The sequence below is a fragment of the Pleuronectes platessa genome, chromosome 18 (assembly GCF_947347685.1).
Source record: "Pleuronectes platessa chromosome 18, fPlePla1.1, whole genome shotgun sequence".
Classification (NCBI taxonomy): domain Eukaryota; kingdom Metazoa; phylum Chordata; class Actinopteri; order Pleuronectiformes; family Pleuronectidae; genus Pleuronectes; species Pleuronectes platessa.
The window spans coordinates 9,392,586-9,536,764 of NC_070643.1; the positions used below are offsets into that span (position 1 = coordinate 9,392,586).

The window sequence follows — 144,179 nt, forward strand, 5'->3', positions numbered from 1 at the left end:
TCACATGGCCTTTGTTGTGTGTTGAGTATCAGGAAGTCTGCACTTGTACCTTTTAGTCAGAACGTTTTTTACCTTCCAGGCTAATGAAAAATATGAACCTACAGGAATTTGTAAGTAAAGGAACAACCATACATGAGTCATTACTCACTGACTATTACTGCAAAAATGAAAGGGCTGTCACTCTGTGTGTGTGTTTAAGAGAGAAGCAGAGTAACGTTTCTACCGAGCCCTGCATATAGCTTTGCTGCACTTACATCAGGTTTCATGTGGAACACATTCAAAATGACCTTTGACCCCTCACACACTCAGTTGTCACTTTCCTTTTCCTGACACCAGCACCTGGGTGCAGTTTTCCACTTTTTCACTCCAGGGGGTATCCTGTGTGTGTGTGTGTGTGTGTGTGTGTGTGTGTGTGTGTGTGTGTGTGTGTGTGTGTGTGTGTGTGCGTGTGCGCGTGTGTACACAGCACAGGCCCATGGCGTCTGGTTCTGAAAGTGGTAACATGGTCACTGATTGGACCTCATTAGTTTGTTCCCTTTCACAGGACGTAGCTTCACTAATAGAGTTGTTTGTGTATGGCTGTGTGTGCAATTAATGTTTGCCTCTGTGTGTCTGTTCTTGGAAGTTCTCCCATACACTGTTCTCTCCTCAAATTGCAAAGAGTAGTTAACAACAGACATGACATTGTAAATAATTTTTTTGTCCTGGCTCGCAAACTGTGTGAGAGATTAAAACAATATTTTACACTTTTGTATATACGTACAAAGCTTTCTGCCATTAACAAATATTACGTGTAGGCTACTTTCAGTAGTTACCATCAATGTTACATCAGCTGTGTCCCATTTCAGAGGCTACTTGTATTACGAAGGTGTGGCCTCAGAGTGGGTCTACGAAGGATTTCCTATTTGCATCACCATCGCGTTATTAGCTTCTTTGAGCGCATGAGGTGCTCATTATATCCTAGGATAGGTTGACCCAAGAGAGATCGACCCGTTTGATCCGTAGGAATTGAAGAACACGTTTGGAGGCTGCATTTGAAGGAGCCCTCTAAACGGGACAGCCTAGTCTAGTTTAGCTGTTTTGTCCTCATCAAGTTGATAAGAGGAATGACGAGCTGTAATACCAACGTGTTGGTGTATTAACATTTTTATTTTTAAGTCTTGAAAATGCATAAATACTGATTGGGTAAGGTAAGTTCACCTCTAGCCGGCACTCTAGCCTTAATTGAGACATACATGACATCAATGGCCTGTGAGACAGATCGAGGGAAAATAAACTATATATCAAACATTTAGGTAATTGCACATAGAAGAAGAATTTGTGTCTTTTTGAGACGAAGACCGTGTGCAGTGAAAACAGATAACACAAACAAACATACAGGTCCATCCTGAGTGGATCTCACTGAAATCCTCAGAACATTATGTCCGTGTGAGTTATGGTTTTAATGCTTTTCCCGTTCCCGTTAGGCAATCCATCACAGCAGGGCTCACTTAGTCATTGAACAGTCTCATCAAGGGGCAGGAGGGTTGGGGGGATGGGGAGAAATGCACATGAATTAATGGTAAGGGCAAATAGAGAGAGACTGAGGAATGGAGAGAAGGAATGGCGGAATGGCAAAGAAAAGGCCCGGGGCTGCTTGTAAACAAAGGAATTACAAAGGGAGAAAGCCAGTGAGGGACGTGTTGATATGACCCGGAGGGAGATCAAACGTAGGGTGGAAATGGACGAGCACCATCAGCGGTGGAGAGGCCCGGGCAGAGACAGAGTCATTTAGACAGATTGATGGTGATGTGGGAGGGCTTCAGATCCCTCCCACACTGATAACCGCTCACGACTGCTCTGATGGAGAAAACGGACCGTGTGTGCTTTGTTTTTCCCCGTTCACTCATTATTCCCTATGGCTGCAATAGAAGGTCCAGTGACCTTATCATCACGTGGGCTCCGTAGACTTGCATGAACGACATCACCAATGTCACTGTTGTCTATAAAAGATGTAGAAAATGTTATATGAATTCCAGTAATTAAACACTGAAACCCTTAATTATGCATGCATAAATGTGTGCTATAATGGCGGCTCATTATAATGACTTGTGCCCTGGCCCCTCTATAAAACATGAAATTAGCCTCCTGTAGCTGTATCAGCACTGATTGACTCTTGATTTGCTTCAGAGTTTATAACGAAATACCTCCTTTTATATAAAAAAAATTTGGTATCATGAACAATTTCCTTTTATAAATTCAAGGGAAAATTAAATGCTATCGATTTAACTTAGTAGCCTCGATAGCAGACCTCATAACTGTTTTAAACCGAAGTTCATCTGACACTTTTGTGTTAATTTGCCGAGAAAGTTCACAAGAAAACTAATTTGATATCAGCTCTTTATACAACCCATAATGGATTTTTCATCACTTCTGCAACACAGGAAATCAACAATGTGGCAGGAACATGTTGTATACCTCAGTTTAGTCACCTGAGAGGAGTCACTGCTCCCCCGAGGTCTTTATATGAAGAAGGAACAACTTCAGATTTAAGTCTCAAAGCAAAAATGCTGCCAGCAATATGGATCACTGGTCACAGAGGGTTTTAATCAACCATGGCAACTCAGCATGTCCAAAATGTCACTGACAAATGCACGGTGCGGGAGCTCTGAAGGTTGAATGTTATTGGGAGGAGAGGGAGGAATGACACGGAATGAGAGAGTGGAAGATAAAGAGATGGATGAAGCTGGACAGGAGGCAGAAAATGGGGATGGTCAGCGATAACGCAAATGAAGACAAGTAGCGATGCAGAGCCGAAGAGTTCACTGGGTCCAAACGAGGACGAACAAGTTGTCTGCGTGGGGTAAAAGAGGACGCGGGATCTACAGGTTAAAGTTTGAAATTGAAGAGTCTTATCGTACAAGATGTGTCTGGAGGAGGAGGAGGAGGAGGAGGAGGAGGAGGAGGAGATGATGGGGAAGATACAGCTGGTCTGTTTCGTAGAAGCCTGCGAGGAGAACGCAGCGAACCATATGTTCATCCTGAGTCTCTAATGCTCCTCCAGGACCTCCTACAGACAAACACTGCTCCTAGAGTTAAACACCGATTCCTGTTGTGTTTATTTCTTCAAATTGCGTGGAATTTGAGCAAAGTGTAAGAAAAATGATGTCTTGCTTCAACTAACCCAATGATCAACTTGTGAAGAGCATTTTGCAGCTTTCATTATAGTTAATTTCAAAAGCTAAATGCGGCTGGATATTAAACCAGCCATGTGTTGTCTGGTGTTACTCAACAGCCTTTGTGTGTGTGTGTGTGACTCTGTGTGTGTGTTTGTGTTCGGGGGAAATGCTGTTTTTTAGCCAGTTTAAATGCTTCTACTTTGAAATGAAGTGTCAGACGATGTCAGAATGGAATTAAGGGCAACTTATTAAAAGAATCTGAATTTATGTTTGTTTAACCAGGTGGGCGGTGTGTCTCTTAGCCTGTACGGAAGTGCTTTTAGGTTTAATAAAAGATATTTTATATTTGAGCCTGGAAGTCTCCAACTGCGCTCCATTTGTCAGTAGTGCTTTAGATCACACGTTGCAGAGAAATCATTTCTAATTTATAAGTTGGAACAAAAACACGGGAGTATCTGTGGCCGGTCCAGATGACTAAAACAGAGCCTGCTGTCCTCAAGCAGGCCTCATGGAGAGTGGGGCTGTTGGCAGACTGCACGTACATGTATACGGTCTTGTGGGCGGGATCTAATTAGATTTAATTTGATCTTTTCCAACTGGATTCAGACTAATAACTAAAGCAGATACGGCACATGAGGAAAAGAAGTCATCTGAGCCAGATGTAGCCAACACAAATGAAAAGGAGTGGACAAATAGGATGTCAAGTTTTAATCAGCTTTGTGTTCGGTGTGTTTCAGGATTCATGTGGATTATCTTACATCCATGTCAGTTGGGCTCCAATCTAACTTTTACCATTATCGTAAACCTGTCAGAATTATCTTTACAACCACTTAGGGTCGTACAACAGGCTGTGAACACATCAGTGACTTATCACCTTGCAGTATGAAACGTTGGCAACTATTAGCAAGCAACCGCATATTTCCACTTCCTACGAACATGATGCATTCATTTGTAGAAAACAAGATGTGTCACTTTAGCAGTGAAATATTTCACAATGTTCACCAGATAGTTGTGACCTTCGTCTGTTGGCATTTTGATGCTGTATAATAAGAGCAGAGTAGCTTCATCATGCTGTTCTTGTGGAACCGGCTTCGGCTGAAAGGAGGTTAGTGAGAGCAGTTTGACGTAATCAAAACCATAGACTGCATAAAGATGGACGACAGGACAGCTCCCCAAATGTGAAGCCAAATCATGTGGCTTGCCCCCTGCTGGTTGGGTGCAGTATAGGACGTAAACCTTGCCTCCTCAATGTAAGTGGATGGGACATGGACCAAACTGACAAGTCAAAGTACACTTCAAACAAGGTTTCTGTCATTTTAACTAATTTGTATAACACTATTTATTCAAGTGCTTATTTTTCCAGTCAGTTTGGTTTTAATTGATTATTTGGTGAAGTCAAAATAGGTGGAAATGCAATGATCGACAGCTGAGAACGACGCGCTATTGGTCAAGCACATTTATCAGCTGGAACTCGATGTCCCGGCTCCACACCATGATCACTAGGTCAAAGACTTTGGCTCCAAATGCAATACAGTGCCAACCATATCCAAGATATTTTAATTTTGAGCAATAGCAGGAACTGGAGACGTAGAACTCAAGAAATCTGTATTCAGTTGATGATTCTCTGACGGTTTGTCAGTAGGAGGTTCCCCTTCTATGTAAAATATACTTAATTGACTTAATTTTGCTATAACAACATTGATTGGTGCAGCTTTAAAGTTGTTGTTTTTTTTCAAATGTGGATGAGTAAGTGAACATACGTGGATTTGGTGTGTATGCTTGCCAGAGGTGCTGGTGGGGGGGCCCCGAATGGCTGAGGAAGCTTAAAAGCACACGCCAGGGATTCTAAATCTGTATTTCAGGCTTGGTTCTGAAGTGTTGATGGGTATTTTTTGGGCCGCTCTTCGGTGTCATCTAATTTACCTCGTGATATGTTGGCTTTTATCTCTCACTGCAGGCTCAGGCAGCCAGCTGGATGCGTGTCCGCTGCGTGAGACTGTTCACTGGTACCACTGAGCTGCTACCTGAGCCACCCTGGACTAATTTGTTCTTAGATAGGTGCATGAAAAAGAGAGGATCAATGTTAGAAGGTGGATAAGAGAATGAATCAGCTTTATTCTCTGCCTAATCCAATACAGAGCTGATGTTAGAATGTCACAGCAGGCGTAAGATTTAATTACACTTCTCCAAAACAGTTTAAATGTGGTATTGTTAACCATCCACTGATCCAGATGTAGCACTGTTATTATAATTTGTCTTTGTCGTTTAAGAAATTTTATTTTGTCTGAGTAGAATTTTTTCAATGATACGTATTAAACATGGATGAAAATAGAGAGACTTTCCTTCTTAAATCAGTTTTAGTTCCTGTGTGTCCCTTGTGGACAGGAAACCTGTTTAAAGGGGAAATATTTCTCTGAGATGTTTGGTTTTCCTTCTCTGTTTGTTTCTCTCTCTCTGACGTAATATGCAAATTCACCTTTCTTAACTCATTATCTCCCAGGTTGAGGATACATGAGAATGAATCCCTGTCCACATATCCAGTCTTCTTTGGATATACTCTCTGCATATTTATTTTGAGTCTGTATATCAGGAGCTGATTGTGGAGCTGCTTCAGCCCTCGTGACGTTTGGAATACTAACAGCAGGTAAAACTAAACTCTTTGACAAATAGTGCACTTTTTCCTTTTTTCTTTGACCACTAGTAAGTTGCCTAGTAACATTTCCAGCAGATGGTAAGCAACAGTAGTGTTTATTCAGGGTTGTGAAAGTCCATTATCTCTTCTCTTTTAGCTCCACTTAGCTGAACAACACATGAAAGATATAACTGACGTCATAGCTTCCCTCTGTTCTCCTGTTACAATTTTGTATCAATCTGCTCTTTGGACGGGTTTATCAGAACTAGAACAGGTTAAAATGAGGTAGATGAGAGTGGTAAGACTGAACCAAAACAAAACAAACGAGCTAAAAGATACTTAAACGCTCATTGGACCTGATGGGGAACTGTAGAGTCAGTTAAAGATTGTTAAACGAGGAGCAACTTTTTTTATTGCATCTGCGTAATTGATTCTTCAAAATATTGATCAGTGCAACTTTTTAACAAATATAAAGTATATTTTTTTAACTTATGGAGTTAATAGGTTTTTCCTTCACATCCCTTTTCTTCTCATTTACTCTTATGTATCTTTGTTCTGTTTTCTTTTGAGATATTTGAACATGTGAAAGTAACATCGGCATTTATTGCATCTCTGGTGTGTATATCTGTTTAATGGGCTGTATGCGCTTTTTTGTCTGAGAGAGAGAGAGAGAGAGAGAGAGACATAGAGAGACGAATGGAAGGACAAGTTCAATGTGCTTTTTGAAGCATTTTACAGTCTAAATACAGGAAAGGTTATTGATTTGAGTCTAAATGAAATGCTCCTGTCTTTCACTTCACATAAGCTTTGACATCACATATACAGTAATAAACTAATTACATAATTTGAACAGGTAAAAATTTAGTGCGTCTATATCAAATATCACCCAAAGACAAACATACGTATCATATATATTTGAGCCTGAGCCGACTTTGCAGAATCCTTTGGTATCAGGTCAAGTCCTCTGTCCTCATGCAGCGGCACGGAGCTGGACTGAATCTGATCATTTTGCCGAGACTCCACTTTAGATTTATATACATTTATTTTGCAACTCATCAATGAAGTGACCGTTTCCTAGCTGGGCGTTTGTCGGCCTATCACACTTTCCCCGAGAGGAAGGTGCAGTATGTCCAACCCCCACCCCCCCCCCAGCCTGTAGCCTGGACTTGTTCTTGGCTGACCTGGAGGAAATGGTGCAGACGGCAAACAGTGGGGTGTTCTGTCAGTGCTCTGTTACACTGGAGACAGCGCGGAGGGGAGGTCAGGTTAGCTTGCTTCTCTGCGAGAACGAAATATGCATTTTGTAAGGCACAGGAAATGTCTGATACTGTATTTCATAATAGAAATTACCTTTTAGATCTGGCACCGTTTAACACCCTTTTAGTGACGTCTTTTGCACACAAAAAAACGACTAAAGCGACGAATCTATTGATTTTTTTGTGCAGAATTTGTCTCCTTTTCCCTGAAGGAGAAATACAAATATGTTTCATGTGGCTGCGGCTCCTGCACTGACTGTGTTCAGCAAGCGGAGGAAACATACAGCATCACATTCTGTCCAATAATCAGCCACCGGAGAGAAGAATGTAAATGTGACCAGATATTGATCTCTATTGTTTGTGAGGAAAAATACTCCCCCTTCTTCAAAATTACAGTTTCAACTATGTGAGATTTCTAGACTGAGCTCAACTAAGTGTTTGGAACGTCTCTATTAATGTTCCATATAACAGCCAATATAAAAAGCTTTTTCATTTTGGAAGGAGATTTGATGAAAAAATACATTGATGTGTTGAGAGCAGCTTGAAAATAACACTTGCGAAATTAGAAATCGAATTTGAACTGTTTCTTTTTAGTATTGGACCGTAGTGTGCTCTGGTAGCTAACTAGCAAAAGGGACCTGTGTTAAAATGTATTAGTGTGACTTAGCTTTACACGTGTTGGTAGATGGAATTTGTTTCCTTTGGGCTGCACCAGTCAAGCTCCTTCCCTCAAGGCTTTAAACCAATCGAATCATGTGCTGGCTCTCGCTGCATTTTTAGCCCCCGGACATTACACCAGCATTCTTCTCATGTAATTCTTGGCAATAAAGCAAGTAATCATATTTCTCAAAATGTCAAATATACCTTTCAGATCATGTTAAAGCGCATCAGCCCCAAAAATCTTTAACACATGTGTCAGCAAAATCTCTTAAAAGCCTAAAGACATTACTCCAACTCCTTCTATCTGTTTCAAGTTTACATCTGAAACACATCTTGTGTGATAACTCTGTTACTTTGTTATTTATGATGTTTGAAGTTCTCACACCCAGAGAGCTCAAAATGGATTTACAGACCACATGGCTTGATTCCAGACCACCTCCACAGGCCCAGTATATGTGCGATGTATTTGATGGCCTCCATGTCTGTGGCGATGGTGGTGACGCGGCTCTGTGTGTGTGTGCCACGCTTTGTTGCTTAGAAACCCCTCATCTAGCTCAGTCCGGGGTCAGCGGGCGCTAAACGGCATTTTTGTGTCTTCGCAGCAGTCATCGCTTTGTCAGCATGAGACACTGGGCCAGCTCTCACCGTGCGGCCGCCACATTGGGTTCAGCGCTGATAGAGTGTGACCCCCCCCCCCACCCCCACCCCCCCTGCACGTGAAGGTCGGTGCTGTGAAAGAGGGTTTTACAGCGGCAGACGCCCTAATGGAAGATTGTTCACTCCGTGTCACCAAAGGAAGAGGAATGAAACTGTGGACCATGTGAACATTTATATCTCTCTATCGCACACTCACACACACACACAAGCGCTCTGCACCATGTTAGCTCGGTGATCGACAACCCGACAACACCGCGAGATCCCCCCCCCCCCCCCCCCAGCTGAATGCCCCTCATCTTTTTACACGTGCTAGTTTGATCCTACAGCGGACTGGAGGGATTTTCACACCGAAGGGGGGAACCACAAAACACCCAAATGAATATGCTTCACACCGGACAGCCTCCTATCCTCTGCCTGTATATCATCAGGCTGTCAGTGCGTAACCTCTCCTCCCTCCGCTCGCCCTGTAAACTCTGCCTTCTTCAGCCGAGGGCCTGACACACACTGAGGGCTTCGGAGTCGGCCTCCAAACCCTGCTGGGTTGTTAATGACCTCCCCTGTTATCACTTCACCGCTACTCCTCACACCTGCATTCAAGAATAATATTTACCCTGTCTATCGTCATCGTATGCTGTGTGTGTGTGTGTGTGTGTCTGTGTGTGTGTGTGCGTGTGTGTGTGTGTGTGTGTGCGTGTGTGTGTGTGTGTGTGTGCGTGTGTGTGTGTTTCCTGTCTTTGAGTCTGATGATGACTTCCAAGGAACGGACACGGCAGCTGTCTGTGTGTGAAACAGAGACTTCTCAGGGAAAGTGGAGCTGAATACCAGTGCATGTCCAAAGCCTCCCTCATCACTCATACTGTTTCAATTAGGCGTTACTTATGTGCATGAGTGTTCATAAGTGTGTGTGTGTGTGTGTGTATGTGTATGTGTGTGTGTGTGTATGTGTGTGTGTGTGTGCTCGCTCTGTTTTGTGCATTTTTGCAGAGGTGAGGATGTGGCATGGTCACTTCTTGGTTGGGTTCTGGGTGGCGTGCCTCCCTCAGTGTGATAAACACTCAACGCATTCGTAAAACAAGACGCGTTTGCCTGCCTTCGGGGCAGTCAAGTCTTTTTCCTCAGAGATTTTAAACATGAGCAGGGAGGGAGACAGGCTCAGCCGGTCGGGGGGGGGGGGGACTGAGAGAAGGGAGAGAGGCCAATGTTTTCCTTGTCTGTTTTTCGAGGTTTGAGGAGGCTGGGGAATCGTTTGTAATGAGAAAGACAACAACCGAAGGATGATTCTTTTCAGTTTTTCACCCGTGAGAAGATCAGCAAAACACAGGTTTTTTGGATGTAGATGAATTTCCGTGCATTTGATCCCTCGTTTTTTTTTCTTTTTTCTGATAGTCATTGTTCTCGTACTCTCACTGTGTTTTAAAGTTTTGTGTTTGGGATTCTGAAGGGTAAATGCTAAAATCAAAGAAGGTAGAATTGACACACTGGCAGATTTACAGATAGCAACAGCAGAGCAGTGTAAAGACAAGCACAGTAGGAATCAGACGGTTGCAATTGTGATCACTTGTTTCCTTTCCGAGAGTTACAGCCCAAGATCAACTATGCTCCTATCTGTCTGTTTAATATGGAGCTAGATCCTGGCAGCAGCCAATTAGCCTAGCTTAGCCGAAAGACCGTTGACACATGGGAGAACTAGAATGTGACAAGAGACAAGAATTATTCTCTAAAAAGTGCACAAAAATGTTGAAAGACACTCTAGCTCGTAATGTTAAAAGAAAGTGAAAAAAAAGACATTCTTGGATCCAGCCTGCCTGTCCTGCAGGTCAATATTTATACCACATTTTTTTTCACCAAATGTCTTAATAACCCATCCAGAAGTTTTTGCATAATCCTGCTAATTAACAGACAAACTGACAAACAATTGCTTTAAAGGAAGTGACTCTCGAGGATTACGAGAATATACTATTTGGCTATTGCGGAACTTTGCTGACATTGTCCCCTTTGAAACACTTGTTGGGGGGGGGGGGGGGGGGGGTGTATCAGGAAGAGTTTGATACGTTCCGCACCAAAGGGTTCAAATGATCTCAGCTCCCTCCTTCATGTTGCAATTTCCAAGCACTTAAATTGAAGTGACTCTCGAAGGATTACGAGGAAGTACTATTTGGCTATTGCGGAACTTTGCTGACATTGTCCCTTTTGAAACACTTGTTGGAGAGGTGGCGTCGAGGGCGAGCACTTCACAGCTCACTGGAGCACAATGAAGGAGAAGATCGTTGACAATGCCAGGTCGTGGTTCTTTATAAAATGCAGATTCGGTGCTCTGCGTTTGGAAACTCGAGGAAATGACAGAAACAACTTACACAATATTATATTCCAGATCTGTTTTCTACTATTGACACAGAAAAATAAGTTTTCACCAGTTTATATACATAATAGTTAATATTTTATCTGATTTGGTAAAAGGCTGTAATAACTTTTGGGTTAGAGTGTGATAAATGCTGTGTGTGAAACTGGGCACAGCAAAGTGCAGGAGCCGACACTGGGCCGCTCTCCTAATTTGTTGTTCATAAGGGTCTGTGGTTCCCTGCTGTGTACAATAAATCTCAATTTACTAATAAATGCATCTCCTCTCAGCGTCCCCAGCCCCGGCTCCATCCTCCCCGAGGAGAACAACTGTGACGCCTGGAGGCCTCCATGGCAACCGAGTCGCTCTGCAGATTCAGCTTCTGATAATGTGCATCTGCTGCCATCTAGTGGAGAGAGGCCATAGCTTGATTTGGTGTAACGTGTGGTTTGTACAATAGGGGGCACTGTAAGGTCATTTTTCACATTTCCACAAGTTTTGTTTATTCAGCCTCCGCGGGGCTCTTTTTTTATTAGTGTGGGAACCGAGCTGCTGTGTGTAAATAGGCCAGTAGATGTCAGTAAATATCTCTGTGTTTAAAATGGGCCTTTAAAGCATTGTGATCAGGTACATTCAAATGAATAATAATAATGATACACATGATTTACATAGCAACTTAAAAACACAGTAACAAGGTGCTTTACAAGTTGGAAAAAAGGAATACTTTTAAAAAGCAAACAATAAGACACAAAGGCAGTTTGAAGGTCACATAGCAACAGAGCAGAGAGAGAGAGAAATAAAATGAATAAGGAGTTTGACAGGGGGATCTCTTCGGGGAGATTTTTCCAAAGAGTGGGAGGCCTGACAGAAAGGGCTCGGTCACTTCTGCTCCTCAGCTGGGTCGGTTGAATGACCAGTAAGGTTTTCACTGTCTCTATCTCTAAAATTCCCCTTCATACTGTATCTACTGGCATGAGAGGGGGCTGCTATATGTACTGACAAAGAGAATGTGCTTGGTCTGTATTTCTGTTGTGCTCTCACAGTCTTGTTGACCAGTCAAATGACTTGACAATGCGACTTGCATTCACACTTTCTCTTATCACCAACCATTGACACGCTGCAGGGACAGCCGTCGGAGGCCATTTCAGAATCTTCCCCAAGAACACTTGAATCCTGGGGTAGCCGGAGATTGAACCATCGACCTGGTCAATTGGTCCAGGTAAGAGAAAATCACAGCGGACAGGTTGTATGTGTTGGGATTAAAGGTGAGGGAGTAATTGCAAAATACTATTTCCTGAATATTGCTTTTGCAACTTTTACATAATTCATTTAGATTTTGTATGTTAATTTGTTTTATATTACTGATTTCATGTTTTGGAATTCAAATTGTATTCAGTTGTACATCCTTTATTTAACTTTGTGTGTTTATACTTATATTTTGTCATACGTGAGGTTGGAGTGTTTCTTATGGAGACAATAACAAGTTTAATTGAATAAGCAAAAGAATCAAAAACAAAACTGAGGCACATTTTCAAAGCGAGACAGAAGAAAAGATGTTCAAAGGCCTGTGCTCTTCACCCAGTTGTCTTCACTCATTGGTCCACTCCCGGCGTCTTTGGGAGGAGCCTGAGTGCTGCTCTACCTGAATGTGTTAATCCTATGTAACATCCAGACCCTAACTTTCATGCAAGTTCTGAAAAGTCTGCCCCTGCCTCTATTTCCAGGTTGTTGTGTGTCCGTGCCGCCTGTGTATCTGTGGATGTGCATGTGTGAGTGTGTGTTGTCCACACTGTTCTGTCTGTCTTCTGCTCTCCTGCTGCCCCTCGGTGGGACACAACCCTCTTTCTCCCCTGCTCCCTCTGCACCTCTGCCTCCCACCCTCCTCGCCCCTCCGCCCAGCCCTCTCCACCCGCACCTCTCTCTCCCTCTCTCTTTCTCCTGAGTGGGCTTTTTTCAGGGCTGTGCACATAGCCCCACCATCCCCGGCCCACCACCGCACCAGCCCCCTCCACCCCCCCCGCCCTTCCTCTCGGACAGTTTTGCTCCGCCAGTTCCGCAGTGTGCCGGGGCCTGGAGAGGAGTGAGGGAGCGGAAAGAGCAGTGTTAAGAGAGGATTTAGTGAACCGAGGAGAGACAGACGTGGGGAGAGAGGTACCATGGCTGCTCTCTCTGCCTTGCTGAAGACCTGGGTGCTACTGCAGACCCTGTGCCTGGCTCTGGCCCAAGTGGTGAGTGGGGACACCAGACTTTATTCTGAGGGTTCAGGGAGGTTAAGGGCCCCTGGAAAGGGCCGGCGGGCTCCGGGTGTCTGGAGGTGATGTTGTTGGCTGTTTTTTGTCTTGCTGTTGGTTTAGGTGATCAAAATTAGCTGTTGAAGCTTGACACTTGCAAAATGCATGCATGTAAAAAACTAGCAATCAACCCCAAAAGAAAATCAAAAGACGAGCTTGACATGTTTTTGCTGCCGTGGGGACAAAATGAAAGTGGGACTATCTTCCGTGGATTATCATCCTCTGAGTTTGGACTCGTTTCTCTTCTCCCGTTGCATCGGAGGATTTCACCAAGGTCACTTTGTTTTTCAAGACGACTCTTATTCATGGGAAATGGAAGAAAATGTAAATGATTTTTGCCATGACAGAGATGGAAATCGGTGGACTGGACACACACATGCCGACACATATGCCGACACACATTTTGACCCCTGGGTGTGAAAAGCCCTGTTCAAACAGAGACCCACATGTTATCTACTGGATTTCACTCTTAAGGATTATTTTCTATTCCTACTGTTCGTTTTTTTTTGTACATTTTTCCTGAACATTGGAAGAATTCAGAGTTGGATTATCACCTGATGAATCGGCTGATCCACTGACACGATGATATTCAATAGAGGCTGAGGAGACAGTGAGATGGGGGGGGGTTGTTTGGGGGGTAAACAGTGCCAGTCTCAAGACCCCTCCTCCCACATTCCTCCTCAATCCTTGGTTTTTACTTATTTTGTTACAACCAATTATTTTCAATATAACCCTTAATTTCTCGATAGCAAACTGCCCAGAATTGACTGATGTGTTTTAATTGAATTCTTTAATTTATGCAATATTTACTTTTGCGCATTACTTGTTATTGCCAAATTGATAAGATATTATATTATTTGTGTAGAACACTAGTGTATTTACTTCTAATTAAATGCTTTGAATTAATTTTTGTCCAATACAAGGTTCATTTATCTAATTATAACGCAAGATTCATTAATACAATTTAGTAAATTACATAGTACATAGTAGCTTTTTCATTGATAAAAAAACAACTAAATTAAATGATATATTTTTGTATTACTTGTATTACTTCTACTATTATCATATTGCAATGTGTGATTGTAACTTTTGGTGTTGTTGTTTAAATTATCACCTTATTAATCATGTTGCTACAGGATATTGTTATAATATAGTTTTTTAGGATAAAAAGTGTCACTCAGTCTAAATGTGTGTGTCTGTGTGTGTTTCAGAGGGGTCCACCTGGACCTCAGGGCCAGCCCGGCCTACCAGGCCCCTCTGGCACTCCTGGGTCAGACGGCATCGATGTGAGTATCCTCACAGGTTTGCCCAACAGGTCTGTCACAAAGACGGGCATTGTGCCGCAGAAATACCACAGCCCCTGCTGCTCCGCAGGACCGGAGTCTTACCAGCAGAGGGCACTGCATATGAAAACACGCTGGCACAAAAGCTCTCTGTTCCCAGCAGAGAGAGGGGTCTTTGAGGGGGGTTGTGGGGGTGGGGGGGACCTTCGGCTCAATCCTGAGTTTGTTTCCCAGTAATGTGATACATTTCAGATATTCTCGGGGGGGTTAACTACACACGGGTTGAATAAATATGTATAATTATGGCTGCAGTGAAGTTTAGGAGTTTATTCTGTGATACAAAATCCCATGTAGTTAAACACTTGATAGGTTTCAGTTTATAAAATTGAACTGTGAAGAAATGCGCGTAATCTCATAATTAATTGCACAACCTTCATCAGAGGTCGGAATAATGTTTCCACCAGAACGACCCTGAGACATGTTGGTGAAGAAAACAGGACTTATCACTGGCCAAATCTTTGAACGTGTACCTGAAGAACATATCCTGATTCCCCCAAAGTGTCTGTCGAATGTAGATTCGTGGTCATTTTTTTATATTATTTATTCCCCCTTTATTTAATAATGTAAAACACAGCGGTCAGATGTTTTGCATGGAGAGGACAGCATCTTAAAAAGTTGTATAAAACAAGATATGTTGTTTTATATAAGTGTTATGAACGCCTTCCATATCATATGGACCTTTCTCCCATAAATTGAATCTTTACTCCATCTCTCTGCAGGGAGAGACAGGACCTCCTGGGCCCCCTGGACCACCAGTAAGTTTACACTCTGCTGTTTATTGGATGTTACATTGGTGAAGACATATTTAAAGTTTGATGTACGTGTCCTTGGCTTTGGTGATCGACATCCGTGTGTTTGTTTTACCTCAGGGGTTAAAGGGAGAGCCAGGAGAACCGGGTCCTGATGGAGTTCCAGGAGAGAATGGCATCGATGTGAGTAAACAGATGGATGTGTGAGAGAGAGACAGTGAGACAGAGTGAGAGAGAGAGAAAGGGAAGCGAGAGATTGATACGGCATGTATAAGAAATGGTCCCAAAGAAAACTGCTTCCCAAAAGAAACGTCCTGAGAGGAGTCAAGTGGAAAGAGACGGAGAAGAAGTGAGAACACACTCCCACAGGGTTGGTACGACAGGAATTAACTGTTGTGTAAACTGAGTTCAAGAGTACACAGCTGGGAAAAAATAGAAACACACATTAACAGTGGTGAAAAGTACACAACTGTAAACCAAACTCGTCTTGGGTGAAATACATAACGAGATACTGGAAACCACAAGTTGTTCCTGAAGTGATGATAGCATCTGAGAGAGGGTTTTGTATTTTTATAATATTATATTTATAATATATTTAGTGTTAAATCAGAGTAAGCAAATACCGAGAAGCTTTTCAAATCAATCAAAATTTAAAGGTAGCCTGTTGCCCTTTTGACCACTGGAGGTGCTGTAGAGCAGCGCATTGATGAGCAGGTCCCTGAGATGTTTGGATCACTTGTCGTATTACCACATAGACAAGGACACATATGTGTTACATGTATGGGTTGAAGTGATATGTATAAATACATTTAAACATATACATACTGACAGGATGAATTTGACACAATCCTAAATGAAAGTCTTCTCATAGCACTATTTTTTCTGAGCTTTCTACAGTTTCATAAACTCTTCTTCAGCAGCGACATTTGCTAAAAGATATGAAAAAGGTTTTTTATCAAAAGCAGTTTGAAGATACCAAAGATAATCATTCTTGACCTCGGAAGTTTAATAAACCGATTCTAACTCAAGGTCCCTGTACTTGATGTTTTCTAATATATCACAATCCATTTATCTAGATTGGTAAATATCCAGATTGTCCAAAGTGGGATTTGATTAGAAATGTTGAGTGTTAGCAGAACTGTTTACAATAAAAATTCCTACATTTAAGTAATTATAAGAGCAGAAGTATGTGTATAGTGCGGTATGGTAAAATGTCATCTTTAAAATATGTCCAGAGTCTAATTAAGATTAATATAATATTTAAAGCATTTTGTGATGCTACCTTAGCATCACAAAATGCGTGATTACTTATTTTATTGTTTAGACTTTTCCTTTGTGGGCTCGATTTTATCTGTAATACCAGCTTTGTGGATATTGTACTGCAACACTGACCCTTAAACTCCTGAATTACATTGTTAGTAATAATGGTGATTTAGTGATTAAAGCTCATGTCACTGTTCCAGTCATGGAAATGTGCTTTAAATGGAAAATGTCCTCCTTTGTACCACATGAACATGAAATATCAAATAATATATAATAATTAAATCTCTAGTAATCTCTAGTAGTGATGGGATAAAGACCAGAAAATGAGTTTGTAATTATTTTGAGCTTCAGTTTTGGATTTGTCTGAAAATAATTGTGAACTAACTGAAGACTGAGAGTGTGAGGAGAGTGGAATGAGTGTCAATGCCTAATGGTCACATGCTTAAAGACTCACACACACACACACACGCACACACACACACACACACACAGACACACAAACACACACACACACACACATTCCTCAGAGATTTACCCTGTAATCCGCCCTGGAATCTCAGATTTGCTTCCTAATTACTTACAAGGAAATTGTCAACTTCGATCAAATGGGGGATTGAACCTTTCCACAAGGTGAATTCAAGTCACATGAGGCCGGTGGAAAAACCCAGTGGTAACTGATCATGTCCTCTTTAACCTCCTCAGTGGTTTTCCTCTACAAACATATTGACTTTATCACTTTTCCCTGCTTGTCTCCAGGGTTTGATCGGAGCGAAGGGTGACCGAGGTCCTGTTGGGAGCCCTGGCCCAAAGGCAAGTGTCTGAACCTCCACCTGGAAATAGTATTATTATATCTGATTACACTGCTGCTCTGTGGAAAACCTGCTTCTCAAACATTAGAGTGTTTCACCTCTTGTTTTTGTTGTGGATGGAATAAAACGTTCATATTTCACAAGGGACCCTAACATTTGTATTTTCTCTTGTCTCAGTGATGTTGATCATGGCACTGAGAAGATTATGATAATAGCTGTGTCTCTGGATCCTTTCTTGCATTAGTGATCAAATATAGTTTCACCTTCAGTACAACATTTTATACGTCGAGGATTGTATTGCCTATACCTATTGTTGTCATTTATTTGTGTGGGAGCCAAACATGTCACCTCTGTATTTATATTTTTGTTTACTGTCGTCTTCAGGGTCAACATGGACCCAGCGGTGAGCCCGGCCCTCCTGTAAGTACATTTTTACTGTGATAAGTGAATACATAAAATAAATATATTTTTATGAATATCTTACACTAAAAACACTGGTAGAGAACGTACGTGAATGCTTTACCTGAAGTGAAAATCATCAATCGTCCCCCGGTTAAAATGTTCACAAGATAAATAATGACATCATTGATTCACTATTAAAGAGGAAAAAATACATTTTAGTATCAGACTATTTGTTAGGTATTCAATAGGTTTTCAATATACAAGGTCTTTGCTTTGGTAGTTATCGCTTAAAAAAACATTACTTGGTAAAGAAATAGGGAGAAAGAAAAAACAAAGTACTGGAGAACAAAAACTGTTCAGAAAAATAGGTAACAAATTTATACAAATTGGAACAATATGGACCAATTTGCCCTAGATTACAAATTAAACAAAACTATATTAATTAGTGTGGACATTTGTGAAGCCATACTCTGCAGTGTGTCTCCAGCCAATGAGTTGAAGCTTTTATCAATTCCCCAAATCCTCTTGCAATTTATTTTATTAGGTACAATAACAGTTAGTGTATAAATTATGTAACCTGTTCAAATGATCACATCTAATGCAGCACTCTAAGGAACTAACAACCATAAAATGAAGATCCACACCACTAGATGGCGCTGCTTCACAGCTTCAAGTATTGTTCGTATGCACCTTCCCTAATATACATTTTTCAGAATTTTGTTCTTGCTTCGGTTTCTGGGCCTTGTACAATTAATTCAACAAAGATGTCTCAACTGACAGAAAACGTGTGGAGCCTCAACCAGACCCTGATTTTGTGGTCAGATGAATGTACTAATATAATTATCAGAAATTGAAATAGAAGTGTAATGTTGTCAAAAACTGCACTGAAATAGATAAAGTGTGTATATGTATATCAGCTTTGACGAGTCAGATCCCCTCATCTCACGAGGCAGACTTGATACTTAGGAGTTGACTCATGACTGAATCAGACATTAGGTTTGAAGCCAAATCCTCAACATACTGTGATCCAGCTGCTCTCGTACAGCGACCCCCCCCCCCCCCCCTCGACTCCCTTTGTTTCTTCATGCCTGAGCACCGGACCAGCTGTGCCCTCTTTGGGTTCAATCTACCCAGATGTGGCATCTGCTTCCTACAGCTGACACGAGCCCTAATCCTGCACACTGCAGCGGAACGTGTGGTCTGTGATCCACATGTTGTGTTCCCAGTATCCCACTGCACCACTGACTTAATGCTCATTAGTGAAGGCCAGGCCAGGCATGGAGACAGTGCAAAGTGGACATGTGCAAAGTGGACATGTGTAATACAGTGGGGGGCCACTAGGGGGAGCTCTGTGTCCATCTATCACACAGTGTTCAGGATGTTAAAACCATTGAGAGTCACACATGGTACACTGTTTGTTAAATTAGTCGGTGTGTTGCAGGGGTGTGTTGTGCTGTGTCGTGTCATGTCGGTTTATGTGTTGTGGTTTGTCGTGTTGTGTGTTACGTGTCCTGTTGAGTTGTGTCATATCTTGTTGTGTCATGTTAAGTTGTGTAATGTTGTGTCGTTTGTGTTGTGTAGTGTTGTGATGTGTTGTGTTGTGTCATGTCATGATGTGTCGTATTGGGTTGTGTGATGTGTGTTGTGTGTTTTGTTTGTCATTTCTTGTTGTTTCATGTCGTGTCAAGTCTTGTTTTGCTGTGTTGTGTTGTGTCATGGTGAGTCATGTCTTGTCATGTTGTGTCGCATCATGTCTTGTCATTACTTGTTGTGTTTTGTCGTGTTGTGTTGTGTTGTACACTCCCATGCCGGAGATCCTGCCCTCTCGGATGTTCTTCCATCAACAAGGCTTAATACTGAGTTTATAATTAATTCCAAGCAAAAGACACAGTAAACATAAACTGATTGCATTCAGCGTCTTTGTTCCTCCTGAGCACTGTTTACTCTGCACTCTGACACCACGCGCACACATTACTGAATTACCGCTGCCGTTATTAATTGGCTTTCGCCAACATTAATTGATCGTTTCATGGATTGGTTCCACTTGTTATTCAGTGATTAATCCCTTGTCCATATCGTCCTCACAGGGAGCAGGCCTTCCAGGACTCGCTGTAAGTAGCTTGTTTGGTATTATACACTTACGCATTTATCACTTAATAGCTTTAGCTTGAGGTGTGGAAATCATCCTGTTGGATGTTGGGTGTGTACACAATGTCATTACTGCCTCTTTTTGTCTTTCTGTGTAGGGAGCTCTTGGGGCAATTGGTCTTCCAGGTGAAATTGGGGTAAACGGGATAAAGGTAGGAAACCGGCTTCAGTTTATTATACTGCCTTCAGGATAAAAAAACAAACAATATTAACATGTAATACGCAGCTCAAATCTTCACCTTTGCAGTCTCCTTCCTTTCCTTTGCTGTATTCAGGGTGTCATGGGACCACCTGGACCTCCAGGACTTCCTGGACCTCCCGGCAAACCTGTAAGTGTGCGACCAGGACTGGTTTTCCAGGACGCTTCTCATTATTCTGATACTTTTTTCTTTTAAATGAACAAACATGATTTGAAATCACTTGGCTGGAGTGCGACTGAATTTCATTTTGATGTAGTGGGAATGAAAACTACTCTCTGAAATTATAAGTTAAAATAACAGCAGACAATACATGTAAGAACAAAACTCTGCCCATGACTGTGTAACACTGGGCTGGTAAATAGTTTTGTGCTTTTAAAGACATTTAAATTAAACATCGTAAATTTCCCCACGGCTCATAATTTCAATGTAAACACAGAAGAAGCAGATAAAGCACTAGCACGAGCAAAAAAAACTGTAGTTAAACCAATACTTTACTTTTTAGGCCAATATCACTTCTGGAATTGTAATCAAATCATTTAACGATATATAGCAGATGTTTTATTACCTAAAATACATAAGATAAAGACTAATTTTGAAAAAGGTAGTAAGTGAGCCGGACATTTTACATTTAAAAATAAACTAATCAGTGCTGTGGTTGACGACTGCGATACCTTATCCTGATCACATTCATCATATTCTTCTTCTCATTTGTGCTGTAAATTCTTATTGTATTGGCTCATCTGCACTAAGCTAAAATCAGCTGATCTATCGGTCCAGCAGATTCATCAGCGTAGCTCTGACAGCAATAAACTAAAACTTCAATCATAGAAAAGATGTCCCAGTAAATCATTTCATATCTGTGACAGATGACGGTCTTCTTCTTTTTTTTATCGAGCCTGGTGAGATCAGCTGTGTGAGGTAAATGAGCTACCAGCCGCTCATCGGGCTTAATCAAGCGCGTAGTTTCTTCAGTTAAATTGCACTTGACGAATTATCGTAGGGGTCACATTGTAAAAGTGAAGCAAAGACAAAACTCACCGTCTGCCAATGTTGAAATATGATCTTTTCTGCAGAGTTGCCAGCAAGTAGCATGTTTTCTTTATTGACTTATTTTATGTAGTGTATGATAACAAAAAGACGTGACACAGCCAGAGCTCACTGCTGCATGAACAGGCCCCAGCAGACACTAAGTGGTGAGATATCACAAACACTTTTGGGCGGTACGCTTTCAAGTCTATTTTCCAATGGTGTAGGTCTAAGAATGGGAGGGGGAGGAGGTGGTGTCTTCATTGAGAGTGATGGTCCCAGCCCAGGAGAGTGTATTTGTTTAGCTTTAGTGCTGTCCTAGGGTAAATAAACCCCCATTAGATCATTGGGCTGTCTCATCTGACTGTAGCAGGAATACATCAGCCCCTCTAGAGATACTGCTCTTTATAACTCAATCTATAAACGGAGAGAGAGGGGGGAAGATGGAGGGACAAATTGGAAGAGAGAGGGAGAGAGAGAAAGCCGAGGGTTTCGCTTGCTCGTCTCCGAGCAGGCGAGGCAACTGTCACCAGGTGACTTTCTTCACCCATCCATCTATTTCTCCGTCTGTCCATCCGTCCAGGGTCCTCCAGGGAAGTTCATCGGTGGAGAGGAGGGGAGTGCAGACTTCCAGGTGAGATCTAATGACATCTCCTTTACTTGCAAATCTGATTTGACGCGCTTTCACTTTTCATAATCTGCAAATCTCTCTCTCTCTCTCTCTCTCTCTCTCTCTCTCTCTCTCGACAGTGTCCTCTTAACTGTCCAGCAGGACCAAAAGGCCCTCAGGGAATACAGGGTGTCAAGGTGAGGGCTATGCCTGACGTTTTGTTTTGACTGCTCTTAAGGAGTACGATGATTATATTATGTTAAATTATTCGGACACCTGACTGACTTCCTGTTGCCCTCCAGGGACACAAAGGACGTGCTGGTGTTCTCGGAGAGCCTGGCAGCATCGGAAAAACGGTGAGCTGCGCAGTCTGCTGCTAGAGTGGCTCCACGAATGCACTCAAACACCCATTCTTGAACATGTTGCACAGTCCCGCACTACTCGCCCCCTGTTCAGGACCAGGAGAAGCAAGGATTAGCTCTAATGATGCCCCCCGAGGCACATGACTGGCACTAATCTGGCTGTGATTAGTCAGGCCTTGCCTCGGCCCTGCAGACAGCAGCCAGATGAAAGGGGTGGTGAAGATGCAGGTACATAGAGGGGAGGATGAGAGAGTCAGGGTTCGCGCAGCACTCTCACCTCGCTGTATTAAGCAGAGCTAATGAGCACACGGTGGGCTCCGAGGGAGCGGCGAGCCAAGCCCCAGGAATTAGCCTCTGATCTTCCCACACAAGGAGTCTTCTGGCAGTGCTTAGACGCTCTAAACACTCAGAGCACAGTAGAGTATTTTAGAAGACCTGCCTGCACTCAAGGCCGCTCTGTGGTGCTGCTCCTTCTTTTCTTCTCCTTGAAGACAGTGCCCACAGGCTGTTTACAACCCAATAGCTGTTACCATCAATGAGAAATGTGCCGTCTCTGTGAGTTGGTGCATTACTGATGACTCTGTGATGCAAGAACAGTATCAGATTCATCTCTAGTGTGCTGAAAAATATAAACCAGCCAGCTGGATGATGACCTGAGGTTCGCTTTTGATGTGTTTTTCATCTTTAACTGGACAGAAATGATGAGATGGTTGTGGAAGAAAATATATTTTTGTAACTAGAGAAGGAGGCAATTAGCTTAGCTTAGCCGATCTTATTTTGGTTTAGCTTGCCCTAGGTTTGCTTGACTTAAAGATTGGAAGCAGGGGAAACAGCTAGCCCACTCTTGACCGAAGTTAAAAATTATGCCCCGAAAATAATCATTAGAGTTATTTATAGAGGCTCCTTTTTTCTCAGCTGGTAGTTTAGCTTTTAGTTTTCCAAAATGTCAGTGGGTCTATAGGACGAATTATAATATGTAACACCCCTGAAACCAACTTGTCGTTTTCGTTAAAGGTTAATTACGTCCACATTTTCAAACTTCATCCCTAGAAAAGGCCGACCGCTACTTGTGCAAAACTTCATCACCCCCTGTGTCCAGGTCTATACCCAAAGACATGATGAGGCTACAGCTCTGCTCAATCTCTGCAAGAAACTGAATCCATGTCATGTCCCAAAATGTCGAACTATTCTTACAATAGCACAGATAAATAATTTAAACAAGTTCAGCCTCTATGACATCTTGTGGTTGTTTTTTATTAAGTGTTGGAAAAAATGTGCAAAGTCATCCAACATCAAAGGAACATCGAAAGGAAACAATAACCATCACATATTGGTTTCCACACATACACACACATACAAAACCCAACGAAAAATACCTCCTACAAGTTTGTTAAATTCCTTTGAATGTGATATGATTGGTATGAGGAGCGCATGCTACAGATAGCAGCACAGCATAATTAATCATTCTCCTCTTTTTCTCTCCTCCACCAGGGCCTCAGGGGAGAAATGGGCATCTCTGGGGAACAAGGCATCCCAGGACCTGCGGTACGCTGACAATACAACTTTCAGTAACCCAGCAAAGTTAGAAATATGGGATAATATTGTGTTGTTTTCACATACTATCGTCTCGTTCCAACAGAACACAGTGTTCTGTCGTTTATAGTGTGATCATGGTCAAGGTCAGCGTCCTTACCTTGCTGTTCTTTGCTTCTTATCAGGGTCCAATTGGTCTGAGGGGTTATCCAGGAATGATGGGTCCTAAAGGAGAGACGGTTAGTACCACATTTCTTTTTTCCTTTTCACTTATATTTATATACTTTGTCCTCTTTCTCTGAAGGTGCAATGTGCTGCTCTCATTCTTAGACAAGCACCAATAAGGAGGCACAGCCAAACCTGTGCCCGCTATACAAACATCATCCATTAACGGCAATGGGGACATATGGAAATGATGCTAACACAAATCTCTCCCCTCCCTCTAATGAGTTGGGGTTGTCTGGGTCCACGGTGCCTCCATCTGTAGTTAATGACCCGCTGTAGCCATCCGTCTTACTGTTAACATTAGCCGCGTTAGCCAAGTTAGCGCCCCGGCTTAGTGCCAAAGCAAGAGTGGCTGGCGCTCTATGTAGCTCCCATTAGTGAAGTGAGTTAAGCACTAATTAGCCCTTTATCACAATGAATCGTAGGCTACCACAACTTAGCATCCTTCCTGATCTGAGGTGATTAATGGCACTTTTTTGCTTTCCTGTAGGGGCCTCGCGGTTACAAGGGCATCAACGGACATGTTGGAATTGCCGGGCCTCCTGTAAGAACACACACACACACACACACACAAAATGACTTGACTATAATATAATAACGGGTTCCTCAGGTGCTTTAAGTTTCGTTTTGTTGTTTGCAGGGCGAGGAGGGACCTCAGGGACCACCCGGAGAGGCGGGAGACAAGGGAGACAAAGTAGGTGACTCTCCCAATGTTGTTCCTTGAAGTTTTTTACCACAGCAACGTGGCACAAGACGAAAAAAAGAAAAAATTCTGTGATCCCGATGTGCTTTGCGAAAAATTCACCGCCGCTGATTTGCTTATCCTCCGCAGGGCAGCCGAGGTATCCAGGGCCCACAGGGTGCGGTCGGCAAGAAGGGAGAGAATGTGAGTGATAACACTTTTGTTTGTGTGCCACACAGCCGTGTTCGGTGAGCTTGCCAAATAAAGTCCACTGACTCATCTGTCTGTGTTTTGCAGGGTCTGCCGGGTATTGATGGAAAAGATGGCACACCTGGTATTCCTGGAATCAAGGTAAGGGCTGCCAGCCGCGATAATAATGAGCGACTTCCATCTCTGTAAAAGACGACAATTAATTCCTCGTCTGTTCTCACTCCTGCAGGGCGGCTCCGGTCAGGCTGGGATGCCAGGTCCTCCTGGTCCTCATGGAGTAGCGGTGAGTGATCTTTCAGTGTACTGCCGCGGGGAGGATTTTTTTTTGTCTGAGGATTGTTCAATAATGCCCCTGAAAGGCTCATGCAAATAAGCCTGTCTGCAAATGCTTATTGTCAACTCAGTCCACGTAGAGGCGTCAGTCTTTTTCTCCTCCTCAAATCTTTTGAGCCAAAACACAGACAGAAGGAAATAAGTGCAAAGCAGCTTGTATGTTTTTTTGTTCTGGGCTCTGATCCAGGTTTACAGTGACCCTGCGACCGTCGCTCTTTTAGAATATAAACCACCTTGAAACAGTGTTTCTCCCTCCCACTGCGAGTGATTTATCACAATCAGACCATTGTGTATATGTGCCTTTGTGTGTGTGTGTGCGTCATTCTGACTAAGGACTAATGGAGCATGAGATGTACACTTTTTCTGTGTGGCCATTGCAGTGACTCTGACACTGTTGCAGACTCAAATACCACATGTCAGCCTGCTTTATGCCCGGCTGTGGCTCACACACACACACACACAAACACAAGCTCGGCCTATTCTCATTATCATTAATATTGTGTGTATTTTCAGACATGAGTTTTATAACAACTTATTCACATGCACCCACACAATAATATCCACATCCATTACCCAACAGCTTTTTCAGGTTATAGTACAGAGGTCACGATCCCTGTATATTTCAAACACAATGAATCAAGCGTGCACCACACTGTCAGAGTGCAAGATACAGATGTTTCTGTGGGATTTTCAGCTTTATTACAAACATGCGGCAAAAGTTTCCTGCTAGAATCAGTCCTGGGATGATGTTATGGATTTCATCTTTACTACACAATAGCCAGGATCCCAGATACACGATGCATATGCAACTTCTGATTTCCTCTTATTCTATATTCATTCTCTCTGTAGGGATTGCCTGGCAGTCCCGGGTCTAAAGGTGGAGTTGGAGCTACGGTAAAGCTTTCATCAACTCACATTACATTATGTTATATGGACGTCTTCTTCTTTTAAAATAATGTTTTTCTGTTTTTCATGTCCTCGTTAGGGCGGGCCTGGACCTCGAGGACATGTAGGCATGTCTGGTGCGCCTGGACCTCTGGTAAACATGCATACACAGTCATATGGCTTTTTTAAGGTATTATAGATGCTTTCTTACTGTATTTTGTGCAGTTATGGTGAATAATTGTACTTTTGCATCATCCTAGGGTGAGCCTGGTCTCCCTGGTGTTGCTGGTATGGAAGGAGTACCTGGGCCTAAGGTACAAAATCCAGAGTTGCTGCATTAAAAATACAAAACAGCTGCTGCTTTAAAACCACATGTACTCACCCCCTTCGTTGACTCCTGCAGGGCGACAGAGGCCAGCGGGGAGCGGTCGGTCCACAGGGAGTTGTCGGCAAACCTGTAGGTTCCATTGCGTCTCTGTATTTATGTGTCTGATCAGCTATACAAACTATTTCAAGTGGATTTTCAGGGTTTATTTCTGATACTACTTATGTGACGTCCTAACAGGGGAGCAAAGGAGAGCGAGGACCCATGGGAGTACCTGGTGCGCAGGGCCTTAGTGGAACCAAGGGAGACAAGGTCAGTTTGTGTGTGTGAGTGTGTGAGTATGTGTGCACGAACAAATACACAATTTTTATGCGTGAGACATGTGCATCATTTCCTATTTTCAAACATACCTCATAATAAGTCAGTTACATCGACTTGTCCATTGGGGGCAGTGTTTAACCATGAATAAAAGTCCCAAAGTCTACAGTTAATCAGTGAATGAGGCAAACTGTATAAATAAGCAATATTTTACTACAACATTAAAACCCCTTGCCTTTGTTAATGTTGCAACCAAATGAAGTGCACAACGATCTAATTAAACTTCTCTTTCTTACTTTGTGAATCAACATTTCGTGATTGGACCATGTTACATGATCTCGAACAATATTTTTCTCTCCAGGGCTTTCAAGGAAAAGGCGGCTCAAAGGGAGACGTGGTGAGTCGCAGTTCTCCTCTTTCAAACTGGACTGACGGAGGCCTCATACATCTCATACACCTGCTTCGCTCCGGCAAAAATATTTCCAGAGCCATCCCTCTCCCTCGCCGCTCTTCATCTTCTCCTCTCTGTCACTTTTTTTTAGGGTGACCCCGGCGTTGAGGGACTGGCTGGCGAGAAAGGTGAAAAGGTAAAAATGACCACCACAAAAAGTTTTATACGTTTAGTTAAAAAACCCGCAGAGCAGACGTTATGAAGAAGAGGAAGTCTACTTTTGAATTTGCATTCAAATCCACGTTACAATCCAGATGGCAAATGAGCTATTTACATGACGGTGGAGCAGCGATGCATGTTGGCTCATTGAATTTGTATTTTTTGGACATTCATTTACAATATTCATTGATGAATTATTGCTCAATAAGTGTCTCTGAGGCAGAAATGAGCAATGTCTGTGTGTGTGTCTTTTCTGTGACAGGGTATGTCTGGTGAACCTGGACCCAAAGGACAGGTGAGCATCAAACTGTCTTTCTTTACATTTTCACCATCATCTATCTTCATTTCCTCTCTTTCTTTACCAATAAATTCTTCCTCAATGCGCTTACCTTAACAGCAAGGAATCAGGGGGGATCCTGGGCACAACGGACCCACTGGAGACTCTGGTAAACCAGGAGATCTGGGACCATCAGGGCTTCCTGGTCCAAGGGGACTCAACGGCGAGCGAGGAGTACCTGGCATGCCTGGTATTCAGGGATCAATTGTAAGTCCAGGTTTACTGTTCAGAAGCATGTTACAGTATAGATTCTAGATGCGTAGACATGTTGGTTTCTGATCTTTGTGATGCTCAGTCTCCTCTTCCTCGCTCTAGGGGCGCGATGCATCCGACCAGCATATAATCGAAGTGGTGTTGAAGATGTTGCAGGGTGAGCGTCTGGACCTGAATATTCAGCTTTGATGTGCATAGGGGAGATTAGATTAGTTCATTTCCCAGAACTACTTTCATCTCCTGAGCAATCAGTTAGCCGTCATCGGAAGGTAATTTAATCAAAATGATGATTCCGTCTCTTGGGTTACAGAGAGGCTAGCCGCAGTTGCGGTGAGCGCCAAGAGGGCTGTGCTGGGCGGAGCGGGTGTGATGGGACCTCCTGGGCCCCCTGGACCTCCAGGTTCATCCGGACCTCAGGGGCCACATGGCCTGCCTGGTGCCCGGGGCATCCCTGGCATGATTGGAGGGCCTGGACAGGTTGGAAACACAGGGCTCAAAGGTAAAAATACATAGTATGGCTTTGATACTTTTGCATGTGTTGAAGGTAGAGTCTTTAATCTGATGAATTTACATGTTCTACAGGAAAGAGAGGAGCAAAGGGAGAGAGAGGAGATCTAGGTAAACCTCACCCAGGAGCACCGGGACCCCCTGGAATACAAGGTAACAGAGCCTGGAGGAGATTCTGCAAGATCTATGCACATAAAACCAGGGGCATTGCAAGAGGCTTCTGCTAAAGGCTTCATATTGTTTGATTGGAGGTTTGGTTGAAGACAAGAATGTTCTACAGTACATGTGTTTATTGGGGGTGGGGTTCCATGTAGCGGCCCCTACGTGAAGAAGAGGAGGGGACAATAAGTAAATGAAGGACTTGACATTACAGTATCTGCGACAGGAGAAGCTGCTCAGAGGCATTTTAAAAGCATCATTAACTCCAGTCATTTAACAGATGCTCTTGAATGTGAAAGTAATAGGATTGGAAAAGCAGACACTAATTCCAACTCACTCTCTCTGCACACAACTACAATGTATGCATACATACAGTGCACACATGTAGTCCAGAAACTTGATCTGTTATTTTGACCCCCCCACAGGTCCTCCTGGCGTGGATGGCATGGCACGCAATGGCAGGCACGGTGAGAGAGGACCTCAGGGTTCAGCCGGAGAGGCCGGTTACCCCGGTAAGGCGGGCGCGCAGGGTCTGCCGGGCCTCTGCGAGGCAGCCATGTGTCTGGCGGCGTCAGCGTACACCTCCCCGAGGCTACAGGAGGCGGGAGTGATCAAAGGCCCCGGTGTTTAAGAGACCCGTCTCTCCGTCAGCGGCTCACGACATCATCCGGGAGAGAGGAGGAAGAAGAAGAAGAAGAGAAGGAGGGAGAAAGAGAGAGCTCCTCTCATGTAGGACAACATCGAGAACGAGGGTTGAGGGGACAATAATAGTGACTGCATGTACGGCGCCCCCTCCTGAATCTCCCAACCTTTAAGCTTTGACTGGCGGGATATCCTCTGATCTTACCCCCCCCCCCCCCCCCCCCCCAGCCCCCCAGCCCCCCTACATCACCGTGACAGCAGGAGCTTTCTAGTGTTTGATCGGATGACGTCATTCCCTGTCCAGATTTCCCAGGAACATCTGCTTTCCCCCTCCCACCTCAGCGACTCTGAGCTGAAACCCAAACATGGTGGAAGATGCTCCTGTTTCACACCGCGGTCACATTCAATGCTTTTTCACACATGCAGCATTTACTTTTTTTTTACGTTCAACTGCCCCGTCTGCAGCATCACACCCGACGCCTTTCAAAGTGTACAAAAATAAATGATTGAAGTCTAATTTCACACTCTGTACTGTATTGTAAAATGTAGTATTTTCCTCTGACAGCTTGAGTGATTTACCTCATGTGTACATTGCCCCCCCTCTCCCCTCCTTTCCCCCCAAATCCCTGCTCCCTACCCGGGCCTCATTTTAGAAACTAACGACTAGCTTTATCTCTTTCTCTTGTTGCCTGGCAACAGCATATCCCGATGGGCACTCCCATCTCCCACAATGCAGTGCTGTAAATCTTTGTAAATGTGTGTTGATTATTATGTAGAGAAAAATGAATGGGTTTCGATATGCACCAACGAAAAATCCTGTGTTAATGAATTCAGTGAGTAATAAAAAAAGTTCCTACAGAAATAATGAGTTCTCCAGACGAATCCGTCACCAGTGCGGATGTGCTCCCTATGCCACTGTCCAACTTTCCACAGGGTGTCGGCGATTTTGATTTATTTTTTAACAACAAAAAAACTATTTATTGTTCTTTATATAATCATCTGTAAGGAGGTTTTTTTTTCTGGCTGTTCAGGTAAACCCAAACCAATAAAAAGGAACCTTTTGTAAAATCCCACGTTCCGGAATGTATCATGTGGGGAATGGAAATACGTGTCTTTGCTCTGACTCACTTCTTTAAGCTCCTTCTCCTTTTCATTTCTCATATCAACTCACGCATGTAAACAAAATCCCGCTGCTTCCGAAGATGACGACAAAACTTCTGACACTCTTAACCACATGTAGACGAATGTCGCAAATTTGCCTCAAACCCCATTCCGCTCTTAATGCCGCCGATGTGACGATTGTGCCTGATGGTGCAAATACTACACATACCAAGGAAGGTATTGGAAGCACTCTGCCTCCATCTAGTGGTCGGAGGGGAAAATACGTACTAACCCCTTGGGTCTGTGCAGCAAAGTTATTTTGAGGTATTAAGCTGTATTTCAAATACTGTTATGATGGAACAGCAATGATTGTACAGAAAACATATGTTGTTATTCAATTTCAAGCAAAAGCAGCATCATTATAATAATCTACATACCAAAATTGGTTAAATTAAGGTTATGCCCCATTATGCCTAATGTCGCTAATTTGCCTCATATCTAATTTTATATCAATTGTATGTGCTATATTGAAATTAACAATCTCCACTTAATTTAGCATCTGTATGACAGGCCCAAAACACCAATAATATTTTTTTTTATATAATTGGAAATTAATTCAGGCAATAAGGGGATGAAAGCCACATGTGTCCAACAGCAACAAAAAAAACACGCATTTTCAGTTCTGCTTTCAAAATGATGGTTTTCATTCTCAAATGTTTCATACAACAACATATGTAAGACACAATGACAGTGAAGCAACAGATGCACAGGTGGAGTGGATGGATACACAGTTGGACAGCTGAACGGGGCCTATCGGGCACAAGCAGTCAGCGGGCCCTTGGGCCGGAGCCTCTGTTTGAGGCGACAGGGAACATTTAGTTGTCGGAGAGTAAATCCATCAATGATAAAGGGGCTCAAAAGACCACAAAGACACACAAAATGATGCAAAGGAGACACAGGTTGAAACACAAAAAATTATTAAACAATATAAAGAGAATTAAAATAGCACCAACTTCTGCTATTTTCTGGATGTGCTACAAGCGGTGGAGGGGTCTTTTTTACATGTCTGTGCCCAGGGGCCCATTGTCTCTGGTTGATCAATGCTACAGTATTTGAATGTTCGTTAACATAACAGTGGGATTCAGTTTGAAGTCGAACATTAGTTAGTCGAGTGAGAGTGTGAGAAATTTGGTTTTAACTGTGATTATTACTCATCCAAAATATTGTTTTCTGATAAACAAATGAAAACAAAAACTTTGAAAAAACAGCACCATGAAACACTTTCCAAGTTCTTATCCTCATATGTGATTGTTGTTTTTCTTGTGTCTGCACAAAATGTGTTACATTACAGTACCTGTTGTAATTGGGGCTCAATTATTGCTCCTGTTATATTCTTAAACAAGTGCTGAGTGAAGCGGACAGACGGCCATTACAGCGACTTTGGAATACCAGATGAGATGAGGTGCATTTAAATGGCTTTTTCTCCACAAAGGCCGGAGTTAAAATGAACAAAATGTACCAGAGCAAAAAAATAATTACAAAAAGCCAATGTGCTTTCTCATGTAAACACAATTTTCTTCTATAAATAATTTGTCTCTTACTGAACACTTATTCCCTTTTGAAAGCTTATAGAAAAATATCCCCGTGGCATTTTTTTTGTTGCCGTGGAACCACTGACAATGAAAAATTAAATGTTTAGCCATGCATACGACTTTTATCAAATCCTTTGAAAAGTATCAAAAGCCACCATATATATAAATATAAATATATACAAAACAGTCAAAGAGGGTATGAATGCAAGTTTGCGACTTCTTCTGTTTCTACAGAAACCGTAATACCTTTCTAGGGATATTCTCTTACAAGTCATATTCAAATATGTATCACACCTCAGGCACCGAGACAGAATATGAAATGAGCGGGATGCAATCCAAATGGGATTCAGTGACAAAGGAAGAAAGATACGAGAGGTGGAAGCAAAGTGCTACGATAATTGTGTGTATTCTCTTCCTGCAGATTTAAGACGATAGAGAGAAAAAAATAACAAAAGAAGCCAGAATAAATCCAGGAGAAGCAAATACAGATTGTGATTCTTGTCACCTCCCCTGGGTTGTTTGAAAATGTACAAAAGGAGTGAAAACATAGGGAGAAAATAAGAGGCTGTAATAAAGCAATGAATTGGCTTTCACAGGGAAAAAGAATGACGCGATAAAAAAAAAAGCGCTGCTGCTTTGGCGTAGACCTCGGTTCCAGTGAGGCCCTTACAACGAAATTGTGGATTTTCGCTCAGAACTACAGTTAAAAAACATCTGCGTGGTTAAAATGTATACAACTCAAATATAACAACAACAGCCGCTCCTTTATTTCATCAAATTCAATAACTTTGGATCATGGTCTTTGGTAATTCTGTCTTGTCCGTAGTGTCTTTGCTTCTGTCCCCCTTGCCCTTCTCCTCCATCCCCTCTACCAGGGGCCCTTCATAGGTGGGCCCTTGGGGCTGTACTCTACTTGATGGCTCATACAGTCTGCAGGATTACACCGGCCATCATTTCCCTTTGAGCCAGGCTGACCAGAAGATCCTGGGATGCCGGGAACGCCCTGCTGACCAACAGGACCTGGGGGTCCCATCTTACCGTAGCCAGGTGACCCCGGCATGCCTGGAGGAATCAAGGAAAGAGGAGAATTGTCATACAAGTGCAGCTGTCCTGTTTCTAAGGAGGCAGAATTATAAAAAAATAATGTACTTTTTAGCAAAAATCAATACAATACATTCTTTGCGTATCTTTGCTTATGTATTTTCAGGTACTTTTCCCTTTTACTCACACATATATGTAAAAATGTAATTTCTACTTAACTACATTATTTGTATTGTGTAACACATTTACATTGTTTTTCAGTTCTTTCTCCACCACTGCACACATTTGAACATTTAAACGTTTTTTTTTTTTTTCAATTCACTTGTTAAAATGTGATATAATAAAAAGTAACTCTCAGGAAATTAACTTTAGGTTTTTAGTTTTTTGTATATATTAAACAAACAAGGGAACGTTTGTTACTGATCTGTACAGGTAGTGTCCTTTTGTTTGTATTGTTTCACCTTTGCAAGCTGTTTCCTGTGTCTGGCCTTTATCCGATGCTTAGCTAAGCAACTGCTGGTTATAGCCTAATATTTCCCGTACAAATAAAACTGTAGCATCAATATTCTCATCTAACTCTGAGTTAAGCTGCGAATAACATAAATGAGGGGGTAATCCACAAACTGAAGGACTTTAATGTCCGTAATATGAGGAGGAGAAACACACCGAGTTCACACCAATTACTGTAGATGATGTTAATCATGAGGGAAACATGAAACATTCAAATCTGAATTACAATCCTAATGTGAGTGAGTTTGCTTTTTCAACCAAACATGAAATCAACTGCAGGTGCTAATTTGATAATTTAGCAAATGCTATCAGAACTTTGTGATGATTAAAGCTTCTCAGATGTTGATTTGGTTGATTAGCAGCCTGCTAATTTTTATTTAAGAGAGTTAAGGCACGTTGCAGAATTACTTTCATCAGGCGAGCAATTTACTAATCAACAAAACACAAACTTTTTGAAGCAATTAGCATCGTTTATGTGATAAAATGTTAGTAAGGGGCTGAGCATCAGGTGCAGCTAACATGTGTGTGTAGAAGGCAGATACGTAGTGTTGTTATCACACAGAATGTGACATTTGAAATAATAACTCAAATGTTTCAATGTTACAACTTTTCTATCATATTTTAGAAACAGTGGACTCGCTGATGGCTTTACCACGTCCCTGAAGTCGGAGTGGGCTACATTACCTGGTGCTCCTGGAGGTCCTACATCTCCCATCTCTCCAATACCCTTGTCTCCTTTTTCTCCATGTGGTCCTCGAACTCCTACAGGAAAATAATCACATGTTTTAGCCACGTGACAACACCATCGCCAAGGTGCTATGAACGAAAGGCTCACCTGGGGGTCCTTGGGCTCCTGATCGGCCTTGTCTGCCTATCTGCCCGGGGTTGCCAGGCGCACCTGGGTTTCCGGGATTACCCGAAGTACCGTCTTTCCCTGGGGGCCCGGGGCGACCTGGGGATGCCACACTCTCTGGCATCTGCATGCGAGACATGTAGTACGCCATTCTCTCTGGGGAGAGGAAACATGCAAAGGGAAAGTTTTCTCAGGTGTCAGGGCTGTGGTGTCCCAAAGGAACAAATTACAATTACTTGACAGAGAGAGATACAAAGCTGGAGATAAAACAGTGCTCTGGTAAAGAAACAACAAACAACAACAAACGACCCCAGCAGAGATAAGCTCGTCCCTACCATCGAAGATCTTGATGACCTGCTGGCGGATGAAGTTTTTGACTTCATCATAATTGACTACAGCCTGCGAGAGGACAAAGGAAAAAATGGAGAAAAACAATATGGCAAACATTAATCAAAGCAGATAATTAGAAAATTCATTATTTACAGGAGCAGATGGAGCCAGCGAGCGCCTCCGGCCACCACACTTATTAAGCTGATTAAAAGTTAAAAATAACATAAAGATCAGGCTACTGTGCTGGTAAGGAACCTTACATCATTTCCTGGTGTACCCGCAGGTCCAGGGAGCCCCGGGGTTCCCGCTGAGCCTTGGCTTCCCCTCTCCCCTCTTGGTCCGACTGGGCCAATCATGGGCTGAGCATCCTTGGAGTGGTATCCTCCACCACCAGGAGGCCCGGGTCTGCCTCGCTCACCTGGATTACCTCTCTGGCCTGGGGCCCCTGCTTCACCCTAGAAGGCAAAATGGAAAATAAGTGGATAAAAGCAAATCAGCTAGTTTACAATTACTATTATAGGTAGTTTTTTTAAAAGACTGGATAAAAGTGGGTACTCATTCATCACAGTTGGACGACATGACAGCTCCCATAATTTAAGCCAAAGTTTCTCGATTGCCCCCTAGTGGCTGGCTGCAGTATGGGTCATAAATCCCTGGCTCCTTCATGTAAGCAGTGGGGATATAATACAAATCAAATATTTTGCGCTTCATTTCTAGATAGTGGGAGGAAGTTATCCATATGTATTCATTTACATTACCTTGTACAATTACCCTTGTTTTAAAAAAGGAATAAGCCCTTGAAGACAGCTTTGGGCCACATCTATATCACTTTCCACTCAACCAACAGAGCCAACTCTTCAGCTTGTGTAAATATAGCCCAGAAAAACAGCGGCAGTACATTAGAGACAGTGATTTATCGAGGACAAAGCAGCCCATAATGGACGTCTAATGTTTACACGTCACAGACAGACAGGCGGCCCTTGAAATAGAGAGGACGCCGAAGAATAGACGAGTCCGTTCTTGTCTTTCTCCTCTGTTCTCCTCCTCGGCGCAGCTAAAACCCTGACAATGCCGTCCTGTCAGTGTGACAAATAGCCTCATCTAGCATCTCCCCTCGTGCTTAATAGCATTATCGCAGAGGCAGGACAATAACTTTATCACTGTAACCACCTACAGTACAGTAAGCCTGCGTCTCAGTAGAGGTCCAACAGGCTCTGCAGCCGCCGAGGGCTCGCTGGCAGCCCCCGGCTGCCAGTTTGGAGAGGGGTGAAGGGAGGTGAGGAGTAAAGAGGGTGTCGCTGAGGGAGTCAGAGGGTTTGTGAACTGATGAATGTGTTTAGTGCGGCTGCTGAGCGGGCAGAAATGGAGGGAGCGAGCATGTTCAGCACCACAGTGCGACGACCTGAGTCTCCCCGAGCTGAAAGCACGAGAAAAGGGGGCATCTTGCTGCATTCAGATGGTCTGCGGCGGTAATGGATGGTAAATGCCAGGCTTGTCAGCACACGCACTCACACCCAATCATAATGTATTGTTCTGAGCTCTTTACCTTTTGACCTGTCTGCCCATTGTCCCCTGGTAGCCCTGTCGTTCCCTGTCAAAACAAACACAGGAATATCCATCAAGCAGTGAAATATACACATCCCCTGCATTCATCTCTCTTTTCATTATCCTTTAATAAGGACAAACACCACACCCGCACATTACTCACATCTTTACCATCGGCACCATCCGTTCCTGGCTCTCCCTGAAAGACAAAGTCGAAGCAGGAGAAAGAAGACAGGTTACGTGAGATATATTGGCGTGTAGCAGCTTGGAAGGAGTTTAATTAAATGTACTTTGTATTAGGGGCATTTATCTGGAAGTGGACATATGTTGAGAGTCACTAACCAAGGGACCTGGGTGCCCAGGGGGTCCTGGGGGTCCTCCCATCCCTGGCAGACCCCTATCACCAGCCTGGCCCTTATCTCCCTTTATACCCTGAAACACGAGGGAGAAACATTTTTATAATTTAAATTAAGTTAACACGTTCTCATCTCTGGTCATTTATTTCCTTTTTTAAATACATATATGAAGCTTCTGCCATGTTATTCCAGAATTAATCTTTTGCATTATTTGTGACTCTTTGGCCCCACTGGTTGATCTTTTGACTTCTGAACCAATTCATTTCCCCCTTTCAGAACAGTTAAAAATTCAATGAATCTAATTTAATTTTGTCTTTAGTTAAACAGAGTTTCTCTTACCAATCCTGATGGACCAATAGGTCCCGGAGATCCAGCTTGACCAGGGGATCCCTGGTGGTGAAATTAAAAACACTCACCATTATTCATATTATTTTATGAAAACATCAGACATGAGTGAGATTTAAAAGGGCAGTGAACTTACAATGTTGCCGGGGGATCCCGGTCGGCCTTGAGTTCCTGGGGTACCAGGATCACCCTGGAAAGGTCACATATTGACTTTTTAGGATCTTCAGGGTTCCACTGAGTGATATTTATTTAAATATTTATTTATATACTGTATGTAGTCTTGCTTTGTGATTGTATACATACAGGAGGGACATGCAAGCCCAAATTCAAGGGGGGAACATGGGGTGGGAGATGTAAAGTGATCGTAAAATGATATATAAAGAATAATGTGTATCAAAATGTCTACTCATTTACTAGGTAACAAATGTCACCCAAAACACATCTCTAACATATGCAGGGAATCACGGATCCTTCAAAGTAGGAGTATATTTTCTCATGGGCCGAGCACTTCAGGAACCCACAGTGCCCCACATGTTTCCTCGTGCAAAAATGGAACTGCAGGGAGCAGGATTAAATCTGCCCCGACCCAGTAACCACTGAGGTAACAATGGGGGGAAAATGACATTTTCTGTAACTTAATAATGTTTTATTCTGTGTGTGTGGCAAACAGTGGAAAATAATAAATATATGATATATAACTACACATGTTATAATTCTTCATGTAAAATAATAATAATAGTCAGAGGGGGCTCTCTGTGGACATAAAGCCACTGTGTACATAAATTACCTTTTTCCAATAGAGGAAAATGATAGAAGACAATAATATTCACCTCATGTCCGGGCCTGCCTGAAGCTCCAGGGGGACCTGTGGGTCCAGCCTCACCCTGAAAAGATGAGGAGGCAATGAAAAGGTAGAAATGGAACATGAATAGAATGCATCGCATGTCAACAAGTAGAGACCCAAAATATCAACACATGTGTCGATGTGATCTTGATTAAACAGCTTGTGTTAATGAACAAGCATCGGGCAGATCCAGCGAGTAGACAAACCGACAGACAAGGTGTGATGGTAAAGCAATGAGTTGTTGGCTGACCTTCTGTCCGGGGAAGCCACCATGACCAGTTTTCCCTTTGAATCCCTGAGGAGACACATCAAAGAGCATGAGGTTGGTGCGCTATCAAAATTCACAAAGTTGAGGCTGCCAGAGCACAAGGCAGACGTGTCTTTGAAATCCTGAACACCTGCTCTCGGGTAGAACACAAACTGAGATACAGAGAGCAGGAGAGAGGACTAAAAAAGAAAAGAGGGAGAGTGGGAGAGGCATCTACTCCTCTCTCTTCAATCTGAGTATGAATTTACACAAGACAGAGAGCTGGAAAGATCCTAGAAGTGGATTGGAAGCTCAGAAGTTTCCAATGGGCTCACATCTACCTAATTAACAAGGCTCAGGAGTGATCGCACATGCAATTGTAGAGAGCTGATATGCTGTAGGTGAGGGAAGTATCATAAACTATGATACCTGACTTGAATAGGAAGCTGTTGAGGAAACGATACAACAGTCAGGAATAAAGATGATCACAGCTGAATGGTTCCAGACATCTGATTCTCAACCTGAGGGTCCCACGGGGGGTCACAAGATCACTTCTGCTGGGTTGTCAGATTGTTGTGGAGAAAAAAATCTAATTCCTAATGTAATTACCTATTTTAGACTGTGTTTTTTACCTCTGTTAAGGAGGTTTATACCTGTCCGTTTGTTTGTTAGCTTGCAAGCAAGATTAGGCTAAAACTACTTACCACTAATAGGTCAGGGAAGAAACAATTACATTTTGGTGCAGATCGGGATCTATTATACTGTTTCCCAAAAAACTGGTGATAAAAAGGATATAATTTGGCTAATTTTGCTATTTTTATGCAACTCTGTGACTTTGAGGGTCTACTACTAGCAACAGATATTAGGTATTAAAAAATTAACTACTATTTTTTCATTTAAACATGCAGGACTTTGTACATTTAGTTCAGAGCCGATTATGTGTTTATATAAATATATATATTCAAATCTGACCTCAGAAGTAAAGCAGCGTGGCTGCTGTGTGCAGGCAGTGCCCATCAGATGCAAGGCCTTATGCAAGAAGGGAAGATTTGGCTTCCCTTGAACATAGTTCTTGACTTATAAACTTGATTGTTATACAGTAGATCTCTCATGTCTATTTATACTGTTGTGCTTTCTGCACTTGATCGATGGAGAATCAAATCATTCCACGTCAATGTTAAAGGTGATACTCACTGGGATTCCTCTTGGTCCTACTGGGCCTGCAGGTCCCATCTCTCCCTGAAAACAAAATAATAAATAAATAAACAGTGTCAAAGGTCAAAGATTGTACGCACGTGTTTCACTGTGCACACTGTAGCTTTACCACATGGTGCGTTTGCATGTTCAATGTGTGTGTGTGTGTGTGTGTGTGAGAGTGGGTTCATGCCACTCATGTGACTTACCCGCAGCCCTGGTTTACCGTCTTTACCATCCAGTCCTTCAATTCCAGGGGGGCCCTTTCAATGCAAAACAGACAAACAGAGTGAAAATGAAGATTTGGGCAGCCCACAGAGTTCATACATGTAAAAAGGTCAAATCCGGGTAATAAACAGCAATATAAAACACATGTACCATCAATCCTGGAGAGCCTGGTGAGCCTGAGGGTCCTGTTGGTCCCTGAGACCCTTGTGTACCATCGTTACCCTTTGAAAATGGGATGTTTCAGTACAATGACTCATATATTTTTGGGATGCAAACCAAAAAAAACGGAACCAGCTACATGTTTGTATGTTTAATACTCACTTTTTCACCTTTGAGCCCCGGCGGGCCTTCCCTTCCGCTCTTGCCAGCAAGACCTGGTGGACCCTGAAATCAAACACAGAGATATGCAGAGTCCCTGCACACACTTCTAAGGAGAAATATGCAAGAGAGAATCTAATAACATGTACTTACGGGTGATCCTGGGAAGCCTGGTTGTCCTTGGAAACCCTTGAAATAAGAGGAGCGAGACAAAAAATGTGTTTCCAATTATCATGTTTTTTTGTTTTGTGTATTGTGCCTGTGTTTTTAACATACCGGTTCCCCTTTGCTACCTCCTGGCCCCGCTGGTCCTGTGTCTCCTTTAATGCCCTGCACAGACAGATTGGCTCAAATGATTAAGGAGTGGTTAAACTTTGAAATGATAGATGAAGAAGATGAGTGGGGATATTGATGAGGGGAATTTACGATGACACACTGACCTGCGAGCCAGCCTGTCCTTGGTACCCGGCGTTACCTGGAGGACCCTGTGCAGGGGGAAGAAACATAGTTGATAAAATGTGATCAGGAGCTGTATGTTCGTATTTGTTACATAAGAGAGCTGGTGCAGTAGCTTACTGATTCTCCTTTCTGACCAGCGCTTCCTGGACCCCCGCGTTCACCCTTCAGTCCCTGTCAAATAAAAAACAGCAGTAAAATCAATGTCAGCTCACATATCACTGAGCCATCCATCTATTCACAATAGCTGGACATTCGTTGTCAATCCCACAGTTATAATGAGGCGTCGAGAGGAACTTACAGGCATACCGGGCGGTCCCATGCTTCCTGGGTAGCCCGCTGTCCCCGAAGGGCCCTGAGGTACAGATCATGCAATCAATCAGACGAGCAATTATTTTTCTCTTTCCACGTTATAATTTTGGATGTAGGAAGATGATTGGCAGATAGATACCTGCTCGCCCTTCAATCCTGGGAGGCCGGGTGACCCTCGCTCGCCCTGCTGACCCTGAGGACGGCGTGAGGGAAGAATGATTAGGAAATGAAGGACGGGATGTGATATGCATGTCAGGAGGAGAGGTAGCCCGGCCGCCCCCGGGTGTAAATGAACCAAGGACAAGGCGAGTCAATATCAAAGGGAGGAGGCAGCTAAGAGGCTCGGATCGTCTCCCCCGGGGAATGACTACATTCGATTTCGTCCCTTTGCTCTACACCTCTGGGAAGGGAATTCACCTCTGTGACGGTTATGACCACAGGGTGAACACTTCCTCCTCTGTCCAATTTGTTGCAATTCTTATGAAAAAAGATCCTGATTTCCAGCATCGTTTACCCTTCATCTCTTATTCTCCTGCAGATTCAGAATTGTCAAATCAATTCTGTCAATTATTCTCACTGTTCTTGTGAATACAGCTCCCGCAGAACAGACTCATGACATTTTGACGGCCGATATCTTCTAATAATCTGTTAATTTGAAGTAAATATTAATAAGCATGTGTGCGTATCATCTGTCGTATCATCTGTCGCCTGGCAACAGCGTCTGCAAGCTGAAGACAGATGCGATGTTGTTGGAGAAAAAGAAAGGAGAGAAGTTTTGAAAAATGCCGAAAAATGTAATAATGTCAGAGGGAAATTAAAGATACTTTCATAAATGTGAAATTGCTTTTAGATGGTGGAAGCTGGGGTTGATTTTCGATTTAATAAAATAAACTACACTTTAAAAACCAGTGGACATCACAGTGAGAAAGGACATGTAGTCATACGACATGGTTTACTGGAGAGAGACTATAGTGAGGGCAGTGATATAATCAATCATACTGAGTTGAAACTAATTAGCTGATCATTGTGAGAAACTTCACAGCACTCAACGTGAGCGATCTATTCCGCGGCAGCTTCACAATTCACCCCCTTGTTTTCCACAAACACTACAGACACACACGCAGCAGCAGCAGCTAACTCCTGCTATTAGGTTCGACTAGTTTGCAAATGGATTCCACGCGGCGCTCACACGGCTCATCCATTTACAATCTCCGTTCTCCCAAAACAATAAATCTCTATGAGGAGGAAGTGGATGGGGAGAGGGGGGAGGGGGGGTTCTGGCTGCACAGCGGCTCCACTCTCCATCACTTAGACACGGGAGTAATTGAACAACTGGTGAAAGAGACAACCAAATCATTTCCTCATCTGAAATAACTTTCATTAAAGACGCACAGAGAGAGAAGGCACGGAGGAGGGAGCAGGAGAGAGAAGAGCAGAAATGAGAGAGAGAGGGAGAGGCAGAGATAAAGATAAAGACATTAATATCTGATGTGGAAAGTTACTAAGTATATTCACTGGAGTACTGTACTTGGTTATGGTTTTGAGCTTTTAGTACTTTCAATATTATGATTTATACTAAGTTTATACTACTTATTCCATTGCATTTATTTAACAGAGATGGTGACTGGTTAATTTGTAAACTAAACAGTTAAGATCGTGGGCGGACGTGACAAATTAGATTTCCTTAGTTAATATACTAAAGTATATTTTTGTATTTGTTTATTTTTGTGTCTGGACTTTTCACAAGATTGATTTGGAGGTTCGTTTCCCGTTTACTACATATATCTGCACTTTCTACTCCACGACATTTTTTAATCAATAATGATATTATTTGACCCCGCCTCCTGCAGCAGCAGCACTCACTGGTGAAGAAACATCAAAACTGGATTCTGAAGAGTCCAACTAACAACCAAATAATGATGGAGTAGAGTATATTTGAAAAGCAAGCACTTAATTACTTTTACTCAAGTATAGAGGTTAATGTGTTGCTTTTAATTGAATAACATGTTTGAGTGCTGCCTCCATCACTGCAGGTAGGTTGAGTTATCCAATGTTTTTAAGTATTTTGACATACATGTCTTAGTGCTTTTACTTAAGTAAAGTATCAGAGTAGTTCTTCCATTATTGATATAGATAAGAAAAGAGGTGAGAAAAGTCCAAATTACTTGAATGCAAATTGCCAAATAGCACAACTTAGAAATGTCTTCTCTTCAACCAAATTAATTTAGCACCTCTGAGATTTATCTTGACACCCTCTGATGATGTTATTAAAAGCAGCTTTACTTTATCCAGCTACAAAATCCTATGTACACATTGTAACAACTATTGTAACAGAATACTTTGACACATGAGCATTTTTACTTCAGTAAAGGATCTGAGTAATAATCCCATTACTGATTAAAAGAGGAGAACAATTTGAGAATTAGGTTAAAAGTGTGAATGGAACTTACAGTTGAACCAGATGGGCCCTGAGGACCTGGGAAACCAGGAGGTCCCTGTGGGCAGAGAATAGTTACATTAACACTTCAAAACAAAAATTAAAGCAGGATTCAACGTGTTCCAAATCATTGAAGGCTGCATGACAAGAAAGCTCATATGTGTTGAAAGATTGTGTGAATGTTTGTGAGTGTTGAGAACTTTGGATGACATGTTCAGTCAGACCAGCAGGGGGCTCTGTGAGCTCACGGAAAGTGGCAAACAGAGGCTCCTCTCCAGTCGCCTCATATCTGCAGCTCTGAGAGAGAAACACTCTGCGGTGCTGTTATAAAATCTTAATCAAATCTTTCCCCTCACAGAAGTAAACAAATTGTAAACCATCATTCACAAACATCTTCAGATGATTCGCTCAGTTAGTAATGGATGTCATCAAAGTGCCGCAAAACTTTTATCTTTCCCTTTTTTTTCCAAATCTCCAGATGGGAGCACATTCACACAGCATAAGAGTCCACTTTACAGCTTTTTAGTCTTAGAGGAAGTTTACAAAAGCAAGCACAAGCACAAATTCAATGAATATAAGATGGGAACACTAGGTACACAAGAGTCTTCTTTAGACATGAACCATGTAGATTCTCTGCTAAGACTCTTTCTGAACAACACATCTCTGAAGTTTCAGATTAGGAAGAGGCAGGATGTAATGTGTCAATCTCTGCAAGGATTGTGTGTTTTTGATTACAGGACATCGACACCTGGGTCGGCCCTTTTCACCAACAGCTCTTTTCACGTCTTTGTTGTTGTCTTCTACGTGTGTTGTTCTGCCTTTTCATCCTGAGCTAATTGTATTCTTATGTGTTTTCATTTCAAAACGTCATCATCGGGCCCATTGCCATTATTGAATCCTGCAGAGGAGAACACCTGCGAATGTCAGGAGACTCTCTGGAGTTCAGTGCATATCTAAAAACACCTGAATCATAACCTGAAAAAAAAGGTAAAATAAAACAGGTTCTTGGGAACATTAACTTGTGTGTGGACATTTCTTGTCTCCCAGCTTTCTAGTCTTGCCATCAACAAGTAAATATGTCTCTTCAGTTCAAATGTAACAAACATATTTAGCTTGTTTCGCTAAAAGTTAAACGATTGATATGGATATAGGTTGAAGTTCAAGGTAAAGTCTCACCAAGTGTCCTGGTGTTCCGGCTTGGCCTCTCTCTCCATGTGCACCCTGTGGTGAATAAACACAGAGAAAGCTGGACAGCTGTAGAGTTGTAAAGATATACACACAGGCAGACAAGCAGTACAACTGGTTTTAATGTTGCAGCTGATTGCCGCACTTTTTTTTGACATTGGGGAAATGATTTTTGAACGACTAAATATGTTTTAAATCACGTTAATGGTGTTTCGGAGTGAACTCAATGAAAAACAGGCTTCGGATACACAACAATTTATTGCTGTGGCAGATTGGTTGTGCATGAGAAAACACTTTCCTCTCACTACCCTCTCATTTAACCCCCCCGTATTCAATAATGTGTTTTTATATGTTTACTCAACAACAACAAAAACACACACTCACTTGTTCTCCTTTTATTCCTGGTTGCCCAGGCGTTCCTGGAACTCCTGGTGATCCCGAGCGTGGCTGGTCATACTGCGTGATAAGACAAATCAAACAGCAGGAAATGTGCATGTGATTCTCCATTATTGTGTAACAGCATATGAATGTAAGTGTTTGTGTTTCACGTCGACAGAATACGACAATGATCTCAGCTGACCGCTGGTTGTGTCGCCTGCATCGTACGAAGTCTCTCCAAACACTGTAGGCAGACATCAGAGCAGGTTATTAGAGTAATGCTTCACTGCCGGCGCCATACTGTGTCAGACTGACGACTCGTAGAAAGCCATGCACACTCATATGAAAAGCAAAAACCAGGGGAAGTCATCATCCATCAAGGCACAACAACAAACACAGTGGCTGCGCCATTAGAGGTATTTCATAAGATTCTTGATGTGGAGAATCGTATCGTGAGAAAATGCTTTGACAAGAAAGAAACCCACAGTTCCTCCGAGTCTCACCATGTCACAGCTGTCCAATGGGGTGGCGGCTGCCTTGCCCTCATCTCCTTTCTCACCCTTGGCACCAGAGAGGCCGGGCACCCCTGGCAACCCATGGGAGCAGTCGCCCTCACATTTTTCCTGTGTTTCAGAAAAACACACACAGACACGCAAATGTAAACACCAGTCAGCCATAACAGCACAACAGATTGTTGTGGCCGATCAGTGGACATGTAGATGCACACACAAGCTGAACAGTTTTCATAAGAAAAACCGGCAAAAAAATGCAAAAGCACAGAAAGTCCTTAAATATCACTGATGAACTTACGTCACCGTCTACTCCACCTTCATCTTGAGGCAGCTGGTCTGTCCCGAAGGTGCTCTACACAAGGAGGCAGGGACAAGGAAACTCGATTAATATTAATTATCATTATACTAAAGATAAAAAAAAGAATCAAGGGCTATGCAAAATTATGAATATCAGCTCCTTTTGTCACATTCAGGAAACAGAAACAAAGTTCTCCAATGAAATTACACCATACACAGCTTTTCTAAAAGTTTAGATTTATTTTATTAAAACTAAAAGGTCCATGCTTATCCCACAAGTCTCAAATATGAGATTCTTATGTGAAATTATAAAGAATTTTATCAAACATAATAATGTTTTGGGAATTTCTCAGAATTTTTTCTCTCACAATTTATTTCTTTAGGGGGAAAAAAACTAAACAGACGTCCATATAAGCTGCAGAAAGCCGACGGTTCATTGTTGGAGTGTAACAAATGCAAATTATCAACAAAAAAATTCTGGAAAGAGAAACATAAACCTCAGCTGTAAAACTGAACGTAAATTGTGTCAAGGGCTCAAGTCTACATCCGGAAAGTTTGAATATTCAGCGTGTCGCCTTGAGAAAGATAAACAGAAACCTAGAACTGCTTCTTCCAACACACAACAACAACCACAGAATAGATGCAAATGCCACAATAAAGTGACTTTGTCTATTTATAGTGAGCTCCCAAATAAAACTGCTCTCTCCACGTGGCCAATCACATCCACTGTGAACGGCGGTCGCTCCCCATCAAACCAGTGGGACCCCTCTCCACTGAGTGTCTGTCAATAGCACCTGGCCTGGTTTCACCGTCATTACAGTTCCATTTGACATTGTTCAAACTGGAGCCATTAGTCAGAGAGGCCAGTTCTAGGCTGCCTCCAATTGGCCTCGCCATAGACTCACCCGAAAGGTTCTCTGTAATTATGTCAACGTGTGACGTTCACTCGAGCCATTTCTCTAAATTGCGACCTCTGTGAGCTTTCCGAACAACATGCTGCAGTGTTTCAAAGACTAAGCAGTTTTGTGAAGTGTTCTGAGACCTGCAAGGCCACTTAAGGTGAAATTATACCTCTCTGGCAGTAAGACCGTAAAAGAAAAGAGGCATAGAAGCGTTTATCTACTGAAGCCAAAACCAGGTCCGGACAAGTGTGGAGTGCGATTTTGGCAATTCAAATTTAGGTTTACAGGTCAGAGGTTACACAGCAGTAAATCACTTCTTTTCACCTATGAATCATGGATGTATTTCAATATACAGATATGGTTGCTTCTACAGTGCAGTACAATGCTGTGTTCACCTTTAACATTTAAGATGCTGCAGTTCCTTTTAGACACGTCTATGTTCAACTACACAGAATTTTTAGGAGCTCAATTTCTCTGCACTTTAATTCTGGCGTTGAAGGTTAAGTTCCCCTTTGAGCTCTGGCCAGCATCAGCATTGATATTCCCTTAATGAAATTAGACGAAACACATTATACAGTCGCAGCATTACAAAAATCTACAGCTAACTTCAACACACTTTGATGAATCTTTGCACGTACTGTCGCGAAACTAACTTTTTCCACAAGAACACGAGCAAGGCGGAGGCTCAGACAGATCTGAGGCAGGATCCATAATGGGCTAAACAGCTATATGTCTTATGTTCCTGCATGTTTCATGTTATACATCATCGATATATAGACACCAAGATACCACATTAATGTGCGACACAAACCAAACTTGTGCCATGATTCTCATTTGACAGATGTGGGGCTGAACAGTGTGGTAAAGATTAGATTGCATTTGCATTATTTAAACATGGGGCCCTCAGTCAGCGGAGAAGAGACGCCTCTCCTCCTCCTCTTCTCTCTAATTTTACTTACGCTGTTTCCAGGCAAACCCGGGTTCCCCGGTATCCCGTCTTTTCCCGGGATACCCTGAAAGAAGGAACTGAGGTTGAACTTCTCTGTTTCCAATCAAGGGCTAGCCACTCCCATCTCCACGAGGCTCGAGGCAGAGTCAAAACCTCAGGGTAGAAATGGTCAAGGCCATTTCTGTCTCATATCAATTTACAAGTGCCACCTTTGTCAAAGAAATGACCTCTGCCATTCAGTTACCATCACCACATCTAGTCTCTGACTCACACCTTTGACTCCCTGCAGCACAGCAGCACTTTATTTGAAGGTCGGTTTTAATCTCAAACTTAATCAAATTTATTATCTGGATAAGTATTTTTTTCCGTAACTTTTTTTAATTTAAAACCAGACCTCCAAATAACTGTTCATGTCTTGACAGACATTCCCAAAGCTTGCTCAGTCGCTTCCCACATGGGTTAAAGCTTGAAGCACCGTTAGTTATTAATGCATTTTTAATGTAATTTAAACCCAGTTACTGCACAGACACTACACATATATAATGTCAGTGCATTTTCGACATGCATAACGCGGACCCCTAAAGATGCAAAGCATGTCACAGCCTTAGTCATGTAACCGCAAATACCCCAAAGCTGAAAAGCCTTTATTATAATCAGCTTGCTCAATTCAGGCTGTTGGAGAAGCTGCTGAATTGAACATCCACATCCCCCTTTCTGTTACCTGGGTTCCGTCGTTTCCAATATTACCCTGAGGCCCGGGTGGGCCAGGGGGGCCGGGGGGTCCTGGTAGGCCCTGAAACAACACAATGGCATCAGAGAATTCACAGTCCAACAAAAATGAAAGAGTCATATTGTGTTAGGTGGGAAGCACAGCCAAGAGTTATCAGACAGGACTGCTGGCTGATGGATCAGACCTGAGGCCCGGGCTGCCACATGTTTAACGAAGTTCCTGGAGCTCCCTGGAAGGCAAGAGGTGGTTCAAAATCAGAGCTGCACAGATGCTTGCACAAGCAGGATATACAGAAAGTGATTTCAATAAACGTGTGTCCACGTGCGTCACTTTGTGTGTCTGTGTGCAAGTGTGCACTCACAGGTCCGCCGACACCCGTGTGCGGCGTTATGCAGTTGCACTCTCCGGGTGGACCCTGAAATATGCATCAAAGAAGAGACGCATGAGAAAAGAAATCGAAAGTGAAACTCAAAAGGCTGAAGAACCGAGTCCTCATTCAACATTAAAAGGACTCCTGGTGCTGTGAGTCAGAGACCTGGGCTTTCAGGACTATTTTTGTTCAGTTTTGCTAAAATCCTGAAAATCTTTTCCGACAAAGAGACAGTCATGACTGCAGGTGGGGGAGGAATGATGAGGATTTATTTTATACCACTTTGTGAGCAGAAGGTGTAACATTACATTAAATGGTTCCTAAGAGTGTAAAGTGAGAAGTCCAATACATTTACGGAACTATGATGCAAAAAGGTGTAATTCATCTCAAATCTGGAAAACGTGTCTAAGGTTCTGCTACCCACCTGCTCTCACTGCTTTCCTCCGTCATCCAAGTATTATGTGGATGAGCTCACCCTGTATATAGGTTATACATGTTGCCTTTTTTGCTCTACCTCTCTTTGTGTTCCTAAAGTTTCTCCTCCGTCTTATCTTTATTGTTTTCTTTTGGCATGTCCCACATCCCCCCCTCACACGCTGCCTCCACCACTTCCTCATATTTCCCACCCTCTCGGTGACAGTCCGGGCTGGTGGCTCTGATGAATGCGGTAATTAATAGTCTCGCACACACTCTCTCTTAAGGCCTCCGAAACTGCTCTAGCCTGCCAGCAACAGAACACTTGTCACCTCTGTTGCTACTCTATCCATGCCGCGAGGCCGGTGTGTGCATCTGTGTGCCAGCACTGGCGTGTGTGTGCGAGTGAGGCTGGGGGGCGAGAGGAGGAGGTGGGGTCCGTTGAACCATCTCTTGTGATTACCATCTGTTCCACCCCCCGTATATATGCAAAACCTTCCAGATCCCTTCCTCCAAACAAAACGGAAGACTTACCTTGTCCCCCTCAGCTCCATCACGTCCCTGCAAGAGAAGGAGACAGCACAAATGAACACAAACACACACACGCACACAAACACCTAGTTACTCTTGCTTTGTTTTTTCTAGGAGAAAGCCCTGAGTGCAGATCAGGGGACAGGGGATGAGATGGGAGAAGACGTTGCCTCTGTTATGGATCGAGGCAGACGTCCTTGGTTACAAATGATGCCTAAATCAAGGACAATTCCCGAAGAAGCTAAAAAGAAAATTAAAAAAGTTTGCTCGAATATTTCTATAAACTATCCTCTAAACCACTGATGAACGTGTACATACGCAAGTGAAACACACGCTTTATAAAATAAAGGAACACGACAACTCACGGGTCTGCCGTCGGCTCCTGGCAATCCATTAGCGCCGGGCGCTGCATCTTTACCCTGTGGGTCAAAAAGTAAATAAAATAATGTTTGACAATATATGAAATTATGACATTAAATTTACATGCAAAAAGATGCATTAATGTCCTACCGGAGGCCCTACTGCTCCAACGCCTGCAGGCCCCTGTGGTCCTGGAGGCCCGACATCTCCTCGAGATCCCTTTGAGCAGGAAACTGTGTAAGTTTCACTGGGTTCATTTGCATACAACAATGAGAATTCGATTTAATTTATTTTTCAACACTCTATTTTATGCCACCTTTTCTCCTTCGGGACCAACGGAGCCGACTGATCCTTTGTCTCCAGCTGGTCCCTGTGCAAAACATTGAAACCAATTTAGAAATAGATGGAGGTGGAGTTGAATTGTAAGACTCTTGAAATATGAGTGGAACTTACAACAATTCCTGGCAGCCCTCTCGTTCCCTTTTCACCCTTTGACGTGGATGTAAAGGACAAGACAGGAAAGCCGGTTTCAATGGGGAGGGAAACAAAGAGCAGAGTCTGCAGTTAGTGTGTTTTATAGTTTTCCCCATGTTTGAAGATCCCATTATGAATCAAAGGGTTCAAGGGAAAATTAGTTCAGGATGGTTGTTTTATTTACAACCCTGTGTCTTCACTGTTTGATCTGAGAGGCAGGAAAACTTTAAACGGTGATATCACAGGAGAACATGTTTTTCATTAGTGAGATCACAGCTGGTCTCCTTCTAAGAGCTTTGTGTCCTCAGTGAATGACAGAGCTGCATCATGTCGACATTAAACGTCTTTAGTGATCCACATGTGTTTTGTAAAGACTGGTCAGCCTTACTTGAAAGCCTGGAAGGCCGACCGACGCAGCTCCAGTTTCTCCCTACAGGGGGCACACGACCACATGGATTAAGTTGTGTGTGCGTCACGTGAACACGCACGATCCTCTGCATGTGTTTATAAATACGATAACACAATAAATGGACAATCGCACCTTTCTTCCCCTGGGACCGGCAGGCCCCTGCACACCTGGCAAACCTGGTTTTCCCTGGAAAGAAAACATGTGACACAATCGTCAGCAGTTCTCATAGTACAGAGTGTTTAAAAGTAAATCAGTAAATGAACACGAAAGACCCTCACATTCCTGCCGGGCTTCCCTTCTCCTGGGGCACCAGGGTCTCCTCTCTCTCCTTTTGGGCCTGGCATGGCGACACCATCACCCACTGCCGTGCCCAAAGAGGGACAGCTGGTACAAGCATCACCCTGGCAAAATAAAACACATTTTGGAGCAATCAAACTCCCATTAAGCCAATCAATGTCCATCTTAAACCACTGGGATCCATAATTGGTCCAGAACAGTGACCACTGGCATCACCTGTAAATAGGCATCTCCCGGTACATTCACCCAACTAGATTTCTATCACATATGTGAGATGTCAGTGGAAAGTGAGTGAACATGCAGCTAAGAGGGTTACTATTGTTGTATCCTGCCAGTAATCACATGTAACAAGAGGGGAGATGCAAAGTAAAGCACAGCAAGGTTGAATTGAATTAGTTCCGTCACTCTTGTACCTTTTCTCCCTTGAGGCCAGTAAATCCATCCCGACCGGGCTCTCCAGGCAGTCCTGGGGCTCCGTGATTTCCATCCAATCCCTTATCTCCTTGATCTCCTTGTACACCCTGGTAAAATTGAAATACAGTGAAAAGGGGCCAGATGATTCCTAATACTGTTAAGAATAAAAATGCCTGATTGTGTTTCTGTGCTAGTAACTCTACAGAGCAATGCTTTTAAGAGGTCTCCATGTTTTATTGCGTACCCATGTTAGAACGTGGGCGATAGTTCCACTTACTGACAGTAGTTGGCGCCAGAAAATGTGACCAACAAATAAGAAGGCTACTAGTCAGCCGAAATGGCCGTAAATAATAATTCAACATACTGTATTTCAAATTGGTTTATTTATTGGTTTGTTTGTCCAGAATCAATGGCCTGTTTGATGGCACTGGGTGTTTAAAGAAACAAATAGGTAGTGCAACAGTATAAGATGCATTGAATTAGATGTGCCTAAAATATCAGGATAATTACATCAGCTCCATTAATCCACCATTTCATTTCAGTGGGAAAGCCTCTAGGTAATTTAATGAGCACTGGCTCTGCTAGTGGCTAGTTATTCCTTTTTTTGATAATGATGTTGCAAACGTCCAAAGAAACACACACTTGTTTGTTCTTTAAACAAAGTAGAAAGCCCAAGCTCGCTCGAAGTATTTTTAAAAACCATGATGGATCATTTTCCTGTGGACATCCTCGCTCCCAGTAGCTGTCAAATTATTAAAGGAAGAGACTGCCTGTCTCTTAAGGCCACCAGTGACTCCAACCCGAGTCCCATTCCTCCAGGTTACACAGTGTTGTTATGTAAGGTGGAGACTGTAAGAGACAGTCAATTACCTGTTCTCCCTTTGCACCGGAAAGACCTGACGGGCCCTGAGAAAGAAAGTAAAGGGTTTCTTACAAATACATGCAATAACATGCACATCAGTACACTCACACACACACACACACACACACACACACACACACACACACACACACACACAAAGAGACACACACACACCACCACACTAATATATATGTGCAGTCATGCGCAAGTTTGACTGTGCAAGCCTCTTTCCATTCAGGTAAAATAACTATTGACTTAAAGCTAACCACAGAGGCACGCAGCTGGTAATTGGGAGGGGAGATAGAACCCAACAGAGATTTATTCCACTTAGTAACAATTCTGCAGTAAGAGGAGAATCCCTGTGTATCCTATTTTGTACAATGAGCTTTATCAGCTGGTACTCCCTCTGGGTGACATCTTTCAGCATCTAAAACGTTGCACGAAGATCTATCTCAAACGCAGATTGAGCTTAATCACGTTCACTGTGGCAAAACTGGATCGTTGGTTTGGTGGAATTTGTATTATGACATTTCTAATTCAGGTAAGTACAGATAAATCAGTAATTGATGCAATGGTAAATAAGGCGGAGATCTTGATTTGTCCTTGGTCTTGGTTTTCAGCTACAACAATGATCCTTGGTAATTCAGCTTTGATAGAGCAAATGAACAGTAATGGGTATAACAAGCAATAAAAGCATAAAAATTTATAATTCAAAATAATATAACAAACTTCAACACAAAGAGAGTTATCAGTGAAAGAACCTAAATAACTTCATGCTATTTTAAGGGACAGGGATTTCAATGCGTTTGTTTCTTTTGCTTAGGAGTTTAGGGGCAACATGGCGCCCTCTAAAGGAAGCACCAAGACAGTCTTGAGAGGCCCTGAACTCTCCACCCCTGAAACTTCCTACTGTGTGACAACTTTTATTGAATGTAAATTGATATTGTATACAGTTGTCATTAGAAAAAACGCATAATGCAAAACACTGCAAGTATATCTCTAGAATCTAAGACATTGCAAGTTCTGTATTTCAAAAAGCTGCCTGTGTACTTTTATAATGAGCTTTCAGAGATATTCCTGTGATGACTATCTTTCTCCTGCACAGACATCGCACCTGTTTGCCATCGGCTCCGTAACCTGCAGGTCCTGGTAGCCCTTGAGGGCCCGGTTCTCCTGGCTTGCCTCTTGTTCCGTCAGGCATTTTGTAGTTGGCAGGCCCGCTGCCAACCTCGGACGGTTGGCACACGCCGCACTCGCCCTGGGAAACGGGAGGGAGTCAGGCAGGTTAGTTTGCATGACGATCAACCTGAGGGATGCATTAAATGCGATCCATATGTCTGCACTTACCCTCTCGCCCTTTAGGCCGGGCGTACCAATACCAGGCAGCCCTTGCACTCCCTGTGAAAAGATAAATATAATATTAAGTACAGCATAAATAAAGTAAAGTATCAATTAATGGTTTAATTGAATACCTTGAATACATCTGCCAACCAGTGCTGTTTCATACATACATTTGTGGCCATAAATGATCACTGTGAGCTCTGAACAATGAAAACTAATCGGTTAATCCAAAAAACGTTAAAAGTTCTCTAAAGGCGGATTTGAGATATCATGTTCAAGGGGCCAGAAACACATTTTGCTAGGCTACGCTGACACTGATACATCACGTTCACAAAAATCGAATCAGAGAATCTGTGAGTCGAAGTGACCACTGGTGCTAAATTGGAATGGGTTCTCTTGAAGCGTTTATAAGATAACACATTCACAAGGCAAAAGGTTGGAGTCGGATGGGTATTCCTGTTATATTACATTCACAAGAAAATCTGATCACAATGACCTCAAATCATCTTATCACGTTTTTTATCAAAGTTTTGGAGTAACATCAAGGAGCAAGACTTAGATCGAGCTATCAATGCTGCATCCAGCCTTCCACTCCACACTCAAAGTTTGTTATCACACTTTTCAGCGCTCTCCTCTTACCTTTGAGCCTTTCTGTCCATCCTTGCCAATGGGCCCCCTCGGTCCGAGCTTTCCCTATCATACACACACATTTCATTTCACAACATCACAGAGCCAGGATGTGAAGCGATACATTCTGTTCCAAAGAACTGAGACTGAACTTACCGGCTTACCGTCACCCCCTTTGCTGCCTTCACTTCCCTGCAGACAAGGAGAATAAGAAAGAGCTTTTCAGTATCTGAACTTCACAAATTGATAGAAAGAAAAGAATGTGACTTTTAAATTGGTTATTCACATTTTATAGTAAGCTGCACCCCACAGGCTGCCATGTCAAATGATTTTTTTTTTCTCCAGTACCTAAGCTTCTCACTAATAAGTTTCCCCGCTGAGTAAAATCCCTATGGCAGGCAGTTTTGGGCCCTAAAATTAGCGCACTGCTGTGATTATCTCCCTCATGAAGTCTATTAAGAACCCTTCAGAAACGTACTGAGCGAGTTCCCCTCATGTGAGCCTAGTTTGCTTATTGAGGTCACCTACTCTCAGTCCTGTTTCCTTTTTATGTTACTTACCTTTTCTCCACTAAGGCCAGGTGGTCCTTCCTTGCCAGGCTCACCCTGCGGAGCAGAAAAAGAGGATGATATATCGCTCTGATGAAGCTGCTTTTCACATGCGTGCGAGCACAAAGACAAACAAAATCAGAAATAGAGATAAAGTCAAACAGTACCATGTGTGTCGTTGCTTCCTTTCAGCAAAACCAAAGTCATCCAACGATTAGAAAATCACCACCAGTCCAGTTTCAGTCTACATATATTTATGCCAAATCCAAACGTATTATCTAGAGGCGTTCTTAAGATAACACATTTTCAAGGCAAATAATAGTTTTGTGAGGTTGCAGTGACCTTGACCTTCATCGTTTGTGCAAGATGTGATATTTCACATTCACAAGATCATGAAGCCTCTGTGACCTTGACCTTCGATCAAAATCTGCTTTTGTGCCAAATTTGAAAGTATTCTCTTAAGGTATTCTTAACATAACGATACGTTTTATTTAAGTTCCTTTGACGTTTGATAACCATTTTATAATAAGGAGGCACAATATAAGAGGTAGTTAGTGTTGTTTGGTTATGTTCATCTCTCAATGCTCTGTTTTTTTAATACAGCACTAGATTCAAATAAACTTTCAACTAGATTATACTCACTTGCTCTCCTTTCTGTCCAATCCCAGACTCTCCCTTCTCTCCCTTCTGTTGCAGGGTTTGGGTGACACCAGGCAAGGGGTTAGAGGGTAACTCTCCCAGAGTGGGGCACACAGAACATTGCTCTCCCTAAAGCACAGGGACGGATCACATTCAAATATTAATCCAAATCAGCAAACATGTAAATGAGGTGTCATTAATGAGGAAATGTTCTGATGCTCTATAACGGCTACTCCTGTATTACAGGAGCAGTTCTGGAAAGAAACTATGCAACGTATACCTAATTAGGCGAGTCCGTCTCGTTGACAGAAAGATAAGGCTAACAAAAAAATAAAAAGTTCAAACCTGAAGCCTAATAAAGACTCTGAACTGACCTTTTCTCCTTTGATGCCATGTGATCCTGGTTCTCCCTGCCAAAACACACACATACACAAATTGAGAACAGCAAATTGGTCCCGAGCACGTTTGCTTTGAGATCTCGTGTCTCTACATGGTGTTGCAAACATACTGGTCATTGGAATTAGGGCAAGGCCCAGTTTGGTGGCATTTACACACAAGACAGAGCAAAGTGCTTAACAGAGAAAAACTAAATGACGAAGATGTTTGTATGATGGAGTATTTGGGACATTTTTAAAGAAAAACTATTCCGAGATTTGGAGAATAAAGTCGTCATATTACAAGAGTTGGTCGTAGTGATACAGGAATAAAGTCGTAATTTCGGTTGGATTTGTGTGCCATTCAAAGCGGTTGGTTCAAGATTTTGGATCAGAAGGATGGAACTCCAGCGAGCAAGGCTTCTCCTGGTTGCTTATTTCCATTTTTGTAACTTTAACTTTTGTACTATTATAACTTCAATCTGAAAAACTGTGAATTTTTTTTCTTCAGCATGGCCCTGATGCTCCATCGCAGGATTTCATTTAAAAAAGAGAAACAAAATGTTATATTAAGCCTATGTAGATGTGCATCAGCAAAGTGTAAGTAGTTTGATGTGGGTTGGTGGTATTCATGCATATATCTAAAGTGTGTGTGTGTGTGTGAGAGCTTTGTGGAGTTTAGTTCAGACAGTTTGCTTGCATCTGTTTTAGGACTGAGCCTTCTGCATTGCTGATGTTAGCACATCTGAATGTGTGGGAATGCAGATGAGTGTGTATAGGTCACCATTCTGCAGAATATGAATGAACCGCATTCTGTAAACAAACGAGAAGAAACTCCATACCTTGTGTCCTGCCTTGCCATCTGCACCTTGAGCCCCCTGGTAATTGCAGGGAGACAAAAAAGAGGAGAGGAGCTGTGATGAGCCAGAAGTAAGAGTATTGTTAGTTCAGCTTTGTTAGAGTGAGGTCGTATCTCACTCCCCCATTCCGTTGCTCTGCCTTCCTCTTCCTGCTGCTATAACCAGGTATGACAGATGGATGCTGGCAGTATTGGAAATCGTTGCACAGAGAATCTCATAAGGCTCCAGATTTATATTCTTTTTTTCCCCCATAAATAATTCCCCATTCACCTGCTGGGGTAAGTGGGAAGATGTAGAAGGAAGAGAAGAAGAAGCACAATGCACAGTACGTTGAGCTCTGACTCACCGGAGAAAGAAAGAGACACCTTAAGATTACATTACAAATAAATGACCTTTTGCCTGGGAGAATAAAAATGTTGACGGCATATCACGCTTTCCCTCCTTGAGCTGCTGCACCACTGTGAGAGTTGCAAGGGCAAAATCTATCTCCGAGAAGGAAAACGCGTCATACCTTCCCTCAAAAATGATAAAAAGAAAATATCAAATATATACAGTATTAAATAAAAAGTGCACAGGGTTCGATCGTCAGTTACAGGACGTGTCTACAACCCCCCTAATAAAACATGTAGCGAGATCATAAAATCCAAAATTCAGGACAGCCTCAGAATACATTATAGTGTGACATTGGTTTTGATCTGTTGCACTTACAGACACTCCTCTCTCTCCTATCCCTGGTGATCCGGTCTCTCCTTTAGGGCCGGGCTTCCCTGGCAGAGCCACTATGTTGCCCATGTCTGCAGGCAGCACAGGGCACACTTCACACGGGTCACCCTGAAGATTTGAACACACGGAATGTTGATGAGACGGAACACAGACACAGAGATAGAGGGTTTGAAGGCGGATGTCTACGGGGGTATTGTACCTTCTCTCCCTTGTAGCCCCCTGGTCCTCTCGGTCCCTATGACAACAGCAGAATACCAGTCAGACACTGATGCAGCGGCACACAGTCATATCACTGTCTATTGGAGGCTCCTGCATACATTACTGAATATCAATCAACGTGTAAAAAGAGTCTCTCACCGGATCTCCCGGCCCTCCCTCTTGTCCTGGAGCTCCTGTGTTGCCCTGTCAACACAAATCACTGCGTGAGTCATAAGAATATTGTTACAGTTACCCCTGAAAACCATCCTCATAAAAGCATCTCTGTTTTATTTCATCTTTGTCAGTCTGGGTTTTGGTGGCCTCGGGACTGTAAGAACTTCTGAATCCACAGAGGAGCATGCAAATCCTCAACTAAAGTAACAAAAATCAAATTGAGTCATGATGTTAATATGCTGGGGCTACGTCCGCAGAACACTCACAGCTATCTTCATGAATACACTATGAATTTAATACTGTAAAGTAAATCAAATAGAAGTGGATGATATTAGTTATATCATATCATAGTGAATTATTGGTGTAAAATGCGCTGAAGTTTGCCGTTGCTACTTTAACTTTTGCACTTAGAATAGCAAAAACTGAAGAACTAGCCAAGTACCAGTATTTCAAGTGTTTAATAACACTACTTCTTTTATATATTGTAACTGTGTCAAATCATCTCCCTCAAATTTTTGGTAATTATCTATTTAAGCTTCTCTGCTCACATGCTAACAAGTTTTGCCGAGTAAGACTATAAAAACGGACGTTTTCACTTCCTAAACAGAGGTGGGGCAGTAATGATACGGAGATGGAGATTGTCTTTTTATAAAGAATAACCAATTAAAACCAAAATGATCAGAGAAGAACCATCTTAAGAGAGGATTTTCTTATTTGACCTGTTCTTGGAATTTTTTATTAGGTCATGGCTAATCCACTCAAGTGGAGGAGGCGGGATTTATGACCAATACTACAGCCAGCCACCAGGTGGTGTTGAAGATGCTTTGGCTTCACTTTTGTATTAGCAGTTATGTCGTCCAACCAAAAAAACTCCTGTTTTTTTTTAATCTTGATCACTTTCACATGGTTGAAACCCACCTTGTCTCCTTTTGCACCGCCCGGTTCACCAGGAAGACCCTGACAGGGGAAGAAAGAGGGACACACATCTTTTGAATTGCCTTTCTGGAGATGCCTTTAGGCTTCTGTGAAGGGCAGGGAAAGTTGCTGCAGAAGAAGGAGACCTGCCAAGTCCTGCCTGGCACTTCTAAGAGTATTGTCAATTAAAACTACTTTTTTGTTCAATCCAAGACCGTCTCCGAGTGGAGGACATTAAGGTAATCAGTGGAATGACACCATCCAGTAAGTGCATATTGGCTTCTTTAATATAAAATAAAGCACACTCACTGGTGAGCCTGGTATTCCAAATCCTGGTGGGCCTGGGCGTCCAGGCTTCCCTGGCTCCCCAGCCAACCCTTCAGGGCCCACATTACCTGGGGTTCCCTGGAAAACAAGTTGAAAACAGCTCTAATAAACTGAGCTCAATGTATGTGACAGGATGATGGAAGAAACTCTCAGACTTGATGCATGCAGACCTTCGATCCCTTCGGGCCGATTACACAGACGGACCCTCCTCGACTCTGGGAAATTGTGACAGACAGAGAGGGAAGTGACAGTATCAGTATGGGTCAGTGACATCATCAGACAAGTATAATCAAGCGAGCTGTGCAGAAATCACCGAAACATCTTCATCTTGTCAAAGACACTTCTTTGATTTCCCTCATTTGTTTTATATTACACAATCAGAAAAACAAAGAGGGAGAATAGCGGAGTCTGTACGATGTTTTATCTCCAGCCGTGCATACGCAATATTTCCCCCGCCTGCCCAATTCAAGTCATATCAACAAGCGCATTCATATTCACAGTGTCAGACGGATGGGAGGCTTAAGAAAATCTATCCTCCGCCAAATCCATCTGTCGGCGACAAACATTTAGCCCGGCGAACAACTCAAATGTGAGTGTGCGTCTGATGCTGAGAGGAATATCTCAGAGCACACACACGTTGTAATTTGTTCCTCCATACTTTTCATGCGTCTACAGGATCACTGCGCTGAACAGGGAAGATTAAAAGGTTTAAGTCTTCCTGAATAGGCGCCTGCCTGCATGAGAGACGCAGAGCACAGTCAATGAGGCAGCATTGATTGTGCAAGCTTTGTTGCTCTAGCTTAATCTAACAGGCATTAAGAGGCTGACTTAACGCTATAGAAGGGAGGAGGGGAGTCCGAGCTTAAACAGTAATACTGTATAAGTTTACTGGGTATCCACTCTTAGTGTGATAAAGCTGTGAGTAAGTGGATGCATGTGTTTGTGAGTGGGTCCACACAGTGGCATTTTCCGTATTGGAATTATTTGTCTGACCTAACATGGTTGATGCAAAGTATGCCTGAAATGCACTTTCACTTATTCTAATAAGAGGAACTCGAAGTAAAGGAGAGCAAAAGCCAAAGAACGCAAGATAAAAACACGTACGTCCCTCCCTGGAGTTCCTGTGAGACCTTGTTGACCGATCTCTCCCTTCTGACCCTGGGCAGAGCCAAAGGAAGCCAAACAGAGAGAGACAAAGAGGGGTGAAAATAACGTAGGGTTAGAAATTAATTACACGATCATTACAGGGTCTTTTCTTCATTATTCATCACCAAGATTTGCTTAAACCTTTCACCTTGTACCCAACCGCCTCGCCCCAGTTGGCGGGCGCCGCCTGCGGAGAGAAGGAACGAAGACGAGATCCAGATCAGTGACTTGGCTCGAAAGAGACATTGCACACACACTATTGGAGCATGGTACCAGCAGCACCCCTATGCTCCTCACACACAAACACACACACACACACACTCACACACACACACAAACGTACCCACACAACCTGAGAAACACAGGCATGAATTTATATCATGCATGAAAAAAATCTGTGGTACGTGCAAATGCAAATACCACAGTGACCAATATGTCTCACTCAAGCACAAAAGCCACAGCACAACTACCACAACACAACTGCCAAAGTCACACAACAGAAACACAATCACAACGGAAGTGAGACAACAGATATTGACATTGAAACAAAAAGAGCTATACTGTGGTCAAGTCACGGACGGGCCATCTTTCATTGTCAACATCCTTAAACGCTCAATGCCACTGTGCTTGTGTTTCTGTTATATGGCTTCTGCCGATGAGTTGTGGCTTCTGCAGTTGTGTTGTGGCTTCTGGAGTTGTGTTGTGGCTTCAGCTATTGAGTTGTGGCTTTTTCATTTGTGTGGTGGCTTCTGCAGTTGTGTCGGGGCTTCAGCCATTAGTTGTGGCTTTTTCATTTGTGATGTGGCTTCTGCAGTTGTGTTGTGGCTTCTGGAGTTGTGTTGTGGCTTCAGCCATTGAGTTGTGGCTTTTTCATTTGTGTGGTGGCTTCTGCAGTTGTGTCAAGGCTTCAGCCATTGAGTTGTGGCTTTTTCATTTGTGATGTGGCTTCTGCAGTTGTGTTGTGGCTTCTGGAGTTGTGTTGTGGCTTCAGCCATTGAGTTGTGGCTTTTGCATTTGTGTTGTGGCTTTTGAGTTCTGTTTTCTCTAAATGTGCTTGTGTGAGATGTCTTGACCACTGTAAATTACTGTGCATGAGTCAGATGCATTAAAATTTAACTTGTCACAAGTACATTCATGCAGATACACATTAACACACTAATAAAAAGCACAGTCTCATTCTAACTGCATTGATATTGACACTGGATGGTTTTAAATTGGGTTTTGAAAGAGATCAAATTTAATAGCTGGGGCGTTCGCAGGGTTGCGATGCTGTGGCACTCACCGAATCGCCTTTGTCTCCCTTCTGGCCCTTGGATCCCTCTGTGCACTGAGGTTAGAGAGACGCGGTTGGCATGTATCATCATGGAAAACTTTTTGGCAATAAGAAAATTCAAGCCTCACACTGCTCCGCATGCCAAACAAGGAGACAATGCTTTTCAGTAAAACGAGGCACGGTACGAGAATGAGACGCAATGGAAAAGTTACTTACTGGACCTGAATGGGTGCCAGAACACTCATCGCCCTAAGACGGAGGGAGGCAGAGGAGAAGAATGATTGGTTGTGGGTGACGGACAGAATAAGTGGGTTCTGAAGAATGCATATCAGCAAGGCGGTGGATTGGTCCACAGCCAGCATCGCTATGTATTAGAATACAGCAGCATCATATTATATGTGTGTGTGTGTGTGTGTGTGTGTGTGTGTGTGTGTGTGTGTGTGTGTGTGTGTGATGCTAGGAATTACAGTTTAGTGCTAGGCATGTCTGGGCAAATATGGTGACATCTTACATTCCGCTGATATTAGCCTTACTATATGCACACAAGCGTGCACACACACACACACACAGACACATGTACACACACACACAGGTCTGAACGTCTGTACAGTAAATGCTTATGTCCTTCGTACTCACCCGGTCACCTTTTTCCCCTTTCAACCCGTCAGCCGCACCTATACTCGCTACCTGCAACACACACAATCAAACACAGTTACACACAGCATCATAGTCTCATCATGTTCAAATGGAAAGAAGTAAGAGTAAAGATCAGTGATCCTCACATTTGCTTCCCTATTCGGGAGTAAACAACCAGCACACTACAGACAGACACAGAGAAAGAGACAATCATTACGATCCTGTTTAATATTCACTGAAGAGGTTACGTGTCTGAATGAAAGGAGTTTTTATCACGTAAACGTCTTGTAGTTGCTCTAGTCACCAGGTGGTGGCACTGTTGCACAAAACTACACTGTGCATCCATCCCTGTGTTGCTACAGTATGCAGTTTAAAAAAGGATGGGCATGCACACATACACATACACACACACATGCACATGCACACGCGCACACACGCACACACACGCACACACATGTTTCCCATGGGAGATGGAGATCAATAGGAATGTCTGATTCCCACAGCACAGGAGTGAGTAGACCACCTGCTCCTCACAGGAGGGCACACACACACAGACACACAATCACACCAAAACATACACACACACACACCAAATAAGGACAACCATTATAAATAACTGAAGCATTTTTAGCGGAAGCAAGTAATTAAAGCCGAAATCCCCCCACCCGGTGTTTCTGGGAGCGTTGCTTTCACACCAGGAAGTATGCATATATTGAAGCTATAACTATGAACTTGCTGAGATGACGACAAAGGGCCAGTAACAGCGCAGATATGATGTGTAACCCCCCCCCCCTCTCTTACATGCTACAAATCTAGCAGTGGCTGGCTCAAGCTGCAATGATGAGTCACTGTTTCCCAGCTCGTCTCTGACTGGAGGCTTAGTCGAGTCGTCATATAGTTCCAGTTAAAACCTCACAGGCCTTGTCTTTGTGTAGCCTCTTCTACAGATTGCTGGAAAGCAGAGGAGTACCTCTTCTTATTGCACTAATATCTCCCTGAAATCCCATGAACTCTTTTTGCTGCAATTGCTACTTTATTTAAGATGAATCTGGTGTTTTGTAAAAAATAAATATAAATCTTTACGTTTGTTTGGTACTTTTTGCTACTAGTTGGACGGCTGTGGCTCAGGGGGTCAAGCGGTTGTCCTCCGCTTGTCCATCCCCAAACCAAATACTGGTGCAAAGCATTGCCTGTGAAGCACTTTGATTGGACATCAAGACTAGACAAGCGCTATATAAACAGAGACCATTTACTTATGTTTCCCACATTTAACATCATATTGGCAATTGCTAACTTATGAAAAAGTAATTATTTCTTATAAACAGGATCTCTTTGTAGATATATTAAATCCTTATATTATAGATGGTATGGCAGAGCATCGCAGACACTCTAGAGAGCAAAAATAGAGAGGTTCATTTTAAGTTTTCTTTCAGTTTAATAAAAAGCTGTTTTTTTTAGCATATTAATTCCTTATTTTTTGGCCACTTGGGGGCAGCGTAACAGTGTAACAAAAATGCGAGAAACAACCGGCAGAGAAGACTTCGTGTGACATTACTTTCATTATATTTATACTTTACTCACATCTGACTGTCTGTTTTGTATTGAATAACTGTAATGAATAAAAGTTAATATCGTCGAATACTTCCTCCTCCTCTTATTCTTCTTCTTGTGCTTGTTAGTATTATCATTAGTGGTTGTAGTGGTAGCAGTAGTGGTAGTAGTAGCAGGTGTGTAGTGTTTACCAGCTGGTTTCTAAATGTTTAAACACTATGCAGGAGTAAGGAGAACTGTTTTGGAGACAGCTTCCTCTGTGTTCATCACTACAAGTCGTGTCTTACATGATTTACATAGTGTTTCACAATACATAAATAAATATCGATGGTATCCGTTTTGTTGATTAGTTTCCCAGTAAACAGTTTAAATGTTGGCACGAGTATCCTCATTGGTCGTGTCACATTTAAGTATTCAACATCCAAATGCTGTAAATAGGCTCAGTATTCAAAAACCCAGCTTTTCAATACACAGAAGCTCATTCTTCGTTATGCACGCCAACTCCGATGCTCATTTATTAGTTTGAGCATCTCAAAAGACTGAACAAGATCAAGGCTGAATTCCGTCGCCAACATCCTGTCGGTGAGGAATGTTTTTTGGGGGTATTTAAGCATCCCAGTGGGCTCTGGTTTTGGCATTGTCTCTCTGTCTGCCAGATCTCGACACAACAAGGGCAAGGCCCGGCACATAACTAATGGAAATCTAATGCTGGCGTAAACATAAATTCACAATCCTCCCGGGTGGTAATTCTCAAAATCAATGTAGAGCTGTTGCCACTTTCTCAAATGCAGGATAACTTTCTGTGATCTAACAGAAAAGACAGGAAGTACAGACCCTGGGACTTTATTTTTGGATGAGCCTATTCGGTTAATAGATTCCTGCTGATTGGTGGAGCTGAGCCTTTTGACTCGCATCACCAAGAGGCCAGTGATGGAGCAGGAAAAAGCCATAAAGGAATAGCTGAAGCGGCGTGACAAGAACACTGTGATGAATATTGATTTCTGCCTGAGCTTTAGAATCGTGCGGCAGAAACCACATCTACCCTTTCTTCTGATCATTTATTACCATATTAATATGAATAAATAGGTCTGCTTGTTATTTTATTTTCAGCATTGGTAGTGCAATGCATAATATCATGATATCAGGTTATATTATCACTGGATTCCTACGGGTGCTATGCTGATTTTTCTACCTGAAAGAACGGCCGCATGTGTAATTTGACCAAATTAAATTCACGGCACAGAACAAAAGTCACTTTTTAGCTCTTTGTTTCCCCCAGTGGCGGGGTAAGCAGTGCGCTCAGCCCAGGTAATAACCTACATTGAGGAAGTCAGGGGACAAGGCCAGCTGCATTAGTAAGCACACACAGGAGCAACATAATGAAGCGTCTGGAGTTTTGTATTCTATTTGTGCACGGAGCATGCCCATTGTAGGTGAATGACAAAATTAATAGGCAACAGCAACTCCCGACTGAGACTCGGCGCATAATGAGGTGTAGATCAGCCCTCAGTCAGTCAGCAGGCTGGGTACGTGTGAGGGAGGGAGGTGGAAAGAGAGATAAGCTATTTCTTTTGCTCACCCCATGCACAACACAAATACACACAAGGTAAAGACGCACACACACGCACACACCAGGCCTGTGTACTCTTTATCCATCCAATGCTTATGCTAGACCCCACTTCAGGATGCACTGGGTTAAAGCGAGTGCACAAATTGGACTTCATTCACACTGGAGTCTCCGGTTTCCCCCCTTATCTGCTCGTCTCTGGACCTCAGGAGGAAACCCATGCAAATTTAGATTTTGGAGACAGGGACTCTCCCTTGATACGAAGCGACAGCCTTGGTCCGAGCCTCAGTGCCGTCCCACAAGTCGCATTAGAGAGTCAATTCAGTGGAAGTGAATGTGTGGGTGTGAACTGCGAGGCTTACTTTCTCTGCCAGATCCTTGGATGCAAAAATCTCCTGTGGTGGAATAAGAGAAGAAAAGAAAAAGGACAGAAAGAAAACTACTTATTCCCTTTCAATCTTTGCCTCAGTGTTGCTTCCACTTTCAGCTTCACTTTGGTGAACAACTGGTTTCCGTCTAGACACTGGTACTGAGGGTTTCATGGCCAACCCTGACTCAGCTGAGCTCCAGACTCACTGAATCCAGAGGCATTGAAGCCATTCGCAGAAATATCATTTAGTCTGGTTTTCAAAAATTTGGCAGCGCGGTCACATCTTACAGCCCCATTTTTCATGAAATATAAATTAATCTTCAGCTCTTAAATATTACAACCTTATAACAACGTCATATTCCCAGTCACTAGCAGCTCGGCCTTTGCTGGAATTACATCTGTCTCCTTTGCAGGAATGCCCTATAACAAATCTTTGGCATGAGGAAGCCGTTGGTTTTCTGTCGTATTTGTTGCCGTTACAATTTATTGCATCAGACAACGAAGAGAGGGACATATAAGGGTCATCTCGGCATAGCACGCAGGTCATTAACACTTATTCTAAGAGGGAGAAAACAGATGAAAGAGGGAGAGCAGAGAGGGTTCTGTGTGCCTCATGAGCCCTGAGGCAAATGAAGAGACGGACCCAGCTTTGCAGGGTTACAAATCATACCAAAACAAAGTCAACACAAAGCGAAACAAAACAAGACAAACAGAAAAGAAAAAAAGATGGTAGGGGGGGGACTGGAAAGCTGAGTGGAAACAATTTGTTCAACTCAATAGAAAACACTGAGGCTGGGGAAATGAGACAAAAAAAAAAGCCTTCGGGTCTCCTGACAACAGGATGACCTTTCAGCTGGGAGCAAAAAGGGAGAGAAACAGAGATTTACAGTGTTGGAGGATAAGAAACGCAGCGTGGGAGAGATTTGTCATAGTCGAGGAAAGCAGAAACTGCTGTGACCCAAACACATACACAAAGCACTGGTACAGATCTGCATCAAATCGGATTCTACTGGGGGCTTCAAAGGCAGATTGTGGACTTTACTACTGTTTGCCATGTGAGTCCAATAAACTAATTGTTTATTGATAATTTCTTATTTTAGTGGCGAAGACGACCATCATATCTGTTTCATTTGACTTTAAAGCCTAAATTATTGTTGGGATCTTATTGCATTTTAATTTTGTAATATGGACCTATTTTATTTGCCTCTGTCCTGTCATAGTTTATCACGTTGTTAATGTAGTAAAGCACTAACTTTGTGCTGTATGAATAAAGTTTATTATTATAACTATTATAATTATATATTTAATAATATAATTCTAATTACTGATGAACGAGGCATATATGGAATGGTGCAAACGTTATATAGTACTTTTCAAAAAGGTTTTCAACAAGCATAAACAACATAAAAAGACGAATTACCAGTGCGGCTATATGTGAAAAAACTTTCAATACAATCAAGAAATGTAAGCAAAGACGAAGCCAAGGAAAATCTTGATGGTTTAAAAAAACTGTCATTAAAGCCCATTGTAAGAGAAGAAGAGGACACTCAGGTCTGATTCCCAAGAGAAGCAAAGGCCCTTGTTGGCTGTTTCTCAAGCTTTCTACCGAGGACTGAGAGCAACAGCTGGTCTGCAGATGTGAGGGAGTGAGCAGGAGCGTGAGGGCTGAGGTGGTCGATAATGTAAATCGGAGCAAGGCTGCTGGGAAAACAATGAACAATGAGGCGAGAAAAGTGAGAACCCTCAGCTGCAGTATTTTGTACAAGTTGGGCATAGTTGAAAGATTACTGGGGCAGTCTGGCAGACAATGAGTTACGGGAATGTGAAAGGCCAAAGAGACAAAAGCAATAATTAACATTTCTGCCTTACTACGTGAAACAAATCTTATCTCTTCAATAATACCGTGGCTCATTTGGTCATTTTGCTGAAATGTTTTGAAAAATTCAGGTCTGAATCGAAGATTGCTCTCAGATTTCAGGCCTCATGGGAGCACCCCATTTGCAGAGGAAGGTCAGATCTGGCGTACAGGCTCCCTTTGTGCAGGACCTCCAGGCTGTGAGCGAGTTTTTTTGCAATAAATAAAATGTATGCAATAATCTGCATACAAATGAAGAGAACTATTGGAGCTATAGATAACCTGACCAAGAAGAGAACAGCAAAGGACCACATCCATCCATTATCTCTACTGCTTATCCTTTGAGGGTCGTGGGGGGGCTGGAGCCAACACCAGCCGACATTGGGCAAGAGGCAAATTAGAGTCTACAATCAACCTAACCCCATGTCGTTGGACTTTGGGAGGAAGCCGGAGTAAAACCAGTAGAAAGCCCACGCAGACACAGGGAGAAGATGGAAACTCCACACAGACGGACCCCGGCTGATCCAGGATTTGAGCCGGGAACTGCACTAATTACAGTTCCTGTACCAAAAGTACCCCAAATAAAGTATTTTTTAAATTGGGCTGCGAAACTGTGTTTACTTCCAAAGAAATTGTATATCAACACTTGACCTCAATTTACCCTGGGCTCACTCGAAATCGTCTTCCCACATTCCACGTGTGCTCAGTGTTACACGCTGCCACTCACGCAGACTTGTGTTATGGTTCGGTAACATCTGGTCTGCACACTGGAATTCTGTAGTTCATCGTTGATTTACACAAAGCTAGACAACCGAGATAAAAATAGAAAGTCCTCCAGTTCCCGCGAGTATTCATGTTCACTTGTGTGTCAGTGTGAGTGTGTGTGTGTGTGTGTGTACCGCAGAGCAACAGAGAAAAGTCGATAGAAATGTGTGAAATGAGGACAGGCTCCATTCATGGCAGTTACACATCTGTGGTATAGTAAAGACTGAGAAAACAGAGGAGCTGGCGATGTAACGCATGCCCTCAAAGATGTCGCCATGTGAGACTAAACATCTCGATACACATATTAAAGCCATAAGTCTGCAAATAATCGAAAAGGAGGAAGAGTGTCAGGTACAAAAGAGAATGAGATACACAGAGAGAGAGAGACATTCCTGAGTTATTATAACTGTGTCTGGCTGGGAACATCTATGGGATTGATTACTGCGTCCTGAAATCTGCCGGAGCTCTAAGTTAACACCAGCAAGAGAAACTATGGGCCCTAATGAATAGATAATTGGATATAGGTCCCATTAATATGAATGAAGTAAAAATAAATTGCTTTTACGGTAAACTGGAAGAACTTCATGTATCAGGCGGCGGTGAAGTAACCATAAAAAAAACATAGCGGAAAAATGTTCGGCTCAACGGCTCCCATGAGTGGCATAAGGCTCTGTATGCAAAGCACTCAACACTTTGAACGATTGCTACCAGCGAAGTTAACTGAACTGAAGTCATATAAAAAGTCTAAAATTCTGAAGCGATATAAAGAGAAAAAACCTCTCATCTACGGCAGAGCATCAAAGGGAGACAACAACCGAAACTCACATTCGGTAAAAGTCCTGCAGGCCGGTGCTCGCCAATTCACACTGTCTCAGGGAACAAAGTGCTTTTCAGAGTGTGTGTGTCTGTTTCTGTTATGCCTTGTGTCTGATGGAAAACATGTGTTGCGAAGAGTTCACGGAGGGAGACGGTTTGCTAAAATAAGTTTTCCCCCTCAATTTATGTTGTTAGTATCTGTAAGAATGCAGATATTTCTTTCTGTCTGTGTGCGTGTGTGGCGATGGTCGGTTGCTTACCTGGTGAAACGTGTTTTCCAACAGGTCGTTCTCAGCGGCACGCCGGCTCTTGGGAGCATCGGGGGGGCACTGTAAGCACACAGCACACAGATCATTGGAGACATCGTAGAAAAAAAGGTCACTTTGGTGATATCAAAGCTGCATCGTATATTATTCATACAAAACCCCCCTGCATTGTTTGCCTTATTGCTGGTGGATCTGACAGAATCTTCACATGAGGCACGCAGGCACTTCCGATTTGCATGTTTATTCTCAAGGATAAATCTCTTCTTGTAGGGTCAAACGAATGAATGATTGTGTGGCTGGGCAATAAACAGCATAAAGCCGCTATGCACATCTAATACATGTTGTTTAATGTCATGGTGCAGCACGTGTGCAAATGAGGCTGCGAAAAGTAGGGGGGGGGAAATGTGTGTTGGACCATTTATATTTCAAGTGAAACATCAATCGGCGTTTACTTGATGCAACATATTTACACATGCTAACCAGGACCCCCCCCCCCCCCCCCCCCCCACAGCTGGCAACTTCCTCCCAGAGGCTGGCTACTCCATATGATGTGTGATTAGTACATGCCCTGTCGGTGCAATCAGTGCAACACTTCATGTGTTTTGTCATCAATCATCTTTTTCTCTATTTGTCACTGAACACTGAAGAGGACTCTTCACTCTCTACCAAACAGGACACAAGCTCTCAGCTGAGCGCAAAAACAAACACTGATGACCGATAGAGAGACACACGGGCACCTTTTCTCTATTGAAGCCGAAGCTAGTGGTTGTGTTCATGCGATCACACCTTACCAATGAAAAGTCTTTAATCAGTCGTAAGGTAGACTGGACTAGAAAGGAGTGGGTTAGCTGTTAACCAGGATCTGGTACTTATGGAGAACTAACATTTGCTCATTTGCTAGGAGTAACATTAGTTATACAGGATTTTGGGGATAAACACAAAACACAAAGCAAATTTGTTTGCGTCGTATGACTTTGCGCGATTCGTGCCGCAGGATCATTTATGTTTACAAGCCCAAGCAACCCAAGTAAACACAACTCCAGGATAGAAAGAGGAGAGGACGACTACTGGCTGAAGTTTCTACAGTTGCTGCATTGTACCTGTTGTGGAAATGCTGGAGCAGCCAGCCAGCCAGCTAGGGGGAATTTCACAGTCTTCTCCAGGACTCCAGGAGCAGACACGGGTCAGACCTGAGGCTGACCCGTGAGCAGTTTTAAAGTTCTGCTAGCTTGGGTCGGTGGCTAGGACCTGAGTCGCGCCATTCGCCTCATTCACAAAAGCTGCTTCTGTTTGCGTCTTTGTATTGACTTTGTATGAAATCTCATCGCGTTAAGTGTGAACACAGCTTGGACAAGTGACCAAACTGGACACAATCTTGACCTGATGTCGGCACTAGACTAAAAGTGACCGATTCACCGGATTCATCCAAACGAATTTGAAGGCCATTACATCCTCTAGTTGTTGAGATATTTCCGTCTGGCCACAATGGTTTGACTGACAGACCAGCACTGACATATGAAATAAAACTACATTTTAAATGATCACATCTTTGAAAAACACAACTTGAACACAACTAATCACCTAGAAAACCTCAACATTCGACTGAAATGTTTTATCTCTACAATCCAGTCTCGAACAACTCAACGGATGTATGAAGAGTTCCGATGTCCTGCAGAGCTCAGACCAAACAGTCAAAGCTGTGGACAGCTATCTGTTCTGTCTCATCCATTTGTGTTTGAAGACGCTGGAGCCTTCATGAGCGTAAGAGCACATGAGTCCGTGCGTATGCCTGTGCATGCACGCAACCCCACTGCTCATGCCAAATTTAAATGCAGCTCGGAGGCAGCCCTGCAGCACATATGCCTTGAGCAAAGGAGAAGAGAAAAATCTTTGCAGCAATCGGCCCTTCCTCCAGAGGACTGCACAGACTTCAGAAGCAGCCTCTCTCTCTATGGGGCCAATTTTTGCAAGAAAACTATTGACAAATTGGAGTCTCAATCCGTCTGCGTATAATCAGATTTGTGAAGGTGTTAAAGAATCTCCAAATGTATCATGAGATTTGTGAACGTGTGCATGGATCTGCTAATCTATAATTAGAAATATGTATGAAAAAAACACTCGCGAATACGTATTCTGAATCTGTGTGTGTGTTATTGGATTTATACATGATAAAATAAATATATGCAAATATGTATTTAGAATCCGTGTGTGCATTTGCAAGTGTATTTATATCTGTAAATGGAGACTAATGGCTGAAAAGTAAGTATTTTGCTTTCATAGCTGAAAATGCAGTCATTAGTTTCTGTTCAGGCGGCCTCTCAATCTCAATATTTTTTTTTGTACAAATTTGCAAATCCGCTTAAACACACACACGCAGATTTTAAATACAGATTTGCAGATCCGTGTACACATTCACAGATCTCATTACACATTTGGAGATTCTCTTTACACATCAAGAAATCCGATTACACACAGACAGAATGAGACTCACATTTGTCAATAGTTTTGCTACGATAATGGTCCCACGTTTCTCCCTTATTTGTATCCCTCACATAAAATCATTCCTCAGGTAGGGGAAGAAAAAAAACAAAACATTCATCAGGTAATGAGAAAGACACATGCACACGCACACAAACACGGAGAAGCACAGACACCCAGGAGAATTGTGACAAATAGTTGGCTGAGCACAAAACTGCCTTCGGCTTAAAAATAAACCCAGGAACCGGCTGTTGGTGTTTCATCCCACACCGGAACAATCCCTTTTTTTTACCTGTCAAACATAAAAAATGTCATGTTGTAATTATGTCCAGTGAATCTGTGTTGTGTTTGATCAGGCTCTTTCGGGGCTTTTTTAACGCCTGCGAGCAGTAAGCAGACAAAACTGCAGGTTAGAAAGAAATAGGCAACGAAAGAAAAGAGAAGATTAAAGAAAGGAAGAAAGGAATGGAGTAGATAATTGCATTTCTGAAGCGACAAGAAAAAGCAAGTGATGCTTTCAATTAGGTGTTTAGACACTGTAGGAGTGCAAACAATATCGGCGAACCACGTTTGATGTGACATAATTGCTCACAATGGAATTACTCTAATCCCTAGTCGATTTGTTTACATAATACGCGATGTGAACAAAGCCTGAGGAACAATTCATCGCTCCCTCACATATTAAGACAGGGTTTTCTGATTTAAGGAAATCTAAGAGTAATTGATTAGAGAGTGCTTTCCATTAACAGCTCTCCCTGTCTATACAAATTGTGGGGCAGAAAGCCAAGTGTGTTTTCCTTTTCCTTCTCTGACCATTAACACTCAGTTGGAGTAAAAGAGACAAAGGGATGCATAACAACGCGAATAAGACTCCAGAGCAACTGCGGAGTTTATGGTGTTTAATTCTGATCATGCAGACGCAGCGATTTCCTGCAGCTGCTCCACAGTAAACAACTATTGCTTTTGCTGGGAAGCAGCTGGAACAAGTGTCAAGTGAAGCTGATAACATGTTGCTGCCGCAGGAACGCAGCACCGGATATGACCCCTGGCCCTGTCATATTCTGCCAGTAGCACCAATGGGACGTTTTATGGGAGGTTTTGCACTACAACTCGGCTGGATATAAGACATCTCAGTCAGGACCACTTTAACCAGAATTAATTTGCAATCAGTTAGACTTGGCAGTATTTCTCTGTTCTGGGACCTCCCTGCCCTTCAATGTGCATATACCTGGACAGCCTAAAGTGGGGAGAGCACCTCCCTACTCGTCTGTCAGCCTTCATGGCAAGTGAGCCAGGGAGAGAAGCAGCTAAGACCCTGCACAGAACAGAGCAGATATCAATGAAAACCCATGACAGTGGTAAGGTTCGGTTTGAAAAGGAGGTGCTGGGGTGGAGGTACTCAGTGAAGTGGCTCTGCAGTGGTGGCAGGAGGAGGAGGCAGCTGTGGAGCACACAATATGAGCTTTGCCGATTGAAAGCAGGACAGGGGATCAGCTGAGCCTTTAGCTGATGTGGACTGGCATGGAGTGGCATTGTGTGATGTTTCCTGGGGTGGGGCATCAGGGCTCACCTGCACACACCAGGTGCACAACTGATGTGGGGGTTGTACATGTAAGATAATATGGGCTGCTTTGATTTATTCCATTTGGCGGAGGTGTGTTTTGGCCTCACTCTGGTTGCTTTGGGTTTCATTCAGGTCACTCTCCTCCACAAAGAAAATAAGGGTAATTCCTAAAATGTTAAGTTGTTCCTTTAAAATCCAGGTTTACCATTATTTGAATAATAGGGAGGATGCAGGAGAGAAATAACTAAATTGTTAGGATTAATTATAGTTAATTAGTGCGTGAAGTCCGTCAGTCTCACCCGAGCTCCAGGTATCTCACAGCAGGTCTCCTGAGTGGCGAGGGCTGGATCACAATACAGCATCACCTGCTGAATGTCCATCTGAAAAAGAGAAGAGCCAAGATAAGGGAGAGGAAGAGGTCGTGGTGTATTCAACAGGCAGGTCTTCATAAGTCCTATGCATTGTTTATGTTGAAAAAAAGCTTAAATGAGGCAGATGAGGCGGTTAACAAAGTTGAAAGGCAGTTCATTTCTCAATTATATAAATTATTAGGAAAGCACTTAGTCGGGAGCTTTTACGTGTGTGAATGTGTGTGTGTTTGGGTGCGTGTGCACCATTAGACTGAGGCCATTTTAATAAATTGAGGGCTTTTTGTCTGATCCTCAATTTCACACACCTTGAAAAAGCTGTTCAAGTGTTAAGACGTAGTTTTATTATGGTTAGAATTAGGTTTGGGTTTGGGTAAGGGTCTGTGGGATGCATTATGTTAATGAATGTCCTTTCAAAGATAGAAGAACGCTCCCTCCCGGGGCTGACAAAATACCATACCTGCTTTCTAAGTGGGCCAGTTAATTGATCATCAAAAAGCAAATGCTTGGATTACCAGGTCTATTCATCGCTAATAGTCCCAATTCACTTCAGGCCCATTCTGCCAGGTAGTCCCCTCGCTTTTTTAATCAGGATTTAATGAGATTGACTCAAAGAAAACAGCAGCTCGGGGGCAAAGCCTATGGTCTACAGCATAAACACATTCACATAAATGGAAACATCTACATCCACGCACAGAGAGAATGTATTATTTCAGTATAAATGCCATCATGGGAGGCTGCTTCACTGAAAGCATTTTACTCTGTCCTCTCTGCTGTAAACTTGGCTCTATGAGGGAAGTTGGAAAAAAATCGACTCCATTAAAATTCTATATGCCAAAGGTATACTGGATAGCGTTATTCAGCAAATATCTGCCATGCCTTTCCCTATGGTAGAGATCCCAATGAGGAGATTTGGTTTATTCACACCACTTCTGCAACAGAGAGCTTAAAGGTCACCACGTTTTCAAAGAGGGAGTGTCGATGACATTTACACTGTTCTGCCTCGACATTAAACCCAGTTACAGGTATTATTGTCGTAGCTGATCAACGTACAGTGAAAAGCTTAACGTTGATCAAAAGCAGTTGTCAAGAGGAGGCACACAATACTTTTATTCAAATAGGGCATTGTGTATTTACTTTTGTCCCTTTTTTTTAGGTCCACATTTCTGGATGCAATAGTTCCTCTTTGGCCAAGGACTTCTAAAGATCTTCTAATCAATTAATTCATTTTGTGAACAATTACTGTGTTTCTCAAAAAGTCTCCCTTACAGCACCGAAAACGCACAAAGTGAAATATGTTGTGCTCCTCTCCATCAACTCTGGTTTGTCTCTTAATCTTTGCTCAAATTCTGTGTTTGACACTGTCGACTCAGTGTTGACTCAATTTGAATCGACCATTTGAAAAAGTGGGATAGCAGTAGCAAGGCATTGATCGGTAACTTATATCAATCATTTATGTTGATCTTGAGATCTACATATTTCATCCCTGAGCTGTTGCTCATGTTCGGCTTTAGCCACCGATAACCAAACTTATTTTTGTCATGGCATCTCGAGCTGGACAAATCTAGAGTTACTTTTAGCAATTATTATTATTATTACAATACCTGAACAGGCGCAGCATCAGAGGCCCGCATGGCCAGCAGAGTGTGTCCGTCAGTGGCCAGAGCTCCATGGGGCTCCAGGGGCTTGGTCTCAATGGATCTGCAGTCCACGTGAAGGGAGGCGACCCCTTGTTGCACGCTGAGCGCCACCTTGTGCCAGCGCAGGTCCATCAGCGCCTCAACCCCCTCCCCAGTGAAAACACAGTTCACCAGGTCGGCATCGGCGTCCACCCCCTTGGCTCTCAGGGACAGGGTGGCATCAGGGCCACTGAGGTCTACAGAGAGCTGCAATTTGGGCAGAGATGTGGGGTTTGGAAAGGTCGGAGGAAAGTGATGTTTAAATATGCAGGAATGCTAATGCAACAACGGCGTGTTCAGTATGCTGGCCAGTGAGCTCTGGCCAGTGACTAAGAAATATGTACTGTATCTCAAGTTGTTTGAGTGGAAGTCGCTTCATAATAAGAGTAATTTCTACACACTGTAACCCTCTAACAAAGCTGTAGAACACAGAAGCAGAGAAGAGGTAAAAGGAAAGACATATTAATTACACACGTACACATAGCAGCCAATCAATCACTACTAATGAGGCGGCTCCGGGCTCCATCCATCACACACATTGAGTATTTAAATCTGGCCACAGACTTGAAGTGATTATGGCGACTCTGTGGGACTCCAGTGCTTCATCATGGAACACACATGAATAACAATGAAGGTGAATGAAAGAGGAGAGCGGAAGATGATTGAGGGAAGAGCGAGGGAGAGACAGCGAGGAGGAGAGAGAGAGAGGGAGAGAGACAGAGAGAGCGGGACCAGATGAAGAATAAGAGAGGACAAAAGACGCGTGGAATGAAAAGGGGGAGCGAATTGAAAAGGTGTCACAAGAGAGAAGAAATCGAAGGCGAAAGTGGATGACTCTGCAAAAGAGAGGTGAGAGGCAGCGGCTAGAATGAATAGGCAAAAAGTGTAATGAATAAAAGGGGACAGAATAAGGAAGAGAGTAAAGGGAAGGAGGGAACATAATAAGGGAGGGATAGTGAAAAAAGATGCAGGGATATGTAAAGCAGGCAGTAAAGAAGCAAGAGAGTGAGGTGCACCTGTGGGTATCCCTGCTGATCGGATATCTGGAAGAGGTAGGTGGTGTCCCTCAGGGCAGCCTTTTTTAAAGCCAGGGTGAAGATCAGGGTGAACTCCTCCGGTAAGCCATATGGGAACACCTGACTGCAACACAGACATTCACAAGGCATATTTATGATCAAATCACCAGTCAGCCAATTTACAGAGATTTAGTGAACCCTCGCCAAGAGCAAACAATCCTTCACATGATCGACTAGTTCTTGTTGAATAAATATAAAAGGAAAAAAATCTTGGATCAATGCCTTAATCCACATCCACGCAATAATATTATAAATTATTCCCAGGCTTAGTTTGGTGATAAATCAGTTTTGTAGTTTTTGAGTAATCCTGCCAACAGTTAAACCAACAAACCAACAAACAGACAAGGGAGAAAACATAAACATAAGATTACATCTTACACGACTCTGCAGTTCCCTTCAACTCTGCGTAGTTATTTAGTCTGTGTGGCTCATTATCTTGATTACAGGGCTCCGGACTTAAGATCACTCTGACCACTCTCATGAGCAAAAAAGTTCAGATAAACCCACTGTACAGTATCTGTCCGACACTTAATGGCAAATTACCAAAGTAGCAACTACTTAGTTCAAATATTGGAATAACTAGCAGCTAAAGAAAGAGTGGTTAGCACTGTCGTTTCACAGTAAGAAGGTTCTTGGTTCGAACCTGACGGTCGATTGGGGCCCTTCAGTGTTGGCATTTTCTCCCCTTGTCTCCGGCTTATTCCCACAGTCCAAAGACATGCATATAAGTGTGAATGTTTGGGTGTTGTCTCTGAATGTCAGCCTGGGATAACCTTGGAATTCACTGATTATCCATAGTGTACCCCACGCCTCGCCCAAAGTCGCTTACGATTGGCTCCTGATAATAAATTGATGGTGGAGACCAAAAACAGAGCTAAACAATGAGTAAACACTGGGATTTGATTTGTCGTGTCGACCCACAACTCCAAATGCACGCCATGGGTTGCTTGGTATCTGCCGGATGTGTTTAGAATTTGCTAATGTGTTCATGTAAAATCCAGGATTTATGAAGCTTGACGAAGTCTCTTAAATATCTCAGTCTCCCTTACTTTGATTTTGACTTATATTTCTGTTTTAATATGTCTCGTCTGAGAGAAGTGCGATACTAAATCTTTGGAGTACCCTTTCAATTTCTAGCGACACTTATCTCTAAGACCTTAATAAAAGAGAGAATATCGTCATAGCACTCAAATGGAACCATTTCGCTTCTGCTACAGCAGTTCAATTTTGTTTCAAGAAATGTATGTAAAAGTATATATGTTTGAGCATGCGTAGATATCCAGGAAATTTGAGGATATGCAGTATGTATTTAAATTAAATAAAGTATACTTGCATACAAGACAACCAATTGCATGTGTATTGTCTGTTAAAGAGAGTTCATATAGGGAATATAATTAATAAGGCTTTTGGCGCATTAAGATAACGTTTGGGTTCACATACACTATCTTCTTTGGTATCTTTATAAGAGCAGTGACAAATGTGTGTTTGTGGGTTTACGCTCTCTATTTTTATTATTTATATTTCTATATTCTGTGTATGTGTTTTTGCTTCCCCTTATTTTTCCCATTTCCCTTTTTCCACCACGATGTGTGACAACAGCCGGCAGTGCAATGCAGCGCTCCGTGTGTGTAACCCAATGGCATTCATTTTCATAGCAGATACAGTCCTGCAAGCCTCATCCCTCAGCTTTGGTCAAGGGCATCTAAACACACAAATAAAAACACGCACACAAATATTCACTGCATGTGTAGATGTATTGAGAGATGAAAGGTTCACAAACAGGCCCAGTGAAATTCATGCTCACTGAGATGGTGAGCACTCTGAAATATTCTCTCTTGCTCTAATTATTTCTCTCTCTCTCTTTCTTTGAGCTTACACACACACAAACGCACACACAAACACACACACACACACACAGGCAAACACACACACACAAAAACGCACATACACCTAATTGTTGATGCTGGCAGCTGGTTTCCCACTCCTAGAAGTGGGGTGACAGTGATTTATGACTGAGGGAAGATCCAAGGGAAAACAGCCAACTACAGGATGTCAAAACAAAGAGAGGATGAGTATAGGAGAAAAAGACTAGAGAGAGAAAACATTGAACCAATAGACCTGGAGAGAGGGAGAGATTAATAAAAGGGAAAGATATGGAGAGGGAGAGAGGATCCATTTTAATGTATGTAGGTAAACAATAAGAGCTTGGAGAGAGAAAGTGTCTGCAGGAATGGAGAGACATGGAGAGAAAAGAGGAGAAAGAAAGAGGGAAACCAATTTTGAAAGTAGAGTTGTTTTGCTGTCGATTAGTGACATTAGCTGCGGGGCACAAAACCACTCACAAACTATTGACTTTTGGGTTGAAAGGAACTCACCTTACCTCTTACATTTAGTTGCCAGGGAAAGAGCATAGAACACCCGGCGCACCCACCCACCACCCACACAAACATGCAATGGGGAGATACTGTACTGTAAATCACCCAGTATGCACCAGACACAGTTAGATCTAACCTCTCCCAACTCGGAGAGAAACGTACTCCTGCGTCTCCTGTTCAAAAAAGGAGAGGAGGAAGAAAGTCGGTGTGAGCCAAAGAGGCAAGGGTGGGGGGGGGGGGGGGGGGGGGGGGGAGAGGGGAAGAGGAAATCTAATGTTGAAAAAGCAGATCTCTGGCTTAAGATGGGAAAAGCACCTGGAGAGGATATGTACTCTACTTGTGTGGCCTTCGGTGGAGAGCGATGGAGGGCCTTTCTATGTCTGAATTTGTAAACAGATATACAGAATGTTTTTACACACAGCAACATTGTCCTTTTGTCTATCTGTGATGGTATGTATGTATGTATGTATAAATGTGTACAACTTTATAAAAAACAATTCCATAGAAAACAACATTTACCTCAGATACAGTAAAGAAATCCATCCATCCCTTTATCTGTTGGTATTAATGGTTCATTCATGCTGTCACCCCTTTTCCAAGGCTTTTTTAGGCCCTCAGCAAAATGTTATTCCCTTGTTAAGTCCTGACAAAGTAAATTGGGAAAATGTATATACCAGAGTTCAATCTTAGTGGCATGCATTATTGTCTCTGGGTCTGGTTGCTAATCTCAAAATGTAGAATTTCAAAAACGGTCTGACTCTAAATGTAAAAGTAAAGGAATACAACTGCCCAATATTCAAACAACAGCAGGAGTCAACATCCTTACTAGTTTGTGTGTGAGGCTGTAGCTGAGGCTAAAGCTCGCTAACATGCTAGTGTTTAGCAGGTTTACCAAGTTCACCGTCTTAGTTTGCTACATTAGCATGCTAACATTGGCTTTTTCTCAACTTGAAATGCAACAATTCAGCAAAAGGCAAACATCTTACCAAACAGAAAGGGGACCACCAGATCTCAGTGTGGTTACTAAGTTGTATCCCTGTGCTGCCGTCTGCACACACACACACATCCACCTGAGCTGCTGAACTCTGTTTCAATAGCGGCTCCCGAGTTTGACAGAAACAAGCTAATGAATGCACGAGCCAAAAATAGCGGTTGATATAAATTATACAGGATCACAGACCAAAATCAGCATTTTATGTGGCTACAGCACCGACTGTAGACAGGCTTGTTGTTCCACAGGTTCATCATTAGTCCGACTGACAATCATCCCTCTTTTGCAGATGTAAGCTGAATAATTTTTTGGAAAAGTACACCAACCGTCTTTCACTGACTCATATCCCCCATGTACCGACTGGATTTACTTTTTAAAGATAAAATGTCTCTCTAAAGCTTTTCTTTATCCCACTTCTTCCTATTTTATTACTCTACCGTGGATATTTAAAGGCAACAAAGACCTCACCTTTGTGTTCTTTTTATTTTGTGAACTTTTTAATGATCTTTTAAATTCTACAGTCATGCCTATTAACTAACTTCAGAGTAAGACTGGTAGCTAAATGCTTTAATGTGAAAAATAGATATGGTGACACCTTTTCTGTTTTACATTCATTTAATACATTTCACTTTGGTCAAAAATAGTTGTGAACTCGGCCTCGTGCCACGACATCACAGAATAGCTTCCTCTCTCTCTCGTTGCTTCTGCATAAAAGAAACAGACTCAGAGCAATCAACTCGTATCCTGCTGAAATTAAAATGCCGGCTACGACTGGTGATCATTCCACAGCAGACGACTGCGACAGGCGAGGGGACAAGCAGCTTCATGTCGCTGTCACTGCGTTAGCTTGGATTAGCTGAATGGTTTAGCCTCTGATACAAAGCAAAACGGCGCTTTCCAATTACGGTGCTTTACAATTGCTATACGCACGCATCGCACTTCAGCCAGCCTCATTGGCGATGAATAGGAAAATCTGCTTGAGTGACAGGAGTGGAGGGGGCGGGACAATGTGTAATGTACTTTTAGAAACACAGTACATACTCTAGGACGTAGAAAGAGGTGAAATAGAGGCTTCTGCAAATGAACATATCCTGTACATACCCTCACACATGCAGATTTGACAATCCCACACACATACACATGAACATGGACAACATGCCAAGTGTACAAACAGAAAAAGCCACAGAACAAGCCTGAGGGTTGTTGTTCACTCATTGCCTGGATGTGAACCTTTAACCCTCCCATTCCCTCGCCACTACATCCCTTAATCGCCCATCTCTTCTCCGCCTCCGCTCTTTCTTTCTCAATGCCTGAAACACTTCGGAACGCTGCAATTAAACTAGGCAAAAGTAAAAAAAAATTATCTAAATAAACAAAGAAAAGGAGCATTATGACTAATCGACGCTGATAGAAAGTCCTCTCTGATTTTCGGCGAGGAAAGGAGGCAAAGGAGAGAAGGCAAATGCAAAATAGCAAGCAAGTCTCATCTGATCTTGTTTATAGGACATGGGGTTCTATGTATAGAGAGAAGCAGAACAAAAGGCAGCCAACAGGCAGGGCTGATGTTCTAACATTGATTATTCTCTGTCTGAGAAAAAAAAGGTGTCGCCCAGGTTAGTATTCTGCGCCGAGAGAACTGACAGCAAAGCTCCCGATGGCATCAAAATTTCAATAAACGCCGCACATTACAGAATCCCAAACCAGCACCAGAGAAAGGATAGAGAGCGTTGTTCCTGTCCTCTCTCTCTCTCTCTTGGCTAGAGGCAAAACAAAAACATCTTTGATTTTTCCTCTTTGCTTCCAAAGATACTGAGTTCCTGAGAAGTGACAGTTTTTTGGTGTCCTCCTCTTCCCCCCTTTTTCTATAGGATCAACTCCTCTCTAAGCCTGTGACAAACAATATGTGTGACACATTTAGAACAAAATGTCTCCAAAAAGGAGTGTTTTGTGGAGAGATTTATTGGGCCTTCAGGCGAGTGGAGCTCACAGCACTGGGCAGAGTGATAAAATACTCCAGGCTGACCCAATTGGCAAGTTCTGACAAACTGCTTTATCTGTGGTTAGAAAGAAGCTCAGCCGCCTGAATGTCCCGCTATGATGCACAAGAGCTGAAACAAAAACCAGAAAACGACAACAAAAAGAGGACTGAAAAACAGCCAGCTCATAAACACTTGTCTCGAAATTCCGTAAAAACACAATCTGCACCCAACTGGTGTGTAAACAACATGAAAACCCAGGAAAGCATAATTACACCAATATCATGCTGTAGAGAAGGAAGCTGCGTTCTGTTGCATTTTATGGCCGTACAGTAAGTCTCTTTGCTCCGGGAACAAGTTGTGAACAACCCTTTTTTTATTTTTTATTACTCACAATGCATCATGTCCACTAATGCAAGCATCACTACGATAGATTGTGCAGAAGCAAACTGTCGTAAACTTGTAATTATGTGAACTAGTTTTAATAAGAATGTGTGGTCACAACTGGGAAAATCCACTGAGCTGTTACTGTTCAGTTTTACAAGCCAGGGAAATTAAGTGGTATTTCTGGAAATGTAATCAGAGATTGACCCGTGGTGTATGGTTTGCCTAGTGTCTGCTTTTTTTAACACAACTGCCAGTGGATATTGCTGACATGATGAGCGAGGGTTCAGAGGGTGAACAGCCGCAGGGTTTTTCAGTCGATCCGTCTTGCTCTAGGTTCAGACGCTGCATGAAAACAGAGAGGCCGTCAACATAAGCCCGCCGAGAGGTCGCTTTATTTTCTCTTCCTGTAATTCACTCTCTGCCTCCCAAAGCCGTACACAGTGTTCATTGCATGAGATGTGTCAGTGTGGAGGAGCCGTACGCAGTGTGGGAGAGTTGTGGGGTAAACTCACTCGGTGGGTTGCAGGAGGGCTACCTTGCCCAGGCGGAGGATGATGGGTCCTCGTGGGTTGCGGATCTTCTTGACATCTGGACTCTTGAGCAGGGAGAACCGCCTCACCAGATTGAAACCTGACGAGAAAAGGCATTCATCAGCACCCACACAAATGAAACTCAGAGGAGGATGTATGCCTGCTTGAGTTGAGTCGGTTCACCAGTGATGTTGTGCCGGGCCGTCTGAGGAAACTTCAACTCATCCACTTGTAAGGACGGGCATTGTACATCTGCAAAAACAAAGAGATGACACAGAGGGATTTTAACGATTAAAAGGAAAAGTCACAAAGCAAAGCGCAAAATCCCCCGACTTGTGATGCAAGACTTTGGAGAAGTTATCTCGAATCGAACCTTTCACGCTTAACGCGAGGTGAAATGGACACAGTGAGTGTGAGAGAACCAGCAAATTCAAACACAAAATACGTACGTTTGAGAGTAATAGAAATATTGATCTAAAAGGGAGTTGGTGAAGGTTGAGGAGTCAAAAATAGTGTAAAACGCAGGGAGAGAGATGAAATGAGGGCAAAGCTGTGCAGAGAGGAACACAGCCCCGTCTGACGGCTTGTCTTGTGCCGAGCCTGTCTGTCGCTGTAGCCTACGTTTGATGGATATGTTCTCACCCTGTCAAGGGAGGTTACAGAGAAAAGTGTTGCCTGTCAGAGCGGCCTGCCTGACTACAGGGGGGAGATGGGAGATGTGTGGAGAAAAAATGGACTCATACAGGTCGACATGGACCCTGTGAATCACTGTGATCCACAGTAAATTGATCTCTTAGGGGCCGAAGACCACGGCCCGGAGAAACATTTTTTTTTTTATTGAAGCTTGAGGTTCCCTTTGTTAAAAAATATAATCAATAATACATGATCATTTTCTCAGAGTAGCGTTGCTATGTGTAATATAAATTAATAGATATTTGATGGTTTTCATTAAACCTTAATCAAGGCTACCATGCAAGTGGAGGATGTTTTTTTTTCAAATGAGCTTTCCAAAGACAAAAAGCATAAAGGTGTAAGGATTGGTTTCAACTGCATGTTTATCTTGTCTAACATTACCCGGCTAACTAGCTGGCAATGGGCACCGTTAGCCAACTTTAATATCCTGTGGATACATTTACCTTTGGAAAAATAGCTGTTCAAGACCTGGAACATTGAGGTCAAGTGGGTTAGTTTGCTGTATCGGATTTAAGAGTAACAATAGCAGCTTTGTCCCAGTCTTTAATTAGTTTGCTGAAGCAATTCTAAGCAAATTATTTGCCAGTTATTAATTAACCTTATCCTCAAGGCCTCTCTTGTAAAACTGAAGTTTTGTATTGCACTATAACACCAGAACTGCAGTTCACAAACACCATGTTTTCCATTGGTCATGCAGCTTTGGCTCCTGTTAACAGATGAACCAATTACAAAGATTAAAAAGTCAATTGGAGAACCAGAGGAAGGAGGTTTAGAGTTAGCATGATAGCATTAGCGGAGAAAAACTAGCTACAGGTTATAGAATGTGCGAGTGAGTAAAATGAATGGCATATTTTTGCTTAATTTAAGTTTCAATATTAAAGACTTGTTTAAACTGTTTAAACACACTTTTCATTGTAAACTTAGTAGGTAATATTTGAGGATGGAAAGCTTGACTGATACAGCAACAGTAATGCTGACTCACATGTTTGCGTTGGCTTGACGGTGGATGTGCCCGACGCTTGGTGCCAGGGTAATTACAATTTCATGCTTGACACAATATGGTACCGTGCCATTTTAACTTTACAATGCTGAAGAGAAGTACTCTGGAAATAAATTCTACAACCAGATGAACACACATCAGGTTCATCATGCTGGCTTTGCATCCTCTGCATTTACGTGATTAGATTAACGGTTTGAAACATGATTCGATTGGCTGGTGCCTCCAACGCAGCATAGAAGTCGAGCTCTGCTCCATTTCTGCCACATGCAGTGCTGGTAACAGAACTCAATGCAGTTCACCCCTTTACAAGTGAATTAATTATCATTCTAGTAATGCTAAAGTTGAAGTTCTTAATCAGATGCAAGGTTTATTTTTATTTAAAGATAAGGAGACACAGAAGAGTCTGAAGAACATAGGAACTTTTCTTATCTAAAAAAAACTCTTATGGTCTTACGGATTCAGCGTAATGAAGTTGTTGAGAAATTCTTTGTGATGAAACAGGGAGCGCACTGCAGGGAGAGTTGCCTTGAAGCATGCAAAGGCACTGTCTGATTCCAAACACAATTTATCCAGGCTGGGAGTCACATCAAAACGAGGTGAAAGAGTCTTGTATAATTACTCAAATAATAAGATCCAACTGACTTTAATTAAGAGTTGGGATTTTAAGGAATTTAATTTCACGGAGGAAGGCTCAAGAAAGAATTAAATCACACTTAACGCTTCATCAACTATTATCAAGTTCATCACTCGACACCCTGCAGCTTCTGCTCATCCTGGTTTGAAAACAAAAAGCCCGGCACTGCACAGTGTGTCAAAGTCTTATTGCTGTCGAAACTGCAAATTAAAGGGTGGAAAAGGAGACATCAAACAGCTTTGTTTTGAGACGCTGAGAGGAACCCAAGACGAAGAGTCAAATAAAAAGCTTAAATTGAAAGTGACTTCTTGACAATGTAACTGATACAACAGGGAGAACATCAATATTTTTATTGTCTCTGAGCCCTATGACACACACTGTGTCTTACATCCTTTTCTCACCCCCACACCACACACACACATACACACAAACACACATAAGCAAACACGAATATACACACCATCACACATAGTGTAACTGGACTGTTCCATCTTGAAGCCTTATTTGCTAACTCAGCTCATGTACACTTTACACGGCCTCACATACACTCGCCTAGTTCCTATATTCATGCTTCTTTCATGAAGTCAGGAGATGGTAAGTTCTACCATTCGCCACTGCTTACTCTTTTCTTTTTGCCTTTATTTTCCATTTTTCATCACAGCCCCATTTCCATCAGACAGGATAGAGATGAAGGCTCTGTCAGGAATAGAGAGATCCTGGCTGGAGGCAAGTGGGCAGCAACACAAGAGAGAAGTAGGTGGAGAAGAAAAACAAAAAGAGAACGGGGGGAGCTTGAGGAAAGGCAATGGGCGGTGGTGTTACTTAGGGGAAAGCAACTTGCACATCCAGATCAGGACTCTTGAGGAAATGTTTTTCTTATCAGACTGTGTTCCAGTCCGACCTTAAAGAAATGAAGTTGGCATCCTGTATGTGCTGTTGTTTCTTGAATTGCAATTGTCAGATGCAGTTTGACGAGCTCATGCTCTACTGGCTCAGCTATCATCATATCACAAAACACAGAGTTGTTGACTTGCTAAGTATAAACGTAAGCATGGTAACATGTGGGCATCAAGCTCAAAATATAGCTGATGCTGATTTAGTAGAGTGAAAGATAATGTACTGCCCTTGAGTGTGTAAAGCAAATACGGACAGACAAATGGTTGAAAACTCACCAGAGTTTCAATATCAATATCCTACAATATAACAATGAATCTTGACTTGCAGTTCAACAATTTGGGACCACGTACCTTATATAGTTCACATGGCAAAACTGGACCACTTTACATAGCTGACTCTATAGTTAACTATGTCCTCTTGAGAACAATGAGATCATCTGCAGCAAGTTGATGAGAGGTTCCCAACAACAGCCGCAAGAAAATCAGAGCTGCGGCTTTTGGAAATTATGCTGCAAAGTTGTGGAGCATACTACTGATAGATAAAAGAAAAGCAAGTTCAGTGAAACAAAAAACTTAAAACATTTCTCATTTTCTTTTCTTTTAAATGTTATTTTGAACATGTTCCTATATTTTCGTTATCTTCTTATTTTTAATAAAATTTTAAGATGTTTTTATTCTCATCTATATTGTATGTGAAGTGCTTTGAGCTACATTTCTTGTATGAAAGGTGCAATACAAATAAAGTTTATTATTATTATATTATATTATTAACCAAAAAGTTGGGTAATATTTACCATCAGCTAATCAACACAACTAATCCTACTTTCATGACATACTGTCATTTGATCCATGGAGGCTGGCTCCAAATGAGATCAAAGATGGCAGCCTCCATATTCGTCCATATTTACATACATGGTATGGTATGGTGTTGAAGCCCGTGTTTGATTCCAACCCGCTGCCATTTATGCATGTCCTTCCCCACTCTCTCTCCGTCCCCCCTTTAAACAGCTTACTCTCCATCATATCTGTTAAAGGCAATAAAAAGCTCCCATATTAAAAAACTGTCTGATCTGAGTTTGCATGTGGGATTATCCCACTACTCAATCATTTGTTACCTATTTTATAATCATAAATCAAGATAAATGCTGCGTTTACTTATTAAAGTGTCAGAGTTTTGCTAAGGGGAACTATTTCTTCATAGATCAGCTCAGAGGACAGTTGATATTTTAGTGGACTCTTGCACTTTGGCAGAGGACATGCTGCAGAAGTTGAACCCCATTTCCTCTCAAGCTGAGATCAAAGCAACCCATTTGCTTGTTGACAAGCTAATTAGCTCAAAGTAGGAGTGTCACTCCAGGATCCCGCTAGTAGCTGCATGTAGCCTTAAAGAGATTGGATGGTCTTGGCTGGGTTCACTTCCTCTTTGATGGGTTATGTTTGAATCTTGCCAACGAAGGTAACGATACTGCACTGGCAGTCATGCAGTACACTGCTGCGTGTGTTCCCTCAAGTCTCCACCTTGCCAAACATACAAATTCAGGAAATTTGAGATCTAAAGCAAAACAAAATGAAACACTACTTTTTAATAGATACTGTAGCTTACACTTAATTTGGATGTAAACAAGTGAAAAGGACACATCTGGAGGATTTGATTATATGATTCAGTATGCAGGAAGTACGGAAACTTGTGTATAACCTTAGATCAAATACTACTCAAAGATACACCATTCAGAAATGAGTAGTGTATATGTGCAAAATCCCAGCTGCAATACGTAATGGGACGTTTTTACATTGTGAATGACATTTAACAAACTTTAGAAGGTTTAGGAATCAATAGCCTTATCTTGTTGTGGCCAGAGTTTACTGAAGCCAACTGCGTCAGAGTTTCAACTCTGTTTTCAAAGTTGAACACTTGGCAGAGAGCTTTCATTTGGGAGAAGAGGTCAGAAGTGGGCTCAGGCTGTTAGAGAGTGTGTGGTGTGTGCAGGTGGTTTTTCAATGTGCTTTACTATGAGGCTATGTTAGATAATTGGCCTTGTCTGCTGATTAGCACAAAGTCAGAGTCAGGAGGAGTCGTGTAGGTCCGGGGGCTGAAAAACACATGCAACATGAGGGAAGGAGAGGGGCATGCTGGCTTGATGATTCAATGGGATGATTCAATGTAGCCTATCCTGGGTTGAAATGGGGGTATAACAAACTGAGAGGGTGATTAAACAAGGGAAGGGATGAGACAGGCACAGAGTTTGTGTCTCACTTACCCTCTCGGCCAAATGAGACAGACAAGAGAGAACATTCCTGGTGGTTTTCCAGAGATAAAACTGCAGTACAGAGGAGTGGAAGGGCTTAAAATGCTGGGCTTACAGTGGGATGAGCTCACTCATTTCCCCCCTTGTAGGCCTCTGGCCCAAATTCAGTTCACTCTCACAAGCACACACAGACACAGACACAGACTGGGCTCAGGACATGCACATTCACAAGATTTTCACAACAATAAAAGAAGACACGTCATGCAGAACTCAGCACTTTTCTCAACAGGGATTGTGCTGTTTGACTGGTATTCTGTGTAGGCACTTACTGGTTATGGACGCTTGTTGAGAGCATCAGATGAAAAGGCAAAGATCAAAAAACTGGCATACTATATTTCTAGGCAGCTGGGACTACATTCTTAAAGTCTGAGCTAATGCTTCAAGTTAGTGCATTCTAATTAGGTCATATTGCAGGTAGGTGTAATGTAGCTTCCATTACAAATATTTTCCATGGAGAGTAAGAGACCTCATGGGACAGGTTCATTCATGAAGCAGCACTCCTGAGGAAGCTACAACCGTTTTGCTCAAGTTTATTTCTTGCCCCAGTGACGATCAGGCAACGCCTATAAACTCCAAACTAGCCTGGTCACGCCTTGCAGGTTACCCATCAGCCCCAAACATTGCCCATCAGCAATGGGATCTGTCTCTATCGTCTAACGTGCGAATGTTAACATGTTTCACTAATAAAATGAACAAGTAAAGCTTCATATGTCTTTTTATATATTTTTAAACAATGGATCAAATCCCTAGTCTTCATTTAATGGGCTTGTTCACTGAAGCAAAGCTATATAAATATAAGCAACTGATTTCCACAAAAGTACTGGTGAACATAAATGAACCAAATACTTTTTCACAGGAGTGGAGTGTTAAGTGTTAACTTTGCTGCATTTAGATTTCCCCTCAATACTGACCAGTCTACCTGCTGCAAAAACAATCCCACACCACCATGCTTCCATCACTATGCCTCCCTGTTACAACACTTAGAATGAAGGCCAAACAGTTCAATCTGGGTTTCATCAGAGCAGAAAATCTAGTTTCTCACACTCTGGCTTCCATCTGGCCACTCTGCAATAAAGCCCAAATTGGTGAAGTGCTGCAATGATTGTTGTCCTTGCAGAAGAATTTTTTTTCCCCATCTCCACACAGCATCACTGGAGCTCAGCCAGTGACCAGTGAGTTCTTGGTCACCTCTTTTACCGAGGCCATTCTTCCTAGATTGCTCAGTTTGACCGGGCAGCCAGCTCTAGGCAGACTCCTGGTGTTATCACACTTCTTCCATTTAAGAATCAGACCACTGGGCTGCTGGGAACCCACAATACAGCAGTCTTTAACTAACCTTTCCGATCTTTCTGTGCCTCCTCTCAGCTTTGGAGGCAGTCTCTTCAACATCATGGATTGGTTTGTGCTCTGATATGCATTTACAGACCTTAAATGATGGAACCTTATGTTGACCCTTCCAAATCATGTCCAATTTCTTGATTTTAAAATAGTTGGTCTCAGATCAAGGCGTAGAAATATCTGGGAGGCACGTGAGATACATTTCAAGTGACAACAAATTCTGAACACTCTAATGTTTTTCTCATTTTATTTTAAAAGACAAAGCGTTTCAAAATTCCGCATTAGCTTTGTCGTGATTGGATAAAATACCTTGAAACAATTTTTAGGCTCCAACATAACAGAAGGTGGAAAAAATTTAAAGGGCCGTAATCATTTCTGACTGGGCTGCTTCTGTTGCTGAATGCCTGTCCTCTCCAACTTCTGTTTCTGTGTAAACGAGCGTATTACTACAATTCATTGGCACTTAAACTCATACAGCTCAGCTCAGAGTTTTAGTGAAGACAGCAGAAGCCTGAGTCAATATAAATCAATATATATATATCCATTACTTTAGACTACATAAGGTGCACAAAAAAAACACATCAGTGACACTTTACTAAAGGCAGGGCCTCTCAGCGTTTTAATTTAGCAACAGGGACTAGTCCTTCAGGCTGTTACACTGCAGAACTGCACTGCAATCCCCCAGCTTGACTCTTCCACACTAGTTTTACTTAAGCCTGCTTTCCCGCAGTTATGTCAGCAAATTACCAGTAAGTAGAGATTCGGATGAGTCAGAGGAATAGTGATAGTGTGGTGACGGGTATTTGTGCTGCACTTGAAAAAGCACTTTCTTCCAACCAGTGGAGTAGAGGGCTCAGGGGAGCCGCGAGCTGACTCAGTCTCATCTGAGAAGCTTTCAAAAGGGTCTCCCTAGAGAGACCCCCCCCCCCCCATTGACAAAGCTCCCCTCAGAGCACCACAAGCTATGGAGGATTTCTCAGCCCCCGAGTGATACTGCAGAGTCGGCCCCTGAGAGCACGCTGACGATGTGATTCAGGAGCATGACCAAAAATAACTTTAACGATAAAAGAAATTTCTATTCACCTCTCTACCTATTGATTTCTTGGTTGTCTTTTTCTGTCTCTGTAGCACACACACATACACACACCTACAAATAAAAAAATCTACCTATTATCTCCAACATACTCTTTCACAATGCTTTGCAGTGTCATGCACAACGGAGATGTTTGAAACTCTTGTTTCCTCTTGAAAAAAATGTAAAGCCTTGTCTGATTGAAGGCTCATGAAGAGCAACACAACCGCACATGGTAAACACGCACGCCTCTTTGCCCCGACCTAACCACACAGCCACAAGCGGCAGCCACCATCAGATGCACATAAACTATAATTACGCTCCGTTTTCAATGTAACCTTGGGCTCCGTCGCACACACACAGACACAGATGGACACAGTTTCCATCACATCACAGATGGGTTTCAAACCACAATGAGTTGGTCAGGCATACGGCGCCAGCTTAAAAAATCCACTTTAAAAAGGATTGCATTTGTCCCAGAAGGCATTGTTTTTGATCCTTTATACATTTTTTCATAATATAAATGACGATGTAAGGACTTTTCGGAGAAACAGTTGTTTGAAAGCAGTTTTTTGTGGCCTTTTGTTCACAGCTTTTGTAGTGGGAAGCAGTATTGTTCAATAAATAAAGGAGTTTACAGCTCCATGAAGGCTTCAGATGTATGGCAATTATTTAGTGATTTAATAATTTAGCATATTCATTTTGGAAGGAGTATAATCTTTTTTTTTTTGGTGGTGTTCACATGGAATTAGAAAAAGTAATGAATTGAAACCACTCCCTCAGCACAAGTGTAATGTTACAGCCAGGAGCTAGTTAGCTTAGCTTAGCAACACTCCTCAGAAGGTCTTGTCTCCAAAGGAGCAACGTTTTTGTTCCAAACGTGAGGTGTTTGTGTGCTTTGAAGTTGCAATGTGGAAAACACGGATGCACTAAACAACAAGTTTTATATATGTGTTTACGGAATTTAAACAACACATTAACACCTCTTTCCAAAATTTGTATGATACCGAAGAGGAAAGAAAAAAGATCAGATGTGATCAGTAAGACGCTACTATAATGAGCTGATTGTAAATTATGATGATGTCGGCAACTCGTATACCAACATTTCTGCTGACTTTACATGTTTTCCGACTTGAGGTAGAAGTAAATATTCGTGAATGTACCTGGAACACTGGACTGGAACACAAACACACACTGACTAAGCTAGCTTCTTGACACCTATTTCTAGCCTTTATGTAAGACTAGGCTAACCGGCTACTAGCACTAGCTTCAAATAGAATGAGCAGGATTGGAAGCGCTAACCATATTCCCCTCCTAGAATTGTCGAATTGTTCCTCAGAGCAACTTGTCCCTTCTGCATTCCACAAACTTACCATGCAAAACCCCTGTTAGAATTTAACCAACTCACCTTGGTCCGATGTCAGCGTGTCGCACCTTCCCAGGCTGAGGGCCAGCAGAGTCAGAGAGGAGCAGAGGAGCCACATGGTTTCACTCCTCCGTTAAAACACACCTCGCCTCGGCCACCAGCTGATGGAGGAACAAGCAGAAGAAAGAGAAAGTCAGAACCTGTCTGTGCTCCTGTCCGCGAGGCCCTCCTTTACCTCTGTCGACAGCTGCACACAATGCTGGCCTGCTCAATAGACTTTGATGTATATTTATGAGTCAGTCATAGTTGATGTGTTAATTACGTGGTGTGATGTGGGCTATGTTAGTGGCATATGAATTAACTAGAATGTCCTCCATTAGGGAGTGTAACTCTGCAAAGTCTGATCATTGTCATTATCCCGTCCATCTGGTTGGCCTCTGAGTGGGCAACTGCGACACACACAAACACACACACAGACAGACACACACAAGTGTAGATAAGATGATTAGAGTTCACAATACACACGAAGGAATCTAAAAAATAAAGCCATTCTTTAAGTCAGGAAGAGAGTAAACAAATACTTACTGCATATGCGAGACAATAAGGGCAACGTGCACACATGAAAGTAAAGTGATTTACGTGCAGACTGGCCGCTCCAGAGTCAAACAGACAGTGGGGCCAAAACCCACAAACACATCTGGAGACTATTCCGTTGGAGCCGTGGTTCTGTTGCAGCAGATGCTTCCACGTGGCCTAACAACAAGCGCACGCACACACGGACACACTCATGCACAGATTAAGATGCTTGCCACGTCTAGATAATCATTGTATTCCATCTCCACAGCCCCTCTGCTTTACTAAAACACACACAAACACACACACACACACACAAGAATGCGAGCACACGCACACGCCGCCTACTCCGACTCGCACAAACACATCCCGCCTGACCTGGACTTGCCCTCAGCATGTGCGAGGACCCCATAACTCTGCAGTGTTTACAGGAACAGCGGGACCCTCGGGGCGGGCAGGCGAGCAGACTGTGTCTCTGTACCCACACCTGTCCCGTCTGCCAGGAGAAATGATCCCCACACTCCCCCAGGGGTACACAATGTGGTGCTCCTGCCCGGCCGAGGACACGGTGTGAATACGGCACTGACCTGGCTGCCTGCAGTGTGCTGCTGCTCACAGACAATCTGGTGCAGGACAGGATTTCAAATTATCCCCGGAAATAACAAGGGAAGCTCGACATGCCCCACATTGTGAATTATGCATCCAGGTTTTTCGGGGGGACTGCTGACTCAAGGTGTAGATGCTTTTCTTGTTTTCTTATGTTTTAAAAGGCCGGGTTAGCATTTCATGAGAAAGAACAGGAGCTCTTTGCAATCACACTATGGTGTGCAAAATTGTTGGACACGACAACGAACCCCTTTTGAAGTAAAAGTAGACAGCAAGAAGAAGAGTTAAATGGGTGGAAGGTTAATTAAAGCTTTAAACGGCTTCGTGCCATACCGGCTTCATGCCACATATTCACAATAATAAGAAGGTTCACCCAGTGAGTAATACATAATACATCACAGGCCAGAGAACACGGGCTGAATGAAAAGTTACAGCTCGTTGTTATTATTATCTGGCAATGATCCAAAACAATTTAATAGGCTTCCCTAATATGAGTTACTACGGATGTCTCTCTCTCTCCTCTAGTCGCCGCACTCACTCCGCGGCGCCGTGGCCACCCAGCTGACTAAAGCAGATAAAAGCCGGGTCAGGCCGCCCGGTCTCGGCCGATGGGCTGGCAATGAGCCCGGTAAGCAGGCGGATCAGGTCACTGAGTGCGAGGCCAATACAGGAAGGAAAACAATGCCAGAATTGAAAGTCTTCCAACACAAAAGGGCTCGAAGACACATGTGCCGACAACATCGGGAATCACCTTGCAGAGACCAAGTGTTTAGAAATGTTGAAGACAGCAGGCCTCACTTTTTAAGATCAAGAGCTGTTCAGTAGTTCCAGGACTCATTTTCGGTTCTGGGTCCAGACCTATTTTCTACTTGACTCCCTATACTACTATCAGTTCTAGTGCTTTGTTATGGCTTGAATACATTGACAAAAGTGGCTCTGATACTGTCCTACATAACAATGGAGGCAATTTGTGTCTCTGTGCTTAGCAATTTTTGTTGTCGCACATTTCATCATCCTTGCCATCGCTTACAGAACAACGGCACCAGCCGAGGCCTTGTAGAGGAAGACGCTCTGACAGAATTAAATGAAACATGTCCTCTCTGTGGATAGACAAGAGGATTGCTTATTAGCCACCCACACACGGATGATTAAATAACAGAAGCTAACATTTTACTTTTTTCCCCCTAATACGTAAAAATGTTAGAACCTGGCCTAACTACATCAGCCATGTACTATATGAGGGATTCACTGCTTTTCCAGCTGTCTCTTGATCCAGCATACTGCAGCAAGAAGATTGACAGACAGCTCGCTCACAGGGTATCTGCTCCCAATTTACCCAGTGCCGTCTCACACACACAAACACACACTGAGCACAGAGTGGTTTTGGTGCAGGGCTGTGAAAACAATCTCCCGATCGGTATATGGGGTCGTCACCCAGAATTAATCCAACGGAGAGAGTCCTCCCTCACAGTGGATACGTAGGGTACTGCGGTAAAAGTTGACTGGGATGCAGGAATAACAACGAAAGGCTTCAATAATAGGAGGCCAGGTACATATGAATTCATTCATATCTGATGGTTAGAGAAGTTGCAGAAATGTGAACAGAAAGACTAAACAACCAGACTGTCAGGCAAACAGGTGGAGAGAAAAAACTACATAAGCCATTTCACACCATGCTCTATTCAAAGAAGTAAATATCCGAAAATGAATATGTTGGCGTTAACCTGTCGAAACACCACGCCATGTTGGTGAATCACGATCTCAATCTGCTTTCATATTGAACTTTATTTGAGCACAAACATTTCAGAGTCAGTTGCTCCAGAACTTGCCCTGCCAGCCCCCTGGAAAAAATATCCGTAAAATGTGTGAGTGAGCCAATGTGAGATTCCTGTAGGAAAATGATGGTTCTAGCAAAAAATGGACTCAAAACTGAAAAGAATGAAGATATCGCAGGAGGATAAAGACGTGCCATACACGTAGAATATGCGGGTGTTGATGTGATTCTAACTAGAATATAGGATTTCCGCAGCAGAACTCACACGTCATGTCCTGCCTCCTCATGGCCTACACATGTGCTACCCCTCTCCTGAATGTCCCAGACATTTCCCTGTTGTTGAGAACATGTCTGACCCAGAAACACTTCTGCTGTGTTCTTCATCTGCGAAAAGCAAACTCTAGAAAATGTCCAGACCCCAAAGTTCATGTCCAAAAATAGTGCTGTGTTAGCAACAAACATTAGCTTATTATTACTAAATGGAAAGTGCATTATCACACTGGTAATTATGTCATTACTTAAGTATTGTAGATTAAATGTTGACCTGATGATGGTGCTAGAAGAAAAGTCAAAGCATCACCAAAGGTCACAATTGCAATTCTTCCTTAGTGGAAAATGAATGTCTTTTTCCGTTACATTTCAGTCTAGATCAAGTTGGTTGACCGACAGACAGATTGGACGTTGATGTCCTTGAACACACCGTCAAGTTTTCCAGGATTTGACATTTTCTGCTGATAGGTTTTAAGACTTTCAGAAGCTTCTACTTGCTGTAATTCTGACTTGTCATCATGAACGCAGCAACACATAAGCCTACACCCTCTGGAGCTTCGGATGTGCTTCAGGGCTGAAGCTGAGACTGCACTGCATTGTCCCGGCCGAGGTAAGACACTCCAGTTATCCAGATATCCGATGGCCAGGAGCAATAGGAACTTGCAAACTCGTAAAGGCAAAATCCAACTTGTATGACATGCAAGTTTTTACTAGTCTAACATTCTGGGTAGTGTTTAAGGCCTTCCCATGAATAATGATCCAGTCTGAGAAGCAGAACAGTACAGCTGCAGATTAGGAAACACATAGGGAGTATTGAACACAAACACTGACCCCTTCTAATGCCACTAAAACTTTGTATGCACATACATTAAGTAATTATGTAAAGTGAGATCCACTGTGATGACGTGAACTAGTTGGAGTGTGGGGCCCGTGGCTGTCGGCCTTCAGCAGGGACGACACCCGCTGCTTTATATCAGCTCGACTTCACATTTCTGATCGTCCAACGCTCACTTCACCACTAAACTGAGTAAAAGCAAAGAGTCAAGTGGATGACACGATTTGCTGCAGGCGAACTGTGGATGATACAATCTGCTGCAGGCCCATAACAAAGGGAAGCAAGGATGCACACATCGCATTGGGTAGCCTGCAGCAGGTAAAAGTGAGCAACACTTATCATTGTTTTAAATTCAAGGACGTCTGCTTGTAATGTTAACAGGGCAATTTTCCAACTGTTACCGCAGGAATGACCCTCAGTGGTTGGGTGATCTGATCAGACATGTCCCTGCAGAAGTAGCTCCCTGGTGATCATAAATAGGTGCAAAACTGAGCTCTCCCAAATTTTGCAAGGGGAAAGACTGACTCACAAAAAGCTCTCAAGAGCCCCCTAGGGTGCTTTTAGTGGGGGTGGGGGTGCAATGACAGGATGCAAAAAGCCAGTGAACATGGGATGGCTGAGCAATGAGGAAAGCAGATGTGTCTGTGGCATTCAAGCTTCCTCCTCAGCACTTTGTTTTCTTTTCCAGGTTGCGGAAAAATAGTTTTAGGGAGTTTGGTTACTGATCTCGGAACAGTGCAAATGCTCCGGCTCAGACATGACTTTCCTTGAATGATACGCATGTAGCAGAAACTGAACTGCTCATAGGAGGATTTTTTTTCCACTGGAGTTGAATGCAAACTATGAGGATTGACAGCAACAACCACATCGTGTGCTGCAGTGGAGCCTTGATTAGACATTAAAGGCAAATCAGCATCTTTTTTTCCATATACCAACTAGCATTGGTTCATAAGTTTGTTTGTTTTTCAAAAGTCCAAAACAGAATAAAATACTTTCATAGGCAGCAGAAATAACTGTAATGATCTCCTCTGGGAGAGAGTGGTTTTATCAAAGTTATATTTTTTGGTTTTTGGTTTCTATAATCACAGTCTTCAGTGGTGCAAACTGTGATAACCCCCCTAGGTGTTAGAGTTAAAGTGTGTTTGTGTGTCTGTTGTGCTCTTTGGTGAACTTGCTCGGACTTTCTGGTATTAGTATATAATAGTATGTATACAATATAATATGTCCATTTCCATGTGCTGTATAAAGTCTGCAGCCTCTTGCAGCCAAGACTTCTCAATAAAGTTTCACTGCAGCCACTTTACAAACTGCGCCCTTAAAAAGTAAAGCTCTCACTTTTACACCACCAATAAAAGCCATACCTTCAACTGCAGATCAATCCACAGGTTTGCGTCCACATTAATCCGGGAATAAATGCACGTAAATATCCAAGGAAAACTCCAAACGCAATCACATGTAATCCAGTGGGAGTTTGCGTGTCCCCTCTGACTTTTTTTGTTAAGGCTTCTCCTTCCAAGGAGAAAAGGGAGAAGAAGAAAAGAAAAAAAAAAGTTTGTGCAAGATAGTCTGTGTCCAACTTTCCCCCTCCCCTCTTTCTCTCCTTCTCTCTCTCTCTCTCTCTCTCTCTCTCTCTCTCTCTCTCTCTCTCTCTCTCTTCTTACGCTGCTGCACAAACCAAATCCCCAGTCTCCCTCCCTCACCTTCTCTTTGCTTTCTCTGCACTTGAGTCTCAGTTTCTCATTACTTGTTCTTGTTCTTTCCCTCTGTCTCTACCTCTTCCCCCTGTCTGACTCTCTTTCAGCTCTCCCACACACCCATTCCCCCCCTCTCTTTCCCCCTGTTTCCACCTCCCCTCCCTGTCTAGGAGATCCCACAGTGAAATCACCTTCTCCACTGAGCTACAGGAAGAGAGCCTGGAGCCAGTCTCAGGCCTTCACCCTGTTTACCCCTCTGCCTTCATCTTCTCCTCATCTTCCTCCCTCCCATTCCTCTCTCCGCCTTAAGTCTTAAGGAGGACTTGCTTCCATCCTGTGAGGGTGAGGGTGTATTCATTAATACAGGAGCTGCGAGCGATGGTGGCCCCACCGGTGCATTCTTGAGAGGAATTTACTCCATTAAAATTAATGAACTTGCTTATCAGACTTTACCTTTGATTGAAGTTCGGTCTGCAAAGCTTCCGTATTGTTTTATCAGCGGCTTTTATTGCTTCCAATCCATAAAGTGGCCTCGGTTGCAGCCCGTGACCATTCCGACACGATTGTCTTAATAGCTGCATAAATTCCACCTTTATTGTCGGTAAAGTAATAGTTCGGGAGGCAAATAAATATCACTTTGGTTTGATTTATGCGTGCATCTAGTGCTGCTGCGGCCTGATAGGTGCTGAGGAGTGCTCACGTCTTCGAGATATTTATTTCTGCCTTCTGTCGAGAGGTCAGCCGCTCAGCCGAGCAATTATCTGTCGCTCTCTCATTAGCTTTAACCTCCACCTCATAAAATAAAGAAAGTGTAAACAGTGTCGGTGAGAAAGTGGGTGCGGTGCAACAAATGTAGATGCTGTCAGACAGAACTCTGGATAATCTCCTAACATTCTCTAGAGGGGTTGTGTGTGATAATACAAATGTACGGCTAAGAGCCTCCGGACATTCTCCAAACTAGTCATGTGATAAAATGCTGCTGCTCACCTCGTGACAGGAAAGAAAAAGAGGGACCATACTACACCTGCGTGAACTGTCTTCCTGTTCGTCATAGGATCCATCTTAAAATTGTATCGTTATCTTTTAATACTCCTAATGAACTGGCACCGCCTTACCCAGATGAACTCCTGAGATCAACAGCTTCCCACTCCATATTAGATCTGCCCCCTCTCTAGCACAATTCAATTCATTGTTAAAAACACATCTCTTCTCTTTGACCTTCTTGTCGAGTTGAGAATGTTTTTTAGCCCATTAGATATTATTTTATATTTTATTATATTTTATCTTATTTTTACCATTCGTATTTTGATGTTTTGCGTGTTGCTGTCTTCTTGTTGTACCTATTGCTTTGTGAAACACTTTGGTCAACCATCTTGTTTTATATGTGCTATTTAAATAAAGTTGACATTGATATCTTCTTCGCAGAATTGACACGTTATGCCCTGTATGCTGCGCCAACACTCACCTGAACGCTACAGAGATTTCTTCGATGTTGTGAACACGTCTGAGCAGAGATTCTCCTGCTGCATTGTTCATGTGTGAAAGGCAACCTTCAGAAAAAGTCCAGGCCCAACTGTGCAGAAATGCTCCGTAGTTCTTGCCTGAAATGTGGCTTCAGTTACTCCGAGCAAGGCCTCTTTGACTTGAAGATAAAAGGAACAGGAAGCGGCTGCATCGATGACTTTTGCAGCTGTCCAGTCCTCTCGTGACCTTTGAACTACACTTTAACCCTGGTGGGACCTTTGTGAACTGACAGTGTTGGTGTTGGTGGTATCTGTCTACGTGTGTGTGTGTGTGCGTGTCTATACGTGTAGGTAGCACATTAACATGGAAGCAAAGAACAGCTGTAAAATGTTAATTTATGCTCATCTGAACGCCTTGTGTTAATATACACTGACAACTGGATACTTTATGTTGACATTTTAATACAACCAAATTAATAACAGTGAAATAGTTTCCAAAGATCTTAATTTATGTGATTTAATTTATTGATTAGGTCGAGTGTCAAGTTCAGGAAGTCCAAGTGCATGGCTCCCAGTCTATCCCATGAACATCTTTTTTCACAGAATCACATTACTGAAGTAACCGAACCTGATAGAGGTCCAACTGATTCCTTGTCTGCGGAGGCGACATACTTGAAGTATGACTGAAATATCTAAAAAACTACTGGATTGATTGCCATGATAAATTTGGGTCCCTTAATGATTTCTATGTTTTCCTATAGTGCAACCAGTGGGTCAAAGCTTTCTACACTGATAGATGGATTGATAAAAAGTGAACAGCTTTGGAAACCACCTCAAACATTGGGGATGCAGTCAGAGAGCAAATGTTTTTAAACCGTTTCGTTTTCGAACATCATTCATTCGTTCTCTTCTCCTCTAAGGGTCGGAGCCTATCCCAGCTGCCGTTGACACAAAGGTCAGGTAGCTGTAGAACAAATAACCACTAACTTCTACACACAATTTAGAATCTCCAATTAACCTTTCCACAATTTGCATGTATTTAACTGTGGGATGAAGGTTGGAGAGCTCGGAGAGAACCCAAGCAGATTCAGGGAGAACATGCAAACTCCTCTTAGAGGTTGAACCAGGAGTCGAAACCAAGATCCTTCTTGCTGTGAACCACTGCTCCACCATTCTGACATTGCGGTAATATCATCACCAGGTCCAGATTTCACTTTCTCTGATACGTTGGTTTAAGATCAAAACTAATCGCTCCTCCTGAATTATACTTTAGCTCTGTCTTAGTGTTCGGCAGCATCGTTCGGGGTATTTGATCTACTCAATTAGCCAAACCAAAATGAGACTCTCAGTCTATGGAGGATTTCCTATTTGCATCACCGGCTTGTCCTACCCGTTACCATTGCATTGTTATTTACTTTGAGCCACTACACTTACTGCAGCGTGGACAGCCACATAGATACCCAATTAGTTTCATCATTAAATTAATCCTGGGATAGGTTGGTCTGAGGGGGGATCCACCAATTGGATCCTTTGCTGCTCAGGAATAGTAGTTTTTAGCCGCATTTGATGGAGCCTTCAAAATGAGAAAAAACAGACATGTTACAACGTCAATATTTTGTCATTTTTATTTGTGTCATTTTAACCTTAGATGTAGACTTAGAGTCTTATTTGACTTTTGCACACGTTGATTTTTTTATGGATTTGTGAGAACAAAATAGGCCCTTTGAAAACACACAGGGAAAAAGAAACTTAATAGTTGCCATAGATACAGCTGTAAGACGCATCGATTGCATGCAACAATACGTCCTCATCGCACACAAACACTGTCAGTGTTCGCTGCTCTACAAACACTCCTTCATCATCATCGACTCGCAGATACCCGCTTGATCCGCTTTGTCAACATTAATTCATGTCATCGATTAAGAGGCAGGGATAAATCTCTCTGCCAGAGTTTGCTGCTTTGGAGCGATCTGTTTAAAACTTGCCAAAGCATGTAATTGCATATATCAATTTCTAGACTTTTCCCTCAAAGGTGAGCATGGGATTGTGTTAAAGAGTGAAAAGGTTGAGAATAAAGATGCAGTTATTTCGGAGGGTCTCTGCTGCCTCACAGGCCTCCCTGGAGCTACATTAGGGGCAACAGATTTGTCTTCTCATCCCGCTCCTCCCAGCTCCTCTGTGGCCATGCAGTGGCGTGCGACTACAGTCTTCAAGGGGGAATTGATGCAAATGCTCCAGTTCTCATGCATATCAGCCATTCATATCCATGCCTGGCGGGACTAAGTTGTGATGACAACCCTGAGAGACACGATCGTAAATGCTCCGTCATAAAAAAAACAAAAACAAAAAAAAACAATAAAAAAAATTGATTGCCGTGATGGATCGACGTCTGAGATATCGTCGTAAAATGCAAAAGCCTTGAAGGGAGGAAGGGGCTGCGATGGAAATTGGTCGCATCCCAAATCACTGCCTGTGCGGCTGTTAAGCTAAATGACAGAGAACACAAAGGCTTCTGAACCTGACCTGGTTAGACTAGTCCAAGTTTCACCAGCTGGTGTGTGTGTCTGTGTGTGTGTGTGTGTGTGATGGTGTGATCCATTACAATCACACATATTGTGCATGGTGGGTGGGTTTGGCGGAGCTCCAGCACTCGGCGGGGGAGCATCTCTGGAAAGCAGGATCAATGAGCTAGTCAACCGGTATCGTATGGTGGTCTGAAAACGTTCCATGATTTACGAGATGCGAGGCCTCGCTCTAACCGGCTTCATCCTGTCAGCAGTCGAAAGTTTTCGCCTCACCTTCTGTTCAGCCATTTTTAATTGCACCTGCTCCATATATTTTAACAGGACCCCCCTTTATAATATGAAGTGGGTCTCCTCCATTCAAGCCGGTCCTCAGTTCCTCTAATTAAAAACGAGCGGAAAGGCAATCCGGCCTGAGGAGTTGAGCTTTGTGCCGCACTGACAAAGCCAGCGTGTCTCGGGAGTTTTGTTTTCGTAGAGACTGGAAAATATCCACACCAGTTGGAAAAACCTTCCAGGGGATTCACCGGGACTGGCTACTCTCTGTCATATGCACTCCTGGGTGGGGATCGCGGAGGGCGGGGTCCATATGTCTGTGCACATGTTCCCTCCCAGAACTATAATCCCACTATCAGAGGCTCTCCATCTTCATTCTCTCCTGTACTCCTTCTCCGTCCTCCCTCGTTTATCTTCTATCAAACCCACCTCCCTCCTGCATCCCACCCTCCTCTAACCTCCTCCATCTACGGTTGCAGTCATATTAAAGGAGGACTTTTTTTCTCTCTCTCTTCCCCATCCTCCAGCTTCCCTCACCACTCTTTCTTTCCCTCAGTAACTACGTGAGGGGCAGGGAGTGGATAGATCCTGGCAGTGTCTTTATTGGCTCAGTTATTTCCACTGCATGCTCTCGTGCTCCCTTAAGAGGATGAGGGATGGCATGGGAGCAATGGGGGAGAGGGGGGAGTAGACGGGATTGGATGGAAAAACAGAAAAAAAACTAAAAACAATGAGAAAGTGTACCTTTCCTGTTCCATTTTTTGGTTTGCAGTCGCCTTAAGACTTGGAGGCAGTGAACCTTTATGTATGCACGGTGAAAGTCTGAAACCCACTCGCACACGAGCGACTGAGGAGAAGATGGAGTCAGTGCACCCGGCGAGTTCCGGCGTCCTCAGTGCAGATGGAGTGGATTCTATTTCAAGCATGAGTGCCGATATAAATCAGTCAATCAATGAGGAAAGACATAGCCACAACGGCCAATACATGGGCAGTCGCGCAAAACACGGTATAGCACACGCCGGTGAATTAGTGCGAGGGGGCGCCTGTTCTGATAGTCATTAAAAGCCTCGGTACACTGTTATGTACCAGTAAATTGGACTAATACTCAACACTTGGTCTTGTTGACTGATAATAAAACCGAGGCTTTAGTTTAGCATGAATAAAACAGTGTGAATGTGTGTGTGTGTGTGTGTGTGTGGTGCTCCTCAGTTTGCTGGTCTGCATTATTGCTGCAATAAGCCGTGGAATGAAGTAGAACAAGCAGGCATTGAGCCGAAGCGCTCCCACTGCTGCAGCAAGCCGGCAACTCACGCCACAGCATCGCCACGCACCGAGCGCACTTCGGATTTAAGACTGGAGCAGGGCGCCATAATACGTTACTAAAGTCTAATTTGCCAGTTGTGACATCAGGGAGGAAGCACAAAATAGAGCACAATAAAGAGAGGGAATGGGATCCATAAAGAAAAGAGCGAAAGATGGCCACTGAGGGAGATGGGGGGGAGGGGAGGCTTGAGAAAGATGGAAGAGGGGGATCGCGTCTGCCACATCCTGCGCCATGACGACGAGCATGTGGAGCCTATTTGGCCAAATGACACATATCCAGAAAACAGCACTTTATTTCTTTCCCCCCCTCCTCTCAGTCTTTCCATCCAGATGAAAGGTTGCAAAGGCAGAGAAGGGGGGGGGGGGGGGTCTGTGGAATTATGCTGACACAGGCTAATGAGAAAGAGGAGAAGAGAGAGAGAGGGGGAGAGACACAAAGAGACATGCACAAAGAAGGAGGGGAAAAGTTGTCGAGGATATACAGTAGCTGCGGCAGTAGTTTTCCACTGAAGTCTGGAAAGAGTTGGTGCACTGGTCACATGATCACCAGGCCACGTTACTCAGAAGTTTATGGAGGCTCGCAGCTTCCGAGACTTTTGAATAGAGGAGGGTTTTTTATTCCTGCCAGTTTTTTTTCCGAACACGCTGCATCAGCTCAACATGAGTCTCATGGCCTGCACGCCAAATGCATTTTCCACATTAAACATGTAACACAGGCAACTTTCCTGTGCAGATTATTTCCACTCTCCATAGTCACCGAACTACGGCCATGTTAAGACCTGGTATTAACTATCTGTCACAAGAGATTCAGTTCTATTCAGTTTATATGTATCAGGGCCATTTCTCAACCTTATGTTGTAAGGTCAAATCCTTACAGATCAGCTCTTGAATGGTCAGCACTAAGTTTGTGTTCACACACGTCATTAAAATGCATCATGAATGACTCTCCTGTGACCACTGTGATCGAATCTCACTTCCCCACTCAATATGCAAATAAACACGGCGGTCGTTGGTGTTTGTGAAGACCAAATTATGTTGTTTCTACCCAGTCAGAGTTTACAGATGTGTTTATTTTGTTTGTGTGTCAGTGTATGTGCGTCTGCATGTGTCGGGAGCGAGATAGAGGAAGAGCAGTTAGGAGGGGTTAGTTGAATGTTGAGCTTCCAATTTAATTGAGATATCAATCATTTTGTGGTGATCAGTGTTGATATTCTGATAGTGACCATATACCAATCGACGTATGGGCACAGAAAAGACTAAGAATTCATTTTAGTGAACCTGTAGCGGGTTAGAGGACTTCAGTTGAGTAGGCGCCTAGGCGGTCCTTCATCTGTGGCCCAGGATGCTTTGGTCTTCACCACATGTGTCCCAGACCACCTTCATATGTAGTTTGAGAGACCGGATCTCAGGACCCACTTGGATGCGTTGAGACTGACCACTTCTGATCACTCAGGATGTTAATACCAGGCCTGAGCAGGATCTAAATTAGAAATTGTGGTCGCTTTGCTCTTCCCCTCACAATGTAATTAATCATCACATTTTTTCTTTACTGCTCAACTTTCTAATTGCTTGCTTGGGCATGCAAAGGAAATGCTCATGCCTGGATGTGTGTGGATATGAACATGTTATTCGCTTCATTGTTAATGCTCATAGACTTGCTCCCAATCACACCTGTGCAGCCACAAAGCCAACAAGCCTCGACCTGAGTCTCTACGACGCCGTGTCAACATGGCGCTGTCCAAAACACACAATTAGGGAAGGCTGAGCAGAGTCCTCGGCCCTTTCAAATGTTTGCACGCTTGAGTGTGTTTGAGTTTAACTACAAGTACATGAAAGTACATAAAAGATGCCTGTCTTCTTTTTCTCTTCTGTTTCTTCCCTCTTTCATCTGAATTTGGCATAAATCAGTGTCGTAGAACGTTGTGATAAAGGGGGAGCCGAACCCCACTTGAAGTTTTTTTCAATTTAATAATCCATTGTCGTTCCTCATATGAGGTCACGACTTCTGGGTAGTGATCAAAAGAACGAGGCCGTGAACACAAACTGACGAAATTAGTTTTGTCCGTCGGGAGGCTGGGCTCAGATAGGGTGAGGAGTTCAGACATCAGAAGGGAGCGTGAAGTAAAACGGTTTCTCCTTCACGCTGAGAGGAGACAGTTGACCAGACACACCCAACCAGGAGGAGACCCCTGGGTACACCCAGAAGTCACTGGAGGGATTACACATCCAATCTGGACTGGGAACACCTCGAAATGCCCCGGGAAAAGCCGAAGAGCGTCTGGGATACACTTCTTGGCTGGCTACCTCAGCCAGCCTGGATAAGCAGAAGGCATGGTGAGAGACCTACCTAATAAATATAATCTGAAGAAACCAGAACTATATGATTCAGCTTTGCTCTCATATCAAATAAAGAAATTGCTTTTTGTTAGTAGCTGTGATATTACAGAAAGATCATTTATACCTCTACTGGTATCTTGTCAAAAAAAGAGCATCTCCCCGAGGTGCATTGCTTTCCACCGGTACTTGGAGTTAATCGATTTGTTATATCCGATATTTGAGGGAGCCAGGAGGCTTGGGAGAAAAGTCTTCTTCACTTTGTTCTCTCATTGGAGTGATGTTGTTAGTTCAAGGGCTGGAGTCGGCCAAAGGAGCATTAAGACTTGGCCAAGGTCGGCGGCTGACACTTGCCTCTTAAGTCCTGGGGTGCTGCACGGGCATGCAATCTGCTTTCAAATGCAAAACTGCACTTTGAGAGATTGGAGACACACCTGGAATACATATCGCCATTTAGCATCACCCGAGATTCTTCCCTCTGTTTGTCACCTCTGGTAGTTTATTGAAGAGGGGAGTGTGTGCATGCATATCCCAAAACACACACCTACTGTAATATCTGAGCCCCGTGAAAGCACCGACTGACCCAGCAGAGGCAAAACTGTATTACCATGAAGATGAGTTTTACACGACAATATAAAAAAGGAAATGGAGGCATCAGCAAGTCCTCCGGCGGCTCTGTAGCTAATTACCACCGCTCATAAAGCTCACACGAAGCACGTACCACGGCAAGTGTCTGACTGGATCAATACCAGCAAGCTTCACGCTGTGCATGCCCACACGCGTGCATGCTCGACTCGCAAACACACAGGGTGTTGATAATCAAATCAATATGAGCCAAGCCAGCGCTATGTATCTCGGCTGTAACGTCCGTGCTGAGTCTGCCATGTGTCCGACTGTCACATCCGCGTCTTTAACCCCACGAGGACCCAAAACACTTCTTGAATGGCTGCAAGTGAAGCTTTTATGTATGGAACATCCTTTACGAGAACGTCACGGTGAATCCTCGGCTGTGGATCTCAGGGTAGTTTAATCTCAGGCCAAAAAACCACACAGTGGGAATGTAAATCAGGCCTAATTTGGAGGCTTTTAGGCTAATCGAAGTGTCCACCAGGTAAACGAAGCGCACCAGGAGTTCAGGATACTTCTGACAGCTGATGGTGGCAGGTTTAATGAAAGCGTCGGCTCATTAACATAGGGCTCAGACGGTGGCCCTCGTGCTGTCCCTCCCAGGCTCGTTATCTCAACAGCAATTCACCACAGCCATGACTAATTGGCTCCGGCACACAATAAAACTTCTAACGTTTTGAGAGATCATTTGAGCACTTTTGTTTTTAGTTTTTTTTGGAGCTTGCTAGCAGGTTATCAGCAGGTCCACCGATGCAAAGCATCAGATGGCCGCAGGTTCACCTGGTTTCTCCGCCCTAATGATGGATCCTGCACAAGGGTAAAAGTTTGAATTGGAAAGTGATGGGGACTCACACAGGAGGGGGGACTGCTGTCCTTCTTTCAGGAGAAAACCTGTACATTTTGTTCATTCTGTTTTACACCTGTAGAAAAAACTGCAATACAACCAGTGTTGGTAGAAAAATCTCACCTCTCTTCCGTCACTACAAACACTGTTCTGCATCTTCTGTATTAATACCTATATTGAAAAGGAAAATGAGTTGTAAAGTGCAGTAAATGCAGAAAATTGTCGGTACAACATACACATTATTTCACGTTTAGGTAACCTTAATAATCTGTTATGTTCTCTTTATCAGATATTGTTCAAAAGTGGCTAAACTGCATCAAAATAAGCTCCGTTGTCAGACATTCATTTTGCTGCTTATTATTGTCGGAGAAACAGACCTGACGTTGACGTGCCTTTTCATTTCTGTGACTGCAGAGGCGTAACAGATTGGATTTGAAAGTGCATTGGACAGGCGCAAGCTGTATTTGCTTTTCTTTCCTTTCATTTTGCAGGCAAATAATAGCCGAGATGAAAAAAGGAGAACTGCCGCAATTCTTATTGTTTTCGTAACTGACAAATTGTTGAGTAAATGTGCAGCTACCGGCATCGACAAGTGGAGCCTGCAGGGCCGAGAAGCTATACAGTGAGTGTCCTGCTTCCTATGTTGCCTGCTGTTAAGGCTTGAGGCGTACAGATTTGTTGACACAGATAACTATGATTAACCTCTTCACTGACAAAGTAAACAATACTTATTTTACGTGGCCGTTTGGTGAGAGGTTATCTCTTTCTGATCTTGTAATTTGTTTTTCCTGTATTTGAGTTTGGACAAGTGCACTCGTGCTGCTAGAAACACATACACACAGGGCTGAGGGAGATAAATGCTCCTATTTAGATTCATAATTTGAATCTGTCCATTGCTGCAGCTCCTCATCTCAGCCTCTGTCTGAGATCTTTGGTTTAAGCTCCTGTCTCTCGAAGACCCCCCTCCCGATAAAACCCAGTCTGAAAAACCTATAACAGCAAAAACAAATCAGAAAAGCATTAAATCCTTTAAACCTTAGGGATTCCTTTACTAAGCATTGCTCCTCAGTAAACTGTCACTGTCATGGTGGGCCCTTTCACCCGTGCTGCCATAAACGTCTCTATCAGTCAATCTGTCAGCCCGACACTTCGGTCCCGTCTGTGATATCTCAACAGCTTCATTTCAACACAATTATTCATGGTCCCCAGAGGGTGAATCCTAATGACTGGGTTAACCTTTGACATTTTTTTTTTCACGCACAAAATGTGTCAGTCCAATTCCACATAGCAATCCCATAGCTAAACACTGTATAAAAAATGCATCTGTCTTTGGGGAAGTGTGGGCAAGTAGCAGCAGCAGCAGCAGCAGCAGCAGGAGATGGTACATTTTCTTTGGCATCTGTCCGTGTGCACCCCCCCTTACACCCTCTCTGCCTCGTTCATATGCATCAGCAGTCCTTGCAATTAGTTTAGATTAGCCGGACCCCGCTGCGGAGAAGCCTGCCTCAGCCCAGCCCCCTCTGCAGCAGCGAGGTCGCCAGGTGACATTTGAAGTCCTCTCGGAGTCGGTGCTGCCTGCTCGTGCGGATCCATTCAGCTTAGACGGGCTGACATTAAGAGACCTGTTATTCTCCGCCAGCCAGCTTGGCTCACGCTGTCCTTCGTCATTAAGAGTCTCAGATGGTTTAACGCTGACCTCCTCACCCCGACAGAGGAGATATGCTCACTATCAGCGCCCGGGATCAATGACAGTGTGAGACAAAGAACAGAGCGAGCGCAAATAGAGAAAGACGGAGAGAAGAAAGAGAGAGAGAGAGAGAAATACAGAGAGAAAGACACTGTTCCACATCAAGTCCTGAGCTGATCGATTCCCACCTAACAGGGCCTAGTGGCATTGATCGTGGTGTAAGTATCTGCCTCGCTGTGGCTTACACTAAAGCCCACACAGCATTGCTGCAATGGCCCCGCTGATACACAATGGAGGATGCTTTTCAACACTTGAAGCGTTCTCGATACGATATGGGTTGAAAGAGATTTTACAGCCCTGATATGACGTATATGCCCCGTACGTATACACTACACAATTTGTCCACCACTCATGGGAGTCTGCGCTGTGCAGGAGGGCCCATTAACAATACAAGTGCTCACCCACTCGTGCTTTTTTCCTGTTTTTCATCTGAAGTCTGGGCGTGTCCTCATCAATGTGATGTCTACGTCCTTTGAAACACACACTTGAAGGGATTTTCTCGGTTCTTGATGTCGGCGCGAAAACCAAACAGTCTGGAAGATGAGCAAAATAAGAGAGAGAGAGGGGGGGAAAAAGAGGAGAGGAATGGGATGCAGGTCAGGCCTTGAAAGATTACTGCATGAAGGTGGTCCAGGCTGCGCGGCTAATTACGCGTGACATTACTGAATAAGCTGTTCCGCTTGCTACATTTTATTAAAGGGAGTAAGAGGCGGCACACCTTAATTCATTATTCATTGATTTGAATGGATATTTCACAGTGAACAGACATGAAGAGCAGAGGAATCCATCCAGTGGCCCCAAACACTTCAATAAACCTGTATATCCAGGTGATCAAATTATTGATTTTATAGAAAAACAGTGTCAGATTATAGTTTTTTTGGGGGGGGACTGTAAACAAAACATTTGGAATAAACACACAGCAACACAAAGCGAGGAGCGGTCCTGTTGAGACACTTTGAAAAAGCGTCTGGGGGTCCGATGCTTACATTCAGGTGAGATCTCAAGGCAGCTTTGCCCCAATTACCCGGGCCACCAAGGCAATGTAGTTTCACAAATAACTTTAAATGTTAAACACTAGACGGTCTCCTGTGCCAGAGTTAGGAGGAATCAGTGAAGAGGGTTTTGTTCGGCATAAGGCGTCGACACAGGTCTCCAGCTGAGTGAGTTGTGATTCTAATCCGATCATTTGTTCTCCCTCCCTCTCTACAAAGCGCTTGCCAAATATGTTAATCTACCCAAACATGCCAATTTATTCTGCAGTGCGGTGGGATTTCCGAACAGAAAAGACCCCCTGATTTATAGTCCCAGATACGAAGCATTCCTTCAAATGCACACTTGCATAATCCCACATGCATGCGCCCAATCTCTGAGCACACATCCCCGGCCCCGGACACATAAAGGCACATACATCACACGCTTAAATTCAAACCCCTCTGCTGGGGCGAGCTCTGGGAGCCGCTGTTTTTGTGCGGCTCCGGGTTGCCAGTGTGAATTAGAGAGAGGGCTGCTCTAAATGTTTCATGATGTTTACCAGACTGTTTGTTCTGAGAGCAGATCAAGCGCGGGCCCCTCCCACTGGTGCTCGCCAAAGGGGGGAAGAGGGAGGGAGGCCGGGGGCGTCATGAAACAAGGTGAACGAATGAGTTTCCATGAAGCCGGATTGATGGATAGCAGCGATGGAGAGGTACCGACACACATTATGCCAGGATCCCACCTAATTTAATCTATAATGAATATGTATTTCTGCTATTTATGGTGTGGGCAGTACGCTGCTCTAAGATCTCTGCTCCAACAGAGCAACGTTTCTCAGATGTGGTTATCGATCACATGCTTTCATTATGGAACAACTTTTCGGGCATCTGGCCACATGCACAACAACATCCATCAGACACTTGTGTTATTAGCGCATGTGTCAAGAGGAATGATCAGAGCACCCAGCAATAATTCTAAAGTCAGTGTAGTAAGTGGAAGCACAAAGGATAAAGAGAAGTAAACCGCCATAGATTAAATACACAAGAACCGGTGGAAATAAGCAATTAGGACAAATATATAACGCAAACAAATGTAAGGCAAAGTTGTGAAATATAAATGACTCATGGCAGAGAGAGCTGGAAGATGGGAGATGGTTGAAATACTAAGAATATGTCGAAATCATTTTCTCTGTAAAAAAATTTTTACGATGCGCTCTACTACTTTTGTCCAAACTTTAAGCTAACATATCATCTGCAGCCGGTCTGCAGATCATTGACCACGCGTTCAACCAATCGTGAGCCCGTCTCAACTATCAGTCAGTCAGTGTGATAAGATCGACAGAAAATTTAAAATGTATTTTACGTGTGTTTTGTCTGTTTAGTTTGGTCTCGCTCCCATGGTGAGGTTTACCGAACTATACAACAGCCAGCCACCAGAGGGCGGTGATAATTTGGCTTCACTCTTCGGCAGCTGTCATGTTATCCATCTTTACAAACAATAAAACGGCAACATATGAAATCTAATGAAAGACAGTGAATATACACAAAATGTATTGAAGGAATATAACAAGATTGAGCGTGCAATAAAATGGTGGGAAACACAGTGTGGACGGACAAGAACACAGGAAATTGAATATAACAGATAAAGTACATCCACATCTAAAAGTGGATATCGATGCCTCATGTGATGTTTTGTTGTTGATTGTGAGTGGATTTTTCAAAGGACAAGATCTGAAGGAAAGATGAAAGCCTGCCTTCATAGACAGTGGCAAACAGAGACTATTGTGTAAACATGAGGGTCTCAGACCATGCCAGGAGTAAAAATTAAAATATGGATTCTACACGTGCCTTTGAGGTAAATGTGAAGCTTCAGCCAGTAGTTAAGATAAAGTTTAAAAATTAAAGCACACATTTGTTAATTATTGAACTTCATGGGATTTGGTACGTGGTGTTTGTTGTTCCCTGAAGGTCTTCATGTGTCTTCGTAATAACGACTATCCAATGGCTGCCTCATAAATACTGTATGGACATAACTCAGCTATAATAACATTTGTCGATTCGTTAAAGTTTGATGAGACTCAACCTCACAGTCGAGGGAATGGAAATCAAAAAAACGCAGCCCCGCTGACTTCCTCTTGCTTTCCTCCTCGCTGCAAAAAAGGAAACGTTACTTCTTGCAATGGCATCGGTTGAGATTCCCACGGCGGCAAACCATCCGGCATTGGCATAATTCCTTGGGTGAGGTGCTGCCCACAGACCGCAGGTTGCCCCTTCCGTCCCCCGGCCTCAACTCACCTCTGCTGTACTATTTATGCTACAGTAAGTCAAAGATGATGGGACATGAAGGGAAGCAGCCGGAGAACTGTGCACCCTGCTCCCTCTCCTCCTGTCTCCTATTAAAAAAAAATGGCCGAGCAACCCATTAGTATTCTATCCTGTAGCCGTGTCCCTCTCGGCCTCATCCTTCTCTTAAGCTGCTACGCTGGGCAAATATTTCCTCCCCATCTTACCACGTTCCATCGTTCTCAAAGCCAAACTCCTACCCCCGTCTCCCGCCTCCTTCTCAAGCTCCTCACATGGCGTTTTAAGACGATAATTGACATTCGCAGACAAGATCAGAGCTGACCTGGAAGCGAGCAGGGGAGCGTTTAGGCGGTGGCGAAGCTCACAATGCCCCCGCTGTTCTGCCGGTAATTACACCCGGGGCACGGAGATCAGCCGCTGCTTATTGAATTCATATCAAATCAAACTCAGGAGAAAGTACCGGCTGCAGTGTAGCAGTCCCGCCATCCAGCCGCCCTTCCCCGCGTTATCCGTTCATCCTCCCACCCTCCAACCCCCTGCAGCTCATCTATAGCCCAGTTTCTTCTAATTCACTTACTTATTCTGTCATATGCTCTCACTCTCCCTTGCATTTTCCAGCCTTTTTCTTCCTGCCGCCCCTCTATGCGTCTATCACTCTCTGCACGTTGGAACGTCTGGTTCTGGTCGTCCCTCTGTTTTCCCTCTCATCCCCTTTCTTTCCCCTTAGTCCAGCCTCCGGAGTTCTGTCTCAGTTCCTTTACTGGATTCTCTGGTGACTTTTCTCTCCCAAAACTGTTTTCTTTAGACCCGGCCGGCCTCAGCTGTGATCCCTCCGCGGCTCCATGTTTGTCCTCACCTGGCCTCCTGCTCTCCCACTTGCTATTTTCCCCACTCGACATTCTCATTCCCCCCCGTAATCATCTCCCTGCAACCAAAATCTACTCTGCTTCTTTCAAAAGGTCACAAAGCATGGCGAGGATAATACAGAGCATATCACAGGTGTCTTTGCATTTTCCCCTCACCATATCCCCACGACTTCAAGACTGCATGCTGTTCTTTTCTGTCTGTTGCACTGCCGCAGTTTGTCCCCCCCCCCCCCCCCCCCCCCCCCCGCTCCAGGAGTTCTGCTACTTGCCACTTGGGGGCGACATGACCATGTGCTTCCAGTTTAGCGGCTGGTCTGCACACTGCAGGTCCACAGCCCCTGCTGCACCACATGCACAGTCCACACTCTCTGGGTAGCTGCTGCACCCTCCTTAGGGAGCACCCCCCCCCCCCCCCCCCCCTCCTCCTCTCCTTTACACCATTGCCCCCCCCCGCGCACCCCCACACTTCGTAGATCAGCAGCGATAAAAACAGATGCCCGATTGAAATGTCAGAAACGTATCTCAAACTGCCAGAGCATTAACCTGCTCACCTCTTTTTTTAACCCTTCAAAGGGCGGGGCTGAAACGTGGCAGAGGGGAGAAGGAGGGGGAAGGGGGGCCAGGATGAACTGTCATTGATTAAGAGCCTTCATGGGTAACGGAGAGAGGCGCATATGCAGGCAGGCATGTGGGGGGGGGGGGGAAATCAACCGCGTAAGCAAAGTAGACAGAAAATATTCCAGTGGCGAGGGGAGGGAGGGAGGGAGGGAGAGGGCGAAGGAGCGGAGGGACGTAGTGAGAGCAATAAGGCGGTGAGACAGGAGTGAGCCGGGGAGGCACAAGGGTCGACTGAGCAACAGACTCAAAGCCAAAGAGACGAGGACGAGGAGGGAGGGAGGCGTCAGGTGACTAAATAGTGAAGGAGAGGTAGAGGAGTGAACGGTATGTGGTTGGTTTGGGAAAGTCAGATAATGCAGCAGCGATGGCAGCAGCGGTGAGCATTGATCTGGAAAGAGAGTGAGTGGTGGAGACCGAACTGAGAGAGAGAGAGAGAGAGAGAGAGAGAGAGAGAGAGAGAGAGAGAGAGAGAAAGAGAGTGCGGAGCAGAGTAGATATGTGCTACATCTCAGTGGGGGGCGATTTGGTTGATAATAGGCTGATAAAACCGCCGCCTGCTCTCAATGCCTGTCATAAATCTTTCATTGTTACTTTCGTCTCCTCCATCTCCCCTCTCTCTCCCCCCCCCCCTCTCCACTTTTCATTTTTTACTTGTACAGGCATCTCATCGGCCTTCAGCCGTACAATACAACTGAAGCGGGCCAGTGGTGCATTTTAGAATAACCACCGCAGGAGGGATGAGAGGTGGTGGTGGAGGGGGCTGCTGGGAAAACAATGGGGCGAAGCTGTCTTCCTGCCAGCGATGGAACAGCCACTGTCTTCAAGTGGATACGAGTGATATGAGCCGCGGCAAGCCTTGAGGATTTTTCTGTCAATAGGCTGAGAGGGATGAAAACGAAAAAGGTGCGGAGAGGAGATCCTTGACTTTGACTTTCAGAACTAATGTTAATATATCCAAACCATGAGGATTTGTCGATCTTTTTCCTCACTCCCACCCCTCCTCTACCTCACCTTTATTCCTCCCCCCCGCCCATCCTCTTCCGCTGCACCCCTGCCCATCTCTGTGTTTGCTCTGTGTCTCCCCTCTTCTGACACGACCATAAATCACAGGGTCTTGTTTGTGTTGGGGGGGGGGGGGGGGGGGGGGGGGGGGGGTATTTATATGTACCTTATGTAAGCTCTCAGGCCATGATGAATTAGCTGCCCTAAATAGGCCACTCCTGACTGACACAGGTGACACAAGCATTAGGGAATGTGAGACTCGCTGCGACTTATCGTAAACCTTGAAATTGTCGAGAAAGGGGAGAAGAGGACAGTAAAGAATGAAAATACAGAGCGTGTGGAAAAGAGTGTACAGAGTTGTTGAGTCTGAAAGCATTTCATTGTAATATAGCGTCGGACACTTGAAGAGACCATCGTTGATTGTAATTAGTAACAAACCTGTGCAAGCTCACAAAGCAACTCTCTGCGGCGGTACAATTAAAAAGAGCGTATCATGGTGGGTATCATGAGATTACCACCTAGTGGCTGGCTGCAGTATAGAGCATAAACCCTGCCTCCTCCATGTTAGTGAATGGGTCAAGACGTAAGATGTCAAAGCACACATCAAATAAAGATTTTTTTTTCTACTACTGTATTACCCACCTATCCCACCTATAGTGTATTCATATTTATATATTTATCTTGCTCATAGTGTATTCATCATTCTTATACTTCGTAATACTGTTCATATTCCATTTATATTTCTAACTGTTCTTTCTATTTATTTACATATTCCACTATACACAATACTCTGCACTTTTACTGCCTTTTTTTTGCACTTCTGGTTAGACGCTAAACTGCATTTCGTTGTATATGTACTTGTACTGTGCAATGACAATAAAGTTGAATCTAATCTAATCTAATCTAATCTAATGTATGTCCAAGCATTTTTCCAGTAAGTTTAGTTTTAGTTATTTCATGCTATAAAAACAAGTAGAAACATCACGACTGACAGATAAGACTGACTGTATATTCATATACAGTCTATTTTCCAGATAAGTCATAGAGCAACAGGCATTTGTTGCCTGCATTGAAAAAACTGCTCTTCTTAGTCAAATGAGATTTTGTATTCGACCTTCCTTCTCCACTAGCTGTCAAACTGTGTAACTGCTACTGCACTCTGCTCTGCTCGACAGTAACTGGCCTTGGCATTTTAAGGCTGACAGGTGGGAGCACCTCACGGAATTCCCAGACACCTTGAAGGGTACATAAAACAGTTCATATTTAAAAATTAAATTCAGGATCAGTCTGAGCTGTAGTGGTTTTCAAACTCTTTCGCTGATGGGGATTTACACAGGAACGAAAAGATGTCCTACCACTGGTGCTTTGCGTGTCCGCAGCATTAATCGATGTAAGTGGCTTTCCTAAGAGGCTTCTGGAAGTTTTTAGTGCCGCACAAAAAAGTAGATGCAGTTGATGCTTCTTAATAGCTGTGACTTTAGTGAATTAGCATCCCTGGCCGCTCGCGCAGAATAAAACATTTCGAAAGCACAAAGTGAGACGCTCGCTGAATCGGAGCCAAGCAAAGAGGACTCCAGTCTGCCCGTAATGGGATTTAAACAAAGACGGAAGTAGGCTAGAGTAGAATGTCTCGTTTTTGCCCAAGTCCGTACCTTCCGCTCCGTGCCAGCCATTGTCATCCCTCAGCTGACAAGTGATGTTCGGCGTGTTCCAAACACCATGACAGAATGCTCTATCGTTTCGTGTCAGCCGGCCAGACAGCGGCGGGCCGACAGAGGGAGAAAGGAATAATGTGGCTGGACCGAGGAATACGAAATGAGGGAAGAAGGTGAGGGCACGGGATGCGGCAAGTAGAGAAAATACATTTATCTTCTGGCATATGAATAATCTTTTTGCCATCTCCACCCTCCATTCCTCCATCCCTCCATACATCCATGCATAATATTTTTTCTTCATCACTGGCGAAGGTGTCTTTGAATATTTGTGTGCGGGTGAGATGCAGAGAAAGGCAGAAAAAAAAGGGGGAATGGGAGGAAGAAAATGCCTCTTGACGTAGATGGCAGCCTCGATATGTCTTGGAGATACAGTACAGACACACACACACACACACAGACACACACACACACACACACACAGCTGGACATTTCCTAATGTAGCAGATTTGAGTTGTATTTATGGCTCCTCTGATGGTCACCATGACAATATGACACAGGGTTGAGATGTTTCTTCCTCCCCACACACACACACACACACACACAAACACACACACACAAACACAGACACACACGCAACCTGACATTGAGGTCAGGATAATATATTTGCGAGTGCAATTATGTGCTTGGTATGTGTGTGTTCTCTGCAGTGTGTGTCAGTGTCATCCGCCCGGTGTGTAAATCCTAGCTTGAGGATGGATCTCTCCTCTCCTCCGTCTCCTTGGCCGTGGCACCTCAGTGCCTCATTGTATCTTGCCTCCCTCCTTCCCTCCCTCTCTCTTTCTCTCCTCGTCTCATTGGCACAGGCCTCGGTCTCTCTCGTCGGAGGTGTGTGCAGATCCAGCTGGTGAGTGTCATGCTCTGCTGCTTGGTTCTGCTCAGTAATGGCCACAGTGGCCAAGAGAGCAGCTGGACTCACACACACACAGACCAACACACACGGGAAAGCACAAAGTCTTCCCAGAGACTCACTATTCATTCCCCTCATTACCATATTGCCTGTCTCTCGGAGAGAACAGGGCCAGGTGGTGGGGAAGGAGGGTGGTGTGTGTTTGTGTGTGTTGGGGGGCGAGGGGGGGCGGGGGGGGGGATTCACCCTGGAGCGCCATCCAAGCGCCTTGGAATAGCTTTCACTGTGATGACCAGTGGCACGTTTCCATTTCCATCAAGCCGCAAAATGCCACAGGAGTAAAGGTTTAAGCCTGAACTTACAATTGCTGGACGGGAGCCTGAACTGGAATTTGTAACAATACAGCACCAATCACAAGAGCTCTGTAAACAAATCCATCTTAGTTACACACGTCTCCGAGCTAATAACTACTCGGGCACAGGCCGCCTCCTGTCTGCAAGGTCAGAGGATGATCAAAGGAAAAGCAGCGGCGCAAAATAAAAAGCCTGCATACGTCTCGGTATTGGCGGTCAGTAAGCAAATACAGAAATTCCAGCTGTGCTCATATGTTTCGGCAACTCTAAAGGATTCGTTGCATCTAAATTGCATCATAAATCTGATCACAGCGATTCTGTAAAACCTACAGCTTTTAGGCGATGGCGCCTCGCTGGTTCCATGCCTGCATACTTCCAAGGGGTAGTGGGTGTTTGGCTATGCGGGTGCAGTGCAACAGTAATGATATAATTTAGCTAATGTTGTTGAGGACAGCGTTTTCTCGCCCTATCTCTTCCTCTCTTCTTGGATAGTTCACACTGTGAAGGAATCCAAGCCTCCCCAATCTTTCCTGCTGGGTCCATGAAAGGTCAGTCAAGGAAAAAAAGATGCCAATTAGGATATTCAGCATCACACACAGCCCCTACTATGTGATTTGAATGTGTACAAAGAGGGACGACACATCTCCACTTCATCCATGAAGCCCAAATAGTCCCGGACTCAGTGTCTGTGCAGTGGCTTTCTGGGGAAGCCGGGGTGTCTCAGCTGTCAATCATGTTTCAGCCCATTTAAATAGCATCAAAAGACGTTTAACTTTTTTTGTGTCCATGATGGATCTTTCCAACCTATCCCAGGATTCCTTGAGCTTCGGTGATAAACAGAGGTAATGACCGACGCTTGAGTTTCAGGCTACAACTCATTCAAACAGCTAATGGTTGACTTGCTAAAAAAAAAAATGAACTACTTTCTTGTCATGTCCAACTTAAGATCTGCTGCTAGTCAACAGTAATAAGGGCGGGACAAGGAGACTGATTTGAAGGCCTTGGAAGGACGCAGCACCTAAATTGGGACACAGCTTTTGGCTTCACTTTTGTGGAGCGGTCATGTCGTCCATCTTTACAGTCAACTCTTTCAAAATGCAGCCAAATTCAAGTCGGTTATTTGTTATGTTTTAATTGAATATGCTGCTTGTGCTTTGAGGCTCTTGTTGTGGCTCTTGCTGGATTACATAAAAAATTTTTTTTAATTGGCATTGACATTGATTGTTCTGGCAACGTGCATGTGGGCTAGAACGTGTGCAGCAGGTTCAGATTGGGACGAGTCATTTGTTTTCCAAACGCGCAGGTCAGCACAAACACAGACTTTGTTCCACATGAAAGCAGTCACGGATTTGTAACAGATCATTTCATTCGCCGGCCTGTGTACTGACTTGTTCCTGGACGGCGTGCATCAATCCCCGACTGTCTCCCGTTATCGTTCTGTAACTTCTGTATTTCTTAACCATCTAACCGTATTCGTTTGAGGGATAAATCTGGACAGACATTGAGGCGGCCACCAGTTGACAGAGAGGCAGAGGAGGACGGGAGAGGTTTTCACTCACAGGACAGACTAGACTTCACTCTGTGGGGATCACAGCTTGGCAGTATCTCAATGCCCAGAGCCGTCTTCATATTATACGTACGTCTTGCTAACCTCATCGGCTGTCGTCTCGGTCTGATTTCCTTGATACAACTGTAACACCATCACTTCCAATTTAGCCGCTAGAATTTAAGGCTGCAGATAAAAAACAGGAAACATCCACACATGATAGATGAGTCATTATTATCACTAAGCTGCTTGGCCATGATATTTTCACATCTGTGGCGTTGGCCCTGCACGAGGCTCACAGATGAAAACAAATGTTTCATGGATTTACGACACCATCGTCACAGCTAAATGGATAAACTTCAAACTTTGGTCTTGGAATACAATGTGAAGAAGAAGCTGGAGGCTCAACAGGATAAGGCTTCGGTCTTCTTATTTATTTGATTGACAGGTGTCAGCCTGTCCCAGTTGTCCAATGTGGCTCATGCTTGTTTGTCTGACACCTACAGTTGGAGTTAAAGCATCACTCTGTAGCTACCGAGCAACAGCGCCCCCTGCAGCCACACATGGTCATTCATTCTGTTGGGCCCTGTGTCAGATCAGTTAACTAACACAACTTAACAGTGGATATTACCCATGATCCCCTGCTTCCTGGACCAGAAGAGCTGAGGTGTAACAAATACAACAAACCCTAACCCAGGAATAGCTGATCAACAACCCAATTACACAAATGATTATTTCGTATTTCCTTCTTTGTCTTGACAAACTTCAAAAACATCTGACATTGTAAATGAATGACGAACCCCAAGATCAAGATTATGTTTTAAATAGGGAGTTCACAGGCTCGTGCAAGTGCACACATACATGAGATGCTAATGTGAAAGGCCTTACTTGCAGTTACGTCACAAGATTCAGGAGGATTTCAAAGGAGTAAGATATAAAAAAGAACATGAACAGATGAATGCACCCAACCTTTCAGAAAGTTGGGACCAAAAGCAAATAAAAGTGTTTGGATAGGGTCAAAAGATGTAAAGATGACGGTCGTTTGAATGAACGCTAGTAAAAGTAAGAAGGGTTTTGTGGATGACAAAGTAAACATGGGCAGAGCTGATCCATGACTATGTAACTGGGGGTGTTGAAATTGAGAGAAGTGACAGAGTGAGGGAGCAGGAAGGAGGACAGAGAGGCACTGGGTGAGGAATTGAGATGAGGATGGGGACGCTCCACAAACTCAGAATAGGACATGTGGCTACATAGAAAATGGAGACACTTGTTAATAACTGGTAAGAATTTTGAGACATGTTGATTTCCTATACACAGGAAAATACTGTAGCTCATACATAATCTCTCTTTGCAACACTCTTACTGCAGCGATGAAGTGTCAATCACCCTGGCTCTTACAGTAATCCCTCAATGTACTCAGGGATTACTTTCGTTTTATCAGCTTCTCTGCTGTAAAACTCAATTACTCTGTCCATTATATTTAAAATGTATAGACTATTTTATGTCAAATTTTTCGCTGGATTGGTGTCTGCAGTCATCCTTCTCTCTGTAGCAGCCATTAAGTGATTCCAACGTGCCGCGACCTTACGAACTAAAGATGGAAAGAAAAACCGTGAACTTGACACCAATTTCCTACCTGTCTATTTACTATGGTATGTGAGCGAAACACTGTGTCACAAACTCCAGCACAAGACCAAAATCCAAATGCCTCCTGCTTAAGAGCAGGTTAATCACAGATTGGGTCAAACCCTTCCCATAGCAAAACATGTCAGGTGAGTATGTGGCTTATGGTTTTTCTCTAGTAAATACCAAGCAATTATTTGATCCATATTTCCATTGCTAATGGTGCCGTATGCTCAGAAACTGTCAGTTTGAGATTATGCACAGTCTGATCTACCTACATTGGGCCACCTGGGTATCTAACATTTTTTTATAGATTTAATGAAGGCTTTTATTTTATATTTCTCTCCTGAAAGTAGGTGATTATATGAAAGTGGGTGATTATATGTCTTTGTATTAAATGCATTTGAATGTATAATTTCCATACCAATTATAAATGATTTGTGTTGGTCCTGTATACATAGAATGGGCAACACTTTCGGACATTTGATGTCAAAAATGAGGTCTAGAGTTGTGGCGACATGTTAATCCTTTATATATACACGCTTTGGTCAAAAGCAGTGAGGTATTGCTTCAGCCGTACTTTGAAACTTCTCTTCTTTACAGCATATTCCTGTTTCTGTCTCAGTAAATGTCACCAGTATTAACATTTTTATTTGCGGTAATTTAAAGATCGACAAAAATATCTTATCTTCTCTCAAGATGTTTCTGCCGCCAGCTAACACCTGATGATTCACACTGGCTGTTCTGTTGAGTGCTCCTATCGTAACGTGGAGACAGGCTGTCTGAGGCCTCTATGACCCAGACTCATTCACATCCTGGCAGTCATTCTTGACCTTCTCACCAATCAGAGAAGGCCGAAGTCAGGGGTGGGAGCTCACGCCTGTCAATCAGTGGCTGAGCATGCTTGGGGTCTACCGCTCCTTCGGCACGGAGGCTTGGAGCTATTATTAGCTGCTGAGAAGGACTGACTCTCCGTCTGACTCACAGGCCGTCAAACTCCTAATTCTTCTATTAGTTGTGAAACTTGCATATTGTAGCTTTCACTTTCAGTACTTGGGGCAGCTCCATCTATGTTTTCTACAAATTGTGAACAGTTCTACCACTTGAAACATTCACACACACATAGAGTATTACCTTCCCAAGAGAACAGATGAAGACGTATATTTGTGGTGACATGTAACTCTGGTGTAGTGTGCAGTACAATAAAGTTATTTACAGCGAATTCAAAAAAAAAATGGTCAAACATTTGCAAGTAGGGCGCTCTGAAAGTACTCATAGAAGGCGTATCACCTTTTGCTATGTCAAATCAGTTTTCCCCTCTAATTGTCTAGACTGTGGTGGACAGCCATATTTAATATTGTCCGGCCACATTCCTTTAATGAACAGAAATATCTTTTACGCTTCTGATAATACATTAAGAAAACTTAGTTTCTTCTGCTCAGATGCTACATTGAATACCTGTGTGAGGAACCATTTGCTGCATGCTCACTCACGCAATCTCGCTATCATCCGTCAAGTTGTTACCGTCCTTGCAGACAGTCAGACCTCATTGTTTCAGCTGCTGTTGTGCGAGAACCCACAAGAGTCCTGCATTAACTTCTCTTTCATTCTTCCTTCTCCGTGTGCATATGCAGTTCCACTCCTGCCCCATATGTTAAGAATTCTGTGGGAAAAGTTGCAGAGAAGCTGAAACAAAATCCACAACAGCACTGAATCTTTCTACCGGTCCAGTAGTTTTTGCGTAATCCTGCTAACTAACAGAAAGACAAACAAAGTGAAATAACCTCCTTGGCAAAAGTAACTGTGGAGCTTGGAGAGCGCAAGTCTCCATCAAGACTAATGCCCCATCTCGTCATACTTAATAAAGAGAAAAAACATTCCTGGATCTACCCATTTAGCCAGACCTGCTCCAAAATTGTATGGGTCATGGCCATGCACCGCCCCTTCACAAAGTTTATGTAAATCATGTAAATCTTCAAATGCTGATGAAAATATAACATCTTTGGCAGACGTAACTACAGAAAGAAAGAAAAGAAAAGCGTGTACTGACATTCTGAATATCACTTAACATTTTTGCAATACATCAGTCATGACAGAATAATTGCAACAGTTCACTTTGTCCTCATGGGATCCCATTGAATTCCCCATTAAGATAATGAGCTCACCTCACATGTTAAACTCCCATTCTTTCCCCAGGACCTGCTGTGGAGAGCTCATCGAAGAGCCTGATGAGGAAGAACAATAGCGCAACGACCCTGTCATTTCCTGGCCAATAAGTGCAACGCCTCTTTTCTAAGACATTGGAGGATGAAGGAGATTTGAAATAAGAAAAGTCAAGTAAGATAGATGGAGGTACTGAAGATCTTGTGTGAAGATAACAGGCCATTAAATTCCCAGGATTGAGGGGGAAAAAAGAGTCTTATCTGAATATATTGAAGAGACAGCGGATCGTTCTAACCTCCAATTATCTCTTACTTTTCTATTCCCAGTTGTCCCAACTGGCTTTGTGCTTCTCAACAGCTCTGTATTTACTACAACGTCACGACTGTTGTCTTTCTGCCTCTTCTCCTCCTCTGATTCCCAACTAGAAAGTTCCCTCTGCTTCTTAGACAGCCCTGCATTGGAAATAAATTGACTTGTCATTGGACACTTGCTTACATCTGGCCTGCCATCTCGTCCTTATCCCCTTCCTCCTTTCCCCTGCTGCCCCCACCGACTCCAGTCCTCTCTTTTCCCTTCCATAGTCCCCACATTAATCTCTTCTTTCTCCATTTTCCCACCTGTAATGTATTTTCTCCTCCCTTTCGTTTTGGCTATCGTTTTCTTTCTTGAACATGTTCTTTGCTTCTATTACCCCCCTTCTCTTCTTCTTGTTTCTCTCTTTACTCTCTCGTCCCCTCTCCCTGGCTGTGGGGTGATGTATGGTCCCTGTCAGCGCTGGAATCAATGGGACGCCGGTTGTTTTAATTTAGCCCGGGAGCCCAGCGGATCCAGATCCTCAGCGTCGTGGAAGAGCGATGGCAGTGGCCTTTCTCTCCTCTGCTTTCACTCCCCTCCCTCTGTCCTCCCACTCTCGCTGCATTGATCAACACTTAGCTCCCGTTGGAGGCCAACACCGTCTGAAGGCCATGGGAGAATGGGCCTCACCTTGTGTCTGTTAACATGCTCTGGATTTGCATCAGTACCAGTTGATGAGCGTCACACTTTGAGAGGCCTACAGCGGAAGGGTGTTAGCGTTCGAGTGTGGCGAAGCTTGAATGGGTGGATGTTGGGTCGGGGGGGGGGGGGGACAAACTTGCCACCTGTGCCAGCAAATTGTAAACATGTCATTGAGCATATTTCTGTCATGAATATTTCAGGCTTTAAAGTGCGGCTTTAAGGATTCGACTCAGGCCTGCAGAAACTTCCCTGATGGACGTATAAAAATTGATAATAGGCTAAAAGGCAAAAGGACGGATGAGCTTCATTTGAGCCGTGATCTGGCGCTCATCAGCCATTGTTTCTCCAGGCAAGCACCTCCTCCCCTTCTGTCTCATATCATTTTCCCGCCTTTCGTCATCTCCCCTTCATCGCCACCCATCATTAATACAAATCATCTCTCGCCATATTCCCCAGCGCCAGGTCTGAGGGAAAGCCGTCATGCAAAACTCACAGCGCGCGCTAAAGTAATTAAAGTGGAGGCTCTGAAACAAAAAGGCTGAGTGGAGGCGAGCTTTGGAGCAAATGAAAGAAAACGTGCACAGCAAGAAGGCAAAGTAATCAAGGAGGCGGGTTCCACCACAATGGCTCACTTGATGAGAAATGGGCTGTACACACGGGTCATGTATTATTGGGTTTTTAACAGATGTATGCACGATGTGACACAAAAGGCTGCGGGGGCTCGGGCTCTGTCGGAGCCGAAGCACATTTGCATTGCAGAAATGAAGAAATAATAGAACAGCCTGTTTGATGGAGGTGATTGCGAGGGCTGTTAAATGACGTAATGTTTATTATGATCTTGGGAATTAACGAAGGTTCGGCTGAAATCACACAGCTAAGTGAAAATATGAATAACAGTGATGTTTAATTAGCATAGCATTAGCATTAACATACATGGATCATTTTTTTTTTCCAGACAAAGATTTGCGTAGATGTCTTTGCTAGATTCTGTATCTTATGTTTTTCCACAGGGGAAAAAGGGATGTCTGACTTTTGTGGTAATTTTTTTGACTGTGCCAGTTGATGTGTTTGTTTGTGGGCAGGATAACACAAAAACTACTGGATGAATTACCATGAAACTTGGTAGAATGATGGGACATGAAAAAATTATAATAACTGTTCAGGATCCAGACAAAGAGACGGATCTGGGCCATTTTCACTGCTCTCCCAGGCAGAAGCCCATTACAGTATTGTGTTGTATATTGTGACAAATAAAAGTGGACATGTGAGTGATCAACCAGTGCATTTCAAATCAGGCACGTTCTCCTGGGAATTCTGCATAAGTGTCCGATAGTTGCAGGCCTCAAGAGTAATGCCGACCTGTAAATATGTTTTTTTTTAAAACAACATTTATCTCTGACATTCAACGAGGAAACCTATAATACCCAGAATTCAGAACTGAGTTTTGTGTACTTGTTACAGCAGCTCTTGTGCCTCAGGAAGCTGGGGACCATGAGGAATATCCACTGTTCATTCGTCCTCCAGTTCAACGAGTGGGACCAGAGATTGATCAGCTTTGATTTTTCTCTCCATGAAAATCTCCCGCTCGGAGAGACGGATCCCGACAGAATTCATCACCGCACGCGCGCTTAGGCACTGATGTGCCTAAGCGCGCGTGCCTACGTGTGTGTGTGTGTGTGTGTGTGTGTGTGTGTGTGTGTGTCTGTGTGTTTGCGTGCGTGGACAGAAGGAAGTTTTAACATTTGGTTTTCCATGTTGATTTTATTTAAAAACCTCAAACAAATCTACAAAAATGTGTAAAAAACAACAAAAACGGTTGATTTTCAGTGCTTAAGAATTGAAAACAAAATTAAAATGCAGTTTGTAGTTGTATTGCATATCAGAACCATATGTACGTCAATATATAACATGTATGACTTAAATGTACAGACATGTAGCTGACATGTTGAGAGAACGTTAAAGTAACGGTGATCAATAACAATCAGCATGAACTGGGGCTACAACTGAATAGGGAAGTTGACAAAGTAATGCAAAATATGTCACAAATGATAATCATACAATATCACACAAACAATTGAGGCCTACTTAAGTTTAACCTCATGATCACCAGCAGCAAATCCCACATACTGCGTGAGTAGTACTTCTGTGTATGTGTGTCTAGAGCTCTCCTAAGAAATTGTTTCTCCACCAGCGAACGTGGTAAAGTTGACTGTTATTACAATTAATTGTTTTAGCTATTATGCCATTTTATTTTTCTTATTACAAAGTATTTGTTTTTCGCTCTTTTGTTTTATTTAATATTTTCATTATTAATTCAGCCCTTTTGGGGCCTTCTTTTTGGGAAAATAAAAATTCCCATTCCCATCACATCTCCAAGACCTCCTGAGAGTTTGTCTACCTAGCTCAACCGCTCTTCTACATCTACCTTTAACACACATGCATAGGGGAAAACTACTGGCAGTTTCTAGCCCCAAGCCGGTTTCAAGGTTCCCCTCATCACCTTTATATTATTTTAGACATATTTTTCTTATTTACATTTTTCACAATATTCAAGAGTAATCTGGAAATGTGTTGAAATATCAAAGTGAATTTCGCGGGCCCCCTGCAATACCGTCGCGGACCACCAGGGGGCCGCGGACCCCTGGTTGAAAACCCTGATCTAATATAACAGGTGATGCCAGATAAACGGTGAAACAAGAGCACCCTGAGTTGAATATGAACGTAACCAGGATGCAACCAAGAAAATAAAAATGTCTTTCCTCATGTACAGGGTAGGAGACATTTCTGAAGCAGATGCAATGTAACAGAAAAACTTCAGTTGAATTTAAATTTTAAGCCACGCACATTAGGAAACCACATTCCACTTTGGAGCAGGTTTACCAGGAAACCGGAGGAGAAACATGACAGGTCACGGCAGCGAGATGACAGGAAGGAAGGTGGCAGGTGCCATCGGGTGGAAATTAACATGGTGCAACATGACAGAGTGAAAAGAGGAGGTCTGGCGCCGTGTGGGATTGACGCTCGTAGGATCGGGGGTGTTGAGGTGAAGTCGTCGCGGTGTCAGAGTGCACCTGACTCTCTCCCGGGTCTGCAGCACACTCCATTTAACATTACAGCCGTGTGAATTTGTCTGAGGGAACCAGGCAGAAGAACTGTTATTTCAAGTTGTCAGCTCGGATCTGTGTCACACGGCGCCTCGCAGCGCTCCCGCTTTTATGACACAAGAAAAGAAGAGTGTAGGTGGCATATAGGGAGGGAGAGACATCCACAAAGACAGATCCAGGATTATTATGAATAAACCAGCCGCCCTGAACCCGTCAGGCGCGAAGACGGAAACAAAATTAAACGACCCATGAGAGACTCGAGCAAAGAGTGGGAATTTAAAGAGGAACCCAAGCATCACAGTATGTGAGCACAAACAAAACCTTATGAAGCTCTTGTGTCTGTAACTTTTTTTTATTTTACTTTAAGAGAAAACTTTGATATCAGAAAAACATTTCAAACCAATTCGAATGTTCTCAATCCAGATATCGTCTGCTAGCCACCAAATGACACGGATCTCGAAAGCACACAGCAACAGCTCCCGTAATGCCAGTAGCTGCAGGGCCAGACTGTAAATCTGAAAATATGCTACTGGTCGAAACCATTTTTCTACTTTCAAGCAGAGGCTTTTCCTGCAATTTCCTCTGCGGATGCTGGCCTGTAGGACTGGTTCTGAAGAGGAAAATCAAACTCACAGCACAGACTGTGCATGAAGAGAGGGAATAGCATGAATAAGCAAAGGTAATATGATCAATGACAATCGTGAGCAAATTCAAAATCAATACCAAAGTGAAGCAAGCTTGTCCCAGCAGTGGTTTTACAGACTATTGATGCCTCTCTCATTTCCCCCCCCCCCCCCCTTTTTTTTATTTAACCTGAAAAGTTCAAAGAGTGACTCAAAATCAAATGGAAAACTTTGTCAAACACTTCTTCTTATCAAACGTGGGTTGATGGACACTGACATTACGCAAACCGATGGCCTCTGCTGTGACTTCCCCCCCGCCAGGACACACGAGCGTGCAGACCCATGGATGTGTGCACACATGCATACACGCCCAGTCACACAGAGAGAGAAAAAAAGGAAAACTGCATCAAGAGTGGAAACAGAGGACACAGGAGGGGGGGCGGTGGGCAGTCTGACATTTCAAGTCGAGTTCCTGCTACAGTGAGGAAATGTCATATCATTCGGCCAGACCCATCCATCAAAGTCAGAGAGAGTTTCCCACCTGTGGACAGTAAAAGAATTATCACTTTGTCACCCGCCGCGCGTCTGTTCAATTCCCTTTTCTTCTTCTTCTTTCCACAAAAACATACACACGTCGTGCAAATGTGCAAAAGGATGGATATTCTCATCATTTACAGCTTTGCATCTCCGGACCAATACAACTCAATGTCACAGAGGTGAGGGGATGTGGGAAGGCACTTTGTTTCCTCCCACTTGTTCACTTGTGAGACATATAAAACCCATTTGTCAGCGGCGGCGTCGGGGGAGAATCAGAAGTGGGAAAAGGATGGAAGGCGCGGCTGGATGCTGGGTAGCGGTCGGACACACACAAACACACACGCACCCATTTGCCCCGTGGCGAGTGAGAGATGTCACGAAACACACACCATGTTGTCAATCACCGCCTCAAAATGGAAGTACAGTGTGAAACCGCCACTGGACACACAGCATCCAGCGGACAGCAGAGCCCCCGTGGCGATCAGATACTCCTCACCCGGGCGCAGCTGTGGGACCGGCGCTCTCCTCCGGCAGCCGTCAGCCCGACCCCGAGGCCGTAGAGCCCTCACCGTCCCCTCACAGCCGCCACTGTGTCCCGGTTAGTTGCCCCAAAGGCCTTGTGCTCCATTTGCAGGAGATGGACGTCCTCGCTTTTGGACACCGTGTGGAGTTATTGCAGTTGCGCCTGTTGCTCGGCCTGGAGGCATGGATATGTTTGTCTGCAGTGGAGCGGACCACCTAGAGCGGCGCCGGTACTCGGGAAGAGGGGGGTGGGGGGGGGAGAGAGCGTGTGAGTAAAAAGACCATAAAGCATTTCAAAATGGATTGGATAGATGGAGAGAAGTGGGGATTTTTTTTAAAGCATTTCACAAACCTTTTATTTCCGACGTGACCTCGTCCGGGTGGAGCTTGCAGCCGGCAGAACACGTCGTGAATTGTGCTGTGGAGAGCAAAGTGTTTACGTTCACGGCACATCAACACACATCAACACTAATGTTCACCAAAGGCTCCGGAATCTCGTCGTCTTTCCAAGGTTGACATCTTCCTCTGCATTCTGAGAGCTTTGCAGCCCACATTGCCACTTATGTTCGTGTTGTTCTGAGGGACACTTTTTCTCTTTCAGGTAAAGCAAAATGTAGGTAAATGTAAAGACAATGCATCAGAGAAGTTGAGGTATAGTTTTTGCAGTTTGTTTAAACAACATCTGATATTTTTCATCTCCAGCCCGAGCGTCTCAGGCAGAGAGTAAAAGCATTTATTCAGGTTCACACTCTGGGTTTGTTGTCAAAGAGAATGTAGGAGCACAGCTGTAACCAGATTTACTATCTTTATTCACTAAAGGAAACAGTGTAGGGAGAAAATGTGTTTTAGATTTCGATCCGGGCAACACCCGACATGTTTAATAACTTCAGATTAAAGGGATAGTTCACCGCAAAAATGTGACTACTCACCACTATGCTGATGGAGGGGGGTGTGAAGTGTTTGAGTCCACAAAACACCTCAGGAGTTTCAGGGGTAAACAGCTTTGCAGCCGAGTCCAAAACACTTGAAGTCAATTGTGAGCGATCCCTTTATTAAATGTTGTTTGATGAGCTTGTGACCCGAGTTCAAGCTCCACCAGCTCATTCTTGTGTTCAACCAATCACAGGCTGACACGCTCCTCTTTAGCAAATCACTTACAAGCTGTCAAACCTTCTTAAAAACGTTCTCTCTCTGTCTCTGCTGTCCCTCAGCTGTTGGTTCAGTACCGTGGCGTCCGGGGACCAAACTGCTGTGGATGTGTGACCCTTACATTTCCCTCACATGAAGATGCCCCCAACCACTAGCTCATATTCCTCCTCACCACCTCCAGCGACCAGGCTCCAGGGGAGGTGTACCTCATATCGAAAGCATCGTGGTCATAGGATCACACCCCATGTTGATCGACTTCATGCTGTGGTGGAAGCACCAAACTATTTTTCTCTCGTTCACAGCTAATTTAATTTTCAGTTTTATTTTTTCCCTCTTAGATTCCTTGGTGTGATAATGATGTATCTTACACATAAATCTAAAGCTATGGAAGTAAAGTACAAATACCTTCAAATTGTACTTTACTACTGCTACTCTACTAGCGTGAATGTCCTTTGGAGGTGTTGCTGAAGGGCAGAAGCGCACAGGCACCTGTGTGCGCAGCAGCCTGGGAGTCTCAATCCCAGAAAAAATTCACAACATGTCTGGAGATTGCCTATTCCAGTATAATCCATGCTGCCAGGAGCACGGAGCTGTGGCTTAAACATGGTTGAGGGGTCTCTCCCTCGCTATCCGTAAATCTAGGATTCAGCCGCCAGGAGAGCCAGCGAGAGGCTCTCTCTCTTTGCCTTGTTATCTTTATGTCTCCCATTGTGAGAGCCCGGATTAAAAGGTGCTTGATTTAAAGTGGCTCTCCTTTTCTCGTATCGCCTCTTTTTTTTCTTCTTTTGACATTTTTCTTGTGTTCATTCTCATTCAGGTATTTTTGGGGTGTAATTCTCTGTCTGTCTGCCTCTCTCTCTCTCTTGGACGGCACCATAACGCTTGACTTCCTTAAGAGCATCCAATCATAGCCTCATTCTTAGTCACGCACAACTGGGCCACACACACACACACACACACACACACACCCACACACCCACGCACACACTACATATAAGGGAGAGCAGACAGGGAGAAGAGGGAGCTGCCTGCTATTTATACAGCTCTGATCAAATTATGGAAGCAGTGTTTTTTTGGAAATCATCTGCCTGTTGCTGCTTGAAACAATAGAAATAACGGAAGAGAGCATGGAAGTACGACATTCATGTAAAGCAGTAATAGTAAATTATGAAAACCTAATTCTACATCTTTTTGTCATGGTTATGAAGTCATATTACTGTTATATCATTATTATTTGCTAAATGGAGAAAGAGCTGGACCCAAAGGGGGAAAAACTCAAAATAATACCAAAAGAAATATCAGCTCAGACACGGGCCCAGAATGATCATTGAGCAGTAGATGGGGAATATTGATTCCATCATGCGTATTAATAACAGCGAGACACTCTTTAATTTCAGGGGGAAATGCTTGACTATCACATTAGCCGCTCCCCCCCCCGACCATAATGCATTTGAGGCCCTCCAGATCCCAGGTCATGTTTCCTAATTAGTTCCGAGTTTTGTACCATGACAGGTCGGGCTCGGCGGCAGTCACAGAAATACCCTCCCTGTTGGGGTAAAACTGCAGCAGCGGGGGGGCAGGGGAGGGGGGGTGGGTTGTCGGGAGGAAGAGGAGGAGGACAGACGAACAGTGAGGGAGTCATGATAGTTCATTAAAGTGATACACTTGGCTGATTTCACTCTCCACTCTCCGGACCTCTCCCCCCCCCCCGTCTTCACCTCGGATGCCCTTCGCTTTTCGTCTTTATGTGCCTGCCCCCCCCCTCCTCTTTTCCTCCTTTGTCTTTCAGTGTGATCATTGCTTTGTCTTTGATATAATACGTGGTGTCCTCTTCAGTTTATTATTAGGCAAATGAGACTGTCCTCATGGGAAAACAACAGAATTAGTCATTTGTGAAAATGCCTGAAATGAACAGACTCATGTTTATGTGATAATGACCTCTCGTAGCAATGTGAATTATAACTATTATCTAGTAGGATCAGCAGCACAAGTTGTTGCTTGTGTGGCTCAATAAAGCATCTAACTTGAACTTGAACCCAGGAGACTGTTGTTTACATCCCAGGTCCTGCAGGCAGTGAACATTACTTCCATTGGAACATAAATGCAGATACTGATGTGTCTGTGAAAAGCTCGCCTCAACCATTTCTTATCAGCCGACTGATGTATCACTAGGTCTCTGCTCAAAATATCTCAATAACACAACTTGCACGATTCAATTAGAAATGCAATGTGAAGTAATGTGCAGATGTAAACAACAGTTTTTACAATAGATTCATTTTTTACTGTGACTTTGTAGACACCAATGGACACCTTAAAATTCAGCATGAATAAATACGTGAATTATTAGAGTAAATTACAATATTGGTGACTCTGGAATTAAAGTAGGTTGAGACACCTAACAGTACATAATGGGAAGAGTGACAATGAGGGATAGATGTCACGGAGGGTAGACTGATCTGAAGAGATGTGTTTTTGAGTAGAAATGAAAACGATCACATCATTACTACATCATTGTGAGACGACTGACAGTCACTGCCAGTCAAGTGTGTAATAACATCTAATGTCCATAAAAGAAAAAAAACGGTAAGTATGACGATGCAGTTGGGTTACTACCTACTTTGGTGTTGTGAGGAGGGGGAGGCCTTGTTTACACGTTACTGTCAAATGTCAACGTCTTTCAAAGCATCTTTTCCTCACATCTCTGTCCTCAGCTCACACACGAGCTGCACAGTCAATCCATGTTTCATCAGCGTTGTTTTTTCAAGTTCACCAGGGCAACACAGCTAAGTAAATACATATCCGATGTTATGAACTTTGGAAAACTTACCAAAGAACAAAACTAAATGTGTATATCAACCTGACACATTTGATGATGTAACCTATAAAGCTTGTTGCCGTCATTGGTTTGAGTCTGGAAATCAAACGTCTCTCTTTGTAGTCTAGAGAATGAATCATTAATTTAAATTTGAATTGATGCGATGTCATGACTTGATATTGAAGTAGACGGAGCTGAGCTGCAGCAGGATGTGGTTTGGACGTGAGGAGGAGGCTCAGTTTGTTTCAATACAAGCATCATGGTTTGGTTATGGTTTGATTAGAATATATTACAGATCACAAATATCTTTCAATTAAAAATGCATGATAACAGATTTTTTTTATAACTGAAAAACTGCAGATTTGTTAAACTAAAGATGTGCATCAATATGAAGGGAATTAAACCGTCTCGAATTATCTTGTTTGCTGTTTACGGCACATATGCATGTATTTATGTAAAATTGAATTTTGCATTCTGAAATGTTCCTCCTTTCTTTTCTTCTCTTTTTTTTACGAAACTTGTGTCATTTCCTATAATTCACTATCCACAGCCTCCCCCAGTGCAGCAGAGTAGATTTGTTTTGCCAGCGACATCAACCTCACCCGACTCCCTCTCTCTCTCTGTCCCCTCTCCATCTCGTCCTCACTCTGTCCATCTTTTTCCGCGCTTGGCCCAGGGAGCATCCCGGCTCGCCCGGCCAAAGATAGTTCCCCTCTCTGTTTGTCTGCCTGGCTGCTCGGTTCCAGGCCCCCGGGGGCTCACTCCAGTGCAACTGGCTGGGCATTGCTCCACATGACATGTCCATTTGCAAGACGTGCCCTTCCCCTACTCGCAGAAACAACAGCCCCCTAACCACAGAGCGTGCTGGCAGACACCGCGACTGGATGGAGGGAGGGAGCATTTTGGAGCAGAGATGGTGAGACAACGCAAACCATGAGACAGAAAAACTAAAGAGGGAGGATGCCGATGATGAAATTAAAAAAAGATAGATGTTCATGAACATATAGTACATAACTGGAAAAAAACGAAACTCCACAGCTTCTCTGGGGTTTGGTTTCTCTTTGAAATCCCTCATATCAGTTTGAACTTTCTAGGGTTTACGGCTGAGGCGTCTCATAACATTCCCGAGTGTTTACAGCTCGAGCAACTCCAGCATTAATATGCCACTGGAGAGAGGAGAGATGTGTCTCCCACCCCCTGTTTGTAGTAAGAGCATCCACTAAACCACTCAGTGTGTGTGTGTGTGGGGGGGGGGGGTTGTCAAGGTAACCCACCTGAAGCCAAAGCGATTAACAAAATGTGAGGCAGAAGCCGGGGAGAGAGAAATTGGAACTGTTCCTTACTTTTACAGCTTTGTGGATTCGGCAGGTCAGAGGCCTATAAACGTCCCGACGTTGTCCAGTGGTTTCACTTCATGGTCCGCTGGGACACATCAGTATGTCATTGACCTGTCGAGCCGCATGTTATGAGGGGGCATCATTTAATGGCGGCCTCTACAGCTTTAGATTACTTCTCATGACCTACATGAGGCGCCATGGGACCCCCATACATCAAATAGCAAATCATGTGGTGAAGTAGTCTGAATGTGGCCCATTGTAAGACTAGACAAATATAGGAGGCAGAGAGATAATTCCTTTTTCCTTAAAAAAAGTAAAACAATTAGTTTGTTTTCAACATACACACAAAAACAAACATAACATGAATTACTGCAGGAAGGGTATACAAAGGCCTGCTATAGAGTTTACAGCTCTATAACGCAGTACTTTGCAGCATCTTGCTAACATCAGCATAATAACAATCACTGTGTCTCATAAATGTATGTGTTTTTGCACATACACTTGCTGTTTTGAGTGAAGAGTTTAATAGCACAGGCATTTAGCCTATGAGGGGGTTTCTTAAGGGCCTCAGATTTATTTAAAAACTTAGCGGGCGAGGAAGGCGGACATATTGTTTGTGCTGATGGTGGACTATGAGTGGGCCGCCACAAGAAAGTCCATTGAGCAATGCAACCAGCAGATATATTGTTGTGTGAGAATCGCATGTCGTGATCGTCATATTCGTTAAGTGCACAAATGGCCATGTTCGGCTATCGCAAAGAAATGAACACACAACAGCTGTAAACACTCTACTTGGAAATGTTCTTGATTGATTGATTGATTGATTGATTGATTGATATAAAGATACTGTATTTACCCCGAGGGAAATGTAGGCAGTGCTAATGGAAATATCCAAATGGATAAAGTCATGACAATGTTTAGCTGGTATAATGTTCACCGTGGTAAGATTACCATGCTAACATTTGCTAATGTAAAACATTTTGGCCTAAAGATGGCCCTGGATGAAAAGTCAGTAACCATCAAGCCGCCATCGCCATCACGGAGCCAGACTGTGACCACGATTTAAAAAAGATGGACAATCTCACATTAAGGATAATGGAACGACTCCTTTTATGACTGCATGACTGCGGTGTCCTCACATCGCTTTACTCATGTAGTTTAAAAACAATAGGTTTCTATGACTTTGGGGAGATGGGGCAAATGTCCAGCAGATATAATAGTCTGCAGCTGGAGACTGAGATTTCTCATGGGTATCATTGGCTTCATAAAAATCCAGACTGTGAGGGCATCACAGCCTCCTCAACATAACTGTAGGGGTCAAGTATTTAGACCTGTGTTGTTCTGTTGGTGCGCCACATTCAATCATCCATTTATGGTGAGGGATGAATCACCTGGAAATATCCCCTATTTTCACATCTCTGTGAACTAGCGACCGTGGTTTTGGCAGCACCAAACTCTCCAATGTGCATTCATCTTTGTTGGAGTAGTGTGGGCAGTGCAAACCTAAAATATCCCTTTCTACGTAAGTGTTGACTGACTGTTCTGCATTGACCTTCTCACTCACCAGAGAACTCTCTTCTGTTTCTCCTTCGAACCGGGATACGAGTATCTCAGGCATCACATGTGCACCTTCAACCGCAATAACCAAAACTATTTAATGCCGTCTTTCCAGCAGATATAATGCAGATGTCACATTAATTCAAACACCGGGCCAGTTGAGTGTCTTTGTGACTGTAGCTGTGCCCCAAAAATGAAACCTAGCTCTTTCAAAATTACCTTGATCATTTCCTTTTTCACGCCACAGAGCATGAAACACACAATGCAATGAACCTCCATGGAATCACCTGGATCTTTGCGTTGTGGTCTTTCCTTGAAATCTGAACTAAAAATAAGACAATAGTTTGGTAATTCATTAAATAGGTTAAAATATAATGCGCATTGAACAACACTTACATTACACGAAGATCAACGTTTGCGCTTATGATTCAGTTTGTTATGATCTCACGCTACGAAAATGTGATTTTGAGTAGGATTGGATCTACATTCGGCTGCACAAAAATTTTATAAAAAAATGAGTTGTTTTATCAAAGAAATAGGAGGCATGAGCTGACAGTTTATTTAACAGAGTGCAATGGGAAGTTCAGTGTGACAGCAATGTTCTCATTATATATTAAACAAGGTGACTAGCCCCTAACTATGCTAACGACATATCAAATCTTAAGAGCTGAAAATTGCCTCGTTCTCAATCAGAATCATCCTTGGTGCTGGTCCACAGACACATGTACCCTTCATAGACATTTTCATCAAATGAGCAGCAACCTCAACACTGCTCATAAAAAGACACTGCAGTGTGTGTGTGTGTGTGTGTGTGTGTGTGTGTGTGTGTGTGTGTTTGCAGTCTGAGTGAATGTGAGGTGAAATCTTCTTTTGTAAATCAAACAAAGGATGTTTAATAGCTCTTGATATTGTGTTCTATGTCTTATATACTGTGTTGCAGCACACAGGCCAAGAATTGTTGCAGTAGTAAACCTATCTCAGTGTTATATCACTGGATCAGCATCTATGCTGACACAGCAGAGAATTTCACATAAAAATTTAAGTTGCAAATGTTATTTTGGAACATCCTTCTCGGTACGGTGTACAGAACACATCAATTCATAAAATCAAGGCTTTGATAAAAAACATTGTTCAAGGACAATGGCAGAATCAATTTTATAACCGCACAGATTTGCTTGGACAAATCATTTTCTGAAATAAGGGTTCTTGACGGACAGCGTAATAGTGTGGTGTATAAGTGGCCTATTCAATGAGCTAGTTCTGCAATAGCCCATTGTGAATGAGAACTCTTCAGACCTGCTGAGCGACCAAATGTGAAATCAACGTGTAAGATCGGCCTACTTGGTTCATCTTGTACGATTGCTTGGACACCCCTCTTTGCTTTTGACTTTAAAAGGAACCTGATGATCATCCTGATGGGGCAGAGGCAGACTGGTGTCCCTGCAGTCATTGGTATGGAAAGCAACAGGGCTGGTCAGCTGTGCTCGGCAGAAACCTTTAAAAAAGATGTAGTGGCTGCAAATTTATTAAATAACCCTAATTATCTGAAAAGTTAGGTAAAAATGTAACTTTTGTTGTCTACATGTTATTTTGAACATCTTTCACAATTTCTTTTTTGGATAGAAGAATGTTTGTTTCTTATATATGTTACATGAATGGACTGCACACTGCTTACTAAAGCACAAGTTTTGATCATGGCAACAAATGTGTGGTAGTGTAACACAAACTCAGTGCTTTAGTTTACGTTAAATGTATCGGGCTTGGGTTTATTGATGAAAAAAAAGAAGGCCTGTCAACTTTGTGCTGTGCTCGGTTACTTGTCCATCAGACAGCAATCTCTGAGCCCATCGGCTATTGTCTGACAACCAATTAGCCTCTGGGGGCAATGGCCAATGTTTTGGGGCTTCTGGTGTAGACAGCAGATTTCTAGGCCAACACTTCGTCTTCCGTTCACCGTGCAACGCCTGTGTATAGTCATTGGAGTGTCTGAAAGGAGTAATCATTTTTAGTTTAAGGTTGTTTCTACAGAATATAGTCAAAATAAAGGCTGTTGTTACGTACATTGAGGAATCTGTTGTGTAGTTAAGGATCCTCTTCAGCTCATTGTGGAGCGTGTGCACAACGAGCATTCTGATAAGGAAAAATACACTGTTGCTTTGTTGACTGCCCACTCTCACCAAGGTCCATTCAGCCGCAGGGCCTCGAAATTTGTCACTCACATTTGGCAGGATCGCTCCTTGACTGAGCACTGTCTTTTTCACCTTCCCCACACATTCTAGTAACATTGTTGCAGAAGCATATCGGTATGAACCCATTCCTTCATTAACTTCTTTATTCTTTATTTCAGTTACTGACTTTTCCTATAAAAATAAACCCTCTTTACTTTAACAAATTGGACAAGAAGTAAAAGCTGCTTCCAGTTTCACAGGCATCTGGAGGTCCAAAAAAAAAACTGTCACTTAAAGACTTGGGACTATTCTCGGCAACTGATTAAAAGGCTGTTTAAATGCATATCAGCTAATGGCTTAACGAAGCACCAGGCATGTGGAATGCTGACATTTAGCCGATGTAACTTAACTAATTTTTATGGGGTCATGCATGAAATAAAAATGTCTGCCACCTTGTTATGAAGTTATTTTGTCCCCTTGTGAGCAGGAAATGTCAACGTTAACAGACAAAATAAACGTAGACTGCAGGTCTGGAGTCTGCAGGTCGTGACGCCACTGGTTTATAAAAGAAGTGTGGTTCTAGAAAGGTCTCAAACATAGGGTTGGGCCATGTCAACTAAATTGGTATATGAGCGATGAATGCATTGAAAGATCGCGACGATGCCATTAGTCGCGAGAGAGGCTGCCCCCCCTCTCTCAGTGTCTAGCAAAGGGGGGCGGGCATCATGATATCAGCCATCATTGATGTCCAGTCCTACTAGAACATGACTATCTATCTATCTATCTATCTATCTATCTATCTATCTATCTATCTATCTATCATCTATCTATTTATCTATCTATCTATCTGTCTATCTATCTTTCTATCTATCTATCCATCTATCCATCCATCCATCCATGAGAATTGCAAATAATGCATACTATAAATCTATCTGATACTTCAAATTGTGCCTAACACTGGACACACACACACACACACACCCTTTAATATGATGCATGATGCACATGACCATGTAAAGGTGTTTGTACATTTCAAACCCAAACCAGTTATACCAGTTGGGAGTGTTATGAGAGGAGATGCAGGAATCAAGAGAGAGGCCTTTTGTGTGTGATCAAATCTTTTTTTTCTACATCCTCGGGGGTGACACTGGGTCCCTGAACACATCATGCTTTTATCTGAGGCCACTCTTCATGACTTTGAGCCTTATCTCGGTAAATAGAGGGGATGAAAAAGAGATGAGGAGCAGGTGAGGACAGAGGTGTGCTTCCAACCTATGATGCCTGTATGTTAGCGATAGTATTTATTCAGTATATTTGCTTCCCAGTGGCGTTATTTGAAGGTTATGAAGAGGGACGTTTGTGCAGGTACATGAATGCAAAGAGAGAGGGAGAGAGATAAAGGTGACATCGGCAGATATCCTCAGCATTTATGACTGCAGCAGCACACACACACATATGTGCACCCACACACACATATATAAAGAAGCCACACAATCAATACAATGTTTTAAAATAGGTGCTTTCGAGTTCCAGAAGGACTGCGGCAAATACAGCATGTCTCAAAAAAAACAATTTCGATTTCTCTCACTTGAAAGCCTCAGACAAATCACGAAAGCCATCATCAATCAATCGCTCCTCTAACTAACTCATGATTAGCTGTGGTGGGACTAGACTTTAAAGTACCTGCAAGATGTGTGGCCACTGGTATTAGTCCAGAGCTTTTCAGGAATAAGTCTTCCTCATTCTGTTTGTACCTTGGCACATGCAACAATGACATGAATTCGCCAGAGAGCATGTGATCCCCAGCTATAACTCATTAGGTACTGTATACGAATTTCGACCATGGAAAAGACACAGCACACAAAGCAGTGAGAATGAACACGGGCCATTCGACCTGTGATCTACTTATCACAAGGTTGTCATGATCTGGTCCATGAATCAAATATATATATTTGATTTATATATTATATATAGATAATAATAAATTTATAATACAAGTCGACTCACCTCTGTATCCTGAACCCCCTGAGAGGAGAGGAGAGGAGGGGAGGGGAGGGGAACACCTCTCTGGACAATCCGATGCAGCTTTTCTCATCAGTCAGCTTCACGTCCCAGATTTGGGGCGAATGATCCATCTTCATCAGCCATCATCTCCCTCTTTCAGTGCACATTGCGCAGCTCAGTACAGGACAAATGAAAGATAATGAGCATCTGCAGAGTTTTCCATCATGCTGTCAACATGTGACTGAAGGCGTGTTCAGACATGAACTACAAAAATTGGGTCCAGACACTCTCTGCAGTTTCTCATATAGGGAACCTGGAGCACAGATTGTAGGACGTGCTCACAAGAACAAGAAAATGTCTGGGACAATCAGACAAAGGGTGAAAACTGCAGATAACATGCCAGAGGCCGAACATGACATGACGCATACTTTTGTTTCCAGCACATCCACATTGGCATTAGATCTTATTGTCCTAAAGCTCTTGAATCTCTTTGTCTTTCCTAATTGACATCTCATCTTTTTCATCCTGAAATATTTGTATTCTGGTCTTTTTTTTTTTTTCAGTTTTACATCCATCAAGTTTTTGAAAACCTCATTCACATGCCCACTCTTTTCCCATAACTCCTGCTGGTATGTTCCTGCTGCATTCTCACATGGGTTGAGTGAGTGTTTTTGAGGGGGCTGGCAGGCACAGGTCTGAAGAATGTACGGACCAATTGACTTGGATTTTTCTCACCCTCTCGTACAAACCCTTCACCGCCTCCCACCCCCGACTCTCAGGAGCCAGTGCACGATTCAATTTAACTTTATTTCAGACTCATACGTAGGTCCATAGATTGACCTCGAGAAAAAGACAATCCTTTGAGTGGAAACTACAGCATTTCAAAACGACTGGAATTATCTGGTTGCGAATATAAAATGAGGCGAATATTGAAGGAGCAAGCAGAGGTTGATTGTTAAAATATATCGATCCTGGGCAGTGAATGCGTTTATATTTTTTCTGAACACTGAACTGTACAAATCAGTTTACATATGATGAGTGAACGCCACTCACGTTTTATGTGTTTGTGTGTGTGACCTCCACATACACACACACAGTGAGATCGGAGGAGCGTTCACGTGAAGCAACCGGTAAGAGACTTGAAGAACAGTTGAAACAAATAGTGAATATACAGTTTCTCTCGGGTCTTCAGCTACTCAGGGATCAGAAGGTTGGTTTATATCGTGCTGGAGTTTCCTGTGTCCTCCTCCACTCTCCTGATGACCTACTCTCCCTGTAACTAATAAACACTCATCACCAGTTATCAGGACCTGATCAGTACGTGTAATTAAGTTAGCCTTTGTTTGATCCACCCCAGAGTTTATGAGGCTCCATTTAAACATCATGAGAAGTGAGTCGTCAACATTTTACGGCTCAGTACAACATGAGATGTGACTCAGTGTTAAAGTGACCAGAGGATCCAGATTCATGATCCAACACCATCTAATAATAACTTAATACATGATCATAAGTTTGTCATCTATATCATAAAAAAAAAAAGTTATGTGAACTCGTTTTTTTCATCTGTATTAACTGAATTTGGGACTAGTTCTTTGTAGGTGTGAACTGGCACAACACTGATCCCGGGAGAGTTATCAAGGATGAAGAACCAACCGCCGCAGTACAATGAAACAAGACAGACTTAATGGACTGACAACAGTCTCCAAAGATCATGAAACACCACAGAGAATCAAAATTGAGGATGCAGTTAAGACTTTTGCTGCGATGAAGGCCTGGTGTACACTTAAGCTATATCTGCTCTCTAGTCGTTGTTTAAGTTGATGATGAAATTTGCTCGCACACATTTCATTCATGTGTGTTTGATGCACATGAGAAAACAGTTTGTAGGAGAGAAATGTATTAGTTTGGGGACCTGAAATTGGATTATTTGGAAAATGGTTATATGTGCTGCCATGACATATGGATCCACAAAATGCCCATATTGCGTCATGCATACATTTATACTGTCGGCACTTTGTGCACACTAGCGTTGCACTAGATTTCACTAGTGCTCTAGTGCACAAGCACTTAATGTGTTTGGCATATTGGTGTTTGTGTGCAGTTGCTGGTATGGTACGTTGCAACTAGAGGGGCGGAATAATTATTTTCTGCCCAGAGCAGCAGAAGTGCATGTGCCGGTCCTGCCCTCCAGATAAGTTCAGGAGGAATCTGGAGTTCAGTGCATGTCTGGAAGCAGCATCAGAGTTCAGGGGGTGCAACATGTTTATCATTGTAGTTAAAAAGACGTTCTTGTTGATAATGGTGTTACCGAATCCACGAATAATTAAATTATGATAGTGGTATGACATTCTGCACCTTGGGCAACCAGCTGTGGTGTCTGTCCCTCGAGCTGCCCAAGGTTGGAGTTGGAGAGGCTGGCCCTGCTGTCATCTCACCCCTGTGAGCAGATATGAGTACAGGCACATCCCGACTCGACACCTCCATGTCCCTGTTAGTGTGTCTCCTGCACCCCTGCTCTTACAAACACCCTGCAGTAAGTCTGGTCTTCTCCTCTGTTCTTTTCTTGCCTTCCAGTAAGTCATGAGATGTTTAATGTCTAACGAGTCCCAGTCGTAGTATTTAGGGGTCTTTCTGCATGTGACAAGAACTGTATTAGCCTAACCACTAAATTACACCAGTGTTTCAAGAAGCCCTTGGCAGCGACAAGAGGCAATTCATTCCGAGTAAATGTAGGTTGCCATGATATGTGAAGAGAACTCTGAATAAATCACCCTCAACGTGCCGAAGACCACTTGTGCTTTATCCGATCCTGTATGATGGGGACTGAGACACTCGACGGATTAGCACGGCCGGAATTTGGATGAGGACAAGTGAGGGCATTTCATATGGACGGCCATCTACTGCCATTGTGGAGAGGCAGTCTCAAAGGAGCGGTCTATCTGCACCATCAGTGCCAAAGAACCGCGGCCAAAACTGAAATACTGGCATCGCAAAGCATTCAGGGATCTGATCCATAACAGCACAGATGAGCATTTGCAGTTTAATCAAACATGATTAAAAGAGACGTCTGCGGCATTGTCCAGAAAGGGCTGCTCATGGCTTTAACTTGGTTTTTAGGAGTTTAACATGACTGGGTTGACGTTGTGGTCTTCTACTTTGCACCACATCCTCAAGCAAAAACTTCACAGGGCCGTGCAGAGTTTCACTTTCATCAGCAATTCTGTCCACCAGCCTCCACAGGCCTTGTCCACTCCGTCCTCCTTTCTAATCCGTCAATCTGCTCCTTTTTTTCCCGTGTCATCCTCTGAGGAGCACGGCACTAGAGAGGGTTAGACAAAGCCATCTGCCTGCCGCCGGGGGGGGGGGCGACGAGACATGCTACAACCATTAGAGCAATGGATTTGTGCTCAGGACTAAGACCTCGTCCCAGTGCACTTTCACCTTGCCGCAGTGTCAAAGTAAGACATGCAATTCCACTCACAGGTTGCTGCTTACAGTATTCCCAAGTTATCACTCACTGTCACTTTGTCCAAAGTTCTCATTGTTCAAGGATGTTCTTTTTTTTTTTTTTTCCTCTGTAGTATTTGCTTTGCTTGTTTGTTTATTTACTTTGCTCGTCTATTTTAGTTTCTCTCAACCTCCCATTTCTTCACACTTGAAATAATTTCATCCAGTTTCCATTTCGAGTGCCTAACTATCTTTCTGTTTAATGATTAGTCAAAGGTAACCTGTGAATTTTACTACATCATCCAGTCTTTCTAACCAAAAACCTTAGTCAATGCTTTGTATGGAACTTCTCTTCATTGTAAAGTTAAAAAAAAAAAAAAAACATTGAAGGGAATAACGTTCAAGCGCTACAATGACTCACATGGTAAATGTAGTTTAAGCACGTTGTCTTTAAAAATAAGTTAAGTGTTAATTAAGTGTTAATAATTTTAATGGAATAGATCACCCAAAAATGATAATTCAGTAATTATCTCAATTTTATGGAGTTTCAGGGGTAAACAGAGTGGCATCTGAATCCAATACAGCTGAAGATATAAGGGACTTATATTCAGACATAAAAAACAGAAAAGACACATAAGATGTCTTCATACTGCTTCTGTTTGTCATCAAAGTGTCGGTAATCCCTGACGTTCATATTGGACTCGAAACTGCATAATTTACACTATGTTTTAATAATCCTAAATGTCTTCAGATGAAGTGCGTTCAGGGACTGTCGGGAAATACTAACATCCGCTATCTTAGCCACTTCTGGTGGACTTTTAGGATTAAAACACGGTTTAAATGACCTTGTTTCGAGTCGATTATGACTCTGTGGGTACTGAGGTCAAAAATGTGCATCAAAAAACATGCAAGCAGAATAAACCCTACCTTTCCACCAAGTTCCCTTCAACTCAAATGTACACAGCTTTCTACAAAATGCAGCTTCTGTAGATAGCATTGGAGCAAATATGCACCTTGTGAGCAAAACATACCTGAGTTGAAATTGTTCAGAATAGAAAAAACTACATCTTAGGTATAGTTCTTCTGTTTTTGTGCAGCTCAGTAGACCAGCCCGTGGTTATTTGTTTAAAAGGTGATGTCACAGTACCGGTAGCCCTTTAGTGCAGTGATCCCTGGGAATAACGAGACAGAACACCGCGGCAGTAACAGCTTGTTCAAGAAGCAAAACAAGCACTGACAGCAAAGCAAGTCCTGCTGATTATTAGTTTAACTATGCATGAAAAGTGTAGCGCTTCTTGTTCCTGCTGTGTCACGCTCCAAACCACACACAGGAACTATTTGCATCGCTCCGCTGTTGTTCCTCGGCTAAATTAAACTTTCAGGACTTGTTGTTCTGAGCGCTGATACACACCAATCTCCCCGGGGGCTGTCAGCAACACGCAGTAGCATGTCCCGTCTCCGTTTGTAAATATCAAGCAAAAGGCAGCACTTGACAGGAGGTTCCTGGTGGACACGGCTTCAAGTTAATATGTGTTATATATGCCTTCCCTTCTCCAACTCATGTCAGTCCACTTTTCACCTTGTCTCCCCGTGTTATTCATCAGCAGGGTCCCTCCTTGGGTCATGGGTGACACACCAGTGCCACAAC

General features: G+C 43.3%; 2 protein-coding genes across 2 annotated transcripts; one reads left to right on the forward strand and one right to left on the reverse strand.

The window, feature by feature from the left end:
• The first annotated feature begins 12,772 nt into the window (after positions 1-12,772).
• col9a2 (procollagen, type IX, alpha 2) lies at positions 12,773-28,872 on the forward strand. The gene is made up of 32 exons (XM_053446986.1): positions 12,773-12,929; positions 14,204-14,278; positions 15,055-15,090; positions 15,205-15,267; positions 17,104-17,157; positions 17,541-17,576; positions 19,646-19,669; positions 19,805-19,858; positions 19,982-20,035; positions 21,516-21,566; positions 21,683-21,739; positions 21,845-21,898; positions 23,396-23,449; positions 23,623-23,676; positions 24,153-24,206; positions 24,303-24,356; positions 24,495-24,548; positions 24,642-24,695; positions 24,784-24,837; positions 25,737-25,781; positions 25,873-25,926; positions 26,033-26,086; positions 26,176-26,229; positions 26,338-26,409; positions 26,777-26,812; positions 26,958-27,002; positions 27,288-27,320; positions 27,423-27,569; positions 27,678-27,732; positions 27,886-28,074; positions 28,158-28,235; positions 28,667-28,872. The coding sequence occupies exons 1-32, from the start codon at positions 12,858-12,860 to the stop codon at positions 28,870-28,872; spliced, it is 2,076 nt and encodes a 691-aa protein (XP_053302961.1). The 5' UTR covers positions 12,773-12,857.
• Positions 28,873-30,664: 1,792 nt separating this feature from the next.
• Positions 30,665-97,081, reverse strand: col16a1 (collagen, type XVI, alpha 1). Its single transcript, XM_053446580.1, has 70 exons — positions 96,796-97,081; positions 91,419-91,537; positions 82,255-82,323; positions 82,054-82,171; positions 75,753-75,876; positions 74,662-74,943; positions 72,989-73,069; positions 68,642-68,710; positions 64,938-64,970; positions 61,458-61,508; positions 61,038-61,070; positions 60,831-60,875; positions 59,697-59,735; positions 59,507-59,560; positions 58,573-58,617; positions 58,385-58,480; positions 58,079-58,117; positions 57,146-57,190; positions 56,988-57,023; positions 56,774-56,896; positions 56,048-56,083; positions 55,206-55,241; positions 54,835-54,960; positions 54,205-54,249; positions 53,801-53,836; positions 53,657-53,710; positions 53,024-53,074; positions 52,791-52,934; positions 51,685-51,720; positions 50,814-50,921; positions 50,382-50,504; positions 50,236-50,289; positions 50,083-50,124; positions 49,674-49,709; positions 49,537-49,590; positions 49,371-49,439; positions 49,226-49,279; positions 48,864-48,890; positions 47,907-47,960; positions 47,730-47,774; positions 47,537-47,608; positions 46,826-46,879; positions 44,966-45,019; positions 44,659-44,778; positions 44,358-44,399; positions 44,162-44,233; positions 43,769-43,813; positions 42,606-42,650; positions 40,295-40,348; positions 40,145-40,198; positions 39,964-40,017; positions 39,828-39,872; positions 39,664-39,717; positions 39,541-39,576; positions 39,391-39,453; positions 39,220-39,291; positions 39,051-39,104; positions 38,842-38,886; positions 37,651-37,695; positions 37,387-37,440; positions 36,693-36,746; positions 36,551-36,601; positions 36,198-36,287; positions 36,019-36,054; positions 35,857-35,901; positions 34,571-34,765; positions 34,316-34,379; positions 33,963-34,136; positions 33,812-33,889; positions 30,665-32,638 (listed from the first exon to the last, which is right to left on the reverse strand). The coding sequence occupies exons 2-70, from the start codon at positions 91,492-91,494 to the stop codon at positions 32,445-32,447; spliced, it is 4,803 nt and encodes a 1,600-aa protein (XP_053302555.1). The 5' UTR covers positions 91,495-91,537; positions 96,796-97,081; the 3' UTR covers positions 30,665-32,444.
• Positions 97,082-144,179: the final 47,098 nt, after the last annotated feature.

Coding starts and splice junctions, on each gene's coding strand:
- col9a2 (XM_053446986.1), top strand. CDS start 12,858: ATGGCTGCTCTCTCTGCCTTGCTGAAGACCTGGGTGCTACTGCAGACC. Junction 15,091..15,204: donor CTGGGCCCCCTGGACCACCA/GTAAGTTTACAC, acceptor GTTTTACCTCAG/GGGTTAAAGGGAGAGCCAGG. Junction 27,321..27,422: donor AACCTGGACCCAAAGGACAG/GTGAGCATCAAA, acceptor TTACCTTAACAG/CAAGGAATCAGGGGGGATCC.
- col16a1 (XM_053446580.1), bottom strand. CDS start 91,494: ATGTGGCTCCTCTGCTCCTCTCTGACTCTGCTGGCCCTCAGCCTGGGA. Junction 64,971..68,641: donor TGGAAAACACGTTTCACCAG/GTAAGCAACCGA, acceptor ATTCCACCACAG/GAGATTTTTGCATCCAAGGA. Junction 49,440..49,536: donor TTGGTCCCGAAGGAGAAAAG/GTGGCATAAAAT, acceptor TCCTGCTCAAAG/GGATCTCGAGGAGATGTCGG.